We start from the raw sequence: 136,063 nt of genomic DNA, 5'->3' as shown, positions 1-136,063 counted from the left end.
TTAATTTTAAATTTAAAGTCTAATGTCACACTTAAATCCAAAACTCACATATCCTAACTTATCCTTTTGTGTCGCAATTTCTTTTGTATAGCCAAACTATTTTTCCTATATTCACGTTCAAAATAAATCACCTCGACCTTTTAATAAAAACTTAATACAATTGGCTAATCTCACTTTTAGTGCACTATCCCAACAGCTAAACAAATTGAATAATCCTTCCTCCAAACATTGGCAAGCGTTTTCTAATTCAAAACTTGAATATATTTATGTTTCTTCTTGTGTCGTTTACGTTCAGGTATCTTTTTACCAATTACATTTGTATCTCTGACCTTTTTTTTTCTATAACCATTTCCATAGAATATCTCCTGAATAAAAACTTAATCCCATTATAACTAATCTCACTCTTATAGTGCACTATCTCAACACTAATCCAATTTAACAATTCTTCCATTAGAGGATGGCAAAAGTTCTTTAATCCAAAACTTAAAGTAAAATGTCACATTTCAATCCAAAACTCTCGTATACTAACTTTTCTTTTTGTGTTGTTTATAATCCTCTGCATGTCTTTCTCCAATGTCATATGTATAACCGTCATTTCCTATATCCATGTGAATGTCCACAACAAAAAACTCAATCCCTCAAATAAAAACTTAAAACAATAGACTATTCTCACTCCTAGTGCAGTCTCTCAACACCTAATCCAATTTTATAGTTCTATCGATAAACAAAGGCGAAAGTTCTTTAATCCAAAACTTATAGTCAAATGTGCACACTTTAATTCAAAAATCACATAGCCTACTAACTCATAGTGCACTATCTTAACACTTATCCAATTTAATAATAATATCTTCAAACGGCGAGTTCTTAATCCAACACTTGAAGTTCAATGTCACACTTAAATAAAAACTCAAATATCCTTACTTTTCTTTATATGTCATTTATAGTCCTACATGAGTCTCTTTTTACCAATTACAATTGCATAGCCAACTTTCTTTTCCAATAATCATGTCGATAGGAAATCACCTAATCCCATACACAAAAACTTAATCCAATTATCTTATGTCACTCTTCTTATAGTGCACTATTTCAACCCTAATCCAATTTGATAATTATTTCACTAAACAATAGCAAGAGTTATTTAAATCAAAACTTGATATTGCAACACTTCAATCCAAAACACTCATATTCTAACTTTTCTTTTTGTGCCAATAGTCCTTCATATGTCTCTTTCCAATTTCATTTGTATAGCCAAACTTTTTTTTTTCTATATTCATAACCATAACAAATCACCTAAACTCTTAAATAAAAACTTAATCCAATTGGCTAGTCCCACTCATAGTTATTAGTAACACTTAATTGAGTTTAGTAATCATTTCTCCAAACAATGGCAATAGTTCCTTCTTAATCCAAAACTTGAAGTCTTATATCCATCCCCCTATTCTTTAAATAAAATATTGATTTAATTGGCTAATCACACATTTAGAACACTATCTTAACACTAATCTAATTTGTTAATCATTTTTCCAAACAATGGCAAGAATTCTTTAATTTGAAACTTGTAGTCCCATGTCACATATCAATCAAAAGCTTTAATATCCAAAGTTATCTATTTACGTCGTCTATAGCCACTCGTGGCTTTTTCCAATTTCATTTAAATAGCCCAATGTTTTTTCCATAACCATGTCCAAAGCTAATGATCTCATTCAATAAATTAAAACTTAATCCAATAGCCTAATTTAACTTTCGGTGCATTATCTCAACATTTAATCCAATTTGATAATCTTTTATCCAAACAATAGCACGAGTACTTTAATCCAAAACTTGAAATCTAATGCCACACCTCAATTCATACTATTCTTTTTAGGTCACACATTGTCCTTAATGTGTGTTTTTTTTTCAATTTCATTTGCATACCCAAACTTTTTTTCTCATATCCATTTCGACGACGAAACACCACGTCCCTTAAATAAAAACTAAATCCAATTAAATAATCTCACTTTTAGTACATAATCTCAATACTTAATCTGAGTTGATAATCCTTTCTCTAAACAATAGCAAGACTTTAATGTTATCTCGAAGTCCAATTCCTACTTCAATCCAAAACTCTCATATACTAACTTTTTATTTTTCATCATCTATAGTCCTCCACAAGTCTGTTTCCAATTTCATTTGTATAGCTAAATGTTTTTTCTATACCATGTCCACGGCAATTCACTTCATCCCTCAAATAAAAACATAACCTAGTAGACAAATCTCACTCTCAGTGCACTATCTCAACACTTAATAAAATTGAATAACCGTTTCTCCAAACAATGGCAAGAGTTCTTTAATCCAAACCTCACACATCCTTAATTTCCTTTTTTGTGCCGTTTATAGACCTCCATTAGATTTTCTCCAATATCATTTGTCTAGCCAAACTTTTTCTACTACATGCTTGTCTCCGACAAATCACGTCATCCCTTAAATAAAAACTTCATTCAATTGGATTGTCAAATTAAGAGAGTGGAAAAGAAAATAACCAACTAAAAGACAAGAAAAAACAAGGAAAGTGAGAAGGCGGTGATGATTATGGATTTGGTTTTTAGTAGATGATTGTACTAAAAAGTATTTATTACCTATCATTACTCTAGTCCGGCTCTAGGGTAATGATAGGTAATACAGACTTTTCGGTATCATCCTCTACTAAAAACCAAATCAATAACCATTACCGTCGTCTCACTTTTCTTGTTTTTTACTTCTTTTTTCTTGTTATTTTATTGTCTTTTATTTTGGTTTTTTTTTTTTTACTTTCTTACTTTGGTATTTTCCCCTTTCTACTTTCTTTCTTCTTCCTTTTCTACTACCTCAACACTCATCTAATTTGATAATCTTTTCTCCAAAATATGGCAACCAGCTCCTTATTCCTAAACTTGAAGTAAAATGCAATACTTCAATCTAAAACTCTCATATCCTAACTTTTCCTTTTGCATCGTCAATGGTCCTCTACGTGTTTGTTTCGAATTTTAGTTGAACAACCAATGTTTTTTCCTATAACCATGTCCACAGCAAATTACCTCATCCTTCAAATAAGAACTTAATCCAAAAGCAAATTTCATCTTAGTACATTATCTCGACAATTAATCAATTTGAATAATTCTTTTTCCAAATAATGGCAAGAATTATTTAATCTTCAACTTTAAGTCCAATGTCACACTTTATTCCAAAATTCTCATATCCTAACTTTCCTTTTTGTGTCGTTTATAGTCCTCCATGTGTCTTTTCACAAACATTTCTTCCTATATCTATGTCCAAAGCAAATCATCTCATCCCTTAATGAAAAACATAATCCAAATGGCTAAACTGACTCATAGTGACTTATCTGAAGAATTATCCAATTTCATAATCCTTTCTCCAAAGAGCGAGAGTTTTTTAATCCAAAACTTGAAGTTCATTGCCACACTTCGATTCAAAACTCATATTCTAATTTTTCTTTTTGTGCCGCTTATAGTCTTCCATGTGTCTCTTTTCAATTTCATTTATATAGCCAAACATTTTTCCTTCAACATCTCCATGGAAAAACAACCTATTCCTCAAATAAAACCTTTATCAAGTAGGTTTATCTCACTCTTAGTGCAATATCTCTACACTTAATCAAATTTAATAACCTTTTCTCCAAACAATGGCAATAGTTATTTAATCCTAAACTTGAACTCCAATGCCACATTTCAATCTGAAACTCTCATATCCTAACTTTTTTTGTGTTGTCTATAGTTCTTAATGTGTATTTCTCCAATGTCATTTGTATATCCGAACTTTTCTTCCTATATCCATGTCCACGGTAAATAACCTCATTCGTTAAACAAAAGTTTAATTCATTGGCTAATATCACTCTTGCACTATATCAACATTAAATCCAATTTGATAATCATTTCTACAAACAATGGCAAGAGTTACTCAAATATAAACTTGACGTCCAATACCATGCTTAAATCCAAAACTCTGATACCCTAACTTATCTTTTTGTGTGTCTACAGTCCTTCGTATCTCTTTTTCCAATTATATTTGCATAGCCAAACTTTTTTCCTATAACCATGTCTATGGGATCTCATTTAATCCCTTTAAGTAAAAACTTAATCTAATTGGCTAATCTCACTCTTAGTGTACCATCTCAACACTAATCCAATTTGATCATTTTTTTCCAAACATGTCACGAGTTCTTTAATCCAAAACAATGTCACACTTCCATCTAAAACTCACACATCCTTTTATTTTTGTGTCGTGTATAGTCATCCATGTGTCTTTTTCCAATTATATTTGCATAGCCGAACTTTTTTTTTATATAAACATGTCCACAAGATCTCACCTAATCCCTAAGTAAAAACTTAATCTAATTAGATAATCTTACTCTTAGTGAACGGTCCAATTGGCTAGTAATACCCTTAAGTAAAAACTTCTTTTTTTGTGAAATCAATAGTACTTCATGCGTCTTTTAACAATTTCATATACATAACCAAAAAAATTTTATCGCATATCCATGTCCGCAACAAATCTTTTCATCTCTTATATAAATACTTAATCCAATTTGCTAATCTTAACCTTTAATCCAAAATTCTTATATACTAATTCATCTTCTTTCCTCACAACATACATAGGCATAAACCTGCATGTTGAGATAATCTTTTTTACTTATTATGTGTATCCAACCCAATAGTCCTCCATGTGTCTTTTTTCTATTTAATTACGTAGTCTAGTGTTAGATTTCCATATCCAAATCCATAACCTATCGCTTAATCACACTTACTATACCCTATTAATCATTTACCTAAAAAATGAAGAGTTTTTCAATCGAAAACTTAAAGCCCAATGTCACACTTCAATCCAAAATTCTCGTTCCTAATAGATGTTTCTTCCATTTAATAGGTCTCCATGACCCTTTTTTAAATTTTATTTTCATAAACCATCTTCTTTTCCCAAATTCATGACCAAAGCAGATCACTTCATGTCTTATACTAACACTTAACCCAATTGGCTAATCTTTTTTTTTTTTAAGAATAAAATAACTTCTTTAATCAAAAACTAGTAGTCCAATCTCATCCCTCAATCCAAAATTCATATATCACAACTTATCTTCCTTTCTCATTACATACATTATCCTTAGGTGGTCTATTGTTATCCTCCCATATTCATGTCCATGACAAATCATTTAGGGGACTATCTCAACACTTTGTCTGATTGGCTAATCATTTACCCAAAAAATGAAAAGATTTCTTTAATAAAGAACTTGTAGTCAGAATTCACGCTTTAATCCAATGTTATCTTCCCTTGTCCATGTCTATGACATATCACTTAATGTAATATTTGAGCATTAATTCACATTGATAATCCTTTATCTAAAGAATGACAAAATTTCTTCAATGGAATACTTGAAATCCAATTCACGCACTGATGCAAAATTCTTTTATTGTCCAAGGCAAATCTCTACGTGCATTATATTAAACTTAATATAGTTGGCTACTCTATTGTCTAAATTAGGAACTTTTATCTCTCATGGTTGATCTTTGTTTTGTATTGGGTTGTGGTCACTTATCTATTTTTGTCTTTCTTTTTTCTTATTATTATCATTTTCTAGTAATTTTAAGCATTTGTCTCTTTTCATTTTATCAATGAAAAGTTCTCTTTCCTCTCTAAAAAAAGTTATATAAAAGTGTCTTTTAATTACCCTTTAGGTCCTCTTTGTTGCTTACTTTGTATTATTTAATTTGATATTTGGTTTTTTCTTATGCTTACTTTGTATTTTTTTCATTTGATCTTAAATGTAAGCTAGGATTTTCATCCTAAAAAAACAAAACAAAAGCTAACTTGAACATTTATGTAGTTTTGGCTGTTGAAATTCCATAAACTTTATAGGTTGACCTAGTAGTAATTTCCTCTTCTATTTTTAAGAATGTATTTTAACAAACATTTATCAATTATTTCACTAGTCAACAAACATAGACATATGTACTACGAGTGAATATGTATTCAGAATGAAGTATTGAGATTATTCAAGCATGGGTTTGAGAATTTACTCATTGACGCTATATTCCTCAGTACATACAGCAGATCGATACTCCACACCAATGTACTCGTCATAACCATTGATTTCAATCTTGCCTAGGAGCCATTGTATCCCTGCACTCACAAAGATAAAATGGGGTCAACCTCTTCTGTTATATATGTTTACACAGTTAAAATAATATTTTCTTTGTAAACTTTTTTAAGTTGAACATGGGTGAGAATTTGACTTTATAAGTCATAACAAATATAATGTGTTAACCAATTCAATTATGCTCAAATTAAGAAATAACTAGAAAAGTATCTCAAAGTGAACATCATCAGTTCGAGAACACAACAAAACTATAACTTAAACAATGATGTTTGAAATCAAGTAATTATTTGACAACTTTGGTGATCAGAAACAACCATGCTAGGATCCCCCACTAAGGTCTACATATTCTCTTTCTAAGTGAGGGAAAGATAAGGAAAGATAATAATAAGCTGATATGTAAGGGCGTAGCAGAGGAAATTTAGGAATAAAAAAGATAAAATTAAGGGGAAAATAATGTTTAGTTAAAGAAGTTAAAGAGATCATATAAGCATTAGAGTCACTTGGGGATGGGGATGGAACATACACAGTTGTGCAGGTGGAAAGTAGGTTAGACTCTTATAACAAACAACTATTCTTAGCAAAGGTGAAAATACAAATACTTGAGCCACTTCCCAATTATGGCATTATTAAAATGACAAAAGAATAAAGGTTGAAAACGAAAAGAAAGATCAATATTTTATCATGTTATCTGAATTGCTAAATATTAAAATAATTATGAAGTTGTTACCTGAAGGAAGGTGAAAGTATTCTACCCCCAGTCCAACAAGCGCCTTTCAGTTCAATAGGAGTCTTTGATTTAAAGTGATACTCCTTTATGTTCAGGAACCTCTTCAACATCTTGCAAAGTCTTAGCACTTTCTACAAGGAAATTATTGAATAAGTAATCATAAGTAATAATAAAGATGAATGGAACTTAAAAATGTACAAGTGTCAGCTTAAAAATGCTAAGTTTAGACAACTTTATCAGCACCAATCAGACTTGATACAAAACTCAATCAAGAAAGCAATCTAATTGTTCTAGGCTATTACTATACCAACCTCGCCTTCAAGTTGTTGGCAATTTACAGCCGCTTTTCCTAGTTTCTTCTTGCCTTTTCCAAGTCTGGTAGATCTGTCCAGTCAATAAGAATAAGTAGAACATTACTACCACTAAATGACTAACATACAAATAGGATCGTGTGGAAAAAAAAATCCCTCAAAGAGTAACTCCAGTTTAAAAAACATAAGTTTTAGGCAAAAATTGTTCAAGACCTAGCCTAGATATTAAAAATGTACTAAAAAAGAGTGAAAGTTGGAATTAAAAATCATTATTAGTAAATTTGAGAGTGTATACTTTAAGTACAAAAATCAAACCAGAATCTGAAATTTTCAAATCAAAGCATTCTTCAATTATGCCATAATTGAAACTCTAAACCCAAACAAGTAAAGTACAGAAGTCTAAAATTTCAGAACAAACTGAAAAATAATCACAAGAACGTGAGAACCAAAAATCTACACAATTGCAATGCATATCGATTGGGAACTCACAGTGTCGAACTGATCATCCAAAAGCGGACGCGTAACCATCATCATCAGGGAACTCAAACTCCAAAATCTCTCTTCTATCATTTTCCGGTTACAACGTTCCACCAACTTCCCCACGAGACTGCATAGATGACCCAAACAAAAAAAACGGTCGGTGGCAGCAGTTCCATCGTAATATGAAGTAACAAATAACATATGTGTGTGTTCTGTCAAACCAGTTTGAAACATTCCTCAAACATTGATACAGAAAAAAGAACGAAAACAAAAGAGCAAAAACCTTTAAACCGAGACCAAAACGAAGGACGAGTGCGGCTGGTCTGATCGGAGTCACAGTCGCCGGCGTCGTCTAGGAGAGGGTGAGAGGCGGTCGCCGGCGTCGTCTGATTGGAGGGGAGGGGTCGAACGTTGAAGATCGGAGAGAAGTAGACGAGAGCACTTAGGGTTTGTAGAGAACGCTTAGGGTTTGTGAATAAGGGGCCGAAGTTAAACAATATAAGGGAGATTAGTGAATAAGGGTTGAATAAACGCTATTTGTTTGACCAAGTTGACCAACGGCTACTTATTTTAATTTTTTTAATTTCTTTTATATTATTTTTATATTTATTTGTTTCATTCTCACGTCTTTCTTCCCATTTTATTATTTTTATTTTTCCGTAATAAAAAATACAAACAAAACTAAATAAGTTACTAAAATTTAGACGATGTATTTCCAAATGATAACGATTTAAAATCTAAGACTTAGTTCATATACTTTACAATTAGTTCCAATTTGATCCACCAGAAATATTCTTAAGATTTCTTGAATTTCTTTATACTGGTAAACCAGTAGACTAATTATCAATGATCAAATTTATTTGAAAACTACGAATATTAAATTGTTAGTAATAAAAGTTGACACATAGTTTTAATGAAAATTAGATTTATCACAATAAAGACTAAATCGTTATATGTTAAATTTTAAGATTAAATTGTTATCAATTACGAAAATACTCGAACTAAATCGTTATAAGTTGGGTTCATAGACTAAATCTTTAATTTTATGAAAGTTTACGCGACTATAAATTTTTTCTTAACCAAGAACGAGTGTAATGCTATTTAAAAAATATAAAAAATGCTTGAATTATTTATTAAGAAACCAGAAAATACATAGTTTTTGGGTAAGTTTTATAAGTACATCAATTAATTAAAATCAACCCTAAAAAATAGCAAAAACTATTTATAAAAATTATTAAAAGTGTATCGAGTAAAATCATATAAAACCCAAAATTTAAATTAGAGATAGAATGGTATTTTAAACTATTTTTATTATTCTTCCAACTAGAAACAACCGATGAAGAGAGGTGAACCCGATCGTGGAAAATTCACTGATGGACCCGAACCACAACTTCAGTGTCACGTCGAAGTCGTGGACTAGATATACGCCTTAACCTAGTCGTTGACTCATCCATGACTTCACTACCTTATTTTTCATAATAGTTTTTTTACCATATTTTTTAAATTACTTTTTAAAATAACATTATTTTAAAAAAAAAAGTTGAATCGCCCTAAATGTAAAATAATAATTTAATCTCTAAATTTTGATTTTTAATCGTTTAGACGATATATTTTTAAAATGACAGCGGATTGTAATAAAAGTGGAGATGAAAAAAAAAAAGTAAAAGAATAGGAAGCAATTTTTGTAATGTCTTTATCTGTTGGTGAGAGAGGAAAAGCGACATTTGTTTTTCTTTTTTAATAAAGCAGAATTTGAAGTAAAAATAAATACATTTTACTTTGTTAAATTTGTTTACAGGAGTAATAGTTAAAGCACTTGAACTCTACGATAAACTATAGTTCGGGTTTTTTTTCAAGAATAAAAAAATTTGACAATCCATTTACACTACATCAAACAAATTTATTAAAAATACAAAATTTATTACAATTGATTTTCCGAAGAAAGTATAAATAATTTGTCAAATATTCTATTTTTTATAATTTCTCGTATAAATTTTATATACACACATAGAGAAAAAGATAAAAAAAAAATCACAGTTGAATTAGTTGAATATCCCAATAGAATGAGCAGATTTGTTGCATTAGATCATTCTTACAACGATTTTTATTAATCAAACTATTTCAATTCATACATAAAGAAAAAAAAAAGAGAAATCATTTCAATACAACATAGTTTTACTGGATACTTGAGAAACTTGTACACTATTAACTTTGTAGGTCATTCTTAGTCTATTGTCACCGTGTTTTTTCGTTCACTTACAACAATCTCATAATTATCGACACAATATAGGGTCATTCCAATTACAACTCTTAGGTGACGATTGGGGCGAAGAGTAATTTATGACAGACTTAGTATTGTGATAATCCTAGTATTATAATAGTCATAGTATTGTGATAGTTATAATATTATAATAGTTAGCATTATGATAATATGTGTTTAGTGTGCAAATTATCATAATTTGTGTTATTATAAACTATGGTTGGGGTACAAGCTATTACAATATGGATTTTCACAAATTTTTAAATATATTGTAGATCTAATACACAATTTTCATAAATTGATTTTATTAAATAATTTTGGTTATGATATACACTCAATAAATTTAGCACCAATTGTGATGTTTCATGTTTTTTTTCATGCATATATATTGTACATTGAATGTAAGCTTCCAATTACAACGTTCATACAATAATTTAAGCTTCGATCTCTCGTTTCCACTAATCCTTTTTTTTCCATGTACGTATATTTGTTATAAAATGCAATATTTTTCTTAAAAGCCTTTTCCTCAGCTTTCTTAATTACGAAGTTCATTTTATAGATTAAAATTGCTATTATTAAATTGTTATTTTTCACCATTTTTTGAATGCATATATATGATACATGAAATGAAAAAATCTTTTTAATTACGTCGTTCATATCGTAAATTAAGTTTTGATCTTCCTTTTGCACTGATCTTTTTTTCCATGCATATATATTTTATATGAAGTACAAAATTTTGCTCCAAATTAATTTCTTTAATCTTCTCAATTATAACGTTCATTTCATAAATTTAACTTGAATCATTAATTTTCACTAATTTATTTTTGGCGTACACATCTAATGAAAAATATATAATTACATATTGATATTACTAAAATTAGTATACTAAAACGAATATAAAAAAAAAGAGCGTAAAGATAAGAGTTATTGAATGTGTAAACAAGTAAAAAAACAATTATAATGCATATATAGGAATTGAAAAAATCTATTATAAACTTAAAAATACATTTTAAGAAGAAAAAGGGAAAAATGAAAGAGAAAATAAAAAGGAAAAAAGTAAGAATGAAAGAGATAACAAAGAAAAAAAAAAGGAAGAATGAAAAAATAAGTTGTGTTTTTAAATATTTAAATTAATAAAACTCACAAATATATAAATTATAAATCAAAAAAATGAGAAAAAAAATTGAGAAAAGATTGAGAAAATGTTGAAAATGTAAAACTATTATCATGATAACTCTTCCTCAAACGAGTGTCGGGTTACATAACCTAATTCTTCCCTTTTTAACACTTCCGACAAACATACCGTTAAAGATAAAAACATCGAAAGTAAGAATTCATTAATTTATTTTCAAAAAAAAAAAAAAAAAGAAAGCGTACGGTGTGAAATCGTTAGTATCATGCGGTCGACATGTCGTTACCGCGCCAGCCGTACGACGTCCGGAAATCTTGAAGTTGGGACCCAGTGGAGATGAACGGTATGTATTGAAAAGTGAAAAGCGGTGGACCCACAGTTGTAGGGGAACTTCTGTGTTAGTGTCTCAGAGGATAGCTGCTCGTTTGTAGTGATGAAGTTCAAAAATTCCAATTCCACCATTTAAGCAAATCATTATTAACACAAATTTGATTTTTCTTTTTATGTTTGATTATTGGCTCTCACTTTGTCAATATTATTATTTTTAATTAGTATTCAAAAATGGAATATGATAAAATTATTTATGGGTATGAAAATTTACATCCTAATGTTGACTAAATTATATATTATGTTTCTTAAAACAATTATAATCTTTTTGTGCTTTCATACTTATATTTTCGAATAAAATATAATAAAATAAACCAAGGTATTTATGAAAAAATAAACTAAGATATTTATAAAATAAAGGGTTTATTTAATAAAATATCAATATATTTTTTATTTTTATAAATATTTTTAAAAATTGTTTCTTTTAAACTAATTTCAGGTCTAATTTGTTCTTCGATTTAAATTCAAACAATAATTAAAAATTTTAATTTATTAACTTCATTTGAGTATGTTTCTAAAGTTTTTATTTTTTTTTAAATAAATCTCTACATTTTCAAATATTGTGTTTAATAAATTCTTAATTTTATCTAATTTGTTGACATATTTTACTTTTTTCAAAATGGACAGATTTATGAAATTTAAAATTGAAAATTTAGGAAATCAAATATGTCAGAGATTTATTAGACAAAAACTCGATGTAGATATTTATTTGATAATTATTTATTAAGTAAAATGTTTATTTAACATAAAAAATTTGAAGTTGTAAGATTTATTCGACACTTTTCAAAAAATAAGTAATTAGATATATAATTTAATCAAAATTTTAGCTTAAAGACTCCATTTTTTTCTCTCTTATTAATGTTTTAATAACTTAAAATAAAATGTCAATGTGATAGTTTTGTTGATTAAATATTTAATCTATGACTTTCACCATTAGTTTCTAAAATTTTAAAGAGAATTCAATTTTATAATTTAACCATAAATCATGACTTGATTTAATCTCTATCATTAATAACTTTAAACATAATGATAATATGGCATGTCTATTCCATAAATTTTTTAGCTTATTCAAAAATAATAAACAATAAAAATGATAAGCATGGAAACATGGTGTGGATCATTAACACACTCTGCATTCGTCTGACTATAATTCCAGTATGATAACAAATATTATAATATGTTAATCTGAACATAGCTTAATTGGTTAAGATATTATATCATCAATTAAAAAACAAATTTCATATTTTGTTCAACTAAAAGCTAAAGATTGCAACAAAAATTAAAGAAAAGATCGAAGGGCGTTTGCAAAAATAGCAAAAAGATTTATGATAATAGGACCTATGTCACTTTATTTATAAATCGCAAAAGTAGCAACTTTAATAGGCATCCGATATATTTAATTAATTGTTATATTTGAAATATGCTGAAAAATGATACTATGTGTTAGCTTTTTTCTCGCGAACTTTCTTATTAAGCTCGAATAATTCTAACAAATGAGTTTAGAAGAAATTGAATAAAATTTAAATATAATCAAACGAAGAAACCCTTAAAAAAAATGAAATTGAACTCTTTTTTAGGGAATGAAATTGAATAAGACTTGGGGAAGAAAAGCTTGCTTTAAACAAACCAAACGGTTAGAACAAATAAGGAATTGTTTACTCGGAAGTCATAAATGGAATAAAAAAATATATTTTTATATTGCTTGAATGACTATTAACTCTCCAAGTATTTTTTTTCACATAAAAATAATATATATATGTATATATATATATCATTTTTTCTCGACATTAAGAATATGTTCAACTTCAATCCCTATACCTTACTCTTTCTATAAATCTTAAATTTAATCTAAGTTTATCATTATTTTTTCGATAAATCCTAACATGTTTATAGTCAGTTTTGAAAAATAAATTCTCTATGTAATATTGTTTGTACATGAAAATTATTCCTTTTATTATTTGATAAAAATTAACTTTTTGAGAGTAAATTTAATTATCGAAGATATAAAAACTAAAATTCAACCACTAAACTTCAACGAATTTTACGAGATCAAAATTGTTTTGAGGGAAAAAAAAGTACCTTTTTCAATATTGAATGCATAAAAAGATGGGACGCATGGAAGGAAAGGTGGAGTCGAGATACACAAGATCAAAACTTTCAGACGGTCTCCAATAATATAGAGCTTAAAGAATGGGACATTCCCATAAGAAAAGGAGAAAAAGGAAAATGAAGGCTGCAGAATGACATAAAAAGGAAAAAAAGCACTCATATTTATGCCCCCATTTGACATTTTTGCATAAAAATATTTGCTTTTCTTGTCCTCTTTGACGAAAATTTGGTATAATACACAAACCCAGAAGAAGAAGAAAAGAAGAAGAAGGCAGACTGAAATTTAAGTTTTGATTTTTTTTGGTCAGGAACATTGATTTCCCTTTCTTCCTTGTTTTTTTAGCATTTCCATCATTGGCTACATTATTTCTTTAGTCATAATTTTGAGGATTTTGAGTTTTCTTTCTGACCCTTTTGCTGCAGGACCTTGTTCTTCTTGGGGGTCGTTTGGTTTTTAGGTTCATCATGACTGTGGAGGTTCGAAAGACTAATTTAGTTGGTGAAAATGATGATATGGAGCAGTTTCCTATTGGTATGCGTGTTCTTGCTGTAGATGATGACCCCATTTGCCTTAAGGTTTTGGAGAATTTGCTTCGTAAATGTCAATATCATGGTAAGTTGTTGCTTGGACTTGTTTTTTTTTTATGATGATTCTGCCTTTCAAACTACCTGTTGGGTTTCTCTTTGTGTTCAAATGTTGTTTTCCAAATATTGGTTCATGATTGTTATGGTTTGGTTTTTCATTTTGTGAATCTTGTGTATTCATGTGTTTGGACTTTGTACATGGTTTGATTTCAAATATAGCTTTTGGATCTCTTTTGAGAGATTTCTATATAGGAAATATTTGGCTTTCTGGAAATAGCAAGTTGAAATCCAGGACTTATCTGATTTTGGATTGTTTTAGGATATTGATGATTACCTTGCTATGTCTTGAGGAGTTAAAGAGTGAGTTAGGAATGATTTTGAGTATTGTGTCGATCCAACCACCTTTTTTTATGAATACTTTTTGGGAGAATCTCTAATTATTGTTCTTCTTTTTAAGTGCACTTTTGGTGTGCTATTTTTAGAATCTTCAAAATCCCTTTTGAATACATGACCAAACATCATGATTAATATATATATTATATACACACACACACACACATTGGCTAAAAGTACTTTTCAAATTTCATCCTTTCCAAAACACGTCAAACTCACACTAAATATACCAATATATTAACACATTAACTTAGAAATTTAAGGGTGCTAATGAATTGATTGTTTTTTTTTATCCCGATTGCTTTACATTACGATGTTTATGTGTTCTAGTTTATGTTATTTATTGCAGTTACAACGACCAATCAGGCAGTTCAGGCACTTAAAATGTTGAGGGAGAACAAAAACAGGTTTGACCTGGTTATCAGCGATGTTAACATGCCCGACATGGATGGTTTTAAGCTCCTTGAGCTAGTAGGCCTTGAAATGGACCTACCTGTTATAAGTGAGAATAAACCCTTCTCTCTGATATTCTAGTTCGTTTCTTTTTATATTCATCTATAATAGGTCTTAACAACATTATTTGGGGTTTGATGTGTTGTATGCACAACCACACATATAAATTTTCTCATTTGTTCTTGTTATGATTTAGTTCAATTGAAAAAAAAATCTCAAAACAATTGATGGATGAGTTGGCCTTGATAAAATTCTTTGTTAAAATATGCTTGCAGTGTTGTCTGCGCATAGCAATACTGAACTCGTAAAGAAGGGAGTTATTCATGGTGCATGCGACTATTTGCTGAAACCTGTTCGAATTGAAGAACTGAAGAATATATGGCAACATGTCCTTCGGAGAAAGAAACCTTCTGTTAAGAACCAAAATAAGAGCATTAATGGAAATAACACTAGTCAAGGTGTTGAAGTTGCAAAAGGTTGTCCACCTGCAGTCAGTACTGATAACGAGAAATCTGGTAAAAGACAGAAAGACCAAGATGATGACGAGGAAGGAGGTGAAGAAGACAGTACTTACGAGAATGACGATTCCTCCACCCAAAAAAAGCCAAGAGTAAATTGGTACGATGGAGATGAGAATTTGCACAGGAAGTTTGTGGCAGCTGTTAACATTTTGGGCTATGAAAGTAAGTTTTTTGGTGTTTATATTGTGTTGTTTTCCTTGAAATTCTTGTTCCCAGTTCTTCGTTTTCTCTTATTGGTGCCTATATTAATTTCTAATGCAGAGGCTGTTCCCAAGAAGATCCTTGATCTGATGAATGTTGAAGGACTTACAAGAGAAAATGTGGCCAGCCATCTTCAGGCATTGATCATTCTCCTACCTTTTGTTATAATTTCATTGGCTTTGCACTTTAAACTTCCACGAGTGACATATGGACTTGTGGAATTCAAAACCGAAGCAAAAATGTTTAAAACCATATAAACACTCACTCGTATTAGTGAGCAATTAACTGCATAATAAGTTTTTCAAATTTCAGTTATACGTAGAGATTTTCTCTTGATATAGCTCTCATAGCACTGCATATGCATCACTTTGTTGAGTTGTAAATAGCTATACTGTGAACTGACATTAGCTCATAAATGTCTACTAACCAAATAGTAATATTTTCTTTCTTTTCTCTTTTTTTTTTTCTTTTTGTTTTGTTTATTTCTTAAATTTTCGGTGGGAGGATGGTGAATAACCTACCCTGGTTACTTGGTAAAAAAGTTGGTATTCTATTCAAATGGCAATTCTAACCGATGCTTTCATGTGCTGCATTGCAGAAATACAGACAATACCTTAAAAAACTCTGTAGTGAGGAAGCTCAGCAATGTAACAAGATGGGCGCATTTGGAGGTAAGCACACCTTCTTCAGGCCCATGGCATCACTCAATGGATTTTCAATGACTGGAACAGGAAGGCTCTCTAATGCAACATTCTCGCAGTATCCCTCTCGAGAAATAGTTGGTCAATTAAACTCTACTGCTGGATTGAGCTTAAATGATATTGCTTCCTCTGGAATGATCCAGTCCCATAAATTGAGTAACTCATTAAGTATCATTGGGAAACCCCATCCAGCTTTCTTCCATACAAACCAACCTCCGCACACATTCAATGGCATTTCAATGTCATCGGATCACATTCAGTTACACAGAGACAAACGCACTCTGTCATTTAAAGAGTCTAATTTGATAAATGATGCCTCAAGTTTTACAGTTTCCACCAGCTTCCCCGATGCTAGAATGGCTGTTGGTAGCTCAAGCAATTATGATTTCGGTGTTTCAAGCAATTCGTTGATATTACGAGGACATAAGCAACAGATTCATGGCGATGGAGAATTCGGAGGGCAGTCTTCTCTTAAGGTAACTCTAGACAACCAAGAACCGTTAGACAGCGGCACAGGTGTTTCTAATATTTTGGGGCACAGTCAGTCTAACAAAAACTGGCCGAGTTCAATCCAGCTCCCCAAATTTTCATCTAGTGTCTCAGTCACTGGAATTTACCCTCCTGATGGAATGCCCGCTACTTATTTGACAATTTCCTCGGATCAGCCCGATCACGACAACTTTCCTATTGGCTTTCCTTCAACAAGTGGGGATTCAAGTTCTCAGCTTGATTTAAGAGGGGACACACAATGCTATGAAGAACTAATTGGTAGTGTTGTTGAAGCGACGAATGGTAGATCAAAACAACAATGGGAAGCAGCTAAACAGGATTACTATAGCAACCATAGTTCCATTGTGAGGGACTCTTTAGTTTCTGGGAATAGTGTTGCAGATCCCTTGAACCAGAGTGCAAATCAGAACAATGCAATCTGTCTCGGAAACATCAGCAGCTCTTCGACCAACCAATTGAATATTGGTGCTCCAACCTTCATTCATGATGGTGCGGAAATATCTACAATGAACACTTGGATAAACTACGATGGAAAAATCCTCATGGATCAAACAAAGCTTCAACATGGATTTGCAAATTCTAGTTTCAATTCCTTGGATGAGTTGGTTAATGCTCTGTCAAAACAGGTATCATAAAATATCTTACATAATCTTAGCATTTTTTCTTATTCTCCAAGTTCGTATTCTGATTACTTAATCAATACTGCCCTTTGATAAAAGTAGACCGAGTGGAGAATAGCTTATTGTTTAGCGCAATTGTTAAAAAGTGGGGCTCGATGCAACTTAACTAGTTAGATTGTATGAACGAGTATATGGTCACTGGTTAGTGATTATGCAGTTGATCAATTACAGGGAGCTCTTGAATTCTCTCCCAACAAGTTTCATCTCATTTTTGTTGTTATTGAAGGTTTATGTATGTGTGATGCAGGATCAAGATCAATCTATTCAAAATAATGGCGAATTTGGATTTGACGCTCAATCTCTTGGGTCGTCGTGTACATGAAAACTTATGTTACGCTGGTTCCTAGATTGCAATAGGGAAATGATTTTTAACTGACTCCCAGTATTGTATTTTCACCTTTCTTTATGTAGTTCTCGTATCATTAGCTGCTTCTCTTTCTGCTACAAGAAGTCTTTCTTGCTTAGTTGGTTTGTTGCTAGAATAATGACAGGAGAACTCATTTATATTCTTTCTCAAGTGAAATTCTCTTCCAGTTCCATTTGGATTAATAAAGAGGACAGATTGATAATTCCCCTTTATGATTCATTTCTACTTGCAATCTACTCGTCTCAATTATCTCGCACCTCTCGATCATTTGTCAACTTGGTGAATATTGTCTTGAAATTTCACGTAGTAGTTTCATTCTGCCGAACTTTGATGACAATGCAAATTTTAGGGTAGTTTTGGCAATGACGTTGAAATTGAAAAATGTAACAAGGTTGAGAAAAATCTAAGAATCATATTTTGAGTTTGCAATGTTTTTGTAGAGCAAGTAAAATCTTCAAGTTTCATTTGAAACAGAAGTTATATATATATAAAGCCGTTACCATGGAACTTTTCGTAGTTGAAAAATTCCAAATATCTACTTTTCTTTAAAGCAGAAAGTCGAGCTGAAAATTCCCAGTATGCAAAAGTGAACATCAGATTTTACCAACATCAATTATTTGGTGCGAAAACTGAGAACAGCATAGTTTTTCCAATATGAGAATGAGAATAATAGGATCTATTCGAGCTTGTAGACGGCTCAGAAACATCTAGCCAACCAGTCACATAGCTACGGTGGAAAAGGCGATAATCATATATATTATATATTAGCAAATGCTGAAGAGTGGGATCTATAACATTGTCATGTATGAATTATGATGTAGAATTGACATGTTTCCAGAAAAGGTGCAACACAATTAATGGAGGAAAAGAGAAGAACATTATGCCTTTGACAGACTGAAGAACCAAGCACTTCGCTTGCCAGTTTCTACTGATCTTGTGGATTGAATAACTTGACGACTAGTTGAACTAAGAGGTTGCCTTTGAAATTATAGATTTATTCCCCTTCCCAACCCATTTGGCGGGCTCGTCGCTCCCACAATGATGTAAGCTTCCTCTCCTTGATCATCAATGCTTCGGCACGTTCTCGGGCTTCTTCACAAGTTTCTGTGGCAGCAATGCACTTTTCAGCCTCTCTCTGATACTGAGAAGCAGCCCTTTTTGCCTCAAACAAAGTGATGTTCATATGGCGAGTGTGTTCGCCAGAAACTGCTTCTTGAAGCTTCAATTCCTCCGTCAAAAGGTCCACAAATTGTTTTTCCATCTCTTGCTTGAGATCTGGGTCATTGCTCCCACAGTCTGTATTGTAAAAGCAAGTGAGCATGTGCATCATAAAAAAATCAAGGAACAAATAAGCAAGTCATATCACAGATTTTGAATAACTAGCTCAAATCAAGTTTGAAAATAACACAAATATCAAAATAAGTTTCAAGCTTCAACAAGATAAACTCCAAGCATTCTAGTAAGAAGTTGCTAAAACCCTATGTGATTCTCCTTGAGGAGTTTCCAACTCAAGGAATGCAGAAACTGCAGCCCCTTTCTTTTTCTCTCTTTTATATATACACACATATGCTAACGACATGAGTGTCTAGGTGAGCTTTAAGTATATTTTAATTAATCCTAAAGGAAACCCACCCGACTCTATAACACTTGAGTTCCAAAGAAACTCAAATGATGTTAAATTATAGAAAAATGGTCACCTTAGATTGTCCCGTTCATATTATAAAGGTAGAAAGGGAAAGGGATTTGAGACTTCTCCGGACACAACAAATATTGGAAGAGAGATTTTTGGACGTGTGATCATTGGTGTCCACAGCAACAAGTGGTGTGCAATTATTAAATCGAGGAACATCAATAACCATAATAAAATGGTTGGCAAATCCCTTTAAAGAAGTGCAGAAGACACAATTTCTTCAGGAGTTCTGATTCATCATAGAATGTAGAACAAGAAAATGTTGAATTTAAAACAAACAAAATTAACCTTCAATAGTATCAGATGTCATGGAAATGGATGATGGGAGAAAAATGTAATATTTCTCCATAAAAACAGAAAAAAGATAAATTTAGTTCAGTAAACCATAACAAGCATTCTAATGGTACTAAAATAAGTAAAAAATCACGATTGTCACATAATGACAGCTAAGTTCATTGCCAAGTTGATTTGGAGGGATGAATTCTAACCTGTAACGGAGAGATTGGCCAGACCTAAAAATGAATAATCAAGAAAAAAAAAAAAAGAAGACATATTAGTGAGGAAACAACAACGAATCTGGTAAGAACACAGAATTTAATAAAAGAATCTACATGAGGTAAATAAGGTTTGAGCCATTTTATATGCGGTCTGTATATCAATCTTAACACAAAAACTTCACAACGACACATGTTCATGTGCACCAGTTCCAAGAGACATCAAGGATATTAGCTTTCCCCTAGAGGCTTCAATCCAAGACCCTTAAGGGAACTTACCCCAAATATCTGAAACCATTGCTACCTTGATGCAATTTATAACAAAATAAGTTTTTTCCTTTTCCAAAAAGATAAAACTAGGTTCAGAACAATATCCATTTAAGATGCAACGCCACACAACCATTGTTAACTTAACAGTTATGAAGCAGGAATAGGCAGTAATAAGCAGGATATATAGAGCTATGTAGAATTCTTTTCTAGCAAAATGGTTGAGCTTCCATAGACTTCTTTTCCTAGCTAGCAAATTGATACTTCAAGAAGTTAATTGTGATGGTAAAATATGAAACAGAAACCCACAAAGAAAGAACCATTGATGGTCATGGTGGTATTATCATTTCATTTAATGATAACAACTTTTAATTAATCTATAATTGAAGCCCAAGTGAATTTTCTTTAAAAATTACAGTGTACAGACAAGGAATTCACATTTTAGAAAATTTACCAATCCAGGGAAACAGAAACATGAACTCAAAGCGAGTTATAAGAAAGAAATCCAAGTTCATAATTTCAGATCGAATGCCACTTAAGATGTACTCCAGTTAAGAATCGACAAAAAATCAATTCAAGAAGTACAACATGCAAACAGAGTAGTAAAATTCCAGCTATTGACGAGTGTTGTTACTCCAAAAGGCACCGATGAAGAAAATCACAAATTCTTGAAAAGTTCCCCAACAAAAAAACCAATTATCTAACCTGACATAGGGCTTAATCTAGCTTCATTAAGCCCAACAGAAGGTAACAAAAGGAGTACAAATCCAAATCTAACATGGGTCAACTTTTCCACAGCCACAGCAACACACACACAAAGAAAGAAACAGCTAAGAATCAAAATCATCAATGGAAACAGATCAAAACACCAAATTCTTCAAATGGGTGTCTGTTAATTTCAGTAAATTTCACAACTAAGCAAACAAAAACAGAAATGCAAAGCAACCCAGAAGAGATTGACGATTATTATTACCAGGGGAAATCTTCAAAAGGGATAATGGGGGTGGACAATCGCAGATGCAAGGAGGACAGGAGGCTTTTGAATCTCCCAATTGCAAAGCCTTCTTGAATCTCCAATACAAAGCCGGTCCACAAACAGCCAAAGCAGAAACTACAGCAAAAAACACGAGACAACACCTTAAGCAAGCCCCAGATCGGCGTGACATTTCTCACCTTGATCTTCCCCTTTGTTTCTTGTTTTTCTTTCTTTTTTCGTCGTGATTTTCCTCTCTCTTTCCGCGTTACTGAGAAAGTGAGGAACTGAGATCTAATTGCAGCAGTGAAAGTATGAAAGAAACCAATGACATGAATGGAAAAAACAACAAAATAAAAAACTTTAGCTAAGAAAATTTCTTCTGGAGGAGTCGGTGTATTGAAAAATTTAATGGGGTTGTATTGTAATGTAACAAAACAACATAAAATCTAAAAAATTTCCAACTTTTTTCCCCCTCAGTTGAATACGTAGTGTAAGAAAGAGTAATTGTATTAAATAACGCCAACCCCACCATTTATATGTCCGATGTGTTGTATCGTATAACCCTTAACCAAATTTAATATCAATAATTAAAAGATTATTAATTCTCGTCTCAAAATCTTAACTATGTTGCCTTAATTAATCATTTTAAAATTTAATGGTTCAATTTTATTTTCTCAATGTTAATAATAAAACAAATATAATATGTTTTTTAAAAAAATATTTGTTTTTCTAACATCGTAAAAGAATTATTTGATCCTCCTACTTATTATCGTGGATCTAAACAATCGTTTCTTTTATATTATCCAAATCAAATGCTTTCATCCTCCTTATAATTTTGTAATTTTAAGTCATTACTCTCGAATCTTTTTCATTCCTTAAGATCTCAAAAAATTAATAGTTGATCATCCAAAAACATGATCTAATCTAAAATTCGTTATTACAAAGAAGAAAGAAATCAATGTTTAGATCAAAAGCGTGGAATTCAAAAATTTGAATTGGTGAATTATACGTGTCAAACAAAATAAGTTCTAATCATTTGGTGCTAAGTTTAACTTGTGACAACAAAGCAAAACATTTGAATAGTGCACTTTTTTTAATTAATGGATTTAAAGAATTTTTAAAAAGAAAAGAAGATGTGGGGTGGCTCTAGTTTAGTTTGTGTGGTAAATGCAAAACATTTTGGAACTCAAAATGGAATGATACACTCCAAAGTTCTTAAACTAAGACAAATTATTAGAAAGATATAAATAGTTCATCCTACATTGTTGTTTACAGTGTATGATTCCATCTTCCCACTTGAAAAAGTACTTGGCAATAATCACAATCACTCCCTACTTGAACTTGAAATAACAAGATTCATTACATGAATTTCTTGTCTTGTTTCATATCTGCATAGTACTCATTGATCCATTGATGAATGATCTCCACTTCTTGCTTCCTCTGCTCGACAAGCCAGTCGGGATCATCTTTCGTTGCTGATCGAAAATCGACATGGTGGGCTCCTAATATCAAAAGACATTTTGGTTAAGTCTTTACACAAACTACAAGAGAAATGTCCAATTTACCAATTCAACTTACCTTTCTCCGTGACGATGGCAATGATACTAGTTGAAATATTTCTCAGCACCCTGAGAGGAGTTGAATACATTTTCATCACTTAGATCAAATGATCAGAAAAAGGAAGAGTTCAGCAAATCAGCCATTCTTGAACAAACTTAGAAATGAAAACATTTACACGTCGATAACTAATGATGCATTTCTCTGACAAACTATGGCTATTTGATGCTGTAATAAAGATCAAAAAGCATAGTTTTCTTGAAAGATTTTGAGAAATGTTTCAAAACTGCTATTTTCCAAACATAAGCACATATTAGTATCAGTCAGTTTTAGTTTAGTTTCCTGCATAAATCATTCGAGGAGTAAAACGGAGAGAATGGTTCGGAAAGAAACAATTGTTAGTACAAGAACTGACCCTCCTCTGCTCCATGGATCTTGCATTCCATTAGAAAATATGAGATTGCTGCCAAATCTTTTTAACACTTCCTCAATTCTCTGCAACACAAAAGAAACTAGCACTTAATCATCAACACAGGAATTGCATCATGATACTGCCTCTTGATCTCCACTTCTTTTATTAGTAGTTTTGTTTTCTTTGCATGATTGGAAATGCAGTAAAGAGATCAAGATAAAATTGAAAAATCTCACTTCGCCACCAAATTCAGTAGTGATCCAATGCGGACGAGGTGAAACTCCATATTTCTTCTTGCAATCTGTAGCAAATTCTTCATAATCGAACTCACTCGGAGGGAACATGCTCTGATTGGAACAAGTCATTGGCATCACCATCTCTGTACAAGCCTGCATTTAAGAAGTAAAAGCTAAACGTAAATTTTGGTTTCAGCAAGAATTCAAATCAATCAAATCATAATGAAACTTCTGAAGTAAAACATGTATAGGATTGGAAGTGGCTACAAGGAAACCAACAGACCTGCCAGTCCCAACCACTAAGACCATGAAGATCGGGTCCGTTTTCCACGTTAAAGCATTTCTCCCCATGTGAATAATTGTAATACAAGCTCGCAGCAGCAAAGACCTTGTCAAGCTTGCTAGTTTCCGGGGCAAATGCATCGATAATCTTACACATCTTCATCAATCACAACCAATAGTGAAAAAAAAAGGTAAGAGTGTTTGAGAAATCTTGGAATGGTCTTATTTTATGTAAAGACTTCAGAATGTGATAAATTGCAATTTATAAGTTACATAAATCTCGGTCTCACCTCTTGTACAGGATAGGCTGGCAATGGCCTCATGAAATTCGCTTCAGTCGGGTAATTTACCATTGAAGTGTAGACAAATGCTGACCATAACCAGTCTCGAACCGAGGATACTGAGTGAAGGTTTCTGTAGTTCCCCAAGAGGAACAGAGGAAACTTACCGTCAGTTCTTATCAACAGCTTAATTAAATTGGGAATTGTGAAACAAAGTTTCCTTTTACTTGCAAGTTCTGAATGTTTTACTTAGTTCAGCCAACCCCTCTTCAGAAAATTCTTGCTCAAGCTCGGTCCAACTCTCTTTGATCACTTTAAAGCAATTCAAGCTAGCATCCTGCCACCAAAGGTAAGTAATGACATAAAAGAAACTGAACATGCTTAGATCGATCCGCTACAGAGATGAGGGAAAGTAAGAGAGACCTTGAAATCCTGAGAGACAGCATCATAGAAACTCGACCACGGAACGATGTTATCGAAGTGTAAAATTGGTGCTGAAGATGCCAAAGCTCCGATAGTAATATGCGGGTATTTCAGTCTAAACCAGGCTGCCAGCACTGAGTGGTAAACCCAGAAATATATAAGATTTTCATGTCAAAAATTAAAAATGGTATCATATTGTTGGAATCTTCTATTATCTTTCAATAACTCCAAAACAATTGGAAAACGTGTCTAAGTTTCTTAAAAACAACAGTTCCTAACTCATGTAATCTACCTGCAAAGGTTTGTTATTACTAATAGACCATAGATTTTAACCATCAAACTCAATTAAAGCATAAAATTTTGACATGTTGACACCTAAGGAGTCCGCAACATAACTTCGTCCTTGACTATCGGGAAAAAAGTAACTATATAATCTAAGAACTCAAGATTTGAAGATGCTAATTTGTAACAGCTAAGACATTTCCGTATAAGCAATCACTCAACAAGTACCATAATGTATTATTACCCGTACTTACTCTTGCTAAACTGGAATGATCATATGATTAAACAGCCAAATATAGGTGAACAAACTGAATGTAGCATCAGGTTTTGGCTTACAACCAAGTAAACTCACTCATCTTATCAGAAAATTTAGCAAAGCAAAGGAAGAGATTCAAATGGTGAATTCTTTTACTTACTTCCTCCATAAGACCCACCAAACGCAACAACAGGAGAAGCCTCAGAAGAGAGGTTTTGCTTCAAACTTCTTATCAAAACTGCATAGTCAGCCAAAGCTTGTTGTGAAGTCAAGTAACCCAATGTTTCTGCCGAGTTATACGAGTCATTCCCAAACGGCATCGATTCTCCATAAAATCTATGCTGAAATAAAACAGGAACAAACCTATCTAAATTATTCTCTGGAATCCCCAAAAGGAGCTTTATGTTTCCACTAAACAGCAGGAAAACTAAAACTAACACCATTCAAATCCACCACTCCCACTAATATACCCATACTTCTTGTTAACTATCCTTCAAACCTGTCCTAGAACTTCACAAATTATCCAAAACCCAGAACCAGAAACAAAAAAAAAAAAAAAAAAAAGCTCTAGATTACACCATGAGGATTGACGCATTCTGTAAGTGTGTGCTTTTCAGTCCCAATAATCACAAAAACACGGACCAACCAGCTATATCCATCAATACAGCCATGAAATTTGGCAAGATCAAAATAACAGACACAAACATGGACTTTTCTTTGAGTAACTGTGAGTGTCGAGCTAGCTTACTAATTTAACGGGACAAACAACATTAAACATGCACCTTTAAGAACTAAGACTAGTTAGATCAGTTAGTAATAGCATGAAAATTGCAGACAAAAACAAAACATTAGACACGAACATGAATCCTTCAAGAAGGAAAAGCTAGTTAAATTTGTGAAGAATGCCATGAAAATTTCAGACAAAAACAAAATTTTCGAACCAACCCCAACCCATCCCCCACCCTCAACACCCGCAAAAAGAGAAGAAAAAACAACACAAAAAACAAAAGGATCTATTTCTTGTATTGTTTATAACAGTACTTCAATGAAAACCAGAAGGGCGTGAAACTTTGGAGCAATATCTGGCAAGAAACCAGTATTAGCAGTAAACCATTCAATGTCACCCTCATTGCCCGTATAAACAAAGATTGGAGCTCCATTTCTCCAGTACTCCTCATTAATCAGATACTTCTGGTAAAATATTTTGGAACTCTTTGGCGTGAAGGTGAAATGATCTAGCAACTGAGGATAGAAACGGGTTTCAAAATGGATCTTTGGCTTCAAACTTGTAACTTGCTTTAAGGAATCAAGTGGGTAATGAACTCTTGGGGAAAATGTTGTGGGTATAGCAAATGCTATACACAAAAGAAAGAGACAAATCAAGAGAAGAAAAACCCCTTTTAAACCCATTTTCCACTCTTCTTGCTCAGAGCTCTCAAACTCCAAGAATGGTGTAAGAAAAGAACAAGAAGATGAAAGTGTTCAGTGGGGTTTTTGCTCTTGTGTTCTTCAACATCAAGAGTTCAATAATGCTCATTCCTAAATGCCAACCAATGGGGTAAAAGAAAAAATTCGCTTTCTTTCATCAATAAGACTTTGAAGTCTGTCATTTTATGTCAGCATCATAGTAAAATGTGCCTCATTGTTCTTGTAATAGAAAGTGTGAATTGATAGAAGACCGGATGGACATCATCTGTCAGCTTTTGTATTATTACTTCAAATAATTCAAACTTTATCTTATCTCATGACTCATGCATTGCTTAAAGAGGGATTCATGACTCATGCATTGCTTAAAGAGGGATTGCTAGATATAAATTTTGGTGAAAATCATGGATGAAGGTGTGGATATATATGTGTGTGCGCGTATTATTCGGACTTGATGTTAATATTAAATATTGTATTTCTAATATAAAATGTTTGAATCACTACATGCAATTGAGTTAAGTTCTTAATTGCACAAAATACACCATTAAGCTTAGAAGTAAAAATAACATAACTATTAGTCTAAATAAATATTATAAATTTAGTGTCAAACATAATTCAATGGCAATCTTCCTATACTACCTCAATCGATACCACTCCTTCAAACTTAGAGATTCAAATTTTTATGACCCTCGGTTGGTGTATTGAATCACTAATAATGATGAGATCTAAAAACATTTTTTATTTTAATTAAAATTTCATGAAAGTAAAATTTAGTCCGTTATGATTTAATCCATACACTATCAATTTCATAATAATTTAGTAGCTAACCTTTAATGTGTAACTTTTAATGTTTGTACCTTGAAATAATAATTTCGTACCTAAGTTTAAAAAAAATCAATATTAAAATTTATTATTTAACGAGGTCCACTTTGTGTTTTATATAAAAGCATTGAGTTTCTAATAAACTTATTGGTTTATTTACGTAAGATATTTCATTAATTATTAACGCTAAAATCTACGGCATGGATTCATCGTTATAAATTTTAAAATATAATCACTAAATTGTTATATAGTAAACTTTAAAAAATGCGTTACAAGTTTAACATCGTGCTATGATAATTGTATTTCAAGAGTAAACAAAAAAAGAGTCGAATAAAAGTTTTAACTTTCCAGATACAACTCTTAAAAAATTGAATATCTAATATTTAAGTCAAATTTACTTAAATATATTTGAAATTTTAAAATCATTTTAGAAAAAAATGCATATAATTAAAAAGTTAAATGGTATATGATTTTAAGTATACGAAGTAAATAGATTAAATTCAAAATAAAATAATTTTATGTTAGGCGATTATTTATTAAGATAATTACTCTAAACTAAGTTCATTTTAGTCACGAATAGTTGTTCGTATAAAAGATAAACAATAATCTTCTACTTTAATAAAACGTAAATATATTTTCAAACTTTAGAATAGAAAGGTTTGGTTAAAAAAAAAGCTTTTGAAAAGATAACAATAAACATCATTATAAATTAAATTAAAAATTTATTAAAAATATAAAAAACTAAAATTAAATTAAAAAAAATCATAAATATTGAGAACCAACCAACTTAAGAAGTATAGAAATAAGAATGGTATTATAACCCATAAGTAGAGTCTATACTAAACTCACAATTTAAGCCCCTAAAAGAGAGAAATACCTGTTTTTAGTCAATTATCTCTCTCGTTAAGTATAGAATTGATGCCCCCATGGCCCATTTCCCACATTTACCTTGTTTGGCAAGCAAGAAGAAAAAAAAAGCAAAATTTCCCTCAACTAGGCCCCTGCTGATTTCTAGACCACAAAAAACCCTCTTCCCCACAACCATAATATCTCTCCACGTCTCCCCTTTTCCCAAGGCCACATCTTTTTCTTCAACAAACCCAAAATTTTCAAATCAAATCACCACCGACTCCCTCAGGAAAAACACACTGAGATCAATTTCAGAAGCTCATCATTCAACAATGGCGAAGAAAGAGATGGATGTTATGAAGGGTGTTGATCTTAAGAGGTATATGGGTCGGTGGTATGAAATAGCCTCATTTCCTTCTAGGTTTCAGCCCAAAAATGGAGCTAATACCCGAGCGACCTACACCCTGAGAGATGAGAGGACGGTGAATGTTCTAAATGAGACATGGGTTGATGGTAAGAGGGGTTTCATTGAAGGCACTGCTGTTAAAGATAATCCTGATAGTGATGAAGCCAAGCTTAAAGTTAAATTCTATGTTCCTCCATTCCTGCCTATCATTCCTGTTGTTGGTGATTACTGGGTTTTGTATCTTGATCATGATTATCACCATGCTTTGATTGGCCAGCCTAGCAGAAACTATCTATGGGTATGACATTGATTTTCTTCTTTGGCAGTTCGTTTTACTACTGGGTGACTGGTGAGATCAGAAAAGTGATGTCAATTACCGTTTAGTTAGCAATTGATTTTCTATGGGTATGACATTGATTTTCTTTCGAGGAGTTTTTAAATGTTCGTGAACTGTTGCAGGTTTAATGTTGTGGGTGGGAGATTAGAACCTTTAAACAAACCAAGGGGGTGTTGAGTTATGATAATGGGAGGATTCTGGATTGTGATTTCATGGTGTTTGTTTTGACAGATATTGTGCAGGCAGAATCATTTGGATGAGGAGATATATAATCAATTGGTGGAGAAAGCTAAGGAACAGGGTTATGATGTGAGCAAGCTTCGTAGGACAACACATACTGATCCTCCACCAGAAGGAGATGAAGGTCCCAAAGATACTAAAGGAGTATGGTGGATCAAATCAATCTTTGGAAAATGATCAAGGTTTGAAGAAGAGTTTAATTGAATTTTGTAACTTTGAATTCAATGGTTTTGGTAAATTTCCCCACTTTGGTTTGTATCCAGTGAAGATTTTGTGCTTGGTTTTGTCGAATGGTTGAAACGAATCCTTTGTGCTGTTCGTATAGAGTCTTCCAGATATTGTATTTACTGAATAATTTATGATGAAGCTGGGGTTGTGACCTCTCCACATTTAACTTTTAGACTGCCTGATTCTGAAGTTTCATAATCCTGTAAAAATGAAATTTGAGGAGAGATGCAATTTATTTACTCAAAATTTAACCTGTGGCTGAGCCTTTCTGTGCAAAACAAAACTCAAACACTTTTCAGTTCACATATCTTGGCAATTCTGAAGAGAGAGAGTAGAGTTTTTCCTAAAAGTATAGGAGTTTTGTTTTTTCCTTTTTTTGGAGCATCTAAAAGTATCTTTATTTTGAAGGGGACTCAATTTTAAATTCTTTCTCTCTCCTAAAAGCTACTTCAAATCTGCAGAAACATTCCAAGTCTCTTTCCTGTGGAAGTGTCACACTCAAGAACCTTATTCAAATTAAGAGAAGCAAAGAAGAGATGCAAGGGTTGAGAGATAAGAAGGTATATAAAGAGTCTCCAGTTTGGGTACTCTTTAATTTGGCAAACAATGTGAGAGCTTCATACAAGAACGGGCAAAAGCAACCCACGAATTAACATGTGGATACATCTTTCTCGGCCTTATGACTAAGATCAGGTTTAGAATATGTCCTTATCAGTGTAATAGTACGTTGGTAAATGTCCTGAGTTCAGCATGGCTCTTATCCATGGCCTCAGGTTTTAAGCACATACAAAATTAAAAAAGTTCAATCAACTGTGATATTTGCAGAAAAGCCAAATGCGGTGTTAAAGGAAAAGGTGTTTTTGAACACAACTTAAAAGACACCTTTTTTAAAATAATAAGAATAATAATAAGGACTCTAAAGAAGAGTCAGTAACGGACCGTTTCATCTTAAAATAATTCAGGCACTTACAAATAATTTTGGGATTTTCAAAAGCACTTTTGGTTATGTAAACGATTCAAAATTAGGACTTGGAGTGGACCAAGTCCTACCTTCCATTCTGAAAGCCCTCTCTACTTCTTTTGTGCTTTTTGTATAAGCATGACCATCCATAGTTATTTCACTTCAACTGAAATTCAAGGTCGAGATATAGTAGAACAATTCCAAAAAATGGGGTTCAAATTAATTTATTAAGATGATTTGATTCAAAAGGCAATTCCTACTCACTTGATAGAATAATTATAATGTCAAAATCATTGCATTCAGAGGGACCCAAATCATGAACTAGATTTTTTTAAACTTACATACTGAGTGAATGATTTCAAGTCACTTTCATGTTCGATAAGTGTAAACATCCCTTCTCTAACAATAAGAAGTATAAAATCACTAGGAAACTAATGGCTGACAAAAAAATAGATCTACTTCTAGAGAATCAGGGTTTACAATCTGCAGTTTTAACAAAATGTTCTAAAGGATCAGGGAGGAATATATACAGCTGATGAAAGATTAAAATTACCAAGGTGTTCAAAGCAATCATCTTCTGTAGCTCAGGCTACTCAAGTGCAAGGCAAGGGCATCTCTGATATCCTTTCCTCTACCATCTCCTATCTCACCATCAAAAGGAGGAAACTTCTGCTCCTCACTTGAGCAACTTGCTCCTTCTTCTTGATCTTGCTCTTCATCTAGTTTCTCACTGCATTTAATCAGGAAATTCTGCAGCAGACATCCAGTCAATATAATAAATGGGAAAAAATCTCTACATCCTTCCTTCCATGGTTTTGACAAGAGCTTCCACCGAGCTCGGAGTCTGCAAAATGCTGTGTTAACCAACGCCATTGCACGGCCATGTGTGGAATTGAATGCTCTCTCACGAAAGCCAGAGCTATCTTCTTCATTCAATTCTATATAAGGTGTCAAAAGCCATGGAAAAAGGGGGAAGCAAGAATCACCGATCAAGTATTGGGGAATGGGTTTTTCATCGTCAAGATTATAAACAGGACCTTTGAGTAATTCACTAGATTTCTCGATTTCTTCATATAGTTTGCTCTGCCGCAAGATTGTTGCAGGTTTCATGGAGCTCGGCCAACCTGCAGAGACATCCAGAAACCTCCCTTCAGCATCGACTAATGCTTGAACCAGAAGCGATCCATTTTTCAGCTCACCTTCAAACCCAAATCTTCTTAGACCTAAAACCCCACAACAATTCGGAAGCGAAATCCACCCAAATCCCACAACAATTCGATCAATGTCAGACCGTAACTCAAGCAAATGCCCCAATTTCTCATTAATAGCTTTACAAACAGCATAAAACGACCGACAAGCATCAGCAGAATCGATCCCAAACCGTCTCCCGACCGCCTTATAGCTCGCGCCATGCGCCAATCGGAAAAGCGCAGCAGCCAAAGCACAATCGGGAGGAACTGAAGAGGATGAGGGACTTTGAATCGGAGAAAGAAGACGAAGGAGGAGGGAGAAAGAGGATTTCGACATACGGAAAGAAAGATTCCATCTCGGATCGCAATCGACGTCCGATGTCGCGGAGAGGAAGCGTTGGAACCAGCATTGGCGCGGTGGAGGTAGCGGCGAAGGTAGGGAAAGTTTGGGGAGACGAGGAGAAAGAGCGTGAAGAGAAGATGAAGTGGAACAGAGGAGGGATTCAAGGGCGAGGGTTTGAGAGGGAAGAAGGTGGAGATCGTTGAGAGAGAGAAAGGAGCGAGCAGAAGAAATGGTGGTTTCGATGAGGGTTATCAGTTGATGGTTAAGATGGTTCTCTTGGTCGAGTTTCTTGGCCTTGCTTCTAGTAATAGCCGCGGCCGCGTTCATGGCGGAGCTTCTGGTGGTTCTCTTGTCGCCGGCGAGTCCTCTGGTGGCCATGGCCAACACACTATGAACTCTCTTTGAATGCTATCATTGTCTTTGAGAACAAATAGAAGTTTTTTATTTTTATTTTTCTAAATTATTAAAAAATAATTATAAGATAATAAATTTCAATTATATTTTTCTAATTTTCTAAATTGCAAAAGTATCGAATTTAAGAGTGGATAACATTTAATAATATGACTATTGTTCGATATATCTAATTATTTGTCATATTTATAAAATGTAAAAAAATGTGCTCTGTTTTTTTCTTAATCTTTTTACGAAAATTGTGATTTGAAACGCTTTTACCAACATTTCAATATTTGAAATACTAATAATAAATATGATCGGAATGAGAAGGTTTTTGTAATATAGCAATGGTCAAATTGAGAAGGAGCCAAGAAACTCTCTAGAGGATTATTCAAAGTTCAAATGATACCATAATAAATTGGACTTAGTTCAACTTTACTTAGGATATTCCCAAAACTAACCATTTTTTGTTGTTATATTTATAAAATTTGTGAAACTGTTTCTTTTTTTCTACTTTAGACAAGATCGACTATCGAAATTGTTTTAGAATATTAAAATTCTTCAACTTGTAAATTGTTTTAAGTTCTCCAATGTGTGGGTAGACATTAGATCGAGATTCTTTCCTTTTTAAATTCCGGTCGGATGTCTATCCACATGTTGGAAAATTCAAAACAATTGATAATTAGAAATTTTTAACATTTAAGATTTGATCGAAAGAACAATTTTACGAGTTAAAAGAATGCTATTTTTAAAAATATATACACAAAAAATGTGTTTTTGCCAAATTCCTAAGTCCTACGTTATACATCGTGACAAAGACTTAATTGTTAATTTCCTTATTCTTTTGGAATTCAATTTAGAAAAGTAGGATTTTCTTTATTCTTTTTAATCGAATACTTTACTTTAAAATTAATAAAATAACTATTAGACAAGAAAAGATAAGAATATGTTCGTTTGTTTTCAAGCAATTATCCTATGAATGTTAAAATTAAATGAGCAATAAAATAGTATAAAAAATTAAATTAAAAATTTATCGAAAGTAACATTGAACAAGGGGATAGGTGCACGTATAAACAATAATATTTTAAAAAATAATAAATATAACAAAATCTATCGGTTATCATTGATAGACTATATTGTAAATATTCGTCTAACGTTACTAAATTACAAGAGTTTATTTGCGGTATGTCTCTCCCTGCTAAACTTTGATTAGATTTTCGAGATTTACTATTATTTACTATTTACACAATTTTTTTTAAATTAAAACAAAAAGTTGTGATCTTTAAGGTGGATAGGCTATGCTCCAAGGCCCAAGCCGAAGACGCAAACTCGCGTCAACAAACTTGAAAGCAGAGAAATTTGATCCAAATTGTACCGAAATTCCAAGACTTGACCAACAAGGAAACCTCCTCGTACCTTTTTAATCCTCCTTCCATTAATTCCAATCATACCCACCTCGATTTTCTCCATCTTCTCTCATCTGAACGATTAAAAGACCACTCAGTGACTTTCCCACCTTCCCTTTTTAGAGTCCCAATTTCTATTTTGGTTCAGTTTTCATGGCCAAACTGAAGATTTCAGGTCCATGGACTGGTGTGTTGGATGTAGAACTCGATAATTGGACTGTCCGCATGTTGAGGGAAGAAATTGCAAGACGATCGAACTGTAGTGTTGAGTCGATCAATTTAATTTCTGGTGGTAGAATCTTGAAAGATGGCGATGGAAGCGAGAAGCTGGTTCATTTGGGTCTTAAGAACAACTCTAGGATTCTTGCTAGACGGGTTTCAACTGAAGAGGGCAAGGCACTCAAGAATGAATTGATGGCTGAGGAAGAGCGCTCTACCAGGCTTGCTCGAGTCAAGTGATTCTTTGACTTTTTTATTTCCGTAATTATAATTAAGTTTGTATCTTCTCTTATAACGATGTTTGTTAGGATTATGTGCATTGTCATTGCTGTGTTCATGAGTTTCAACTGGGTTTGCTTTGTATGCTTGTGTTTCAATAGATTTTGCTATTTTGGGGAGCTTGGTTTTATAGACTGATGATTCCATGAAAAGATTGGTAAAAAATTATTTAGAGTTTTTGGGATAAATGGGCTTGGTTTTCACTGTCCTTGAAGTAATAGTGGAAATAGGATTTTAAAACCACAATGAAAGTTGGATTTTGGAAAGATGCTTTAGTTCTTCTATGGTTATATGATGAGGCTTTAACAGATGATTGCGGAAGCAAAGCATCTAGTTCAGGAATGAAAAGCAAAATTTATTTGTAAGATGCCATGTGGCATAATGAAGCAAATGACAGTCAACTTTTGGAGAGTGCTTTTCCCCCACGGGAGGGTCATGAGTTATTTTGAAGATTTTAAAGACATTTCCTTTTGTATTGCTGATGTCGATGTTGAAACGTTTGTTTCACGTCGTTTGGTATCTATCTGATTTTCTGGCATCTTCTGAACTTACAGGGCTGCTGCCACTGCTCTAGCTGAGAGGCATGCTAATGGTTTTCTCCCAGTTGAAGATTTCAATATAGAACTTGAGGATCAAAGTGGTCAGAAAGTTAATTTTGGGTCTGAAACTGACCAAAAGTAAGTATTAAATCATTTTCAACATGTGAATTCATGTTTCCTCATGTCAAATGTTATAAATATATTTGTTGTACATTCAACAGGGCAATCATGATGGGCCTTATGCTTCATGCAAATGCAAAGCAGCTGATACGAAAGGGAAATTACAAAGATGCATTAGAAGTACTCGTCATGGGAGAGGTCTGAGCTTGGTTGATCATGTTAATTAATCTTCGATATTAGCTTCTAAAATTTTAGCTGTTTTCCCCCTTTTAAGAAATAGACAAGATCGAAATGATTTTAGATAAACTTGAAGATTAAACCATTTATCAAGGACGATAAACACCTTCCTCAAAAGGAAAGGATAAAATAAATACATCACTCTAGTATGGTTGATCTGCCCTATGGTGACAACTGAGTTTGAAGTGCTGTGTTTTGATGATCTTTATTGGCCAGTGGTTCCAAATTCTAATATCTATGACTGTTCAATTCTACTTTTGCTTTCTCTACCTTTGAATTGAAGGTGGTAAAAGAATGCACTGTTTATGGTTTGATTATTTCAAGTCGTTGTGCCAGATACTGATATCAGCATACTTTTATTTATATGAGAGAATACTAATCAATGTGGATTATGTTCTTGTAGGAGGCTTTCACTCTATGCAATCCGAAACTTATTGAGGTGAATGACTCTTCCTTCATCATTAGTTCCTCCCCTCCACCACCAAGACTAATTGCTAAATTTATTTATACTTGTAAAAGAAAGAGAAATCTAAGTTTCTCAAACTATAAACTATTCATTTATAACATTGCAACTGAAGGTAGTATCAGATCTTTTAAATATTATTAGGGCTGGTTTGGGTTATGATTTGAGGCATTGGATTGAGACTACATGTAAATACAAAAAAAATTATTGATTCACCTCATCTTCTGTATGTGACCAATGGCGGTGTTTCCATCACGGTTGTATCAATGTAGTTCTTATCTTTTTAAAAAACTAAAATAAAATTGATGTGGTTTTTAATGTTCTTTAACTCATAATATTTGTATAGCTTGCTGACTAAGTATGAGCCTTCTTCTCTGTCAGTTTGTTGACAACGTCTCAATACTTCAAATAGACATGGTTTGGTGCTATTTCATGCTAAAAGACATCAAGTGGCTCTCAGATGCCGGACTACGCCTTGCAAAGGCTAGAGAAGGAATTGAACGTGCCCATGGGAAGGACTCTTCCCGTGTTCGAATGCTTCAAGCTGGTTGCCATCCTGAGCTTGCCTTGTAAGTCCATTGCATGTTATTCCCAACAGTTTGAGGGATGGTTTTCAGAAACAAGCTAATTACGTTTTTTCATAATGTTAGACATTTGAGACTAGAGCTGCTGGAGGGGGTGGCTGCATATCACAGCTGTAAGTTTGATAAGGCTCGGGAAGCAATCAACTCAGCACGAGCAAAATATTTTCAGGTTAGCTTATCATTTTACAGAATTGGGAGGATCAAGCTTGAGCATTTTATAGAATTAAACGGTATACTAGCGGAGATATCAGGCCTACTATATGTTGAGCAACTTGGTTTGATAAAATGTCACTACAGTTGTAATCATAGCTAGAGTTCCATGTTGAGCTTTAAAGATGGACTTTTTGTATTTCTATGCAACTTAATACATTCTGCCTTGAAATTTCAGCTACAAGTGTCAGATGAAGCATTATCACATGTTATGGATATGGGATTTAAAGAAAAAGAAGCAAAGAGAGCACTGCGCATGTGCCATCAAGATGTATGTAAGGCTGTTGATTTTCTTTTTGAGGAAAGGACAAAGAGAGAGAGAAAACGGGAAGAGGATATTCGACGCCAGGAAGAAATCATGTATGTGTTCTGAGCAAAACTAGCTTTTATTTTCTTCCAGTAGTTTATGAGCTGTCTATAATATTGATAACCTGAACAAAATTATCAGGGAGCAAAAACTATATGGAATGACGCCCTCCAAGAAAGCTGTCAATCTTCAGATATTGGAAAAACTGACATCTATAGGGTAAGTGGACTAACCAATGTTGTTCTTTTCTTCCAAAATGTCAGAAGAGAAACATGTCAATGAACGATAACTTTGTTTTTGTATGTGGCAACTAATGTGAAATGGTTGTGGAATTACTTCTCATCAAGACCTTTCATGAATGGTTGCATCAGAAACATAGTGTAATATGGATCCCGATGATCAAATTTGGACTAAATTTTAGTCTTACAAGGCTCCTTAACTTGTCATTTGGTACCTATAATGGGATCACGATCTAACTTTCTTAGAAATCTGTTAGGAGCTGAAAGTGGACCGAGTTCAGACTAAACTGAACTGTCTTCTAAGGGAGTGGGCAAGGTTGTCTCAAGCAAGTATACTTTAGAATAATGCAAATCTTGGTCTATCCATGATATGTGACAAATATCAGGCTTTTCTGGGTGGGAACCTAACCTGGAAAACTTCAGAACTCTTGATATTCGTTGATATATTTTACAGCTCACTTTGGAAGTTTAATAATGCTTTCAGCTAATCACCTTTCAAATTGTCTCATTTTATGTTTTGTGTTGATGAGCTCTTCGATTAAATTGTTTGGCAAGCCACAACTTCGTGATTTGTGTCCACTTTTATCAATTAAGTTGCAATTTATATGTGCACGGTTTGAGAATTATTGTAGTCATTATTCAAGCTAAAATTAGCGTGGTTTTTTAGGTATGAGAAGGAATTAGCTGCCGAGGCCCTGAGAAGAAATGAGAATGACATACAGAAAGCATTGGATGATTTGATAAGCCCAGAATCTAACTCTGTTATACAGGTGTCTTGGATTTTAACTTTTATCCAGTGTGGGTTGGTCTTTTCGTTTAAACTTTTACCTTGCTAAATTCGTGCCATTCTCAATTCTGCAGAATGCTATTGAGTCGAGGAAAAGGAAACGACAACGTAAAAGAGTAGATGGTGCAGTTGATGAGCTGGTTCGCATGGGTTTTGATAAAACAAGAGGTATCTGTGTATGATGATCAAACCAATATAGGGTGCTTATTATAAATCCACAAACCCTTTATAGGACTGATGTATCTAAGTACAACAACAAACTTGTTGATCTTATATTATTACATATTAAGAAACTTTGATCAAACAAGTAATGCTATAAAATCGTTACTGTGTGCAGCCGAGGCAGCTTTTGAGGCTGGTGGCTCCTTAGAGCAAGCACTGATTATATTATCAGAACCTGGGACGAACATTGCGGTCCATGGGCAACCTGACTCGGTCAATGCAGTCTTGGCTTCTGAGGGTGCAAGTTCCTCCCTTTCAAACATTGCAGAAAACCAAGAAATGTTGGACACCTTGGATGATGAGGGAGGGCCTTCTATTGGTGAAGAAGACCGAGACTCGGTGATGGAAGATGAACTCGCTAGAGAACTCAATGGCGCTACTGCCGTATCGGATTACGACATGGATGTAACAAAAGAAGGAGAAGCCATAACAGAGTATTTGGGTTTATTGGACTCGATGATGAATTCTGAGAATGCTTAAATAACATATTAACAAGGTTTTTATGGTGTAAATAATATTGCTTTTGAATTCTAAAGAGGTATAAGAATAACTCGACAATCGGAATAATCCAAACTACCCAACACGTATTATAAGTGTTGGGTTGGGTTATTTTAAAGTTTAGGTTGAGTTAGTCTTTTTTTCTTTCTTTTTTTCGGGTTGGGTTGGGTCTTGGGTTGAGGTTTGAAAAATTCGTTTCAACCCAACTCATCTCGAATTAATAATATTATGTATATTTATATTAAATTTTATAATATGATGCTTGGAATATGTTTTTTATTTTTGAAGTTTGGTTTATATTTGACCCTCTTAAGTAATATTGATGTTTCAAAACTTTTTGTTAAGTATTATGTGGGAATTCATGAATACCATGTTATAATGTTTTTGAAGTTTGACAAAATATTAGAAATGGAAAAAAAAATTATACAATCCGATTTGGGTTGAGAATGTTTTTTGCTGTAGCAACAACACTTTCAAGAAGAATAGGAGTTAGTAACGTTTGAGCACTTTGATGGAAGTATGGAGTCCATTGACCGTCAATAAGTTGCTTTTCTTCCTTTTGAGCATATTCTTGGAGCGACTTGTCTACTTTCATAGCTACTACTTTTTTCTCCTTTGCATAGAAATCAGGAGATAGAAGTAGCAAATTTGAATCATATATCTTTTAGTTGCTAATACAGTTGTGCATCAATTGACTTACTACTATAGTTCAAATACTTTCAATCTCATGTTATAGTGGAGTTTTTTTCTTTTTACAGTGGAGTTTTTTTCTTTTTATGAAAGACTACTTATAATCAAATTTTTTTAAGATTGTCTAAGATTAATTATTTCTTGTCATGTGTCATTACTCACTCCAATTTGAATGAAGACTTTTCTTCTTCACCATAACCTCAATAATCCAAAAACCTTCATTTGACTTGACTTTAGTCCTACTTAGAGATGAGCATGATAGACCGAAAAACTAAGCCAACCCAACTGACAACATTTTATTTTTTTAAAAGGTTTAAGCTCTGAACCGATTGGTTTGTACTCCATTATTTGAATCAATTTGAACATTTACTAAACCAACTTTAGTTTATTCAATAAAAGTCTGGTCATAAGATCGACTTCAACCAGCCGATACTCACCCCTAATCCTATCCTCCTAGATGAGAGAGAGACAAAAAGAGAAAAATGATCAAACCACGTTTTGACAATTCATGCATTTTTCCCTCTTCTAAAAAAATCAAGAGTTTTCTTTTAGTACAATAGGGGCAGGAAGATTCAAACTACATGCCCCTTGATCATTAAGATATCTATTTGTTGAGCTATGTTTGCCAAGGGATAAAAAATAAGAATTGAAATGGATGATTTTTCCATAACAAAAGAAATAAAAATTTCCTTCTAATAATTAGGCAGTTGTTAGCCCCCTTACTTCACAAAGAAGATATGGCCAAGTAGTGCAATTTTTTTGTATTATACACACAAAATCATTACATCATATCTAAAATAAAATCAATTGACCAAGATATTTTCAAAATGCCAAAGGTTGTGCCTACATATGGAAGAGCGTCTACAATATAGCTTGGAATCTGAATTACCAGAATGGAAGTCTCGCGGAAATTATGTTCACTTCACATACAAGCAGCTAATTCCATGATCTTCAAAGAAGTTCCACATTGCCTTCCATTCTTTTACAAACCATGTGTGCCTATGCCTGTATAAAGAACAGCGCATACACAATATCAAGCAGTCTATATAAAGTCTCAGCAATTTCGCAAGGAATGGAGCGCACAAATCATAATTGGGTATTTGAATCTAATGTTAGAGTATATGGACATGATACAGAACACTAACTCCATGATCATTTAAACAATAACAAGCATCATGAGGCTGCTACTGAGCGAGTTGATAAACGCCCAAGACCGAGACCTAAGCCCAATGGGACAGCATCGTTTTTAGCTTTCCCATGGTTACTGTGACTACAATTTGAAGAATGAGAATGGCCGTGATGGCTAGTTGTATTCTTAGAATTCATATTTATTGCTATGTGGTTGTTTCCATTGGTGTGGTGAGAATGAGAATCCCCATTTTGCATGACTGAATTCATCGGTGAAGACATTGCTTCCATCTCTTCTGAATGTGACGAGCTTTCATTATACTCTACGTCTTCGTTGTATCCCTTTATCAGAAAATCTGAACAGTTTTTCCTGATCCCATGATCATAAGGATTCCTAAACCGACCTCCAGGGCCGCGCAGATAACTATACCGCATAGCATTTGCCATTTCGTTTGTAGTAATATTACGAGATATCTGGTAACATCAAGGCAAAATTTGGAGCGTAAGGACCAAAATGGAATCAAAGCACATAATAAACACCAAATTTACAAAAACCAAAAAAATCCATAGACAGGAAAGTACCTGAGATGCTTGGACAATCGTTAAGACTGCCACACCAAAGAAGAGGAAAAAATCAACAATGAGAAAGGATATAGCACCAACATGATGGTTTCCGACGTGATTAATCCAAGCTCCAAAAGACGATGGAGATGATGGATCAGTTACAACTCCTGAAGTGGTTAATTGTCAGAGATTAAGACACTTGAGATTCCACCAAACAAATCAAAGACATAATTTAATGTTAGAGTCGTTTAAAAACATACTTGTAACGGTAACTGCTCCAGTGATCAACATTGCTGAAACTTCCAAAACGAGAAATATAAAGAAATCCCATTTGTTTTTCTGTGTCAATCAAATTTGATTATCCTCGTTAAACCTCAGACAATGAAAGCTATCAAAGCAAATATAAAGAAATCCCATTTATTTTTCTGTGTGAATCAAATTTGATTATCCTCGTTAAACCTCAGACAATGAAAGCTATCAAAGCAAATATACAACAAAAACGCAAACAGCAGCCTTTAATACAAACAAAAGGACCAATTGACAATGTTTTCCCTACACAATTTAGCGAGTATTTGAAACAAATTTTACTGACTATTCCTAGCACAAGAGCTATTGGAGGCTGGGGATTGATATTATTCCAGAATAAGTACATTCTGATTCAACTATACAATAAAGTTTAGGCTCAAGAGGTTTGACGAAGAAGAAGAAAGAACTAACAACTTTTTTGATCTGGATAAAAGCATGCCCTATGGAACTTTCCTTCATTTACTATGCAACATTTCTCTTCCTTTTTGAAGATATCTTATATTCTTCTTTTTTTGCTGTGTCAGGTTTTGTCAGGTTGGGGGATTAATAACTAGCATAGCACCCAAAAGAGAAACTAGGGAAGTGCTCACCCTCCTTTTTTAGTCTTTTTAATGACACTGCTCCCCCTCCTGTTATTAATTATTTACATTAATTTTGAAATGAATCTTATTTCTAAAATTTTAAGAATAATCGAAGTCACATGTTGAGCCACCACCCTATATTTGGTAGTTGATAATGAAAATAAAAGGAATGCTTATTACTATAATTTATTACTTCCACTGTAAAGGCCGCATTTTAGCTATTTATATTTTTCACTATGGGACAGCTGTACATCAAAACTATCAAGTCCATTGGAGGCTTGCTTCTAAACTCCTTTGGCTAGTTCAAAGTTTAGTTCCTATGTCCACTATTTCTTTAGGTTAATGATAGCTTCTTTCCTCCACTACTGACACGAAGGAACTAACATGAAAATGTCCATCACAAATGATATCGTACCTTGCCAATACAATTGGATACCCAAGGGCAATGATGATCGAATTGTTCAACACATCGATTACAAGTTGAACAGTGCTTTGCACGAAGAGGCCTGACAATCTACATGATATCAAATCGAGTTAAAATTGTGCTCAAAGAATTTAAAAGTTCTAAAAGAAATTAGAGAAGAAAAATTCAAAACACAATCTTAAAAATCAGAAGCAGAACGCACCTTGCAAGTAGCACAGAGCTGAGACCAATTCCCAGCCAGCAAAGCGGGATTGTTGATCTCAATCTTCAACAAAGGTTCCTAATAGAAAGATATGAACAAGTTAAGCTTTCACCTTAGGCATCAAGATAAAGGTAAAGAAAGAAGATTGCAATTGTAACAATAGAACAGGAACTCTTTCAATTCTACAGAAACTAATGTTGAAAAACGATGACAGAAGTACGCAATTGTTCATCTCAATAATTACTTTAGATAGAGGCTCGGAGAGAGAATAAATAAACGTACGTCATCTTTCATATTCTCAGAGTCGTGCACGTCCATTCTAATGAAACCTGGATCTTTGCTGCAAATTAATAAAAAAGATGAACACTGTTATTAGCAAATTAATAAACCCTGGGAATGGGCTATCTTAAGGAACGTTTCCATACCTGCTACATCTATAAAACATAAGCAGACCCGTGGTTGCTAAAAAAACACCCATCCATGCAAGAAGTCCTAAGCCAGATGTTAACTTTGGCAGATTTGATGCTGCGGAAAAAATGCAAAATAAATGCGACTCTCACGTAAAACAAATAAGTGTACAAACGTAACTCTCACGTAAAGCATATGGAAATACCTAAAATGACAGAATGAATATATGTCACAAGCAATAGAAAGATTAAACACCAAAGTACAGGGGCAAGTCCTAGTTTTGAAAATTTTCCAAGGCGGGTATTTCCGTCACAACGTTTGTCAAGCAGCCTTCTAGCATTTCCCTGAAAAGTCCCAAAGCATAAAATTTGTCAGTTCCCTTTTATACAAGTAACAAAGTTTCATCAAACAAGAAAGTTCATTTCCAGAAATAAAAATGGAACAAAATGTTCACTGAAAAAGGCAAGGAATCCTAAAGAAATAGAAGAAAATAGAAAATACATATACACCAACTAAATAAGGAAATAATCACTGAACCATACGGATGTGTTTGGAATACATTTTTAAGTGTTTAATTTAACAAATGTCATTTTAGAAAAAATTGGAATATTTAGCAACCACTTAAAAATAAAAGTATGTTTTTTAAAAAAACATTTTTTTCTTTAGTTGATCCAAACGGGCCCTAAGACTACTTTGTCAAAAACTAAAGGGGAAGCGAAGATAAGCCACTCCAAACCACACATCAAATGTATCTTCTAGATCATTTCACTCTCTTCCATTTCAAGTACTCCAAAGGGGGTGTGGCCCACCAACTTGAAAAGTTAGTGTTAAGTAACTCAACTTCAATAGTAAACACTATTGAAGTTTGTACATTTATCAATGAACTCTATTTTCCCCTCTTTTCCCTATTTTGCACATTTAGCAAAGAACTCCATCTTCTTACAACTCTACACCAAACACAAACTTCCCAACTCCAACATATTAATGTCATACTCCATGACACAACTCAATTACCCAAACACCCCCAAAGAATTAACACACCGGTAAAAATAAATCAAGTACCCTTTCTCTTAATCCTCAAGCTTTAGAAATTTTCATTACAAAATAAAAGAAAAAAAACTCGTGCCAGCCTTGGAATTCTCCAACATTCCCAAGAACCCACATAAAAATAAAAAATATATAGCTGTCGCCGAAAAAATACATTGTATTCTGTAACATTCAACCATTTTGGATTGGATGTAATACAAAGTACCAATTCAGCACAATAACATGTGACAATTAGAGAGATATTTATATGAAAAAAAACAACCGGAAGAAGAAATGAAATGGCAAATATAAGAAGAATGAAAGAAAATAAACTAGAGGTCTTTAAATTCACTATCACAGAACAAAGAAATATCAAGTAAATAAATTTTTAAAAAAATCTAGTCTTCGCATGAAAAACAAAAAACATATGTATAATGATTTGCAAATTTCAGAACAAGAAAGAAAAATAATTCAAGAGTAAAAAAAAATCAAATAAACTGATTTGGTTTCAACATACAAGAAAAAAGGCAACTTGTCTGTGGTTCTTGTCGGAAGCAAGTTGTGCTGGTGTAAGGCCAGTATTATCAGTCACCACCAGATCCTCTTTCTTTCCAGCTTGCACTAACACTGTACATGCCTCTAAATTACCCCTAATAGCTGCCCAATGGAGAGGAGTGCAGCCTGAAAGAAGAAGAAACCATGAGCTTCAAAACAGTTAAAGGGGTGCTTTCACATTATGTTTAAACTAGAAGGCATTTTTTCTTAAATAAACTTTTTAAGCCCTCCAAACATTACCTTCCTTGTCTTGGCGTCCCCGATATGCATCCAAAAACAAAAGAAGTCGTATACAATCAGCAAAACCTTTGTATGCAGCCCTAAAAGAACCACATAAAGAATCAACAAAGAAGACTTATATTGTTAAAAGATTTTCTTAAGAAAACATATCAAAAGACTTTTTCAGGACAACACTCATTTATTTATTTCAATGAAAGAACGTCACTCATAGATTTCGGTTAGAAAATAGAAGCAATTGTGTAAAATGGCGCAAATTTTTTGGGACCACATCAAAACAGGGATTTCCCACAAAATTACAGCAACTAAATAAATAGGATGAGAGATATAAAACCAAATAGTAAGATCTAATGGTAATGGCACAAAACTAAGAAAAAAACCACATCAATAAGCATCATGCGTCCACAAATATGGACAATAGTTGATATGAGTACCATTTTAACAATTTGAAGCATTGTAAAAAACTAATACCAGTGTAAAGGACTTCTCCCATCATTGTCAGGAACATCAGGATCCGCATTCCATTTTGAAACAATATGATAGAGAAAAGCTGTTTGACCATATTGAGCTGCAACATGGGTTGTCTGCAATTAAGTCCACCATATAGTTGCAATCAATATGCTGATCACTAGATGGCAACTTTTATTTGTTGTACTGACTGAATATCAGTTTAATTTTGAACAGTTTTTTGATAGGAAAAGAATGCCTCAAACATTAGCCAGAAAGTTGATATTCAAGAAAGAAAACAGTGCGACCTACATAACGGTTAGAAAATAAGTTTCTGAATAGAAATTAGTATCACAACTCATGAAACACAAACATCTAAACCCCATATCACTCAACGAAGAAGTATAACCTATATTTTCTGATATACCCCCAATCCACCATGAACACAGTTAAAAAAATTATAGAATAATAAATAAAATAAAATAAACTGTCCACAGCAATATCAAGGCAGCTGGAGGAAACACTGACAATAAAAATGTTCCATGACACTAAGATTCTTATACCCAGGTCGACTTATTTCTCACACGATTTTGCAGGCAGTTCAAGGACAAACTCAAATTTCTGTCCATGTAGTAACTATTGCCTTATTCAACATTGAGAGCATACTAACCCTTTAAGTTAAGAAAAAGAAGGGATATTTATTGTTTCTTTCTATGCCATATAAATTCATGAATAGGAACACTAAATAAGTTAACAGTTAAATTGCAGGAAAGGAAATAAACACGACCTGATAGCCATACATATCAGCAGCATTGACTACAGCTCCCTCTTGGAGTAAAACCTCGGCCACCTGAACGGCTCCACGAACAGCACTCCAATGCAAGGCTGTTTGCCCGGTATGATCTGCGGCATTTACATCACCTCCATGCTGGAAATGATGCAATACCAAATTTACTAAACAGCGAATACAAATGACAAAACAACGTTTTAAATCTCGTGCCTCCTTTCTGAACATACAGACATCATTTAAAGCCTCCCCCAATCGCTTCACCCATCCAGATACGTTTGTTTCGGAGGGGAGATACAGATTAGAAAACTAAAGCTCACATAACCATCAACCAGAAAGAAAAACTCAAAGCGTTAGCGTTCAATTTTTTCATTCTTTGGCTTGTTTTCTCAACAACTGAAAAACAATACTTCCGCCCAAGAAAAATCGATCAAGAAACTACCATTCATGAACTCACTTAAACAAAACAAAGGCAGTGATAGAGCACGCCAATCCCCCATGACACAAAGCCCATCAGATAATTAATAGGAACAAAACTGTTCAAAATCCAATGACAAATAAAGCAAAAAAACCAAAATCGGTCAAAAAAAAAAAAAGAGAGAAAGAAAGAAATCCCATGGGCCGAATACAGAAAGAAAGGGAACCAAATTTCCCAAACGACCCATATAAAGAAACATCCAGATTGGGAAAACAAACCTCAATTATATACCGAGCAGCGGCAGTACGATTATTAAGAGCAGCCCACTGAAGAGCATAGTAACCAAGGCCATCAGGCTCAGAAACGGAGCAACCCTCGCACTCGACCAATCTTTGAAGCTTCTCCAAATCCCCATAAGCCGCAGCCGTGTATACATCATTCCTCAAGCTCTCATCCGCATCGCCGTTGGCAGTGGAAGCAGAAGCATTCTGGGAGGGCTGTTGATCTCGGGATTGAACCTCATCGACGACCTCAATTTCCGAAGACATAATTCTGAAATAACAAACAGCGATTGGAGGGAATGAATCCGGCGACTCGAGGGTTTGGTAGATCGGAGGAAATTGAAGGTTGAAGAAGGGAAATTTAAGAAATGAGTATTTAGGGTTTTTCCGGGGAATGCCAAATGAGACTGGCCGTCGCCGTCCGTCAGCGTTGACTATGGTGAAGGGTGGCTGCAATGGAGGAGAGAGAGAGAAAAGATAGAGAAAGTAAAAAAAAAAAAAAAGAGAAAAAATCTTAGCCGTCTAATGATTTTATAATTTTATTGGAAATGGATAATAATTTAATATCCATTAAATTTGTTTTTTTCATTGTTTGTTACTATTGAGTTAATTGTTTTTTTTTTTTAAGAAATAAATTATTTGTATTCATTTTGTTAATTTATAATTTTAAGTTTTAAATTTATTTCCACTTTTAGGTAAGAAATTTGGTAGGTTGAATCTGATTTCAAATAGCTCTCATCTCGAGATCGAAAGGAGATTAGAGAAGAGACAATAAAATTTTGTACAATAGAATTTAATTTGTTCCTCGACGTGTAATAAGGTGACTCGTAAATTAATTAAGTGTGTTATCTTAAATAATAAGAGCGTGTATGACCTGAAAAATTTCCTTAAGATGCTCTTTTTCATGTTAAGCAATTAATGAATGTTTTTCGGTCTTGTGATACTAGTAAACAGGTCATCTTGTGTATATTTTAAAAGTGATTGATCCACAAATTAATCATTTTATAACGTTACTAAGAAACAAATATATTTTAAGAAAATGTTAGCTATGATATCGTTTTCTTTGATATCTCAGTCACTTTGCACCACAAATACGTATAGTCTCATTCAAAGCAAATGATAATGCTTTTAGAACAAAATATCAAACTAAGGCACTTTTTCATGTTTATTATGAAGGATGGGTAACACTTATCTAAATCTACGATGCAACTTAAATAAAACTTTATAAAGTATAAAACACGACAAGTTGAAAGATAGAAAAAATTATTTTCTTTCTAAGATAAATTATTGTGGTTTTTTTTTTCCAGGATGACCAGAATTTTAAAGTTGATCCAAAATTTTGCTCGCATCATTGCCTTTTTTCCTATTTTCGCTCTCACGCTCGCATTATACTAATTTGATACAAAGAGCTCTAAACAAACAACGTTAGTAGGTGATATTGTAGCATCCACAAATGGTTGTTCTGTATTGTTTTCAAAACTTTTGTCTTAACAAAGTATATTGTCTAAATAAGTTTAGTTCAAAGTATATGGGTCTGATCTCCATTTAATAATTGTTATATTGAAAAACATCAAAGTGTATCTCCTTAAAACTTAAAATCTTATCTTTAGATGTTACACACATTTTAGTAGGTCAAACATTTTTTTTTATCACACACCGATAAGTATTAGGTTAAGCAGATTGTATTTTTAACATTTATTTTATTGCTTGTATTTAATGTATAAAGTAACGTAACTAATTAAAATGTCCTTTGGACGTATATTATCAATAGTAAAGATTCTAAAAAAAACTTACAAGCATAAATAATGAGGAGAATTATAAGATAATTAGTACATTTTATGGACAATTTTTTATTGTTTGGTCATAGTTCTCTTTTAATACCCCATGAAACTCACTTGTGGAAGTTGAATACTTATACAACATGGAGTCTTGAGACAAATTTCATGTGGGGTTGGTGCTTCGACACCGTCTACGTTGTGTGTGGTTGGTTGGCTTGACGTGTTTGTCCTTAATTAGATGCAAGGAGGTGAAAATTCTTAAAGTCATGACGATATGTTATGTTCTTGAGAATCTCTCTTCCATCCATGTTTTGAATATTGCCATTGAGTATGATTTGTTTAGAGGTCATGAATCTATAGAGTGATGGTATCTTTGATTTGATTGAAGTCTCTCATTTGTTATTGTGAAGGCTAAGGATGCTAGCAGTGGTTTTGAGGTTATCTTTTCTTCTCATGTTCGTTTGAGTAAAAATACATTGGCACAATGTGTTGTACAAAAAGCTTTTGGAGACTCATGTATCTTTAACGTCGCGTGATTTTCTTGTATAGTTAATCGGTTATGTTGTTTCTCCTTTTAAAAAAATTATAATTAATTAAAGTTTTAATATTCCTAAATCACTATTAAATTTAATTTCAAGTTTTCACTATATATCTTTTCTAAAGTGAGTATTTAACCAAATAGAAAAACAAAACTCAAATCTCAAAATATAAATTACAACGTCGTTCTAATGTTTAAAAAAATACATTTTTGAAATTTAGAAAATAAATTAGAATTAAACTTAAAACTTTGAAAAATTAAAAAAAAAAAAAAAAGTCCCATATTAAAACCTAGAGTCAAATAAAAACAAAAAGAAAAAAAAAGGAAAACATAATGAATGAAGAAGATATATTTGTTTTCTAAAAAATTTGAAATTTGAAAATGTCTTAAAAGAGAGGAAATAAACAAAAGAATTTTTGAATTCCACCGGGTCGGGTTAGATCTAAGCCCAAATCCACACAAAGATCCGACTCCGGAATTTGAATCCAAAAAGAAACCCTAAAAAAAATATGAGAGAAATTATTTTGATTGGATGACCTTCTCTCTATTATTTATTATTTTATTATTATACACAAACACACACATATATATATATATTAAACAATTTATTATTTTCTCTTTCATATGCCAATGGAAACAAAGCCCTAATCGGACCAAACCCTAGGGTTTACTCTAACCGGACCACTAAACCCACCTTTTTTTTTCTTCTCTCTCTCAATTTTCCAGAAAAACCATTCGCTTTCTCCCCATCTTCTTCTTCTTCTTCTTCTTCTTCTTCTTCTTCTTCTTCTTCTTCTTCCAGCTCCCGCTCTCTTTCTGCAACTTCCCTTTTTCCTTTCTTTTCGTTTTTTCTTCACTTTCACTTTCTTTTTCCGCTGTCATGGAGTTGGACAAAGTGGGTTACTCCCTGGACGACTCTTCTCTTTGGTTTCCTTCTGTTTTGGAAGCTTTGACGGTGGAGACTCTTCTCACTGCTGCTAACTCTCTTGCTTGGTTTTTAACCACGGTGAGCTCTTCCCTTTCATCTTTTTATCAGATGGGTTTTGTTAACTGCTTGTTTTTCATGATTTTTGCTTCTTTAACCTCTAATTTAGTGGTTCTCTGCATTTTTTTGTGTTGAATTTCTTCATTTCTTCTCCATTCCTTTACTGGGTTTTGCAGTTTACTAGCTTTTTTTTGGCTTTTCTTGTGGTTACTTTTTTTGTTTTCTTATCCCCATTTTTTAGTTGTGATGTGGAGTTTTTAGCTGCAAATGTTGAGTATTGACTTGTTGGTGGAGGCTAAGAGAACTGTTTGTTGTAGTCTCTAGTGGGTTAGTTTGGATGGGAGGCTATGTTTTCAACTTCATCTCATATTTTGACAATGAAGAAAGGATTTATATTATACTCCAAATTCCTTGTGAAAATTGGGGAAATCCCGCTTATTATGGGATGAGATGTTATAAATGAGGATTTGAAGATTTGGAGGTTATATTTGTAAGGTACATGGTGGGTTGAGTACAGAATTCGCCTTTACTGTTGTCTGGAACGGTCAATGTTGCTTCTGATTCTTTAGACTTTGGTGTAATTTGGTATCTTTGAAATGTCCATTTTATTATCTGAATTTGAGCTTAGTGCAGTCATATTAAATATTTTATCTGTTTCTTGTGCCTTTTGTTTGTCAAGTTTTAGCTATCCTTGGTGCTTTGGTGATTTTGGTTGTAAGTTCATTTTCCTGTATGATAGAATTTATTGTCTGATCATTACAGACTATGCTTTCTGATTGCTTTCGGGAAATTCCCTTTTCCGTTTTCCCAATCAACAGAATTAAAATCAAGTCATGTTGGGATTCCTTGAGATTTTCCTTTCCTGACATATCATTTGAATCGACCTGTTAGCAGAAGTGGGATCGGCAAATTTCACTCAATTTCCATATCTGTTTCTTTTAGGCTCGTCTTAAAAGAATTTTTCCTTTTCTTCTAGATTAGAATTCTGATTGTACTTCTCGATAAGCCGTGATTTTACTTTTATAACAGTATCATTCAGTGTGCAGTTCCCTGATCTTGTTGAAGTAACAGTGTGATGTTAATTTGATGCAATGAACAAGATTTTTTAAATCTCAATTCATTTTCCAACATAATTAAGTTTTCTTCAGGCAGGAGCTCTGTTAAATGATGTCAATGCTCCACCAGGATTCACTGCAATTGGGAAAAAGTAATTAAAAGTTTCATTTTGTTTATGTGTCTTTTACTTTCTACTCAATTGGTTCTGAGATTACTGATTTGTACTTCTGCCTCAGCTTTCCTTTCGAAGAACTTCATGCAAAGAATAATCCCGATCGAGAAAATGTAGATGGCAGTGAAACAGAGGATGATAAAGATGGGGATGAGGTTGATGATGATGATGCAAATGACCAGGATGGAGGGGAAGATGTTGAAGATTTCTCGGCCGAAGAAGGTGACGACGGAGATCTAGAAGATGACCCTGAAGCCAGTGGCAATGGAAGGGCTGGAGGAGATGAGGAAGACGATGGAGAAGATGACGATGATGATGCAAATGATCCAGATGAAGATGACGACGACGACGACGATGAAGATTTCTCCGCTGAAGAAGGAGATGAGGGTGATCAAGAGGATGACCCCGAAGCAAGTGGTAATGGAAGAATTGAAGGTGTTGAGGAGGATGAAGATGACGACGACGATGACGACGATGGAGATGAGGACGATGATGACGACGATGAAGAGGATGAAGATGATGAGGACGAAGATGATGACGAGGAAACACTTGAACCACCGGCTAAGAGAAGAAAGTGAAAATGTTGATTGCTTCTTTCCTTTTTCTGTTATCAGTGTTTCACTTCCCCATTGTGTCTGGAGTTTGAAGTAACTAGTGAGGGGAACTTAGCTAGTCGGCCTTGGCATTTAGGGGTAGCAAGATTGTTGACCTTGTTATTAATGAACTTCCTAAAATTTATGTTGTGGATCCACATTATATATCACAATTTATTTTGCTAAAAGGCACTCGGTTTTCTTACAATTTACTGTTTGGGACGGTTGGTTTCACCAGGTTGTTTGACAACTAACATTTCAACTCAAGACACCAAAGGGAGTTTTCAATTTGAATGAATTGATTCAAATGACTAAGTAAGAAAAAAAAAATGTTGAGTATCGGCAAGAGCCAGAGGGACGCTTCTTTTCTTTTTTCTTATTTGAACAGTTTGGTTCATATTTTAAAATTATTAAAATTTGAAGAGGCCTTGGTCAAGATTCAGGACTCGTTTTAACTTTTCAAATTTGATTTATATTTACCGTAAGAAGAATCTCCTATTTGGACACTGACCCAATTGTTTTCTTTCAAGAATTTCGAAATCTTGAAGTTGCAAATAAGTTATTGAGTTTTTCTAAATAATAATAAATGAAAATTTCCTATATTTGTAATTACTTTTATTAATGTCCAAATTTAGAAGTATTCTTAGAAATATATAGTTAAATATTCAAGTTTTCCTGAAACTAGATTTCTCAAATCATTATACTTCACAAGTTCCGGGGGGGCTTCTTTCCATAATTTTTTTTTATCCGTTTTCAGTTTCAAAATTTGTCCTATATATTATACTTCTATTTTAAAAGAATTTCAGTATTGATATTCTCATAAATGCAACAATCAAATCCTTAACATTTAAAATGTAGCAAATGTAATTAAGGGTTTAGGATTTAGGGTTTGGGTTTGGGTGGATTCATCTTATGTGAATTTGGAAATCACAAGTCATGTCTCTGCATTTTTCAACTAACAAAGAACTGTCTTAAAAGGATTCAACTAAACCAATCCATTTCAGCCACAGGCAGTGCAGAAAAGATTATTTGAAGGATCAGCAATATACTCAGTAGTCTAGTATATATGGTGTTTTCCAATGTGCAATACTCATGGATAGCGAAATAGCAGAATGTACTTTTAGATACTTGATCGAAGAAAACAAATGGTGCCTTTTTGGATCTTGGTCTCTCCATTTGATTCACACTGCCATGATCTCTCGACCCTCGGTCCCAACGAAAGCCACACGACCGATATCCTAAACAAATGAAAAATGGAATGCAACTTTTAGATAAGCTATTGCCAGATTAAGATTGATCGATGAGAACAAAGAAATTATCAGAGGCAAACATTTTTCAACTAACAAAGAACTTGAAAGAGAATCAATATTGAGAAATAATGAGCAAAACTGATTGACCAAAGGCAAACAACTCCGGCCTGCAAAGGTGTAAATTTCCACAATATCAAAAGTTAACGCGTGACCGCGTCAAAGAAAGCAGCAAAAGGAAGCAAATAAAGAAAAAAAAAGAGTAAATGTGGAGATGGAACAAGCCTAAGAAGCAGTAAAAATTAGACCCTTGAAGATATCAGACTAAATTAATCGTTTGCCTTTTGGCATTAAGTTCTCAAGGTGAAGGGAAGAACTGAATTCATAAGGAAACTGAAAACAAAATGTGTCAAGCAAACTGCATCTTTGAGATAACAAAGTAGAATCGTAGACGAACAAGTTAGTCCATCTTGTCGCACAATAACTGAATCGTGAGAATCAGTAAATGGATGAAGACTACTGTTATCAAAATGATACTTCAAATATAAATAAATACTAATCGGGCCACGGTGAGGGAAGATATGATCTTTTTCAGGTAAGATTGTAGTTGCCGACATTTTATTTGGATGCTGTCCAATCTTACTTGCACCATGTTGGCACTCCCCAACCTCCATAAATGAGAATATAGAAGGATAATGCAAAGACTACAAAATACTTGCAAGGGAAGAACTGAGAAGCAACAGTGTGATGTTAGTCAAAATAAACTCCGATACTTGACAGTTGGACCGAAGCAAATGTCAAACTCACATTCAGTGCTTCGCTCTTCCATTGCCAGTATTTTGGTCGTCTCTTTCTATCCTCGTTTGGGGAGGTCAGGCAAATTCAGACACGGTACAACTGAAAATAAGCTCCATAACCTTTTCAATCAAAAACTAAACGCTGGCAAAGAATGACCAACCAAAAATGTGCCACAAGAACAATATTTTAAAGAAAAAGATCACAAAAACTGCAGATGTCAGTTTTGGGCCTTTCGCCCTTGGGTCTTGCATAATTTGTACTAGGATTTCTTGTTATTTATTCCTGATCTATACTCCAACAAGCCGATATGATAAAAATGCACTCCTGCTCATAAATCAAATAGCAAGACAATTCAGACATAGAGCCAATAAGCTTGCCTGCTCGAGAACTTCATTCAAAGATTAACATCAAGCAAAAAGATGAGCAACCAAAATATATCACGAAGAACAATATCTAAACAGACAAGAAATATGTTTTTAGTTATTCGGATTGACATTATTTGATCTGGGATGCTTGTTATTGATTCTCGAACTATCCTCCACCATTGATAGGATCAAAATGCACCCCTGTTCTCATTCAAACAGTAAGGCATGGCATAATTGCTCGAGTTTTTTCTTTTGTCTGCAAAATCTGGTTATGTTTCTACCAAGTACCAAATGCCATTACTTGAACAAGTTGAGAACATTCAAATGGTAAAATTCAGAAGAAAAGGAAGAGAAAGGTACAGTTCACATAAAAACCATCAACAAAAAGATCACTTACAATCTATTATCACAGCTTCCCAGATCGAAAAATAGCAAACTTCGAAGCTTCAGAGTACGAGTACGCAATTCCATTCTCCTTCAATAAGTCCTCAAGCATTTTCTTGGCTGCATCTGGATCATTGCTTTCGCATTCAATCTCATACAAAGTCCCAAACTCAAAACTAGTCTCATCCAATTCCAATTTCAATCCATTCCATTCAAACACACTCCTCACATTCTTAAACCCTCCTAAACCCACAAATCCATATCCCCCAAATTCATCTTTAACCCTCCCCATAATCCTAGACTCCACTTCTTTCAACCTCTGCGGATCCTCCACGCAGGCCCGCCCAACAGACGGCTCCAATTCCTCTTCATCTTCCTCAACTCGACTAACACCGTCAACCAGAACCGCTCTGGCTTTCAGACAAATCACACAACGAGCATCCCCGTCGTAAAATCGGATACGGAGAACCGCTAGCCGAGACGAAAGCTCACCGGACAAGCCATCAAAAAAGAAATTCTCTTGACGATGGGTTTTAATATGAAATGGCGAAAGAAGAGTTGATACCTGACCATGAGAAACAGCATCAGGAAGGCGAAGCTTCACCTCCACCTCCATTTCGATTGTTTCAAGAGGAGATACCAAGCCGCTGGGCTTTAGAGGCTTGATCTTTGTTACGGTTGATGTTATGAAGGAGGGAGCCGGCGGCAGAGGTAGCGTCGGTAGTGGTGGTGGTCGTGGTTGAGGCGGCGGCGCGTTTGCGAGCTTGTTCGAGTTCTTCCTTGTCTTCGATTTTTACCTCGATCTTGCTGGGTTGTCTCCTCAGCATTTCGCTAAGGCTCGTTTGCTTACTCTGTTCTGAGCAGATGAAGCAAAAGAGATTCGAGGGAAAATTAGGGAAGAAGATGCTCTTTCATACTTCAAATTACATCTTACTCCCTATACTATCTCTATTTAATCCTTAGATTTGTTTGCAGATGAAATTAGTTATAGGTTAGCATTGGTTAGTCGGATCTGTTTTTCGATCAAATCGTCATCCACTCGACTATGATCATTCCTCTTCGACCGACTTTGGTGCAATTCAACTATGATCAATAGGACGGAACTCTTTCTAAACAAACTTTGGTGCAATTGATTTTAGTTCGTTGATTCAATTTTTCGGTATATTATGCTCATTTTTAAAATTAGTTAGATTTATTAGTTTGTTTTATATGGTGCAAATTAGTTTAGAACTATATGCTTTGTTTGTTAATTTGTTTAATATAGATTTAGGGTTCAAGGTTGTTTCTATTTTGTTTGTATTAGGCAAATACTTACTTTTAATATCATATATTGTAAATATAGATAAAAAAATTTGATGCTCTAATTTCTTTAATACATGTAATTAGGTTATTTTTCATCGATTTGGTCATTTATGAATGCATTAAAACTATTTAAAATGTGTCCGATTATTTTAAGTGAAAAAAATCACTTTTCTAATTCGTCCATCATTGAAAGTTATATTTAAGAATGATATTAGTAAGTATAAACCATCATACATTTAATATAAAAAAAAATTATGAACATAGTCGATTAAATGTCTTATCCAAAAAGTTAACATTATTAAAATTATTTAAATTTTTAGTAGTATGGTTGAAAAATTATTTAAAATGAAAAAATTATTGAAAATATTTATAAAATTTTAGACGATGGGCACTGACACTTATTTGATATAGACGGAGAGAAGTGTTATCACACTTATTTGATATAGATAGTAGTGTTGATAGACTTCGTTAATAGGCAATAATAGAAGTGTATTGATATATATATAAATTATGAAATTTTACTATATTATATATACGAATATTTTTAAAAGTAGCAAAATAAATTAAAATATTTATAATATATAGAAACATTTTGGAATAAAAAACTTTTATCACTATCTATCGATCCGAAATTTGACTATTATTGATTGAATAAATTATAAATATTTTGTCAAGTTTGATATTTTCCATTATTCTATATATATATATATAGTATAATAACCAACTAAAAGTAAAATTATTTCTACAAATATTAAATTTATAGTTTTTAAATTTTAGAGAGGAAATGGACGCAAATTTCAAGGTTAGGGCGAAAATAAGTTTTTTGCACTTACAAACAAAAACACAAAGCCCTAATCGGACCAAACCCTAGGGTTTACCCTAACTGGACTAAACCCAACTTTTCTCCCAAATCTCACAAAACCCATTCCCCTTTCTTCTTCTCTCTCTCACTGCCAGGCCCATCTCTCTCCTCGACCTTCCTTCCTTCTTCTTCTTCTTCTTCTTCTTCCTCTTCTTCCTCTTCTTCTTCTCTCTCTCTGCATTTCTTTTCTTCCTATTCTCTATTTCTCTTCACTTTTGAGCTCCTTTTTCCGGCAATGGAGTTGGACTGTGTAAGCTTCGTGGAGAGAACCATGTGGGAGCGCTCTGTTTTGGAAGCTATGGCGGTGGAGACTGTTTTCACCACTGCAAACTCCCTTGCTTGCCTTCTGGCGGCGGTAAACCCTCATTTTCACCTTACTCTTTGATGGGGTTTCCCTTTTTTTCCCGGATTTTACTGATTCTAGTCATCGTTCCTACTTCTTGAAGCTTAATTTTTTTTTATTGCTATTTGTGTTTTCTTAGACTTTATTTTTTTCTTATTGTTCCCCGTAGTTGTTTGTTGCCTAAGAACAAGACATCGTCATTTCTTCTTAAAGCTTGATTTTTATTTTTACTTTCTTTTTTCTTCTTGTGTTCTTTAGTTGTTTATGTAGCTTTTGAAGTTTTGGCTTTTGTTATTTGTGGGTTTACCCTTACTCGTTTGTTTACTTTTCTGGTTAAGTACTTCCTTGAGAAACAACGCGGTTTTTCTGTCATTACTTTTTATTGGGTGCTACGTACGTGCATTTTTATCTGAAACTGTTGAGCATTGAGCTGTATTTGAAGTGCAAGTGTTTGGTGTAGTGATAAATGTGGATGGAAGGAGAATTTTCGTCCTGTCTTGTTGACTTATACCTCCCATTGTGACCACGAACTAGGTGTCTTTGTCAGGATTTTTCCATTCTGTATTTAGATTATACTTGATATTCAATGTGCAAATCCTTTTGCTTTTCTGTCCTACATTTGTTGAATTGTGAAAATCTTGCTTCTTTAGGAATAGTTTGTTGTTTAACATGAGAATTTGAGTTCTTTGGAAGTTATATTTATCTGGTCCTTATTGATGGGAAGTTGGCACAGAATGACTTTGCTATTGTGTCCTCTGGGCTTGCTTGAATAATGTACAATATTATTCCTTTCATGTGGTTTCTATTGATTAAGTTTTAGCTATCCTTTGCACTTGGTGGTTGTTGGGAGTTCATTATCACTTAGTTGGAATTTCTTATCTAATCAACCCATGTTTTCTAGTTTCTTTTTGGGCATTTTTCTTTCTGGCATTTGGAATTATTCACTTTGTTAGAATTTATTGTCTAATCAATTCACACTTTCCAGTTTCATATGGGTGTTTTCCTTTTTTGCACTTCGTATCAAGGATAGTTAAAATGAATGCAGTTATTTCCGTACTCATATGTTCTTCCCGATCTAAACACCCATCAAATTGATACATTATAGGAAGGGACCTTGAATACCGCATAGTTTCCATATATGTGTTTTACCCTAAATTTCAAGCCATTCACTTTTCTATTTTGTCCCAAAATTTTGGAAAATCGCTATGCCAAAGCATGGTCTGATGAGACATATCTGGAAGTTTTCTTCATTTATTGTTTAAACGTTTTAGGCGTTTAGACAATCTGTAGCTGAATGCCATGTTTTCTTTTTTATCTGATGCTTGCTTTTGAAATTTATCATTTAGTGTGCAGTTTCCTAATCTTGTTTTGGACAAATCTGACAATAAGTAAAAGTTTTAGATTAATTGAACGCACTTAACATGATCTTGAGACTTTAATGCATCTTCCAACATGATTATGTTTTCTTCAGGCAGGAGCTATGTTAAATATTGCTAATGGTACACCAGGATTGGCTGCAATTGAGGAGAGGTAATAAAACTTCAAGTCATTTATGTATTTTTACTTTGATACTTTTAGGTTGGTTTTGAAATTACTTGCCTCTTCTCCTTTCCAAGGTTTCCTTTCTCTGAACTTCACAAAAAGGAAAGGCCTGATCAGGAAAACAAAGATGGTAGTGAAACAGAGGATGATGAAGATGATGACGATGACGATGACGCAAATGATCAGGATGACGACGACGACGACGAAGATTTCTCTGGAGGTGAAGAAGGTGATGATGGTGATCCAGAGGACGATCCTGAAGCAAATGGTGATGGAAGAGCTGGAGGTGATGAGGAAGATGACGATGACGATGACGACAATGGAGATGATGACGACGACGACGACGACGAGGACGAAGATGAGGACGAAGAAGACGAAGAGGAGGAAACACCCCAGCCACCAGCCAAGAAGAGGAAGTGAGAATATCGATTGGCCCTCCAAATTGTTGAGTTTCGAGTAGCGAGGGAAGTTTAGCTAGTGTTAGCCTTTGCTTTAGGGGGTAGGAACATTGTGGGCCTTGTTGGTAATGAACTTCTCGTCTTATGTTTGTGATGTTGTGGATCCATATTATATATAACAATTTCTTCTGCTAAATTAGTTAGTAGTCTTATGTTGTCAGAAGCAGAGATTTTCTTGGCTTCAAGCAAAATTCCATTAAGGTAAGAATAGCAAAATTGTGATTTGATGCCATGGGGTTAAACAAGTTGGTTAGTTAAAATCAATGTTATTAAACTAGTGTTTATCTTTCCAAAACTAGAAAATTAATTTCCTTAAATATTTAACCGATCTCATTCAATGCTTCTAATTAGGTAGGTTCAATTTGTTTGTCAGCTTTAACAGAAAACATATGGAGGAAACTTTGCAATTTTTTCCCTCCTTGGTTGTAGCATTCCATGGGATGATTTCGCAATTTTCTTGAAACTCAAGGGAGTAATTATTTTTAGTCATCGATAGGCGTTGGAAACTTGTTTAGTAACAATTAATTTCAATAACTAACTAAGCCACCTACCTTAGAATTAATTTTTTATGAATTTCTTTGGCATCAAATAGGTCGTCCTGTGAGATTAGTTGCATAAGTTAGTTCGACCACTCATAAATATAAAAAAAAAAGTAACAATTTGAAGTTCGTAACAATAGATTTTGTACTTTGAAATTTGTAACTCAATTGGGTAGCAATTTAGAAGTCACAAAAAATTTCTTCAAAATCATGTGTCAATGTTGAAATAGTTTCAACATTGAGGATGAGAATACAGATATGATATATTTGGTTGCATTGATCTTAATAGAAAAAAACATTCTGGTCTTTAATTATTTTTTCAACTTGAACTAAATCATGTTAAATTAAATCTTTAATTTCAAAATTCAAAAACCGGGACAAATGGAGTGGGAGCCACATTAGTGATAGACAGCTGACAAGTTCCACTTTTTATTTTTGTTATCAATATGATATTTGTAAGACAATTAATATTATTATTTTGAGTTCACAAAGTCCTACATTATTAATTTGAGTTTGGGATGCAAAGAGACATATTTGTCCCCACTTATATTTCATTTGGGACCTTAAAAAATCTACCAAATCAATACTTTATGCATAAAAATCCACAAATGTAACATCAGTTTCTTTCTCTTCGTTATGATTTGATTTTTCCTGGTAAGGTGAGACCCTTGATAAAAGATCTCAAGGCAAATTACACAATAGATTCTTAAAATTTGAGTTCATACTTGATCAAAGAGGGAGACGACAGTCAAAGAAGAGAGAGACAAAAGGAGGTAGAGAAGATGAAAAATAGAAGTCACCTCGCTATAAGAAATACTAGTAGGCGGTCTAACTCAACAATACATGATTAATCAGAAGCCTTATTGTCACATAATTTTTTTTATAGGTAAACTAATAGTTTAAGAACTATTTCTTAAACAAACTTTAGCTCAGGTACTTAAAGTGGTCAACCTTCAGGACCAAAGAGATACTCAATCCAATTCTCAATATATTTCGCTCAAGATCTTAGTCAAATAACAACAACGTTTTATTTCAATAATAAATCATGCTTTTCGATCCTACTGATCCCTTTGGCATACACATTCATAATTTGTCTTATTGGCTTATAAACTTTTCTTAAATCATACAACATTTCATTGATGAATGGAATAAACACCTGCACGTGAATTATAAGTAGAGAAAGAGTCAGAAACTTCTTCCATTCCTCTCGCCCATAGAAACTTGAAGAAAACCAGAGTGCGCCACAAAATCTTCCACACCTAGTGAAAGGGATGTCCCACAAAAATGGAGGCAAAAGTATCATAAACTTTGTTACACAAAGTCAAGAACCAATCGCAAGTGCTAAGAACCTTAGGACAATAATGTCAATATCTAAAGGCAAATGAGCAAATGCACAAAAAGGTGTCCTGTCCTGGATGTTCGAAGTGACATGCCTTGAGGTTGTCTTTCACCCCTCCTAATTAAGGTCTAGATTAAATTTTCGATTGGTTAATGAGTATTTAGTTCTAAAAATCCAAGGTAAATTTTGGAAGGTTAAAAACTAGTCTATATTTTGTAAATTTAACTAAAAATATAAGGGGTGTTAGTGGAATACTGAAATTTGGAGTTAATATGTTAGAGTTCAAATATTTATGTTTGAGGTGTAGTAAGTTGAAAATTCTATATTCAAAAGAGAAAAATAAGGAAAGATGAAGTTCTTTCATAAATGTGTAAACTTCAATCCAGAACACTATTGAAGTTGAGTTATTTAAAACCAACTCATGAAGTCGAAGGGTCAACTACTCCCTAAGCATTTCCTTAATGAAAGACTACAATGATATCGTTTTCAGATGATACCTATAAACAATTCCACTCCGTTATTACTCCAAAGGTATTATCTTTAGACATCAAACAAGGATGCTTTAAATGCCTCCGCTTGAATTTTCCAAAAATCACCTTGATAAGAAGTGATCCAACCTTAAACCACTTTTGCTAAGATTGGATGAAATGAACAGACTCCCCATGTGACTTACATTGGATTTGCAAAATTTCCCAACTTAGCCAAGTTGAGCAACAAGCAAAGTATTATGTGACTGTGACATCACAACTTAATTAGGGTGGATTGGTCCCATAAGAAACAAACTCCAGGCGAATTTAAAGAAAAACGTTGGATGAAATAACTACAGGTCATCGATGGAATCCAAAAGATCCACTGTCAAATTAATGTGATATTGAGACATTGTTTCACGGGATGAATTTCATTAACATGTCTCAACCAGAAACAGTCTTGGCAAGCATACACTCTCTGTTTAAGAATAAGTAGCGGTTATAAGGAAGACTACTGAGCTTCATGATAGAGAAGTGTCTATCATCTCCATGAAAATTCAAACTTTAGCTTTTCGTCTTTGATTAGTATTAGTGAAAGATCCCTCGACATAATAGTGATTAGTTTTATTCAACTTTCTTAATAGCCGTCTTTCTAACTAATATCATAATTTGAGTACTAAATTTCGAGTACAACTCAGTTCATACACAGACCAAGGCAGAAAAGCTTCAGTCAGTCTATCAACAATAGTAAATACACTCATAGTCATGTAAGAAGCAGCACAAAAGGAGTTTCAGAAACTTGATGAACAAAACGTCAGTAGCCATTTTATCATATGAGAAATGACCAACCAAAATGTATCACATGAATAATATCTTAAGAACTAGTTTCTTGGGTACTTCTTTAGACATTCTTTGATCAGGTTTTGTTCGGTATCTGATTATTCATCCATCCTCCAACAAGAAGTTTTTGTTAGCAAGGTACAATTGCTTGAGTTTTCCTTCTCCCCGAAAACCATGATTATGTTTCTATCTAATGCCATTACTTGAAAAGTACAGAACAATCTGATGATATCAAAACTAAATCCTTTCAGTTCATCAAGTATATTCTACAGGAATTCTCATGTTCATCAAAAATAATCAAACAGATTTCAAACAATATAAGAGAAAGGTATGCTTATTGCTTCCTACAATACTAACAAAAAGTTCACTTACTCTTTAGAAAGGCAGCTTCATCGGTCGAAGCAGAATTTGCTGTAGCCTTCCTCGAATTTTCCACAAACGCGGACGATCAGAACCGGACTAATACCCTATCGTTCCCATTCACTAGGCCAACTAATCGGGGATCAGAGAAGTATATGAAATGGATGAGTTCGAGAGGAAATACCGAGTCGCTGAGCTTTGGAGGCCGGGTCTTTGTTCCGATTGAGGTTATGGAGGAGAGAGGAGTTGATGAAGGCGGCGGCGGGGCGTTTACGGAGTTGTTCGAGTTCTTCCTTATACTCGATTTCAACGTCGATCATGGTGGGTTGTCTTCTCAGCGCTTCGCCGGTTTCGTTGGCGACGGAGAAATCTCGGAAACGTTTTTGCAAAATGCCCCACCTATTATTTATTAATTATTATTTTGGATTGAAATACAAATTTAATTATTATATTTTTTATATTATAATTATTCAATAATAATTTTTTAATTTAGATTAGGTAAGAAATCAAGCTATATACAAAATATAGTAAAGAAAAATCTTAAATAGACGATAGAGATCATAAATTTTGCTATATTTTACAAATAGTTTCAATATTTTATTATTTTTTAAAATAACTTTTTAAAAATTCTTAAATTTAATTTTTGCCACTAATTTATTGTTGATCTTTTTCAAAAATAGGTTGTTATTTATTAGCATTTTTACTATAAATATCGAGGACATATTCTTGTATTGTATTTACTTGCATGAAAATTATTAGTATATTCAACTAATTTTAGTAAAAAGTAAGTTTGACGGGCTAAATTAAAGATTCATCGAAAGTAAATAAACTAAGATCAAAATATTTAGCGTATTAAGGACTAAAATTGAATAAAATTTAAAGTATAAAACTAAAATGAGGAATTATTTTAAATAACAAAACTGTTGAAGATATTTACAAATAGATAACAATTTCACTACCTATCGTGATAGATAGGAAAATTTAACATATTTTTTTTCGACAACATAAAAAATGAGATAATCAAACCTCTAACTTCGAAGTTGAATTCAACGTTTTGTTTTCTAACTTGGAAAACAAGTGGAAAACCTCTTCATTGGCTTTGTTCTTATCAAATGAAGTTCTTCTTATTAGAGATATTATGTAATCTATATCGCTTTCACTTTTCCATCCACTATCACTAATTCCACTAATTTCTAATGGTATAGGAATTAAAGTTCAAATCTTGGTTCATATGAAATAGGCGATGAAATATTAAGACTATTGAAAATGATTTTTCGTGAATGACCTAATTTGCTTGTTTCTATCAAACGATGGGATGTTTTTAACAAATATTATGTTGTCTATATCGCTTTTACTTTTGCCTCGTACCACCGTTTCTAAGATTTTTCAACAATAGAGACTAATGTAGAATAGAATATTAACCCTATATGTCGTAAAATGATTTTCATGAATAGTACTTTCAAGTGAAACACTTTCTGTCTAAATAGTTTTAGGGAAGGAAATGATCCTTTGTTATGATTTTTTATTGTCATTTACAAAGAAGTTAAAAGATAGTTGATATCAATGATGTTTTATTTCTTTCATATAGCAAACATATATGGGGATAGGTTAAAAGGATCAATTTTCAAATATAGCAAAATCAAACAAAATATTTAAAAATATAACAAAATCAAATAAAACAGTGACACATTTTGCTATATTTGTAAATATTTTAATTTATTTTGCAACTAAAATTGTATTTTAACATTTTTTTTCTGACACCATGAAAACGAGTGAATTAAAACTCTATGTTAAATTCATCATATTACTCTCGAACTTAGAAAGTGCAATATATCTTTTCGAATGACCAAACAAGTGAGAAAACTCTCTATTCACTTGTTCCTATCAAATAAAGTTGTTCATACAAGAGATATTATGTTATCTATATTGCTTTTGCTTTTCCATTCGCAATCATTGGTTCCACTGATTTTAGAAACTAAAGTTCAAATTTTGGACCAAATGAAATGGACGACGATGAAATATTAAGACGGTATCGAAAATGATTTTCGAGAAAAACTTCATTCTCATATTTTTATCAAACGAGGATATTCATAACAAAGTCCAAAAATATTATGTTATCTATGTCGCTTTTTACTTTTGGCCACTATCACCATGTCCAATAACTTTCAATGATGGAAACTATAAAGTATAAGATATGTGTCGATATTAATGATGTGTTATTTCAATTATAAAACAAGCATCTCTAAATGACTTGAAATAAAGGAATATATCAAATGTAGGAAATATAGAAAAGGCATCTAAGTTTATGTTGTTGTTGTTATTATTATTGAAGAGCATCATAACATAAATGGCCTAATAATAATAATAATTTATGAGGAGACATTTATTGTACAAAGACATTAATGAAGAAAACCAAAGACAAAGCATTTTAAAAATATGATATATGTTTGTCCCTCCTTTATTGTAAATGCCATGTTGGTCCCATTTCCTAATAAATGGAAATATGTAGTACATGCTTTAACATTTATTAAAATATTAATTACATTTTCTAGATCTACGATGATGGATGTGTTTGTTTTAATTTTTTGAATGTTTAACTTTGAAAATTATTGAAATGTCTAGCAACCACTTAAGAATAGGTTTTGGAACACTTTCAATATGTAGTATATGTATGTTAGTCAGTCGAAAGAGGGCGTAAATTAATGCATAACTCTCTTTAATTGATTATTTAGAATTTGAAAAGATATATTATTAAATTATAGTAATTGAAACTATGAATGTCTGTGATGATCTATTAAGTCTCGTGTCTATTAACATCCACAACATATAGAGAATCTGATTGCTTGAACGTTGTTAATCTGTTTAATGGAACATTTGTGAATCTCATAGAAGAATTTTTTTACGTTGATGAGACAAAGAATTTTGCTTTTGACCTTAACACTCAATCGTTTCTACTATACGAAGCGATGTTACAATTTTCTAGCACACTTGCTTACGAAACAAGCAGAGGATGTGTTTTTCATCTATATATTATTGTTATTTTCTCCTTACCCTACATGGTTTGTTGTTTATTGTTTCTTAGATAAAAAGGTATACTTTAATATGATTTGATATCTATATCTTATTTAATATTTAATATCAATACCATATCTTAAGATTGCATTGCTCGACACGAACGTTGTACCCTTTTTCTTATAACACGTCTTAACACGTAAACTTTTAAATACGAACAATATACGAACCCTTAGTCATATGGTAAGGATTAAAGATTAGGTAAGATGCATTTGAAACATGATTATTGATGAATATTTGGAGTATGTTCTAAGAGTGGAGCAGCTTTAGGAAATTTTGTAAAGTTGGATAAAAGGATCAAATTAGGTGTGACAAACAAGAGGTGCCCAAATGGAGTTAGGTCACCCACCCTTATCTTTTGATCAATCACCAAAAGAGTTAGTTGAGAGAGAGAGAGAGAAAAAGAAAAATTATATTCATTTTTGAAAAACTAAAACATTTCATGAAATTTTACTATACAAAACCCTAGATTGACATTGTATGAATTATAGCCTAAAAGCAATTGCAAGAAGATAATTCTTGATTAATTATGAACTATATGTCTCAAAATATAATTGCCTAACTCTTATAATCCACAAAACTAAACGTCTCAAATAACAAACTATCTCATTCGAGTGTATTGGTAACCACGAGGTTTGTGATTCGAATCTTCCTATCTCCATTGTTGTACTAAAAAAAAACTAAATGTTCCAAACACCAACAAATTTAGTATAGATTCAGAAGGGCTAGCTCGAGTCCCCTCACTTTTATGCTCTTTAAATACATATAAAACTGATATTTATATCAATATAATTAGCTAGTGATAAGATTCTCTTCCAGTTTCCCTTACACCAGGTTTAAACTTCGTTATTTTACATTTTTTTTAGCTTATTTTTACTAAATCATAAAATCATGTCAACCCACAAGTAATGGCCAAATAACCCTAAAGTTATAGTTTGACCCAAACTAAAGAAACCCATAAGTCATATAGGCATTGAGGTTTCACTAGGGTTTTCTTTTTAAGGTAAGGAATTAATTAAAATAACAATTTTACTTCTCAATAAAACTACTATTTTATGGTCAAAAAGGGTGTGTCACCCTATGAAATTAAAGGTACAATATTTTAATCAAAGATCTAAGGCTACATCCAATTTTTTAAATTTGAAATTGCCCCAAAGACTATACTTTTATATTACATATTTTAATGCTCTAAACTCATGATCTTAGGACAAAAGTGAAACTTGATCCAATTGAATTAAAAAAGAAAAAGAAAGAAAGATCTTGCTTAGTTCACCTAAAAAGAGAAAAAAAAATAATAATAATAACATTTTTCTTAACAAAAGTATTTGAGTAGTTGTCAAGTTGGTCCCTTTGGTCATAATAATTTAATTTATACAAACATCACATGTTTGGGTACTTTCTTCAATTATTTTTCAAAATTTTCTTTTCAAAAGGTCTTTTCTTCTCTTCTTCTGCCCTCTAATTTGAACTTTTTCCTTGTTGGGTGGTGGTGCATGGCTCAAAATATCATAGGTCATTATCTTATTAAATGAAAACCCTAATTCAAATTACTTATTTGGTTTTAATTATTATTTAAGATTGTGTCTTACCCAATTTAATTTGTATAAACTACTGTTTCAGGTGGTTTGGTTTTTTAAAATTAAACTTATAAATAGTAATTTCATTTTCTTTCTTTTGCTATTCATTTTTTTTACTAATGTTAAAAAAACCAAAACAAATTTTGAAAAAAAAAATCAATGTTAAAAACTTTTTTTTTTTTTTTTTGTATTTAAAGTTTCGAATAATGTGTTTTTAAGAATGGTTAGAAATTATTGAATTTAAGAGAACAAACATGAATTAGAAAAATAACGAGATTAAAAACAAAATCGTTACAAAACGTTAGCGTTATTGGCCACAATTAACTCATAGCTCAAGAGGTAAACCAAAAACATAGATTGAAAGGAGATTTCTTTTTTTTTTTTCCTTTTTAAAATAAAAGAAATTTATAAACTTCATTCTCTATAGGTTTTATGTTTAAAATATATATATATATATATATATATATCTCTATTGAAGTTATTGTGTTGTACAAAAGTAAAGTTTAAGTTTGTCAATTGTCCTTTTGATAAAGTAAAGAATTTAAATCATGGCAATGCTTTTTTCTCTCTTAATGCCTTTGAAATTATCTTCTAAAATATGAGATTTTTTTGTAAAAGCTAGAATAAGACAATGAACTTTTTCAACAAATATATTGGTATAAAAGAAAGTCTTAACAAAATCAAACCTATTACTTAAAAATGATGAAATCCAACCATAAAAATACCAAAATCTCACGAAATCATTACAAAAAAAAAAAAAAGAATATCATACCTAATTAATTAAAAAAAAACAATATTGATAAAATTGAAATATGTTTAGAATGTCTTTTCAAGTACTCGAAACTAAAAGTGAACTCTTAAATCTCATTCCACCTTGTATAACTGTAATCTCATCATTAGTTTGAACATACAGTTCAGTCTCGAAAAATGGAAAGTTTAAAGCTATAACTGAATCTACGAAACGTAAAAAAATGAATTTTTGCATTAGCTTCACAGTTGACATTAGTTCAAAATCAAAAAACATTGGAAAAGTTGAAATGGAAATATAGTTCAATTAACATAGAAGTGTGTTAGAAATCACGAGAGATATGTAGTTTACGATTCCTCTGCGGTTATAATAGAAAAAGAGAAGCAAAAAGAGGAAGAGAGAGAGTGAGTGAGTTAAAAGCCAAACTCGTAAAAATGACTACCAAATTCAAATTGGGTGCTAACTGCTAAAACCCTTTTCCTCATAAAATGCCTACTTCTTTAAGCATTCTTCCTAATTTCTCCATTAACAAAAGAGGGAAAAAAAAGCCAAACAAGAAGGGTCCACTTGCAACCAACTTCAAGTTCTAATCCAAAACTCCATCCCCTCTCAACAAAATGTTGACTTCCTCTTTATATGAATTTGAAAAATTCATGTGTCTTATAATAACTGCTATATATAAATTTAAGATGTTTACGTAGTTTTTCTCCTTTCACGTAACTAACCGTACTTAAAAATCATTCAATAAGATTGTCAATATGGAACTCTTAATAACAATTGAGTATGAGTAAAAAAAAAAATCAATATCCCGTAGTAACCATTTAATACAAATTCGAGAAACTTTTATTGTTTCTCCACTATACATCCAACTATACTTCAAAAAACCTTCAATAAGGTTTGTCACTTAATAACTGTTGGACGTGAATCCTAAAAATTGGATACTCTTTAACAACCCACTAACATAGATTTAAGATATTTTTATAGTTTCTCGAACAAAAAATCATTTGTACTTAAGAATCAATCAAGTAAAGTTAGTCACTTAATAACTATTGCATGGGAATCAAAAGATCTGGTTGATGCATATAAATTACTTGATATAAAGGTCAAGATACTTTTGAAAGATCTCTACGATATTTCTGTAAGATCTCTATTATACATCAATTTGTACTTAAAATCATTCAATAAGGTATGAGAATCCAAAGATCTAGATGCTTCATGATAATCGTCTGATACACATTCACGATACCTTGTTTTACGGTTTCTCTTTCATACCTCCAAACGTGCAAAACGTCAGTACTAATAATTTCTCACATCACCACATCCCCTAGAAGAGGAAAGGAAAACACAGAAGGGTCTCTTTTCCTCTATTTCTTTAATGCAGATCCGACATTGAAATTGTTAAATGGTCCATTCATTAGCATCATTTTAACCTACATTTCTTCATTTCTTAATTTCCAAGGCTTGTATTGTATTACTATATATATATATATATAAACATTTCAAGTATGTCTTTTCATCACTCTTCATATTCTTCCTTTCTTTACACTCTGTCTTCTTCCCTTTATTAATGGCCAGCAAGCAGCTCTGAAATTGCTTGAAGTTTCATGGCTTCTTCTTCTATCGTTGGTTCTTTCGCCATTTGAGAAAGTTTTTAGAGATGGGTTTTCGTTTTTGGCTTCTGGGGTTTTGTTTTTGGGTCTGTTTTTTCTTTCTCTGTTGTGGTTCAGTGAACTCAGAAGGGTTTTTGAGAGGGAGGGTTTTGATTGACGGAAAATCCGCCATTGGACGTATTGATGAAGATTTTGTTTGTGCTACGCTCGATTGGTGGCCTCCTGAGAAATGCGATTACGGAACTTGCAGTTGGGGCCAAGCTTCTCTGTTGAATCTGGTATTTTTATTTTTTTTTCATTTCTTTTCTTTCTTCTTTTAGATTTCAATCATTTCCAAACTCATTTATGGTGATTTACTTTTCTTATGAATGATGAGAGTTCATAAATTTTGGCATCTGGGTTTCATTATTTGATCTTCTCCTTTAAGTTTTCTTTATGGGTTTTTAGTGTATTTATTGCTTAAGAAAAGTGTGAATCCTTTCATCTTTTTGAACAGTCTCACTCCTCTGTTATGCATGTTGGAGGATAACAAAACAAAGAAAACTCGAAGACTAATCGAATTTTCAAATTCTCTTCAAGACTTAGACTACTTAGGTCTGGTTTCAAGTGATAGAAGCAAAGAAAATTCAAAGATTAATTTCGAGTATAACTATAGGACAAGGAGTGAACCTCTAACCTCTAAAACCTTAAAGGGCGCTCATGTCAATACCACTAAATCAAGCTTTTTTGACAAAACTGGAAGATGAATTAAATTTCTGAACGTCTCCTAAATTATACATTTCGGTTAATTAGGTCTCGTTTGTAGGTCTCATCTGGAAGTAGATAGCAGAAAAAAAAAAAAACTGACTAATTGATTTTTAATTTGGAAGTATGTTTAGTATTATTTAAGGTCTTTTCTACTAGGTTCTATTGACTAAAGAATAATAATAGTTATGAGGTCACATCTACTATTAAATATACTTTCCTATAATCTATCTAGTGCTATACTATCTGAAATATTTAAGTTTGTTCTTATTTCATTTTCAACTGCAGGACCTCGGCAACAACATTCTATTAAATGCAGTCAAAGGTTTGAATTCCTTGAGCTCCTGGACTGTTTTGGCTCACAGTTTTAATGAATCTAGCTTTATAAAGAAGTTGGAAAGTCTTTATGATCTGCAAAAGAATGAACAATAAACCCTAGGCTTATCTAATCTATGATGATTTGTTGAAGCTAATATTTAATATCCATTATAAAAGATAGGTTTCATAGGTTCAATTTATGTATATTACGAGATTAGTAAATCTATAGCTTGATATGAGAAAAGCCTCGAACCAAACATAGGTTATACTTTAAACCTCAAGTAATTCAATGTGTTAGGGGAGAAGAACAAGAGTGTTAGAGTTGTAGAATGGAACCATGGTGAAGTTTGGTCCTTGGTGAGATTTCATTTCTTTTTTTTTTTTTTACTTCGATTTTAAAAACTTTTTGTAATTACTCTCCAGGCAACATCGTACACAGCTGAACCTTCTTTTTTCTAGTGGGGTTTTTGTGGGCCCTTCTTTCAATGTTTTTTCCTGAATGAAAGAAGTTGTTTCTATTCAGGAAAAAACCGTTCTACCTATGAAGTATTCTCTATATATTTTGAATGTGAAAGTTAAAACTAATGTCTCTTCATGAATGGCGCAGAATTTAAACCCCTAAAGCTTAGATTGGGTGGTACTTTGCAAGATAAGCTCATATATGATACTGAAGATCACCGGGAGCCATGCATTTATTTTTCAAGAAACGCCTCAGAGTTATTTGGGTTCACTCAAGGCTGCTTGCCTACTAACAGATGGGACCAACTAAACGACTTCTTCAAGAAAGGAGGGTAATAAAAATCTCATCCCATTTTCCTCGTATGAAGTTAGATTTCTCAAAAGTTGAATGCTAAAGTTGTGTAATCTTATTCAGAGCTAAGATTATCTTCGGATTAAATGCTCTCAACGGACGAGAAATTGCAGCAAATGGGTGTTCTATTGGAGCTTGGAATTACACAAATGCTGAAATGTTAATTCGTTACACTGTAAAAAAAAACTACACCATCCATGGTTGGGAGCTTGGTAAGAATTGCCAATTGTTTTCCTAATGCAATTAAATACCCCTAGATCTGTTGGTCTTCAACAATGAATTTAGGAGATTAGTTGTTCTTGTTATTTGATTTCCATTTTCCTATGCTCAGGGAATGAATTGAGTGGGAATGGAGTTGGGACAAGAATTTTAGCAGAACAGTATGCTTCTGATACAATTGTTCTTCAAAACATGGTCCAAAGTATCTACAAGGATATCGAACCGAAACCGTTAATCATAGCACCTGGAGGATTCTTTGATGAAAATTGGTACAAAGAATTCATTGACAAAACTACCCCAACACTAGACGTTGTCACACACCATATATACAATCTAGGACCAGGTATCATTCATTGTCCAAGTAATACTTACACGAAGTTTCGCAAAGCATGTAGACATTGATGCCTTTTCTTATTAACAGGAGTCGATGAGCATCTTGTCGAAAGGATTCTTGACCCGTCCTATCTCGATGGCATGGTTGATACGTTTAACAAGCTCCATGAGATCCTTAAAAACTCTCCAACTTCAGCTAAAGCATGGGTTGGGGAATCAGGAGGGGCTTACAACAGTGGCCATAACTTGGTCACAAATGCATTTGTCTTTAGTTTCTGGTAATTTAGACTGTGAAAGACATTCATAGTTGGTTCTTTCAAGACATCAATTACAAATAGCACTCCCTCATTTACGTGTGTCATTTATTCAGGTACTTGGACCAGCTCGGTATGGCAGCTGCTTATGATACAAAAACATACTGCAGGCAGACTTTGATTGGTGGAAACTATGGCTTACTAAACACGACAACCTTTGAACCGAATCCAGACTATTACAGGTGAAAGATTAGGCTAATATTTCTGACCTACTCCGCTGCTATTAGACAATTATCTAACAATCAGCTTGCTTGTTTCTTGTTTCTTTCTTCGTTTCAGTGCACTCTTATGGCATCGCTTGATGGGAAGAAATGTTCTGACTGCGGGCTTTAATAGGACGGAGAAAATACGAGCCTATGCACATTGTTCTAAGCAATCTGTAAGTAGCATTGTAGCAGTATATATCATGATAACCTTAAATTTGGTTTTTCTGCTTATTGCTTAAGTAAATGAAATAAACAACTGAAAGTTAAAACTAGAAATAAAGAAATGCCACCAGTTTCTCAACTCTGATTTTACTCTCAATCTTACAGAAAGGAATCACATTACTATTGCTCAACCTAGATGGTAACACCACAGTTCATGCTGAGATTGCATTCAACAGAGCTAGAGGGTTGCACCATAAACACAGATCCCATAAGCATAAATCAAATGCTCGGATACCTCGACCTCATGGTCTTGAAGGCGAAGCCTTCAGAGAGGAATATCATTTAACAGCCAAGGATGGAAACCTGCATAGTCAAACAGTGCTGCTAAATGGAAACATTTTGTCTGTAAATTCATCAGGGAACATACCTCCACTGGAACCTCAGCATGTAAATTCATCTGAACCAATAATGGTGGCTCCCTTTTCAATTGTATTCATTCACATACCAAATATTGTTCTCCCTGCTTGCAGATAGGATAGGCTGAGTGTATGGAACTGAAAATCGGTTCCTGATTGGTTATTTTCTAATAAGAGAAAACAATTGTAACATTTGGTTCATTTTTTCAAGGTGAAAAAATAGCAAGAGTCTCTTTGAATCAACATTGACCAACGGAAAATCAATCCGTGGATGTAGGTAACACCATATGCAGAAGATGCAAATTTTACAGAATATATGCAACTTTCGCAGGATCACTCTGACTAACAATGAGAAAACAAAATCTCTACACGATCAGTAATAATGCTTCTTTGTGGGGAATTATACATGTATTCACTACAGATATACAACTGAAGAACCTGATATGAAATGCAGTTGATGGATCATATCGGAGTTCTCCTCAGCAAATTCGTGTAATCTAACACTATTCATTCTTTGAAAAGGTTTTAGGTTTACTGCTGGCGAAGACCAACCAAACAATTGTCCCAGTCAAGTAGAAGAAGATTGATGGGGCAAACAATGAGATCTATACACAGAAAACAGGAAATTTTGAAGAAGGGAAAGAAGTCAGAGGATATCATTGAAATGTATCAAATGTTAAAGAAAAGGAGAAAGTTGTCAACTTACACTCCATGAATGAGTTGAATCGAGAAGAAAGCCGGTGAGTGCAACTCCTACAATGCCAGGTATTGCTCCAACGGTATTTGTAATGCCCTGAGGAGAATTGTTACAGCGAAGCTTGCTAAAATAAACCACATGAAATATTAGGAATATTGAAATGTACTGTGGTTTTATACAGCTTCAGCTTACATACCAAAAGGACACTTGCATATTCAGGTGACATATCTTGATGAGTACAGTAGAGTCCTGCAGAAAACAGATAAAAATCTTGGCACGTTAAAGGAAATAGGAGACTTTGATCCAATAACTTTGAAAAAAAATGTTTCAAGAATTGAAGTATCGTTGATGTAGATTTTACCAGATAATGCAAAACTAGAGAGGGCCAAGCCACTGGTTAGAATTCCTACTACCTCCCAAGGTGGCAATCCTAAATCAACAGAGGACAAAGTCATGCAAACGGCTGGGGACACAAAGGCAATTGTTTGGCAAATCTTTCTTACCTACACAAGGAAAACAGAAGAGGATCAAACAAATTATGAATTGAATGCTTCTTGAAAAGAAACTGTTGGAGATCGTCTTTCCATACTGTTGTGGTATCAACACCATTGGAAATCAAGTTATCAGCTAATTGTGATGCAATGCTTGTCACAAAAATTGAAGCCAGGGGCGGCAGGATGGAAACCTGAATTGAATTATTTCTAGGAGTCATAAGAAAGTTGACGCATTACACAACAACACGGTTGCAATCAAGTAATAAAATAATGACACGAAAATGAGAATAGAAAGAGAGAGGTACCCAAGCAGCTTCAGTCAAATTGAGGTTCAACTCCTCACTGCAAAAAGAATGTGGATGAAAATCAAATTCAATTTTCCTTTTAAACACAAAGCAAAGAAGCAAGGAAGATGAAGAGGAAACGAAGAAGTGAGGGTACCTGAAATAAGTAGGAAGCCAGGAGAGACAAGTATAGTGACCCCAACTCCCACAGAAGTGAACATATATCATTGCCCATACGGGTGGATACTCCAAGAATGCCCTCCATGGTACTTCCTGAAAAAAAGATTTAAAATAAATACATATATAAACTTGCCATGTAAACAATAAGAAGAAATTTTGAAACTAGTTCTTTTTTATGTCATGACATCAAATATTAATAATGATATTAGTGAAAAATTAGAAAATCGAAACTGACCAAAAGTATAGTTAATGTAAAAATAAACTGAGAAACTTTTAAGTCGTGAAGGTATAATGTAATTGGGATTGAGATGGTTGTTTTTTTCTTCAAAGAAAAGAAAACAGACGATTTAAGGTTAGAAATGAAAATGTATTAAAATAGTAAGAAACAAAGAGCATGAAAAAGAGGTGAACGGCAGGTAACTTTCCGTCTTGAAATCGAGACGGAAAAAATTTTGGAGAGTGGACAAAAACATATTATCTATCTATCTATATATATATATATATATATATATATATATATATATATTTCAATTTACAATTTTATCAAATTGCACCTTAAGTTTTGGTTGGTGTTACAGTTGATTATAAACTTGAAGAAGTGTTGTAGTTTTACCTTCTAATAAATTTTTATTTGAAGCATCAGTAATAGAAAATATTTTCACATGTCCAAGTAAATTTGTATATCTAGCAACAAAAATAATATGGTTAGAGAAAAAAAAATATTTTTTTTACTTCAACAACTACAAAAGTGGAGAACAAAGCCATCAATCCTATCGATTCTTAATATTGTGATCGGTGTCTTATCTACTATGTTATGTTTTGGTTGCCCTTTTGATGAAAAGCATTATTAAAGAGTTTGTTTTTCACTATTCTATTCTATGCCCAGACAAACTTAATTTAGTACAAAACTTGGCTTTTAATGAACTTGCTTAAGGTAGAAATTCTCTTTTTAAAAATAAAAAATCAATGGAACCTAAATATAAGTTGATAAAAAAAATTTGAGAGCCAAAATATATCAAGCTCTTTCTAAAAAAGATGTGAACACGCTGGCAGAAATAATTATTTCGTTTAGGAACGTCTAGTTGATTAAATTTAAAATAGTAATGACTAACTTGGCTTGAATTAGACACACATAGATACCTTGAGTGCAGCAGGCAGTTGTTGGAGTTTGAAGGGTGTTGTTGATTTCTTCTTCAGTAACACAGAGTCAGACTCGGATTCAGATTCAACGACTACGGGAAAAATAAAAATAAAATAAATACTTGCACACAACATTATTATTTCTGTTAATCATTCAAACCCATATTTTCTTTTGATTGAACACTCTATCTGAAGTCAAACCTAAAATGGATTTAAGGGGTCCTGCGGGCTGTCCATCCAGAAACTGAAATCCTGCAAACCTTCAACCACAAAGCCTTTAACCATGACTGCATCCAATTCATATTCATACAATTTGTAATGTTCAGATTAGGTGATTCAAGTTCTACCATTAGACCCACCCCAAAACTAAAATGAAAAGAAAAAAATTGAGGATTAAGAGCCTATTTGGATTGACTTTCTAAGTGTTCCACTTCTTGAAAGTAAATCCAAAAAGGACCTCAAACTCAATTTAAAAAAGTCAAACAAAGCGGAATTACAAAAGTTGATGGTTTGATCCTCCACTTGCATATTTATGAAACCAGCCATCATTAATCAGTCTTTCATTCACCAGAAATAAACCGAATTATCCCTAGAGAACAGATCTCAAAATAAACCCCAAAAAACATATTACTTGCAACAAAAAGTTACAAGTTAATCCTAATAACACAATGTATGAATAAAAAAAAAAAGACAAGTACAGGTGAAACAACTTACCAGGCTATCCCCAGAAAGCCAAAAATGTAGAACACAGATTCCCAACCAAAATTTTGGATGAGAGAAGGAGACAAAAGAAGTCTGCAAAAGAAAGAAAACTATATGACTACAAGGCAGTTCAAGAGATTAGATTCATCAACCATATTCCAGAGTTAAATCAGCTGCAAAAATTAGAAATCCTTGTGTTCTGTCTAAATAACTAGCAGAAGGGGAAACAATTTTCTTAAAACCTGTGTTTCCAATATTTTTAGATTTCAAATATCGAACTTTTGGATTGAGTTATCCAAATTTCATTTAAAAAACAGGCTAACAAAGTGCATGTTGTTAGATCCCTTTTATCTTAAGTATTTGAAAACAGAAGATAGAATGCAACCTCTATCTCAATCACGCCCTTAATTTCCAAGGTTCTTCTCAGTAAAGTTTAAATTAGTGAAATGTAAGAGTCTTCGTTTAACTGGTCTCCTTAACAATGAGAATTACTTTTTCTCGGAGGGGCAGGTGAGATAACATATGGAACATACCCGGAAACACTTCCTACGCTCAGACCACCAAAAACAAATGCAACTGCTCGTGAGCGTTCCTGTAGAGGAATTGTCCTGCACGCACCAATCAAAATTCAAATCATTCAATGCAGAGTTTTCATTGATATGTTGTAATCACATTCCCTAAGATACGTACATGATAATTGTTTGCGGCTTTGATCCGGTCATCCATAAAATGAAATTTATGAAAAATGGCAGAGAAATATGATAATACTACCTTAATTAAATTGAATAATTATCTAGAAGAATAATATTTTAAAAAAGTTATAATTCAAGAAAAGATGTGATGAAAATAAGTACAAAAAATGGTCCATTTACAATAATGCAAGTTAAACCTGCCTGGCAATAAGGTCAGTTGCAGCTGATGGTGAAACCCCTTCTCCGATGCCAACCTATATGCAGTAAAGAATAGTATTATCAAGTTGATAGCCCATCAAGAGTGCAGAGGATGTTCAAGCAAACAGAATAAGCATGTAAAAGAAGTTACAAACGGCAAGGCCATGGCCAAAGTCCGAAAATAAAACAGAGAGAAACCAAAGGAAGAGGTTCTACTTTTTACGAGTAGCATTACTCACCAAAATTCTGGAAAATATTAATCCAGGCATATATCCAGCAAGAAATGGAACGAGCGCAGTAGCTAGCGACCAAGTCAGTACTCCGATCTCCAAAACTTTTCTAATTAAAAAAGATCACCAAGAAGTATGACTCTTTCCATCAGCTTATTATATGATCTACAGAGATTGTAAAGTGTGCACATAGCATTCTTTAAAAGGAAACAAGTCTCTTTGTAAATATAATAAGATAATAAAAAGAGATTAATGCTCAATGTAAAGAGCAAAAAAGACATGAGGATTGCACATAGCATTCCAATTGATAAGGCTACTAATAAGTAATAAATAATAATGAATGGCAGTAAACGATGTTGAAGCTGCTGCGCTTCAAGCAAGGTAAGGTTAAAATTTTCATCGACGTTACTGGCAGTACATGGTAACATAGAGTCGCATGTAATAACAAGTTAAAAAGAGCAATGTGGCATGTTGGGTTCAATCCATGGTAGCCACCTACTTAGGAATTAATTTTCTACGAGTTTTCTTGACACTCAAACGTTGTAAGATCGGTCAGGTAATCCGTGAAATTAATCGTAAGTTGGCTCAGTCACTTACTCCATAGAAGAATTGAAGCATGTTTGTCACTCGAGACCAGGGAGAAACAAGAACATCAATTGGCTTTTAACAAATACCAACCCAAATTTTAAGATTCAAGGCAAACATTAAAGACCCATTTTATTTTTCTTCTTTATAATTTTTTCTTCTTTTTCGAATTTACTTTCAGGATCGTTATAAACCATAATTTTAATAAGCGAAAAAACATTAAACGATAGAATTAGCTAATCATAGAATTAACTTTAAAATATAGAATATGATAAGAACGAAATCATTTTCGGAAGTGTTAAGGACAGGCATCTCAAACAAAAGCTCCAAAGTTTCTCTCAGAATCAATTTAGGAAACCTATTAAACTCTGCTGGACAATGGTTTTGTGAAGCAGAAAGTTCTTGATCATAACCCACCTCTTTTTCTTTTCTTTTCTTTTCTTTCTTCTTTTTTTTTTTTTTTTTTACATATATATATATAAGAAACAAGTTTCATTAATGTATGAAATTAACAAAAGAAGGGCATATGCCAAAACCAAAGGAGTTACAGAAAGACTTCTCCAATTAGTCAAAAAGAGATTAATTGGTCCATTGATCGTAGCCCAACTTGAAACAATTGTTTTAACTTTCGCTTCAGCCAATCAATTCATTGATCAAGTAATCACCAGTAAATAAAGGGCTACCTAAAGAAACGATAAACCTGCTAACACTGATACTTAAGCACTAACCTCCCACCAAATATCTTGGCAAGCCACCCACCAGGCAACTGGCTCAAAGCATAACCCCAAAAGAAAGACGACTGAACCAATCCAGCCACAGAAGAATTCCACCCAAACTGATGCGACATTGGAATTATAGCAACGCTTAAATTCACCTGCCAACAATCACAAAACAAACCCACTGAATCTCACAAAAACACCTAAAAACAGAACAACCCATGACAAAAATTGAAACCCATCAACATTTTATTCAAAAACTCAAAACTCACAAAAAACAGAGGAAGAAACAAACCTTATCCATGTTACAAATAACGAAGGCAAGTGCCGTAGTACCAATCAATTTATATCTATCAGGAACATTCCTCCACGGCGGCCAATTCAAATCAGACCCCGCTTCATCATTCTCATGTCCAGAACTCAAATCGTTTTCAGATTTTGAAACAGACCCACTTCGCTCCGATGCATCAACTCGCAAGCCAGAAAGAACAGGGGAAATATCTTCATTCCTCTTGACATTTTCTTTCTCCTTGATGCTACAGCAAACGCGGAGGCTCAATCGAAGGAGACGGTGGTGAGAAATGAAGCGAGTGGATGAAACTGAGTGGAAAATTGGGTGGTTAGTGGGGTGAGAGAGAAAGGGACTATTATGGGGTCGAATTGAGAAATTCGCCATAGGGGTTTTGAGCTTCGAGGAGAAAAGTAGGGGGTGAAGTGGGTTTTCTCTTTTGTTGTTTTAGCGGGAAGAAGAAGAAGAAGAAGGAAAGACGTGGAATAAAGTTGCGGCCATGATTGGGAGTTAGGAAGAAGTTGGGCTGGCCACGGAAGTCTGCAGTTTGTGAGGCTCCCATGCATTGTAAAACCATTGGAACTGGAGTGCCACGCTCCATTCTACGTGACCCATTTTTACTTTGTTGGATGGGTAAAAAAATCTACTCGTTCATTTCTCAACTCTTCCCATTATTTTACTTCTACTTTAGTTATCGATTCATTACCAATTGAACTCGCTTCGACTAAAATCGCATTAAAGTTAAAAGGTTTGATTCTCTATTTCATATATCAATTCAATATCTTTACAAAAAGTGATCATTTAGTAGGAAAAAAAAAGTCATTTTTGATTTATACTCAAAACTTTTGAACCAAAATGGCATTTGTCTTATCTAGAAGGCCAGCTATACTTTAAAATTATTCAATTGAATCTTGAACTTTTACTTGTTATTTTACATATGTAGAATGACTATATTTTTTCATTTTGCTTCCCTTCAACTTCATTTTTTTTAATATTAGTTATTTGGTTGATTCTCTCATTTGTTTTTAGAAAATGGATTGTGTAAGTTGCACTGATGTGAGAATACATTTGAACTAAAAAGTTGGATGCTTTAAAAAGTATTTTCAAGTGTTAAAAGAAAAGAATTTTGTATGCACATCAAGGAGGAATGAATATATCAAGTGCCAAAGTGCCATTAAGGACTACAATATCCATTCATTACTATTATTGTTAAGAGTAAAATATACACTTCAAACCTATAAAACCTTTTAAAATTTGAGCAAACACAATTATCTGACCCAATAAAGATGTTGATTTATTCCAGAAACCATTAATGATTATGATCCAATGAAGAAATGATCACAAATCAAAATTGCGGTATAAATTGCTTGAAACAACATGAATTTCTATTTTACTGAGGACCATAAGGAGGAAGCAAGGACTCAAGATCTTCCAATTCAAAGTTCAAACCCAGAATTTATTCCTATAAATCCTTCTACTTCAACTTGTTCCATATCCTAGCAAAGACTAGTCTAGTTTTCCTAAAACTTCTTACATTGCACCTGAATTACTCACAGCAGTTTTATATCAATTCACATCAGTAGTGGAATTTTGGTTGCATCCTTGGAAACCGTATCTTCATTTACGAGTCGACGAGACTGAGGATGAGAATCTAGTACAGGCATGGTAGGAGAAGTTTTTGACACCAATCACGCTTTCAACATGGTTGATTCAGAACATGACATGTATACAAGCAGCATACCTAAAAAGAGCAAAGAAATATAGTGGTTGAAAGATGCTTCTAAGAACTTATCATGCAAGAGAAGGAAGATTGTTGAACAAAGGACGATGTTTTACCAAAGGATGGATGATGTGTACCCAACCCACAAACTTAAATATTAGAAATGAAATGAAAAGTGAAAAGTAGAGATTTGTGTTCAAATATCAGTTAACTTTGTACACTTATTTGAAGTATACTTTGTTTTTTGGCTAAATTTACGTAGTTTTAACTACAACGAAGTATTAACAATATTACTACATACACATATTTTATCAATAATTAGAAGAAAAAAAAATGTGTCATCCGCGTGTCTATGTCCTACTGCTTTAGAAATTGAAGTGTCGTCATATCCGGTTCTGTTGTATTTGTGTTCGTGCTTCTTAGGACATAGATAACTAATGCAGCTATGATAAATAACAAAGTAGATAAAGTGAAAGAGATAATAATAAAGAACAATGTAAATATATGTGCTACTTACAAGTAAGAAATGACGTGAAAGATGAACTCCTAATGAAGTTCACGAGAATCAGGTAAGGTTAAAAGAGCAGTGCTGTTCTGATATGGCTTCATCATGGGATCTTCTTGAGCATTTATGTTGCCTTGCTTATTCTCGAAAAGTTGCTTCCGGAGAACATCGTGTAAACGCCCAAAGAGCAGCTTGTTCACTGCTTCAAAAGCTAGGAACAATCTATCAAGTTGTTCCATGGCATTTGCATTGTACAGAAACAGACCATAGTAAAGATCAAAGCTATCTCCAGAAGTATTTGACACCAAATCTAACACGGTATTATAACCTTGGGTGTTGACTGGTGTAGAGCTCAAATTCATCTTTTCTAAAACCCTCCCCACTGTATGAGTAATGAACTGTGACCCTGCAGCATGTCGGTCGTGATCATAGCACGACATTTCCACCATTCGACACCCTTCACTCGAAAATATATCGAGAAAGCAATTGCAACGGTATGCTCTTGACTCCTCATTTCCTACTCGAACCTTATCATAAACAAAGGAAAGATCGTTCCATCCATTCTTACCACTCTCTGGCCCAAACATGGGATGGGTGCAGAGGATGTCAAACTCTTGGGGTAAAATTTGAAGAAACAATTTTCTTGGAGCTTCTTTCACAGAAAGTACATCAACAAACAAAGTATTTCTCTTCAATCTCTGAAAAGGTATGGATCTGAGAACTTTCTCTGTTGAAAGAATGGAAGTGCAGAGAAGAACTACTTCTGGATGTTCTTCACATAAATCATCTATATCAGAGAAGTAAGAAACACCCAACTCCTTAGCCACATCTGAGTAGTCTGATCTCGAGTAGGCTAACACATGGTGGCCCTGCTTTACCATTGTTTTAGAAAGAAATTGACCGAAGTTACCAAATCCCACAATAGCAATTTTGAGCTTTGAGTTTTCCTCAGGTTTTGAAGGTTTGGTGTCATTAGTTGGAGATAAGTCTTGAAACCTGAAAGAAATATAGAGAGGTTTTATTCTTCTGAAGCATGAGTTACAAAGAAAAGCACAATTTTTTCTCTACTTTCGTCTCTTTATGAACAAATCGCAATCCAAATCATTCATAATACATATATCACAAACAATTCAGGACATCTATGAGGATAGAAACAATCAGCATCTTCAAACTATTTAACTAGCCTGAACATCCTTATAGAAAATTAATTTGCAACTCTCCTACCTTGTTGAAAGAATATACAAGAGCAAACCAAAAAATAATCCCAACAAAAGGAAACCCAAAAACTACGAGAAGGGACTCCAATCCACAAAATCAAGCAGAGATCATAAATACAAAAGGACCTCGTAACTTAATCCCAGTCATAGAAATGCCATAAACCTCACCACCTATCTCACAATCCACTATCCATCTCTCTAAAAATCATATTGTTTCTCTCCAGCCAAGCATCCCAATATAGCAAAGAGACTAGGATGTCGCAAAAAATTGCCCTTTTCCGGAAAATGCGATATCGAAAGTCTGCACACCATTAGCACATAAACCCAAAAGCTTTATATGAAAACTGCACACCAACTAAAGAACAATCATACAACACCAAACCCATCAGAAGTTTTTGTTGAACCAAAGAACAAAAGCACATTCTAAGCATCATTAAAATGAAAGGCTCAGGGACCTTGCCTTGTAGCCTCTGAATAAGTTGTCAATGCAAGAGAAGCTCCATTCTGAGAAGGAATTTCAGGCCGAGTACGCAATTTCTCTGCACTTTCAAACAATTGCTTCCTCACCACTTCATGCAACCGCGAACAAAGCTCTTGATTCAATTCTTGAAAAGCCAAACCCAACTTCTTCATCATCTCTAATGAATTCTTATTATACACAAACAAACCGTAATACAAATCAAAGCTATCTGCAACAGTATTCTTCACTAAATTCAATATAGTCTCATACCCTTTAGTATTAATCGGTGTAGATTCCAACTTTAACTCACCCAAAATTCTCCCAACAGTATGTGTAATGAATTGCGATTCAGCCGCATATACATCATGGTCCTCACAGCTCATCTCCACCATTTTGCAACCCTCTTTCTCAAAAATACTCAAAAATTTCTCACAACGAGAAACTCTGGATTCCTCCGACCCAATTCTAACCTTCTCATAAACAAAGAAAAGATCATTCCATCCATTCGCACCGCTTTCAGGTCCAAACATCGGGTGAGAACAAATTATATCAAAATCCACAGGTAGTAACTCCAACATTAAGCTTTTCGGGAACTCCTTAACCGAAAGCACGTCCACTACCAATGTATTCCTCTTCAATCTCCGCAATGGCAACGATCTTAGAACACTCTCAGTCGAAATTATGGATGTACAGAGCAAAATAACTTCTGGGTGTTTTTCAGCAAGGTCATCCGCGTTGGGAAAAAACGAAACCCCGAGCTTACGAGCCACATCAAAGTAGTCCGATCGGGAATGAGCCAAAACGGTATGACCTTGAAGAACAAGAGTCTTAGCGAGAAATTGACCGAAATTACCAAACCCAATGATGGCAATTTTCAGCTTTTGGGATTTTTGAAAACGGGAGGCCATTCTGGATTCATAGTCATAAGGCTGAGCGGCATCAATGGCTCGAACTCGAAGAAGGGGTTTGGGAAAAGAGCGAAAACAGGGGAGGATAGGAGAGGGTTTGAGATTATAGAGACGCTGGTGAGAGAAAGAAGGTAAAGAAGGCACGGCCGGAGAGAGACGTCGGAGAGGAGACGTTGACAACATTGGCGGCGAAATGGCTCCGGTCTAGTCCGCCGCCGTGAGAGGTTGAGAGAAATGCTTACAGGTTTTACGGGTTTTTATAGAAGACGAGTCGCCGCAAAGCATCAAATTTCCTTCTGTGGCTCGTTTTTTTCATTTTTTTAAATTTTTTTATTATTATTATTATTATTATATTTATTTTTTATATGATAACCCATGAATAATTTATTTATAAAATATAGCAAAAACAAAAAACTTAAATCAAATTATATAAATTTTTAGAAAAACTTTCCTGTTACAAAACATCAAACTATTTACCTGCATAATAACAAAGACCTATCGCTTTTTTTTTTCTTTGTTCGCCGTTAGTCTTCTTCCAATTTTTTCATCATCTTCCTGTTGCTATTTTTTTCATATAATTCTTCTTTTCCTTTCCTTTTTTTTAATTTTTTTCCATCATCTTTCGTATTTTTCAATTTTTTAAAATAAACGTGTAAAAAAAATAAATATTAAATTTTGAAAAAAATAGTTTAGATTTATTCACAATCGTTTAACCAAATTTAAACGTTATAAAATTAAACGATATAATTGAAAAATAAATTATAGTCATATCTATCCTGTAGCAAATATATTAAGTACTTTGTATTTTCCGTTTTCAAAATTATTATAAATATTTTGCTGATTTTATATTTTTGAAAATACCCTAAATTTTTATGATATTGGTAAATAGTTTTTTTATATATTTAAAAGTGTCATTTATTTTATTTTATTTTATTTTATTGGAAAGGACACCACAGGTTAAATAGTGTTTAAACTCAGTATTTGTCGTCATAATTCGTAGTGAAATAAATTATTTTCAATTATATAGAAAGTAGTGTTGGTAGATGAACATTTTTAAATATAATTAACAATTACACATATACATATAAGTAAATCATTTATGATAAGAAAACTTTAAAATAGAAAGCTAATTACTTTTATAAAAAATGTATAGTTTGGATTCTTTTAAAAAAAGAACAAGGTAGGTGAGTTGTGGATCTCGTATGCAATCTTAAAAAATCATAGGCTGCTACTAACCTTGGCTCACATGTTGCCGACAAGAACTCAACTTAACTAGCACATGCATGTACTAAGAACCAAGAGGTAATAGGTTTGAATCTTCCACTCCCGATTTATAATTTAAAAAAAAAAGTGTTTTCAAACTCGTATACATGACAAACGATTTTTACGTGAATTTGTCATAATGTTTAAATATAAAACTCGTTTTAAACAATGTTTCCTAATTTAGCTGATTTGGTACAAATAATTGAAAACCCGTTTTAAATTTTTCCAAATGTGTTAGAGTAATTTTTGAAATTGAAATTTTCTTTTGTGCCCTAAAATTAAATCGTGACTACATCCATTGAAAATTTGAAACGACTCTAATATATATATATATATATATATATATATATATATATATGTATGTATGTATGTATGTATATGTATGTATGTATGTATCAAACTACTTAATCACACAAAAGCGATTCAATAGACATAGATTAATGAAATGAGCTATCATGTTGGTCCACAATAATGTGACTTTGATATAGTCATTAACATGTTCAATTTGCCAACTTAAACAACCTTCTTTTATTGAGGTCATTGGGTCCCATACCATATCAAATCATTTTTTTTTCAGTTTTTGCTATTGTGCCCTTGTATTGTTGTCATATTTCCTTGTTCACCCTTTTCAATTAATTTAATCATTCTTCTTTCACTAACTTACGTATGTTTAGTGTTTTTATAAATACGAAATGAAAAACATCAATTTTTATCCCTAATTTTTTAAGGATGAGAAATTAACTAATAATTGTGTTAGTTTAAATTTATATTTTTTTAGCTTAAACTCATACGTTTGTAGAAATTTTTTAAATGAATCAATTTAGACTATCTATCAAATTTTTCATTATATTTAAAATTGTAGTTACATATTGTATCATAGATGGGTTCGAGAGGTTTGAAATTATGGACGGGTCACGAGTTAATCGATATATAAAATACAAATATAATTAATAATTTATCTCGCATGTTCTTCATATTCGTCTTCTTTTTTTAATAATAAAAGTGAGGAGGTTGTATAAGTTTTTTTTTTCAAAGAAAAGATAGTATTGCAAGAACTAACTAATTATTATTTTTATTATCATTAATAGTGTTTTTTTTTTCTTTTAACTTAATATCAAAATGCTATTGTTTTCAAACTAATTAGTATTAGTATATACCTAATTGGTTGTTGTAATTTCAGCATAAAGAAGAGTAACTTTTGTAGTTTGCTTTTTTATCTTTCTTTTAATGAAAATGCTTTGTTTTTATTAAAACGGTCGTTGAAATTGATCTACTCGATGAATGCATCTATAGAGGATTCCAATTTGAGAATTCATTGAACTAAGATCCTCTGTGTTTGTCATAGTGAAGAGTTCAAAGAATCGAAACGAAGAAGAGAAAATGAGTTAGTAGTGAATTTTTCGCTCTGACACCACATCATAGTATTGGAGCAAATGCAATCTCAATATTATTTGATAATCAGATGATAAACTCATATATATAAATACAATATGGATAATCAACTAATAATAGAGAAGTAACAAACACGTACGTGTAAAATACTAAACTACTTTGTATTATAGCAAACTAAGTCAAAATGGCTTGAACATCTTTTATCAAAGTTGGTCTCTTCCAGGAATGAAAACAATTTAAATTTATATGTTGTTCTCCTAAAGAAACAAGTCAATAAGATAAAATAGTTAGAAGTCCACGTTAGTACAATATCTTGTACAAGCTAACTCACAAAAGTTAACTATACAAGATCGGCGCATCAACAAATAAAATATAGGTTTTTTTTCCAGTAGTAGTTGAGAAATTGACTTAATGATTTGTCTCGGGTAAGAAGTTGAACAGTGAGTAATAGAAAATCATGAACTCTTAAGCTTTATAGTGCAAGGAGTTGTTAAGTTATAAAATTGATATTTTTTTAGTGGTAAGACCCACGAACTCTTGAACCAAACAAAGAGGTGAGTTCACAACTCTTTACTTTTCCAATTTTTGGGCCAAATACGGTTTTAGGGAGCTCGAGTTTAAAGTTTTGTTTCATTTGAAAAATGCAAACACGTTTTTAAGTTTGAGAAATAAATAGTAGATGATATTTATAATATTTTGCTTTAATTTACCACATGATTGTAGTTTTGGTTTTTTTTTTTTTTTTTTTGAAGTATTTTATTATTTATGAAGAGAAGACTTACATGGTTGGAGTTGGAGTACATAAAATCATTACTTCGCATGCAAATATAATTTCTCCCACACGTTTTTCTTATTCTTCATTTTTTCTAGAAATGAAAATATGAGGTATTATTAAAATTTCTAATATAATAATTGGAGGATGGTGGGTTGATTAATAATTTTTTTTAATCATGTAAATTTTAAAAGTAATGTCAAAAATAGGATAGAAGGCAAACTAGACAAAAATAGAATAATTTGGAGAAGTCGTGTGACCGTACACGATTTTGTTTGAAAATCGGGTACACGACTTCACAAACCCCACATTTTCTTTTTTAAGTTATTTAATATATATATTTAATATTTAATATATCGTGGGCCTCACATTTTTAAAGATATTTAATATATATATATCGAAGACTTCCCACTTTCTTTCTTTAAGATATTTAATATTTTTATATATATATATATTAGATATCCAAATTTCAAATTTCAATCTCCAATTTTTTATAAAAAGATATATTAACAAAATATGTTATTAAATATTTAAATCTCTAAATTTTAATTTAAAAAAAAAATTATTAAATTTATTTTAAAATTCTAATTTTCAATTTTAAAAAATATCTTTCCAAATTTCAAATTCCACCCTCTAAATTAGAATTTGAAGATTTGAATATTTAATATATATATATATATATATATATATTTAAAAAAGTATGGGATCCACAATATATTAAATATTAAAAAAATTATATATATATATTAAATATCTTAAAAAGATGTAGGATCTACGATATATTATATATATAATATATATATATATATTAAATAATTAAAAAAATGTGGAACATCTATTTTTGTCAAAAATAAAAAATTGATAAAATACTTACAATTCATCGAAAAAAAATGTAATAAATTTTGTCACTTAGTATTTTTTACTGGGAGCGTAAATAGTATGATTTTTTTTTTCTTTCTATTTTTAAAATAATCCATCATATTTAAACCTTATTTATGGTAACTTTTAATTAGAAATTTGTTTTATAAATTTTGGTCGCTTCAACAAACAAGAAAAAAATAAATTTATTAGAAAAGTATATATTGTAGCATTTTTATCTCTTAGACATATAAATGTTATGGACCAACCCTTTGTTAAGACCGACTTAAAAGAAGGGTTCAGGTTAAAAAGACAGTTGATACTCAAATTAACATACAAAGAGCGAGAAATACCTATCTTAAAACACTCTAATCATTCTTGTTGTCTAAGTAACCTCAACTTATCCAATACTTACATCATCGTTGGAAACAAGCAAACAACAATTATAAATCAATATAAATTGTCTAAGTTCTAATACCATTATATAGACAAGTAATCAGTTGTTTCTTTAGCTATATTTAATACTTGAGTTTATTAACTTAAGCATTAGAGTAAGTATCAACGTTACATTGATGTGACATCTTGTATAGATCAACTCAATTAATTCTCGATCACAAAAAGATCATTGACTAGACAAAATTCACGAGGCAATAAATATAAAAAATTGTTGAGGAACCAAGCTTGGTGACTTGAGTTAAAAAAACATAAAACTAAATTATAAATTCGAGTTAAAATTTAGAAAATTGTTAAAAATGGCAAATTTGACAAAATATAGTAAAATTTCAGATTCTTTGAATAATAGACATCGATAGACACTAATCTTATATCAGTTATATTGATAAACAGTAATATAAGTTTATCAGTGCTATCAATGATAGAATTCAACATTTTGCGATAAATATTTTTAATTTATTTTACTAGATTTAAAATAAAAAATTATTAAAATTTTAGCACATAATTCTTTTTAAAAATTTATTTTAAATTACAAAATTTTTTAAAATATTTATAAATACAAATATTTGTGTTTCTTCATGAACGGATGTATAATTAATGGATGCATCACTTCATGAAAACCAATAACTATTTGTGTTTCTTCACGAATGGATTTATCATGAGTGGATGCATCGCTTCATGAGAAGTATTATAGAAAAATGACACAATTTTTCGAATGGCCACGAATAAGTCTATAAATAGGTCATTTTCTATTTGATTGAAGAAGAGAAAATTTTCATTATCATTTGTCTTCTTCCAAAAACTATTTTCTCTCCATTATCCACAATCTTCACGTTCGGTAGATCGAGGTGCTACTCTTAGAAGAAAGGTGATTTGTTCTATCCTGGGAGACAATTACTCTATAACTTAAGTAGAGTAAATTTGTTCATGAATTCGTTGGGCTAAGATCTATATACATATATGTTTTTCTGTTTTGTTGTATTGATAATTTTCATAACAAATCTATCTATGACAAACCACATAGACTAAAATAGATTACTATCAATATTTATCATGATACAAATAAACGTAAATAATAACTAATACAGTATCTATGATTCGATAAAAAATTTATAATAAGTTTTTCTCGTAGGTTATATAGACTATTTTTAATTTTTCACATTGAATTATAATTTTTCTTTTTCGTTGTGAAAACAAAATTTACAATTTAATTAAATAATAATAAAAGAAACGATTAACGATTGCTTCCATCAACTCCCAACCGAAGGTATATATAATAATGAAGAAAACAGTGGAAGATGAGAGAATATCCAAAACTCAAAGGGTATGATACCAAATACAAAGAAATTAAAGGGTCATTGGATTTGAATTATTGTTCAATTCATGACGCTGAAGAAGATTCGAATCTTCCTCAACGAACATTCTCATTCTCTCAAAGCAAGAAAATGCGAATCTGACGGCCATTAACGCACCACTGATCCACAACTCCCATGGATTCCCGTTTTTTACATATTTCAATGGCGCCACTCTTTGCCAACTCACACAACTTCAATTCCTCATCACAACCCACTGTCCACCGTTCCCTCTTTCTCTTTCTCTTTCTCTTTCATCCCACAATTTTCTGCGTTTAATTTCAGGGTGTTCCCCTCAATACCCTCTTCTCCATTCCTTCTCCTCCACCCTCCTCCGCCATTGACGGCGGTCGGAGCTAAGTGGGTCTCGGTTTGATTTTCTTGAAATTGTTTTTTTGTTGGTTTTTTTGTTATGTCTGTCGCTACGCCGAGGTCTATTACAGAGAAGGTGTTTCAGAGGGTGGGAGGGCATTATCAATGGAGTAGTACTCATAAAATTTTTGGGAATGATTGTAGAGAGGAGGATTATTATGATGATGATGATGGGACTTTGGAAATGGTGCAGATTGGAGCTGAGAGAACGAAGAATGTACTTATTTTGATGAGTGATACTGGCGGTGGCCATAGAGCCTCTGCCGAAGCCATTCGTGATGCGTTTCGTATTGAATTTGGAGATGAATATCAGGTGATCTCAACGATTTTCTTCTTCTGGGTTTTGAGTTTTATCTTATTTTATACCTGATCCATGTTCGTGTGTTCTTTCGGATTTTTCTCTTCTGGGTTTTGAGTTTCGTCTGACTTACACTTTCCTTCATGTTCGTTTGTTATCTTCAGCTTTGTTGATTATTTGGTGAAAAGGTTTCTGAACATGACAGTTTTGGCTTATAATTTACCTCTCTGTTTTTATTTTTTGGCCTATGTTTTACGTGGAAGTCTTGCAAACGTGCTATTTATGTTTGTGCTTAATAGATCTTACAATTTACTCTATCTGGATTTTTGGTTACTCTGTTTTTAGCCAAGTTTTGCTTATACGGTTGATGTTGATCAATCAAAAAGATACGCGTGTTCTGTTTTTTCTCTAATTTTTTTCTTTCTGCCAAATTTTGTTGTGTAAATCTCATTGTAAGAGAGTTATTACTTTTCATTTTGTACAAGAAATCTATGTGAGGAGATGAATATTTTGGCTCATTCTTCTTCTTCTGCTTCAGATATTTGTGAAGGATGTGTGGAAAGAGTACACGGGTTGGCCTTTGAATGACATGGAGAGATCTTATAAGTTCATGGTAAAGCATGTTCAGCTATGGAAGGTTGCATTTCATAGTACCTCTCCTCGGTGGATTCACTCGGTCTATCTTGCTGCAATCGCCGCCTACTATGCAAAGTACATATAACATTCCCTTATGCACTTTCTCGTTCGGTTAATCTTTCCAAAATATTCTCGAACTTGATACCCCTCATCCTTAACTTGTGAGTTGTTAGTACAGAAAGAGAAAGAAATAACATAGTGAAACGTTGAAGAGAAGACAAAACCATCCTTAAAAACCAAAAACCCGAACAATTGTAGAATCTTTCAAATATATTTTTCATTCACATCGTGGTGATTTTCTCTCTCATTTGATAATACTCATGTTATTAACATATTTGAAAGACTAAGTGAGCCATGGTTCAACTCATGATTGATTTTTAATCTTCATTTTCGAGTGATTCCTTATCTTGAACTCGTTTCTAATTATTTAGTGCATACTCAACAATAATTGAGGAACTGATTAAAAGTCTAGAAAACTATTATCAACTCTCTATTGAAAATTTGCTGGATATCTTGACTACGAAGAATTGATCTTATGAGGTTACTTGTTTGTTGGATGGGGTTTCTAACTTCCTTGCTGCTTTTCTTGTTTGAAGGGAAGTGGAAGCTGGTTTGATGGAATACAAGCCAGATATTATCATCAGTGTTCATCCACTGATGCAACATATTCCTTTATGGGTTCTCAAATGGCAAGGCCTTCAGAAGAAAGTGGTGTTTGTTACAGTCATAACAGACTTAAACACCTGCCATCCAACATGGTTAGTTTCCAAATTACTATTTGATTCCCCATTTCCAACTAATTATTTCTGATTTGTTAACTTCTTATCTAACATTTTAACACTAAAAATCCAGGTTTCATCCTGGTGTAAACAGATGCTATTGCCCATCAGAGGCAGTAGCCAAGAGAGCCTTGCTTGACGGCATAGAAGAGTCCCAAGTTCGTGTCTATGGCCTACCCATCAGACCATCCTTCGCTCGAGCAGTACTCCAGAAGGTAGATCTATACATTCTAATACAGCACAAACATTTAATTTTGTTTGATGGAGGCCTAATTACTTTCTTTGTCGCTCGGTTCAATTGTTTGCCGCCATAGGATCAACTTAGAGAAGAACTTGAGATGGATCTAGACTTACCAGCAGTTCTTCTCATGGGAGGAGGCGAAGGGATGGGTCCTGTAAAGAAAACAGCAAAAGCTCTTGCGGAGTCCCTTTTCGATAAGGAAAATGAGAAGCCTATTGGGCAACTTGTTATTATTTGTGGAAGAAACAAAGCATTGGCCTCTACTCTTGAAGCTTTTGAATGGAAGATCCCAGTTAAGGTCAGTTTAAAAGCTTTCTAGGGAAGTTTTTCTCCCTCAAAAACTTGATGATTGGTAAATTGTTCTTTGGCCTTGGGCATCCATTACATCTCCTTTTTTTCTTCCTTTGCAGGTTAGAGGTTTTGAAAAACAGATGGAGAAATGGATGGGTGCTTGCGACTGTATAATAACAAAAGTATGTCTGCTTCAATTCTTGATATGCTACTAAAAATCTATTGTTTACGATCAAATGTATGAACACTTGATCTAAAACCAACCCAAGTCGATCACATGTTTTGTCATTTTATTGCCTTAAATAAATTATTCAAGTTTTCTTATACAAATAGATATCATAATGTATAACAAAATGAATCATCTGATTGATAAATACTTATGGGGTAATGAATAATGTCGGTTTTTTGTTCGTAGGCTGGTCCTGGTACAATTGCCGAAGCTTTGATTCGAGGGCTTCCGATTATTCTAAACGATTACATTCCGGGACAAGTAAGTGATGAAACTCGACAATTGCACAAGCTTTAGGTTAGAGTTTCTATAACAAACACATTGCATGTCAAACCACCGTTCAACCCAAAAGATAAGTTGATGGTTTATGATAAATCTATGAACACTTTCAACAATCTTCCTCACTTGCGAGCTTAAATCTTACTTTAATATCATGTTAAATCACTATTTAACCCAAAAGTTTAAGCCGATAAGTTACGATAAATGTAGTTCTATCAACACTTTTAACATCGCAAAGCCTTTTCTTCTTAGGAAAAAGGGAATGTTCCATATGTGGTAGACAATGGAGCTGGAGTGTTCACTAGAAGTCCTAAAGAAACAGCCAAAATTGTCGCAGAATGGTTCAGCACAAAAACAGAACAATTCCACACAATGTCACAAAATGCTCTCAAACTAGCACAACCCGAAGCTGTCTTCGACATCGTTCGGGACATTCATGACCTCGCCTGCCAGCGCGGTCCAATGGCGAACATCCCATACATGCTGACCTCATCATTCACAACATTAATTTAAATGGTTTTGTCGACAATGATATGCTCGCCATTGCCAAAGCTTACTCTCCTAGAATTGCCATATGTACAGTTAGCTTCCTAATATATTCGACCAATTTGTTCAAGGGATGCTACCATGATTTCCATCTTGTAAAAAAAGTGAAAGAAAGGTTATGTAGGTAATGTGAAAGTTGTTCATGTTGTAATTCTCTCTCTCTCTCTCTGATTGTTCAATATCTTTTTTGTTGGACTCCTAATGAGAAATTTTGATGACCCAAGTCATGAGTTGCTTTTAAGTCAATATCTGCCCAAACCTCAATAGTCAATTCTCAATGAATGTGACCTCAGGAGAAAAATAAGTTACAAAAATCATGCTATTTACAACTATATCCTTCAATTTTTAATACCAAAATTTAAGCACTCAAACTTATTTAAGTATTAAATTTGGGTCAAATTAAACCTTTAAATTTACAATTTTTTTTTTGTCAAAAATAGCAAAATTGACAAAATATTTACAACAAATAGCAAAATTTCAAATTCTATCAATAATAAACATTGATAGACACTAATATGCTTCTATCAGTGACATTAATAAACAATGATAAAAGTCTATCAGTTTTTATCATCGGTAGAATTCAAAATTTTGCTATGGTTTTTAAATATTTTAATTTATTTTGTTATTTTTAAAAATGTCTTATCGTATAAATTATGATTTTTGTATAAGTTTGAGAATTTGTTTTAAACAACAAAAGAGTTTAAAATATTTATAAAAATTAACAAAATTTTACCAATGAAAGACGTTGATAGATGACAAAAGAGCTAAAAATATTTATAAACATTCACGAATATTTCTTTTCAAAAATTGAAAGTTCAAAATTTCTTACCCTACTTTATATACTAAAACAACGTAAAACTCGAACTAGAAAGAAAATTTGCAATTTCCTATATATCATACAAATTTTAAAATTAACATATTCTAATGGTAAAACGTAATATTTTGAAAATTTTAAAACTAAATTAAAAATGAAACATTTTTCAGTGACAAAATGAATCAGAATATCTACTAAATATAAACACCTATATTTTGTTATATTTATAAATAATTTTTAGAAAGTTTTGTTTTTGTTTTGTTTTGTTTTTTTGTTTTTTTTTTTGTTTTTTTTGTTTTTTTTTTTTTTGTTACTTTAGGAAAATGAACAATAATTGAAACTATATATTGAGAGGTAACAAAATCAATAATTGAGAGGTAAAAAAAGCACTTCCTTCCAAGCAAAGCAATTTTGTTGCAAATTGATAATTTGCAAATCAGTCCTTTTCCCACTTATACTTACTTCAAGAAGTGGCTCTATATTCTTAAATTTCCAAAGAGGCCCTAGATTTGTGTTATTTTTACAAAACATTCCCTCAAGTTTAACATTATTCCCTTTTGACCCCCACTCGCTGATTTCATAGTAAAATGGGAAGAAGAAGAAGAAGAAGAAGAAGAAGAAGACGGTGACGGAATTATTAGAAACGAAGAAGTCCATTTCTCCGATACCTGCCATTTGCTTCGGCCTTGCCCCTGAAATTTCCGGTAGCTATTCTGACTCCGATCCGCTCATCGGAACAGAAATCTTTCCGGTAAGTATCATCGGAATCATAGTTACTCAATTCTGCTTACTGCCAAGTGAGAGTCGATCGAGCTGCGGATTTCGAAGTTTATTGGGAAATTCGATCCTTAGGTTTTGAAAAAATCGCTGTTCGCTTGATTGGATTGATATATAAAGGATTCATTTATAAAGTATCATTTGGAGACTGGAATTATTGATTAGAGAGATCGATTCTCTTACTCTTGTTTTCTCCTACGATCTTTGCAGTTGAGAAGAATTCGGAGCTTGGGCAGAAGTGTAAGACGTTGGTTATTGAGAAAAATAATGGTGGGTTTTCAAGTTTTTGATGGGTTTAACGCTTTTCTCGATTTAGATATCGCGTTGGAAGGGTTAGAGGAAACTTGTTCGTATTTTTTTCTCTCTTCATGTGTTGAATTAGAATTAGTTTGGTGGTTTTGTTCTAGGTTCATCATTCTAGCTTTGTGGATGAGGAAGGAATAAGCAAGGCTTGTGGTTGTCCTTTACTTCCTTTGAAAAGTCACATAAAGGGTCCTGCTCCAGTTTCAGATCAAGGTTGATTATGTTGTTTGTAGAACATCTCATCTCTCTATATGTTTCATACTGAAATTTATGTTGTTTGGAAATTCACAGATAAGACTGATATTGTTGATGAAGCAATTACATTCTTTCGTGCCAATGTCTTCTTTAGAAATTTTGACATTAAGAGTCCTGCTGATAAGCTTCTCATCTATTTGACATTCTACATCAATGTGGCTTTGAAGAGGCTTGAAGGTTGCAGAACTTTGGCTGTAGGAACCAAGGCAATAATTAACTTGGGTTTGGAGAACGTTCCCGTGCCCGGAGAGTCAGGCTTTCCCTTTCCTGGACTCTTCCCTATTCCCCAATCTAATGAGGAAGCAGGTGAAGCTTGATCTTAGTCTTCTCTATATCTCAACTGCTACTATTTGTTAACTAGAAATACTTGCATATAAAGATGCTCCACTACCCAATGATCATCAACTTTCTCATTTGCATTTGGCTTAGTTAGCTGCATACAGATTAGGAACTTCGTTCCTTTTCAGATTTTCGCACAATTTATGTTGGTACAACATTCTTTTCCCAGATGAAGATTTTTTTTTTTTGCCAATTCAGTTGATGCAGATATATTGAGTTAATTTTGTGTGGCATAACCTCCTGTTTCTTGTCTTAATATTTGACAATTTTTCTAAGCTTCAAATATGTTGAATTGTATATGCAGAGCTATTCAGGAATTATTTGAAGCAGATAAGAGAAGAAACGAGTGGGAGACTTTTGAGTGTTGCCTATAGAGCCAATGGGACTCCAAATAAATGGTGGTTAGCATTTGCAAAGAGAAAATTCATGAACATCATCATTCCTTGATGAATTTGCTTCCAAGACTGTTGATGTGAAAGTTTTGAACATCATCATTCCTTGATCACATGGGCTGCTTGTGGTTTCTACTGGTATTTTAGGAGTTAGTTTGTATGAACAGAATCTGAATGTTATATCAGTTTATGCTAATGCATATCAAATTTCATCAGAAGCTAGGTCATATTCTTTTTCTTTTTAATAATCATCTTAAATGTAATATGCTGTCATTTCACAATTTTTGTACATCGAAAAATTACACAACCCATCTTAATCAGAAGAAATAGTTTATCTCCGTCTATTCATGTCTCTAATTAATTTAAATGCCCTGTTTTTGTTCTTTTCTGTAAATTAAGGTGATATGTACTCTTCAAATTGATTTCATCTAATCTCATACCACTTGGCTGTTGTATCACATGCACACGGTCCAACTATCTCTAGGTGGACGACTGCGTGTTTATTTACCTTCTTACCTTTAAAAAAATGTTTTGAAGAATTTTGAAAGTCATTCTAGATAGATTTAAAATCTACTTACTTTTCGGTTCCTATACTTTCTAACTTATTACAAATATTGTTCATCTCTATGTGCATACACACAAGAATGAGAATGAGATTGACTCTCTTGGTTCTTCCGAGTCTGACCTGTCTGCCACACCTATATTATTGATCTATGATTGATGTAATCAGACAAGTTTATTTTACAGTTAGCACATATTCACCATGTCCTTTCTCTTGTCATTTCTCAGACCCAAAATGTACTTGCTTTTTATTTTTTATACTTTCTAACTTGTTACAATTATTGTTCATCTCTATGTACATGCACAGGAATTAGAATGAGCTCGACTCTCTAAGTTCTTTTCAACCTGACCATTCTGACACTCTTATATTATGATCTGTGATTGATGTAATTAAACATATTCAGTTAGCACATATTTATCATGTTTTTCTCTTGACCTTTCTCAAATCCAAAATCTACTTACTTTTTTGTTTCTTATACTTTCTTAATTGTTATAATTACTGTTCATCCCTGCGTTCGTATACATAAGAATGAGAATGACATGGACTCTCTAAATGCTTCCCAACCCAATCCTTATATTATCGATGTGTGATATACTTTACCGGTAGCTCAAATTGAACACGCCCTTTCGCTTGTCCTTTGTTTTTCTTTTCTTTTTTCAGGGAGCTTTAATGTTGTAGCAGCTATTAGTTTAGGGAGGGAATGAAGGAAGAAAGGTATATTCAAAGTTAATTTTAAGGTTTGATTCTATTATGAGTATGTTTCTGTATTGTCTGATAAAGTCATTAAAACATTTGATTTATTGTCGTCCACAGAAGCAGACAGCAAGTACAAAATCATGAAACCATTGGCCAAGAATCGTGGTGTCGATGCCTCCAACCCCTCTATGATTGGTCTTTTCCTTTACATATTTATATTTACATATCTATAGGGTCCATTGTTTAATTTCATTCTTCTAGACAGAATACTTTAAAAGCATTCCAAACATAGTTCAATTGATATTTTAATGAGTCAAAACAACTATTGAGGTATGTGGTTTGAATATTCTTACTCCAATTATATAAAAAAGAATTCTACCGAAGGACGGTCATTTGAAATTTGAAAAAAAAAAAATTCATCATGCTTTTCAAATAGATGTTAGTAGATTAAATTTAAAACAAATTATGTCAGTGCTAAATATTTTTTTAATATAAACCATTATTAATTAATCTATATAACTATTATTTTGTAAAATCATATAATTTATAATATATCACATATCATATATTTTAATTGAAAAAAACATTTAAAGTTATAACATGAAACATAATATTTTTTTCAACGATATAATTACACACTTTAAAATTTCAAATTCTAAATGAAGAAGCACTAAAAACTCAATTAACATTCAAACCGAAAATTTGTTAAACTCAGTAAATCTGAATGTATAAACATTACCTGATGAGTTTATAAAGCGATGTCCAAGTAACCATTTTGCTTATCATACGTACAATTTATCAACTCAAGTTTAGTATAAGGTTTTCATTATTAGAGTTCTTCAATGCTTTGATACAATTAAATAGATGATGGGTGGTGGGAAAATTTTAACTAAAAGAAGTAATTTAAACCTACCACTTAGAAACAAATTGTGCTAAGATACAATAACTTTTCTGACATACAAATTATTTTCTAAGACCCAAAGACCAAATTTAATATTCGAAACTAAACATGTGGAATAACAAATGATGTAAACATTCAGATAGAACTTAACATTTGTTATGGAGTAATGACATAATTTAGAAAGTTGCTAAGATTTAATTCTTATATGATAACATTTTATGTCAACATGAGATTGACTAAATTAATATAGTATTTACACTATGATTTTAAAGTTTGATCATTTCATTCACATTTTGAAAAAAAAAGAAGAAGTCAAGTTTATTATAATTGTAAAAAATGGATCCACAAATGATAAATACCGAATCTTCAAACTTATATAACTAGTACAAATTATGTAAGTGATGGAGCAGAATTTATTGAATAATTATCCTTTTGAAAAGATCTTCTAAGGTACAATTTGGAGTAAAAAATTTGAATTTATACTTTGATGACATACGATAGTTAAGCTTAAGTTTATGTTGTCGGATAATCATTTTTTCAAATACATGGAGAAAGGAAAAAAACATAAAAACATGAAAACATAAAGAAGGGTTCATCCTCATTGCCCACAATGGTTTGTCACTTCCCATTTTCCAATCACAGCCGTTGATATCTCAAATCCATGAAGCTTATGTCTATGAAATCTAGGGCTTACACCATCATCATCTTCATCTTCTTCCCTTCTTCCTTCTTCTCCATCCTCCATTTCCCTCCATAACCTTTCACCTTCCTTCCCATGTCTTCCAATTTCCACCACCCAAATCTCCCTTTCACCTCTCAGATCTTCCCCCCTTCTTGTCCCCATCTCGCCGACTTCCGTTCCCGCAATGGCTCCAAGTCCTTCCGCCTCCTCCAAGACTGTCTCCGTGTCAAGCCTCCCGGTGGCCGCGCCGCCATCCGACGAGACCCCAACGAAGTCCCTCGTTGTGCTTCTTGCGGTGATTCCGCTCGTCCTAGGCTTTACGCATGTGTAACCTGCGCTGCAGTGTCCTGCCATGCTCCGCCTTCTCATTCTCACGCTGCGGCTCATGCTGAATCAATGCCAACTGGTCACGAGATCGCTGTGGATGTCGATCGAGCTGAGCTTTTCTGCTGTGCTTGTCGTGACCAGGTTTACGATAGGGATTTTGATGCTGCGGTGGTGTTGGCTCAAACGACAGCTTCTACTCTTGGTGGGAATGCGGTGTCGTCCAGTGGTGTGTCGCCTTCGCAGCCTTTGCTTCCGCCGGAGAATCTGAGGAAGCGGCGGAGGGTTGATTATCAGCCGTGGATGCCGGATCTGAGAGAGAGGGTTTTAGTGGGTGCTAACTCAAGTCCACTTGATTGTGTGAATTCGAATTTGGGTTCTGAATCTGAGTTGCCTTGGGGGTTGAGGGGATTGAATAATTTGGGGAATACTTGTTTTATGAACTCGGTTTTGCAAGCATTGCTGCATACTCCGCCGTTGAGGAATTTTTTCTTGAGTGATCGACATAATCGGTATTATTGTCAGAGAAATGTCAATGGGGGCAATATAAATTCGAATGTCAATGATGGGAATGGCAGTAAAAATTCGCGCATCTGTTTGGCTTGTGATCTGGATGCTATGTTTTCCGCCGTCTTCTCCGGTGATCGGACTCCTTACAGCCCAGCAAAATTTTTATTCAGGTTTTCAAGATCTTGATTTTCTCTCTCGTACAATGTTTGATTCTCCAATGTTCGATTAGTTCATTTATTATCGTTATAAAGATGGGTTTTTCTTCTCAACACATTCCATCTATGTCTGATCGTAGTTGGTGGCAACATGCTGCAAACCTCGCAAGTTATGAACAACAAGATGCACACGAATTTTTCATCTCTATTCTTGAAGGCATCCACGAAAAGGTGGACAAAGATCGGCGTAAACCTTACAGTCAAGGTAAATCCTTGCTTTTCAATATTCTGTTTGGTTTCAGATCCTTTTCAAATAATGTACATGTGGTATTTACTTTTTCATTTTTTTTCCTTCTCTCTCCTATTTTGTTCTTTCCTGTTTTCCTTTTTTGCACTGGTTGTTTGGAAGTCAAACGGCAGAATCAATCAGGTTTTAGTTTTGTTGCAATATTTGCTATTTTATTTGTAGGTAGTAGCATTCTTATGATAGCCTGTTCTTGTCAATACCAAACTATATGCGGAATCTTCTGAACATGGGCGGTTATATCATGGTCCACTATTGGTCTCATTTGTATGGATTTTGTGTATTTTGTAATGTCACATTTTCTATAGTGATTTAGTCTCTGTTGGTCTCATTTGTATGGATTCTTGTATTCTTTAATGTCACATTTCTTTTTGTGATTTAGGTATTTCTCGAACATATTAGTGCTCCTCATTGAGTTTAAAGTGCAATGTATATGTCTTTTCTATTACTATCTAGAAATTTGATTCTCTTTTCTATTACTAATCTAGAAATTTGATTCTCTGTTTCTGGGTTGTGAGCTCCATATTCTTGAGTGTAATGAAATCCAACTAATTTTGGTGCTGCAACACTTGTTTTGAAAACTAAATCTAACCAAAGAAATAATCTCCAGCAGTTGAACCTTCCTGGCTTGGCCAGTTCTGCCATTTGACCATCTTGCCTTAATTAGTCCAAATTAGAATTAGGTTTCAAGGCATTCTGGTAGATGAACGGAGGCTGGAAAAGTTGCTAATTCTATAGACTCTCCATGATGAGGCTGGCCAGTCACTCTGCATCAATAAATAGTTTGGTATATCTCCAATTGACTCTACTTGGATAAGATGTCTCATTTGAGTTGGGGGAAAATCCTTAGCTGCTTAAGTGGGTATTTAATTTTTCAGTTGAAAAGCCCAGACAACAGTCAATGGATAACCCCAAGACATATCATGTGAATGAAACTTGCTGCATTGCATATATGAAAGACCATCAGCTTAGACTGATTTTTAACAATCACCTTATTTTGTTTGTATTAGCGTGTGTTTTTTCCGAAGCCAAGATAATTCGTAGTAAGTAACCATAAAATTTAACTGCAGGATTTGAGTCTAGGAATCTTGCTATTGCTCTAGGAGTTGACAAGTGCTCAAAGATTTAGGGATAATTTCCAAACTCAACCTTGCTGGCTTGATGGCATTTTCTACTTCTCACTTGTAAGTCAATTTTTTCTCAACCAACTTGGTTATAAGTTACAAGTAGGATCATCCACCTCACATGTTTATCACGCAATGCCTTTGTTTGAGTCCAAGATGTTGAGCACATTGACTATTATGAACCCATTCATGAGCAAAGGTCAGACCAGGTTTGTTAAGGAGTTGGTGAAAAATCTTGCTAACCTTTTTTATTCATGGGGTGATAATTGTCACCTTCTACCAGTTCTCATCTTTCTTGATAATGCTAGTCACTGAATCCCGGAAAGTATCCATAAAAACTCTCCACTATTGCCAAAATTTCTAATTCTAGACAATTTTCTGATGCAAATAAGGAAAGATAAAATTAAGGCGCCAACATTTCATTCCTTGCTTAGGGATAATACAAAAGATGAATGTTTTATATGTCGTTAAGGTTACTTGATATGTATTTGTATGCCACTGTCTTTTAGATTTTGTTTTAGCTCAGCATAAATAACTATTAAGTTCTCATTTTGGTGTATGAGAATAATTCTGATTTTATAATATAACTTCATTTTAGTATTGAATAACTTATCCCCGTCTTTTCTCCAGTGCAGGCAATGGAGACTGTTGTATTGCTCATAGAGTATTTTCTGGCATATTGCGATCTGATGTCATGTGTATGGCTTGTGGTTTCACGTCAACAACCTATGATCCATGTGTAGACATCTCGTTGGATTTGGAACCAAATCTAGGGGGATCTGCAAAGATGGCAGCCGCAAGGTCAAATCTTCCTTGCAATGGGGAGGCAGATTGCATGAACTCAAGCCAAAACCAGAGGTTATCTTCCCTGGTGGGTTGTTTGGACCAATTCACTAGACCCGAAAAACTTGGGTCTGACCAGAAATTCTTCTGCCAACAGTGTCAGGTGCGGCAGGAATCTCTCAAACAAATGTCCATAAGAAAGCTTCCATTAGTTTCTTGTTTCCACATTAAAAGATTTGAGCATTCTTCGGTTCGGAAAATGTCACGGAAGGTGGATCGTTATTTGCAGTTTCCATTTTCTTTAGACATGGCACCCTATCTCTCATCTTCAATCTTGAGAAATCGGTTTGGAAATAGGATTTTTCCTTTTGATGGAGATGAACAAGATGGTTGTAACGAGACGTCGTCGGAGTTTGAGTTGTTTGCTGTTATTACTCACAAAGGAAAATTGGACGCCGGCCACTATGTGACCTACTTGCGGCTAAGTAATCAATGGTATAAGTGCGACGATGCTTGGATTACCCAAGTCAATGAAAACATTGTCAGGGCTGCACAAGGATATATGATGTTTTATGTGCAAAAGATGCTCTATTACAAGGCAAGTGAGAAGCAGAGTGCTTCATAACATTTTGGTTAGATGGAAGACTTCATCATGGGTCAAGATCGGTTGAAGCTCAATTGATTTCATCAATATGTTCGTTTTCCATGAAAGCCAGTAATTGATATTTTTTTCAGTGACTAGTTGAGCTCTGAGTGGATGCCTCATATTCTACTGTTAAGACACAGGCGTACCCGAAACTTTTTGAAGAGGACAATCGTGACAAATTTACTCTTGAAGGCAGACTCAGATCCCTATTTGAAGGGAACTTCTCTGGTACTTTTCCTGAACTCCTTTTCACTACTACTCAAGTATGGTGGCTTGTCCTGGAGTTTCAATACTAAGTTGTGGCTCAGCAGATTACTGATCTCTCTTCACATACCATGAAAAGAAAAGGTATGAAAAATCTAATATAGAGCTCTCTCTCTCTAGATAACTAAGTATTCCGGGTTCGTCACTGCCCGGGCTTCTGATTTTAAAGTTTATCCATCACTTTTTTTTGGTGGAGAACCACCTATTGGCTCAAACATGAAACTTCAACATATGGGCTGCTGCTCCTTTTGGATCTTGTGGAGTAACAGTATAATGACAGGCTGCTTTAGCCCTTTTTTATTACACGTGATTAATACTGAATTTAACTCTCTTTTGACTCTCTCTCTCCTGATTAATCTACTTCCTGACCTGGAACTTTATGCCATTTTTAGTCTGTTAACAAGGATGCAAAAATATTCTAAAAAGTTGTAGTTTAAAGTCAAAATTTGCTGTTGGCTGAAGAAAGAGTTTCTGAGCAGCAGCCTCTCTATAACCTTTTGTGTAACGTTCAAAATTCTTGTTGACCAATCTGAACTTTCAAATCACACTTCTGAGCTTTACTGAATTGAATATCAATCTCAACTTTGGTGTCAGCCAATCTGAGAGGTTGGCAGCTATGAACCCTACTAAAACCTGAGAAAAAAAAGTAGAGAATATTACAGCATTTGAAAATCAAAGTGGACGGATCAAGACGAAGTCAATCTCAACTCTTTTCACACGATCTGAGAATGACGCTGTGTTTCAACAAAGGAAGAAAAAATGTTTCTATGGTAAACCAGATAAAGAAAAGTGTTTGGTTTTTGTTTGCAAATTTATTTATCAAGGATGCAACCTCAACTTTGTTCTTAAAAACAGGTTTTTCAGACCATCGATGCTGACATAACTAAAGAGCAATCTAATTTTGAAGTTTTTGTTAAAATGATAATTGATGCCTTATCTAGATTGATCCAAGAATGTAAAGCAAAGAATAATGACGATCGTGGGTGATCATATTGGTCAACGTGCCTAATGGAATGAGGAACCTAATGCAGCCACGAAAAGGCTTGTCCAAATCGCTTCCTCAACGACCTACAAAATAAAACCAAATATGATTCAATTTAAAGCTTCAGTTCATGAAAGATTGCGAATCTCTCTCCATGTGTAACATACTAGAAGTAACCAGCAACAAAATTTCCAAGGAAGCTACTGGCAACAATGACTTCCACCACTTCGGCTGATTTAGGAAGTGCAAACCTGGGTTCAATGCCTATTGCTGCCAAATGCCATACTGAAAGGCACAAAAAGTAGCCATCGTAAGATTGCATTTGATGACTTGTACACGTTGGATTCTAAAATGGGCAAGATGGATGCCATTTGAATCATGTTGATTTATCGTTATAAATACGTGGTGCAAATACTGTATGCTTCACCATTTTCTCCATTTGGGTCATGTAGACAATGTGGAGAGGGTACAAATATTTGATATGTTGGTCGATCTTATGTCCACTGCTTTTACTAGAAAAAGTGTGAAGGTTGCTCAACTAACCACCATAAGCCAGAGAAAACAAACAATCCAACAATGCCAAGGAACAGTCTCAAATTTTGTCCATTTTCTCCTGCATGCTTCTTTAACAGCACCGCAAATTTGACAAAATCCAATACACTCTAAAAAAGCCTTCTTTGGTTGCTGGTGAAAAAAAAAAGATTAAAAAACTTCAAGTATTTTTAACTTAAGGATAGTTCTGATTTCTGTCCAGAAAAAGAATACAAAATAGTTAGTCAAGTCAAATTAAAAAGATGTTTGGAGTGATGGATTGATTATTATATTTTTTAGAGATTTTGAATAGTATGATTGTTAATTCTGAATTATAGTAGTTGAAAACACCGACTATTATAATTAGAGACAAAGAAGTTGAGACCCAAACGACACTACACGTAGGTGATTGGTGCTAACTAATTTGATCAACTAAATCAAATAAACTCGACAAAACACGACGAGAGGCAGAGAGACCTAGAGAGACCTAAATTTTGACTATTATCATTGCTTTCTTTTGTTGTGATCTAAATTTATTCATTACTTAGCTACTAAATTTGAGACATTAGGAACCGTTTGGGGGAAGGGTTGGGTTATGGGGGGTTAGGGTTATGATAAACCTAGTGTTAAGATAAACCTAAGATCATAATAAGATGTGTTTGGGGGAAGGGTTATGGAGGAAGTGTTATGATAAGATGTGTTTGGGGGAAGGGTTATGAAGGAAGTGTTATGATAATGTTGTGAAGAATGATTGAGGAAAAGTTGAAGAAGGGTTAAGAAGTGTTGAAGAATGGTTTGAGGAAGGGTTAAGGAGTTAAAACTAGAATTACATAACCCTTCCCCCAAACGGAGGTTGGATTACATAACCCTAACCCCCATAATCCAACCCTTCCCCCAAACGCACCCTTATATTATTCCAAAACATTTTCAAAAAGTAAAGGACCGAGAGGAAAAGGTTCCATGAATTTAAGAAACAAACGACTTAAGGTGATGATGACTTATATTGAACCAACCACTCTCCTTCTACCACGTGTCCGTACCTTACTCTCCCACGCATGTATCACAAATCATCTCAACCACATAAAAGCGAACTCATCTGGTCCGTTAAATACTAAAAAGGTTTTGCCACGTTTCGCATTTGAACTTACACTATCATGGTCCTTACCGCAGCTTATAATTGACCAGGTTGTCCTCTTTGTGCTTTGGGTTTCATTTCAGTTTCCGTTTTTCCAAATTGTGTTTCTGTCTTATCCCTTTTCTCTCGCCTTAGCCCTCGCCCAAATTTTTCCTTTGTCTTCACCGTACACGTCAATCGGAATCGGAATCGGAATCGGAATCGGAATCTCAATCGGGGACATTTCTTCGTTGGTTTCCGATGCGAAGTTTTGCAATTGGGATGTGAGCGTAATCTTGGTTCGATTTTGGCTTGGTTCTTGGAGAAGTTAAGTTGATGCTATTGCTTTGTCCCAGGATTTTTTTTTTTGTTCAATTCCGGTTCATTTCAGTGGAGGCTTCTTGTTTGAGGTGAGAATTTATCTATTTCTTTTACAGTTTAGCTTAATTTTTTTTTTCGGTTCTTGTTTTCATGCGTTCAATGGAGTTATCTGGTGGGTGGTGAGTATTTAGTTTAGTTGAACTGGATTGTGGTTTTTGTTTAGGATATGCTTTATTTTGTTGTTTGAGCTTGGAAGTGCGAAGAAAGAATGAGGATTTGTGGCGATGGTTAGAGAAATGCATGTATATGGGGAAATGCTGAGTTGTCTACGTTGAGTTCTTAGTGATTCTTGGTGTCATATTGCCTCATGATGCCTTGGATTATTGGGTTGGATTTTGTTTGATAGATTACAAGATTCTTAGGATTGGAGGTGATAATTATGGATGTAAAGAAACAGAACTCGTCTATTTAAGAGAAGTGGAGATAATATGTAATTGGTTTATTTGGATTACACCTTGTGAACTCTCTCGCATCATTTCTTAGTTGTAGTAGGGAAATGATTCGATGATTTCTAAGGGAACTCGGAAGCGCTGGAAAAGGGTGCTTGTAGTTTTGAACTTGATTGAAAGAAATGTGAATGTTCTCGGCCTTCAAGGTGGATGGACTTGTGGAATAGGTTGAAGGAAAAACCTGAATGTTACATCCTTTCCGGCCAATGTGAAGAAGAAATGGGTACTAAGGCACATGATCTTATTGATTTAAATTCCTTATGGATGCCGGTTGAGGAGTTGATGGATAGGAATTTTTATTACTGGGGATAAGGTGGAATAGGAATCTTTATATGTATTTTATTTGGTGCAGAGGATATTTGTTGGGAATATGTGGCATTCATTTTTGCTCGTTCCCTGGTTTTTTAGCAAAGAATAGTAGCCTTATAGCTAGGAAAAGGTGATACCAATTACCACATAACAGTTGCTGTATTGTTTCTGTTATGTTTGTGAATGATCTTCTCGTCAGTGCTCGGCAGCCAAATTTCTCTTGAACTATTCTAACAATAAGAGCGCTTTCCATTCAGTTATAACAAAAAGAGCACCCTGTAATGTTTGAGAACATACTTGAAGTAGGAGAATCGAATCATCATCAAGTTTGGCCTATGTAAATGTCCTTTCATCGTCCAAGTCATTCTCACTTCTCAGTGTTTGACAATTGGTCTTGCCCTTATCTGACATCAGCAGTGCTTTACAAGTTGGATCTTACAAAGGGAACCTACAATTTTATGCAAATAAATTTATAATATTTTTCTTCCCATTTGATGGACTTAGGGGGTGCAATCATGAACCATGGTGTTTTCAATTACTATTACTGTAGGAAATTTAGAAATTGAAGCGTTTTTGTTCATACCTTTTTAAAATTTTGCAGGAAAAATGAAGGGTGTTAGAGACTGGTTGTTTTCTCAATTAGTATCCAAGTCTGTGGTTTCATCAAGACCATTACTGGGGAGTGACAGTTTCTTTGGTGAGGAAAATAAAGAGCACATGGATGAAAACCAAGATGATGAAGGTACATATCGTTAATGCTAATTCTGATTTATTTTAGATTCATAATTATCTTTCCTTTGCTGATGACACATATTTTAAGAAGTTTTTATAGTTTGATCGGTTTACTTATTCAATAGGACATCTCTTCTCTTTTCAAGAATGCTGACACATTAAAATTTTCATTGTTGCTCTAAATTTTATTGAGCTATGTTCTACTATTGAAGAGTGTAAACTTGTTTTATAAACAATTTCTGGCTGTTTTCAAACTTTGCTAATTCTATAATTTTATCATGTACCTTTTGCAGTTGCACAAGCAACCGATATTGTAGCTCCAACTCCCCTTCATACATCAGACTCTGGTGGGAATTTGGAGAATCAAGATGATTTGTCCGTGGCACAGGTTGGAGGAGACTCATCCCAATCTCAACATGGCTCGAACAGGGTAAAGATGGACATGTTGACAAAGATTGAGGACCTCCAAGTTCAGTTCTTTCGACTTCTCCTGAGAATTGGGCAGACACAGAACAATTTGCTAGTGGAAAAAGTTTTGTATCGAATACATCTAGCAACTTTGATACAGGTAGGGGTATCTGATCTTAAAAGAGTTAACCTTGAAAGGATCAAAGCCAGAGCAAAAGCAGCTGAACAAGAAGCAGTTGGGATACCAGAGTTAAACTTCACATTTAGGATACTTGTACTGGGTAAAACAGGAGTTGGTAAGAGTGCTACCATAAATTCCCTCTTTGATCAAGCAAAAACTCCAACTGATGCATTTCATCCTGCAACTGATCATATCCATGAGATCGTAGGGACAATTAACGGGATAAAAGTATCCATCATCGATACTCCTGGTCTTTCACAATTGTCCTCAGGAAATATGCGGAGAAATAAGAAAATTATGTTTTCTGTGAAGAGATATATAAGAAAATCCCCACCAGATATTGTTTTGTACTTTGATCGCCTTGACCTTGTAAACAAGCATCATGGTGATTATCTTTTGATGAAGCTAATAAATGAGGTCTTTGGTTCTGCAATTTGGTTCAACACCATCCTAGTCTTGACTCATTGTTCCTCAGCTCTTCCTGAAGGACCTGATGGATATCCTGTCTCCTTCGAATCATATGTGGCCCATTGCTCAGATGTTTTGCAGCAAAATATACATCAGGCGTTGTCTGACTCAAAACTTGACAATCCCATCCTTTTGGTTGAGAACCATCCTCAGTGTAGGAAAAATATTATGGGGGAAAAAGTTCTTCCAAACGGACAGGTCTGGAGATCACATTTCTTGTTGTTGTGCATTTGTACTAAAGTTCTTGGCAGCATCAATACACTATTGAAATTTCAAAATTGCATTGAGCTGGGGCCATCAGCTATTTCCCGGCTGCCTTCACTTCCCCACTTACTCTCATCTTTTTTACGGCACCAAAGTATGTCAAATTCATTGAGTGTGGATAATGATTTTGAAGCTATTCTACTCAACGACAATGACGAAGATGACTATGACGATCTACCTTCTATTCGCATTCTGACAAAATCCCAATTTGAGAAATTGTCTAACTCTCTGAAGAAGGAATACCTGGATGAGCTGGATTACAGGGAAACTCTATATTTAAAGAAACAGTTAAGAGAAGAGTATCGAAAGAGGAAGGAGATCAAGCTTTTAAAAGATAAAGACTTAGTACACAATGATAGTAACAGCGACTTGCAGACAATGCCGGAGGCAGATGCTGTTCTGCTTCCAGATATGGCCGTTCCCCCAACTTTTGACTCAGATTGTCCTGTTCACAGATACCGTTGTATTGCAGTAGATGATCAGTGGATTGTGAGACCTGTTCTTGACCCACAAGGATGGGATCACGATGTAGGCTTTGACGGGATAAACCTAGAAACAGCGATGAAGATGAACAAAAATGTTTTTACCACAGTCACTGGACAGGTGAGCAAGGATAAGAATGTATTTAACATTCAATCTGAGTGTGCTGCTTCTTACATGGATTCTAGGGGATCTTCTTATACTTTAGGTCTTGATGTTCAATCTGCCGGTACAGATAAGATGTACACAGTTCATAGCAATGCAAAGTTGGGGAGCATTAAACACAACCTTCCTGGGATTGGAGTTTCTGTAACATCTTTCAAGAAAAATTGCTATTACGGAGCAAAGCTGGAAGATACCATATCTTTAGGTAAGAGAGTGAAGTTTGTAGTCAATGGCGGTCGTATAGAAGGAGCAGGGCAAATGGCATATGGTGGGAGCATAGAAGCTAATTTAAGAGGTAGAGACTACCCAGTGAGGAATGACCATCTCAGGGTAACAATGACAGTTCTCTCTTTTGACAAGGAAACGATCCTTGGCGGGAACATAGAGTCTGATTTTCGACTTAGCCGAAGCATGAGACTGTCAGTTAACGCCAACTTAAATACTCGTAAAATGGGTCAGATCTGCATAAAAGCAAGTAGCTGTGAGCACTTGCAGATTGCTCTGGTTTCTGTTTTTACAATCTTGAGAGCCCTTATGCGTAGAAAGGAAATTGAAACATCGTAGTTTCTAATGAATCTATGGCATTCTGAACTCAAAGATGAGACTACTCTGCAGTCTAGACCAATGAGATGTTTTTAAAGACCACACATGATTAATCGTCTTCGTGCTTGTACTCTATTTGCTTTCCCAGAGAAGCATACTGCTGATTGGTAGCAGAGATAGGTGTCTTTGCCTAAAGAGTTCTGAGGAATGTTTATTGGTGATGTTGGCCAGAGATATGTGTACGCTTGGGGGAAATTTTGAGTTATAATTGTACAGCGATAGATAAGGTTAGCCTTTGTTCTTAAAACCTCCTGAATAAATTACAATTTTTGTATTTATTGAACTTCTCCTTTTTTTTCTTTTTAATAATCTTCTTAAAACTTCCTTTTATCTTGCCATTTTGCTAGCCTTGTATTGTACTCTTATGAATCCTGATTATAGGTCCGATAATTGATCTCTAATTGGAAATATAGTATATAATATCTTAATTAACTAAACTCTGTTTTAGTTTTTTTTGCAATAGCTCCGAATTAATCCGAGCAAGAGAAGTACTAATTTGTTTTTAATATTAAAAAGATATTTTCTTTCATAAATAAATTAACGCTCTAAACAGATTTGTGGGGCGAATAAAATATATATTATTAATCTTTCATGGATTATTAAATTTTGTATAATTAATTGTAAATTTTGTTGGCTCTTCTATCAAATTTAGGTATACATAAACGTAAGCTACTGTTTATTTATCAAGAATACTCTTACCGTTCAAAAAAGCTTAGAACCATATAAGACCTTTTTTTTAACACGAGTCAAACCAAGATTTAAATAGAACTTGCTATATTGTTAACAATCTAGAATAAGATATATATATCCATATATTTTTAATAATAAACCTTTTTCGTGGGTAACCGTTGGTGATTCAAAAACACCCACGACTTAGGATGAAAGATAAGGTCAATTAAGATATGGTCGGTAAAATTGAAACATAGATTCATAAAGAATGAGATATTTTAACTAAGACAAATATAATAAGTACATATATAAACGTTTCAGAATTTGCAGCCAAACAGGCTTTCTTTCATATTCTCCCAAAAAAAAAAATCACACTTTTAAGGAATTGAAAGTAAATGGCATTTCCTTCATTTGCTCTGCTCGTAAAATCCCTCTCTTCATATTTGAGTGGTCTGTGCATAGTTCCAAAGTGATATGGAACAATTATATCTACAATCTTCAGGTCGTTTCTCTCACAGATAAAAGATGTGAGACTTCATTATTCATCTCGTCTGCTTAGAAAAGTAGGTGTTGTACAACCCTCAACTTACTGGTTTACAGTTCTGAAAATTGTTAGGTATCGCGGTAGATTGGTTGGGGCATCCACTTGAGATGTAAATTTAACCTCCCCGACTTGGCTCCATCGAGTTCAAACGATTCCTTGTATTCCCCTTCTAATATTACTCTTGTAAGTGTCAAAATGCATCTTCCCATATAATCCTGGTTGATCCAATAAATCGGTTAGAATCGTATTATATTTATTACTGAGACAAGGTTGCTCATTTTATGTTCTAACATTGTTGATAGGAGTAGAAAAAGAAAAGGTAAGTTTTATGAGAAACTTCCACAGCTCTAGAGAGACTGGAAACCAGCTTTAAGAAATATCAATTTGAGAGCAACTTAGTGAATAAGGCACCAATGATCATAAACATATTAAAAGCATTTTTATAGGATTACGTCTTAGGCAAGGAATGGAGTTGTTTAACCATGAGGCCACAATGTAAGGAGTTGATAATCTATGAGATTGATAAGAAAAATAGCCGATCATAATAGAGTAATGCCTCACCTTTCCAAAAGTGTCATGATCCCAAACTTCAACAATAAGCATATCATGCAATCCATCTTCAACAACAAAGTCAAAAGTTTGATTCCATATGGGATTTAAGCACTCATTCACAACCTGAAAAGTGAAACTAAGGATTAAAGAAAAAGAAGAGGCAACTTTAAGTTCAAGATCACATAGGGAGAAAAAAATTGTCAAAATTGTTGCTTTTAAATCTATATGTTTGAAAACAAAGGATCTTAATTTTAGGTAAAGGAGTATTACCCTTGTTTTGTTCTTCATTCCTGATTTTTTCATGGTGAGTACAACATATGGGTCAGACTTCCCAACAAGATCTGTTGCAGGCAAGTCTTCTGCAGATATTACCGTGACAGAAAGTACTCCTCTAATAATAACCTCTTTCCTCTTCTGTGTGACAGCTTGTTCGCTTTCGGTAGCTTCCGTTCCATTTGCCCGATTCTTTAGTACACTCTCCAAGGAAGTCATTCTAAAATCAGAGGCAAATGGATTTGTAAAGCCATTCTCCATACCGAAAGGACAGTAAAGGAGCTCCAAGTGCACCTAATACAGACGTTCAACAGAAAATCATAAAAGGAAGGCACATATCATATAAAGAACAAGACGTCTTCTTGGCAGAACAAAGGGACTGGTTTGGCTCATTTAGATCTACACTCAAGTATTTTGAGTGGGAAAATGACAGTCGAAAGTCTTAATTTAATTGTTTCCCATCAACAACTAAAGGTTAGGGTTTTGCCGCTTTTTTCTATACTTGAAAAACTAGACAGTGAGAACAAAACCAAAATGATAGTGTTGATGGGAAATAGTTCAGGGTTCCAGAAACTAATTCTATTTTATTCTACATACATGCAGTAAACAACTTTTCCTAAGCAGATTGATGGTTTATTTATTTTTCGTGCCGAGGGTAGGGGGGATTTATAGTGTAGTCACCTGCCCCCTGTTTTTATTATCTCTGATAACCTCCAGATCTTTAACCAGCTTCAACCACACATCCTTCACCTTACCAGGTTGAAGTTCGCTTAACCGAATCTGAGCACATCCTATAAGCTCAGAAGCCTGAAGTCCTTCATCATCATAAACCTTCACGACCAAATGTTGTGTGGACTCATCTTCAACAACGAACTCAAAGTGTTCATTCCAAACTGGATTCAAGTCATTGTTCTACAAAAGATACACTTTTAGCTTACATCACGTCCAATAGGGAAAAAAGAGGATGAAGCAGTAGAGGAGTAAAATAACTCCCAATTATTTATCCCAAAATATAAATAAAAAGAAAAGGCTTACAATTATTTTGCTGGTTTTCATCCGATCACGGAGAGGACGTATGTACAATTCAGCATAGGGATCTGATTTTCCAATCACATCTTTATTCGTTAACTCTTTAGCCTGCACAAGTTTCACCTCCAGTATCCCAACAGGCTTCAATTCCAGGTCACTGAAACAATAAAAGTTAAACAACAAATTAAAAAAAATGCAAGTCTCCTGCAGTGAGCAAAAGCCACAAGACAGCCTCGTGATTAGTTTGCACATTTCTCAAGGTCATACATACCTGTAATCTCCAGGTATTATAGGGATAACTTTCCTAACAGGCCATGTAATAGAATCTTCAACAGCATCTCGAATTGTTCCCTGTGTTAACATAAAAGCCTCATTGTCAAATCTAATTTGAAACTCGATGCTACATAAGCACAATAACATTCACAAAGGAAAATAAAATAGTGATTAGTGAATATAATGACGAATAATGATCACACCTCAAGAGCACTGTAAAGCCCAGGTATTGCTGATATGTCCCCACCAATAACTTTGAGCGTAAAGTCCAACTTTTTCTGTTAAGATATCGTTAATATTTCATCATATTAGCTACTTGTTCATAAGGAATTTCCCCTTGTGTATCAGTCGAAATTTATGGGATACCTTCTGTCGCAAAGAAAAACAAACAGCACCAAAGCATGGAAATTCGTCAACCAAAGGCTTAAATATCAACCTGAAAACGCCTGTGAATCCAAGGTTTTTTACCTGAACAGATAAATATTAAATGTAAATATATTATTTCACGGAACGAAATAAGTGGTTTTTACATATGTCACTGTCCTGTCCAAAAGGCAAACAAGTCAGTATAAACAAAATTACTGCAAATGAGACTCTTCATTCCCCAATTTCTATATAGTTCCTTGTATCATCATGATAGGCCCAAACACGATCATAGAAATTGTCTGGTCACTAAGCCAAAAGATTCTCCTTGGAAATAACGCTAAATTGGTGCAAGTATTTAAAAGTGACGTTATTTTCTGAGTTTCTCAATGCGTCTACCATTACATACCTTTATTATTCTCCCACTTAAACGCCCAACTTTTATGAAGTTTTTTTGCTAAAAGAGCTTTCCTGTGAGGATCTTGTCTATTTGTGAATGTGAATATGTCTTAAAATACAAATTTCAGACAATTATATAATTCTTGAAGAGACGTTTGGGGCAAGGAGTGAAATAGTGAACTGCAGGAAGTCATGAAGTTTGGTGAACTCTTGGGAACCACAGAATAAGGAGATAGTAAGTTATAAAATTGATGTTTTTTGCAAACTCCAAGGTGTGGAGTTCACAAGTCTACTCACCTAAACTCCTTAGGACAAACACCTCCAAGCTTTAATTTTTTACAAAACATAATGGGAAGAAGAGTCCATCCATCAATCACTTCATTAATTGTTCATCCAAAAGAAGCTATCGAGTTCAATTTGATAGATAAGTTATGTAGATAGAGAACCAAGATCTGATATGATCAATTGCATAATTTCAGAATGGGAATTGAAAATGGTAACCAATTTTTTGTGAAAAAAAATGAGGGTGAAAGATGATTGGCTCAAAATACCTGCACTGGTAGTGCAACACCCAGTCTAGTCTTTATATCAAGGATTATACTTTGATTACCATCCCACTGCATTTCCATCTCCATGGTTATTCCATCAGTTCCTCCATCTTCAATTATAGAAATCCCTGCCAATAGAATAGGACAGTTAGAACTTCAGATAAACTTTAGAACAGATTGCTCATAAACTTAGTTTCTGATAAGTTGATAACATAACTAGGAAGGAAAGATGGAAATAAGAGACACTCGTTAATTTCAAACAACAGCTAACTTTTGTATTCAATAATTGAGGTAGACATGTTCTTGCCCACCCCACTCATTTCATAGGAAGGATTTCTCTGCCTAAAGACAGTTTAGGGAGAGAACAGGTGTTTTAAGTTATCAAACTTCTGAAGTTAGGAACTAGGATAGGGTCTTTTTAAACTTCCCTAGCCCTTAACACCATGTGGCGGGACTTCGCTTAAGAAGTGCAACAATGGAAGTAGAAACATAAAATGCCAAGATCACTTTGAATGGTTTAGCTTTAAGTTATGACTTATACCATTCCAACAATAATATAAAAAACTTAAATACCAGATCCTGTTTAAACTCTGCTGTTTAAATGAAATGGAAGTGTATTACGATACTGGAAGCAACCTAATGAAGAGAAAATCATGCAGAACAAGAGATATCCAAGTCTACAAACTGCAAATCATCAACCCATCCTCCCCAAGTTGCACAAACCTGTGAATTGTGGAGCCACAGTGCCAAGTGTGAATCTGGAAAACTTGAGCGATGACAATATGATAGGCCTGTATTGTTCAAGAACAGGCTCCACAGAAGCTTTTATCAGATCAGAAGCTGCCTATTGCACAAAATTCAGCAAGGTAAAAAAAGAGACCAACATATCAAGAACAAACTCCAGAGGCCAGAATAATAAACAAAAACAAAATCTACCTCATTAACATATGGCCAAATCTTGGTAAGATGCTGATTCAACCAAGTCAGCTGCAAGATAGAACAACAGAACCAATGTCAATCCACTACGAACAGGAAAAATTTGAGTTTAACTTCATCCATAAGTGAAACATGAGAAGAAGGAAAAGTATGAAGAAAACTCAACTTTTGTCTCTGGGAAAAGACGACCCAAGAGGGATAGTACTGAGGGGGCAAGAGCTTTCTAGAGTCTTCCACTGTCATTCTAGCAAAAGCAGCGATTGTCGCAGCAAGATCGGCCCGTCGCTTCGACCGGGCATTCTCGGACTTCACAAAACCGACGACAAGACCTAGCCCCACAAACAAACCTAGCACAAGACCTAGCACAAAGGCCATTTGAGCTTACTCTGAGCGAGTTTCAGTTGATTTTGAGACAAAATCTTTGATGGGGTTTAAAGAAATTGGGGGAAAAGGAAGACAAAGAAGCAAAAACCCAGAAAAGTACACATAAATTACAGATAGGAAGAGGGAAGTTAGGAGAGAATTGAAGAGCTGGGAAGATTAGTGCGAGAGGGAAGATAAATGTTCTAGCATTTTAGCTGTCGTCGATGAAATCGAGCTGAAATTGGACGGCTATATTGCAAATTTAAGTGTACTTTGTCGCTATTCCGGTAGCCGATGAAACCGTGTTGCCGACACGAAATCGTCGGGTTTGGATCTTTTTCTCTCTCTCTCTTAGGCAAATCAGTTTGAATAAATGGTGGGTTTTCAGCCTTTTGTTAACAAGAACACAAAAAAAAATCAATGAATTTCAAAAGGGTACGATGGACGAACAAATAAAAATGCTTACTTTTTAAGATAAGGAGAAAAAAATTGATCTTGCCAATGCTAAATGCTAAATGCTAATAGTTGAATCATGGTTTAATGATATATAGTTAATCAAGCTATTAAACAGGAACATAGAAGCTCAAATACTTAAGAAAATATTGGACCAGATAAGTCAACATTATTTTTATAAAAAAAAACCAACTATATTGCTTTTGATTGACTTTATATTAACTAAACTAATATAAGGTAAAACTTGTTCGATCCTATTGATGGTTAATATTAGAAGACATTATTTAGTGGAGAAACTATTCAAAGAAGTTATCACAATATGGTTGACAATTTTGCACATGATACAACGTAAAATATTTTGATTTTGTATTTAATGCTTATTAAGAAAGCATGTAGATTTTCGAATCTACGTCCAAGGATTGTTAAAAAACAATAATATTAGGTCACTTTTATTGAGTATTTTTTTAAAAACGATGAGAAAGAAGATAAAGTTATGGTTAGCAACACACTAGACCTCTTTTGGGTTGAAAAGAAATGATCGAACAATTCTTTGACAATTTCTTAAATCTATAACAATGAGATATGAAACATTTTTCTCTTCACGTTAATGTTGTTTTTTTTGTTCAATTTGGTTAATATTCTAATAAGCTCTTATAAAAGTAAAATTCATAGCTTAAACTACAATAATATACTTAAAGTTTAAGAGTATCAATTTTCTAATATAAAACATGATGAAGATTTACAAAGTGATCTTCATTTTGTGTAAATGGAAGTAGATGCACTTGAAAAAACCTCAACTCTGAGAGAACTATTTTATAAGTAAAAAGTAACTATTTCACACAATTGCAATTACACTCTTAATCTTTCATTAAAAACAATTAAATCCCTAAACATTTAATAGTGTTAAAATTAGTCCCTTAAACTTATAACGATTGTGAAAACTAGATCAGTAAATAATAAATTTTGAACTATTAACTTATACAATGAATACAATTTGTACAATTATATAAGTTTTAGAGTACAATTTTACCATTTGAATAAGTTTGAAGATTTTTGAAAGTTAGGTTTTAATTTTTTTTTTTATTAAATTATTACATAATGATTACTCTTATTGCATTGGTTGTGACTTTGCAAAAATCAATGACTATGTAACAATAAATGAACAAATAGAAACTCATAAATAATGTTAATTACTTGGGTATAATTAACATATTTATAACAACACAATTAGAGTTACATCATAGATTAAATCTCTATAAATTATGTATTAAATACAAACATTGTTAAAAGAGAAATTGACCATACACTCACTATTTTATATTATATTTAAAAACATTTTCAAAATAAAATCTACTAACATGTAGTCTAAGTTTAGTTACTACCTTAATTCTACTAACTCCATTTTGTTATAAATATTTTATAATTATCATTGTAAATTTATGAAAATGTTAGTATGAATGTATCTTTCTACTTCAGATAATTAATTTAAAAAAGTATTAATTATTTTAAATAACAAAATTATTGAAAATATTTTTAAAGAAAGTAAAATGTCATTATCTATGAGTTTTCTATCACTGTTGACATTATCCTTAAAAAAAAAAGCTAACAAATAGTCTATATATATATTAAATCATTAATGTATATATAGGTTGAATTAATGGATTTATCATCCATTTTCTTACCTCTCTCTACAATTATTTTCTGACTTTACATTTTTTTTTTAATTTTTTGGTAGGGAAGTGTAATGATAAAAATGCTTTTTTTTTTTTCTTTTTTTTTCCCATGTCTTTTCATTAAAAAAAAAATTGCTTTTTAGTTTTTACGTTGCATCATTTTCCAAAATAGGTTGGCCATTAATTGTGGACAAAGTTTGTCAAATAACCCAAAGAAAAAACTCATTGCTTTCCCTTCCTTCACCTACCCTAAGTTTTTATTTTCTTTCTTAATATTGTTCCATTACTCAACCGATACTCGGATCCTTTTGTAGGTTTTAGTATCCTTTAGACTTAGTCTTGTAAAGTAATGATACAAAACACTTCTTTTTTGATAAATCTTCTTCAAGTTCATGTTTTTTATATAATACACACGTACGTACATATATATAAACTTTAATACGAAGAAGTTAGTCAAGTTGTATAAATGTCAAAATGGAATAAATTTAGGGGATGTTGGATTTTTTAATTTAGAAAAAAAAAGTGTAGTATATGAATAAAAATTGTACTCTTGAATGAATTGGGGATTGAGATGAAGTTGAAGAATCAAATATGGATAGATAAAGAGAAAGATGCCAAAATGGAATGAACCATCTAAGACCAATACACAACAACTTTTAACCTAAAACTAAAAATAATATATATGAATGGTTTTTGTTGGGATATAGACATAGAGGAAAAGACAAAGGATCAATGTATAGTAAATTGGCAAATGTCTGTTCTTTTTTCTTCTTCTTTCATTTCTTGTTGCATTGTTATTGGATGAGATTGAAATAAAAATGGTTGGTCGTTTTACGGAAATGTGGATAATCATGACCTTTAATACCGATATTTATAATTATAAATGTATGAAATTACGAATGACTGAAATTTTCGAAGTATACTTTAAAAGATCTAGACAAAAACTTTTTTTTATTAAGCTGATTAGTTACAAATTTATTATAACAAATTTCTTTAGATTTAGAAGTTCCAAATCCAAACGAATCTAAAAAAGAAAATCTAGTCTAAGACTAAAGGGATAATCTTGTGTAAAAATATGAACTTTCGGATCTAACCAAAATAAAATATATCTTTCAAATCTAATTTTAAGAAAAAAGATATAACATTTATGAAACAAATCTAATTTTATTGAAAATATTGAAACTTCCCAACATTTAATATTAGTGCTTCAAATTAATGAATGATAATAGTGAAAATTATAATGGTAAAAACAAACTGTTTGAAGCTTAAAATTGTGAACTTTTTAGGTTAAAGATAACATTTTTCTCAAAAAATAAATCCATTAGTTTGAAATTTTAAGTCATACGAAGTTCTAAATTAAAGGTTATAATTTTCCTTTGATTATTATTTATTTCTTTTTGAAGGACTAAAGAGTCCTAATGAGTCAAGGATTTGGTTATTTAAGCCAAAACTTCATCTGCAAATATTAAATACTCAACCATTTGTTTTCTTTATTCAGAAAAATATGTTTTTTTAGAAATTTTTATCATCTGGCTGTTTCATCTTGAAATCACAAAACGAGGGAACTAGGAAATTTGAGAATTTTTTTTGTTCATGACTCAGAAAGCTGTCAAGCTTTTATCTATTCTCCATTGAAACGAGTAAGACAAGACAGATAGGGAAAAGGGTACGTTACGTTTAATGAAATAGATACAAAAAAATCTTCCTCCAATCAACCAATTGCGAGACCGATTTTTCACAGTGTCAGAGAAGAAAACAAGACCCTTCTGAAAGAAAAAAAAGGACATTATAAAGAGGAAAGTTGTCGATGGCACTTGCCGATTCATCCAATGGCGATGAAGAATCCATCATCACTCCCTTGCTTGCTCAGAAATCGCTTGCCAATTCTTCCTCACAGGTTGCTATTGTTGGAGCTAATGTTTGCCCCATTGAGAGCCTTGATTACGAGTGAGTTTGAGTTTTCTTCTTTTCCCCTCTTTTGGGTTGTGAATTCAAATGGTTTTGATGAGGATTGAGCTTGGTTGGTTTCCTGTTGATTATTTGGCTTATGGGGTTTTTGTTTCTCAGGGTTCTTGAGTATGTTATTGATGTGGGGTTTTGTTAAAACTTCATGTTGGCTTGTTTGTTTTAGGATTTTTGATAATGAGTGCTTCATGCAAGATTGGAGGAGTCGTGGGGATTTCCAGATATTTCAATACTTGGTTATGAAGTGGCTTTCATGCTTCTTGATTGGTTTGATTATGGGTCTTGTTGGATTTTTTAATAACCTGGCGGTGGAGAATATTGCAGGGAAGAAGTTTGTGGTCACTTCGAATATGATGCTCGAGGGCAGGTACTCACTTCACTTTTCTTCTTCTTGTGTGCTTCTGTTGCTTAAAATCTTTGCAATATTTTCTATTTGTTTTAGTGGAATTTGGCTCAAATAGAAATATGGTTGATGTTACTAGGAAATGTGTGTCTTGGTCTTCCAGTAGTCATCTCAGGGGAACAAATGTTTCAAAAGCTATTGGGGCTTACAACTTGAGGCAAAATTCTAAGTTTTAGTCTCGAGACATACGCCTTCGTTGAAGCATAAAGAGGCTTATGCCTCTCATAGAAGAAGCATGCATTTCTGCATTTGTGAAAACAATGGAGACTTAAAATTGTGCTTCGTTTAATGATTAGAAAAATAATTGTGATTTTCCTACTTCCTAGCTTAAGATATGAGGTGTGACAACTTGAATTAGGACTACTTTTTTTTTTTTTTTTAATTTATTTTGGATAGAAATAACAATTTCATTGAGAAAAAAATAAAAGAATACAAGGACATACAAAAAAGATCACACCAAAACACCCAGACTAAAAGAGGGTCCAACCGAGTAAAATGTTACCAATGGAATAGTTGCAAAAAGTCTTTGAAATATAAGTCCGAAGGGAGACGTGAAATCTAATCAAAGACCAAACCTTTGTTTGATCCTTTTCCCTACCACAAAACACCTGATCGTTCCTTTCCCCCCACCACAAAATAGCACACACCCATGCAAGTCATAAAGCCTCCTTCTCTCTAAAGGGCAGATGGAGGAGGAACTCCTCAATTATCGTCGCACGAACTAACACCCAACTCCTACAAAAAAAAAGCTTCACCACAGCCTGCGGATACTGGCAATCCCAAAAAAGATGATCAAGGTCTTCCTCCATCTTTTGACAAGGCATGCAACAAAAAGGCCCAACAAGCGAACAAGGACTACTTTTATTGTTATGACCTTAAAAACATCAGAGGCAAAATATTTTAGTATAAAGCAATCCTATTAATGATAATAGTACTAGTAATGATGATAAAGATATTCTTTTAGAATTTTTGATTAAGTGAATTATGGGGATGAATTTTCTTTTTGCACTTTAATAAGGCAGTCATATGACTCATATTTGCAGGACTTGGTCGTACCAATTTAGAATTTTAAAAATGTTTTTTAGTCACTCATTGCCTCTTTAAGAAGAAAAGCCTCAAAGCCGCCTTTACTATTTTTTGCATGGGAATTTAGTTGTTTGAATTCCTCACCCAAACATTCTTGTAGTCAAAGAAATTTAGCCAACAAATATGCATGTTATCTGGCTTAAGCTCTGAGTTTTGAAAGAAAAACTGTGTTAAAGGGAAGCCAAACATTTTTCCTAGATATTGATGGAAATCTGAAAGTTTTTTCAGGTATGGGATGGCTTTTCTTGTTTTCTCTGTTTCCAATTTAGTTCTCACCCTATTCGCATCTGTCATTACGGCATTGATCTGTCCCCAAGCAGCTGGCTCAGGTATACCAGAAGTAAAGGCTTATCTGAATGGCGTGGATGCCCCTGGAATACTATCGCCTCGGACGCTGTTAGTGAAGGTGAAAAAATTCCTTATACATTCTTTCTTGAGTTTAAGGAATATAATTAATTGCTCTGTGCTGCCTCTCAATTTCACTCCAACTCTTGTTAAAACTGGATGCTTGGTTTGAGGATATTTTTTGTGACTAACCTCGTAATGTTGAGGCCTTAAAACTGCAGCCGACTTGTTAAATGGTTTGGATTTCGAGAGCTTTAAATACCGTAGTCTTGCCTGCTATGAACGATCCTTCCTTTTGAAGCTGGAGTCTCATGAAACATTGGTTTGATTGCAGATCGTTGGCAGCATTTCTATTGTGTCATCATCGATGATTGTTGGAAAAGCTGGGCCTATGGTACATACAGGGGCATGCGTTGCATCCTTGGTAGGTCAGGGGGGTTTCAAAATATTTGGCTCAACATGGAGATGGCTATACCTTCTCAAGAATGATCGAGATAGGCGGGATCTTGTAACATGTGGAGCTGCTGCTGGAATAGCTGCTTCTTTTCGTGCTCCTGTTGGTGGTGTGTTATTTGCTTTTGAAGAGATGGCATCCTGGTATGTATAAAGGCTGACCATTTTTTCTCGATCCCTTTTCCATGCTCCTTCAATGGACATCTTTTCAGTTTATTTTTTATGCATGTTATGTATGATCATGACCCCTTCTCTATGTCAAAAAGGCTTGTTTTATCTTGGAATAACTCAACAATTTTGCATTTTCTCTAATAATGTTAACGTTTGATTATGATAAGGACACAACCTCTTAAGATCTTGGAATGTTGGGAGATACCTTTCAAGTTCTTAGGTTCAATTCCAAAGTAGAAACTTTTATTATTTGAAAATCCTTGGTGTCTCCGGAGCTTGCTTTTGGGGAGCCTATCCTCACAAGAAATTAGTGAGGGTACACTAAGAGGATAAACAAAAGAAGCCGAAGGGTTATCTAAAAAAGAAATGAAAAACCATATCCTTTGTAGATTTGAAATTTCTATAGCATTGGATCTTCTTAATTTTCAATCTTTTGACCCTAAAATGATGTACAACTTTCTTCAGAACATTTGCAAAATATGGAAGAAGTTGTAGCCATGAGCTGCATAAATTGTTCTTTTTCAAGTCCGTTATCTGACATTGTTATCCATTTCTTTATAGTGATTTAAATTGCACGCATTCTATATATTAGGAGCTGCAAATTCTGTGTTAGCATATTTGATTGACCTCCATGGGTTGATTATTGTCACAGGTGGAGAAGTGCTCTTCTGTGGCGATCGTTTTTCACAACGGCTGTAGTTGCTGTGGTACTACGCTCACTGATTGACATGTGTTTAAATGGATTATGTGGATTATTTGGTAAAGGGGGACTTATAATATTTGATACCTACTCAGACTTTCCTACATATCACCTTGAAGATCTACCTCCTGTGCTTGTTCTTGCTTTTATTGGAGGCATACTTGGAAGCTTATATAATTTTCTTTTGAACAAATTTCTTCGCATTTATAATTTCATACACGAGTGAGTTCCCTTTCTCTTGTCGTTTCAAGTTTCAATTATTTGGAAATGAAGCGAAATGCTTCATTCTCATTGTGAACATTTTTCTCTCCAGGAAAGGTATTATTTACAAAATTTTACTGGCTTGCACGGTCTCAATTTTCACATCCTTCCTTCTTTTTGGATTACCATGGTTCGCGTCGTGCCAACCTTGCCCATCAAGTGCTCGAGAAATTTGTCCTACCATAGGTCGATCTGGTAACTTCAAGAAGTTTCAGTGTGCTCCTGATCACTACAATGATCTTGCAAGTCTCATATTTAACACCAATGATGATGCCATAAAAAATCTCTTTAGCAAGGACACGGACTCCGAGTTCCAGTTGTCATCAATGCTCACATTTTTTGTTACCTGTTTTTCCTTGAGCATTCTAAGTTATGGGACAGTTGCTCCTGTTGGCTTGTTTGTCCCTGTTATTGTGACTGGAGCTTCTTATGGTCGTTTCGTCGGAATGGTTGTCGGTCCACACACGAACCTAAGCCATGGCTTCTTTGCCATATTAGGCGCTGCTTCATTTCTCGGGGGGACGATGAGGACAACAGTTTCTCTCTGTGTTATTATGCTTGAATTGACCAATAATTTGTTGTTGTTGCCTTTAATAATGTTGGTTCTTCTTATTTCCAAGACCGTAGCTGATGCTTTCAACAGTAATATATATAACTTGATCATGAAAGCGAAAGGATTTCCTTATCTAGAAGGCCATGTTGAGCCATACATGAGGCAGCTCAAAGTTGCTGATGTATTAACGAGTCCACTTCAATTATTGAATGGCATTGAGAAGGTTTGCAATGTAGTAAACGTTCTCCGTATGACGAGCCATCATGGATTTCCCATCATTGACGAACCTCCTTTCTCCGAATTCCCTATTTTATATGGTCTAGTTCTCAGAACCCACCTTATCATGTTGTTAAAGAAGAAAGCTTTCTTGTCCGTTCCAATACCAGGATCGGAAATACAAGATCCTTGTAAGCTATTCTCAGCTGATGATTTCGCAAAGATGGGTTCGGGTTATGTTGAAAGGATTGAAGATGTACAATTGACTGATGAAGAGATGGAGATGTTCATTGATCTACATCCGTTTGCTAATCCTTCACCTTGTACTGTCTTGGAGACCACGTCACTTGCAAAGGCTCTTGAAATTTTTCGAGAAACTGGTTTAAGACACATGTTGGTGATACCCAAGGTCCCTGGGGTGAGTAAATTACTTGTAACTTTTCCAATCTGATAAAGTACGAATACAAAATTGCTTTATTTGGCTGTAGTCCCTCATCTTCAACTTGAAATTTTCTAGATATATTAAGAGGATGTCAACATCTTTATTTCTCTGTTTTGAAAGTTTTGGTTTTTGGAAAAGATTTTCTATTCAGATGAACTTTTATGTCAATGCTAACTTGTCTGCCTTATCGCAGAGATCGCCCGTGGTTGGTGTATTGACTCGGCATGACTTTATGCCAGATTACATTCTCAGTTTGCATCCAATGCTGGAGAAAAGCAGATGGAAAAGGTTAAGAATCAAATTTCACCTGAAGAAAAAATTCTTCTAGTGCAGTAGTATAGACATATAGAAAAAAAGACAACTGTTTAGAACATCCAAACATAGGAAAATTGAGTAGAAATCTCCAATGTTCCATATTTTGGATTTTGAATGTTTATATTGAAAATCTGACGAATAACTTTGTTTTTGGTTAAATGTTAAATTTAGTCCTATTGTATGGAGAAAGTTAGAATTTAGTTCCAATAATTTTAAAAGTCAAAATTTATTTTTTATGATTTGAAAATACCTAAAAAATAGTTCATATGGTTATAATAATTGCTTATTTGACTAAGACATTCTAAAAAAGTCGAGGCATTTCAAATTATTTGTAGAAACCGACAAAGTCAAGAAAAACCTTTGAAATTATTTCGATATTGGACCTTGGACGTATAATAGTTCCGAATCAAATTTCTTGTTTGTCTCAGGGTAGCTTGCTCCAGTTCCCCAACGAAACTTTTGTTATTGGATTAACCATATAAACTTCACATGTTTCTAGCGGTTCACATGACATCATCGAATGATACAAGTCTTGAATAAGAATCTACAACGCGCTAAATTAGTCCCAGAAACCTTAGGATTAAATTGCAAACTTTTTTTAAACCATGGACCAAATTTACAATCTAACTCGTTCTTTTTTTTGTTTCTTGTATGGGAGATATGTGCATATAGCTGCTAAAGGTGGTCCAATTTGACCAATATTTACTGAGAGATGAAGATGTAATATAGAGTTGTGGCATGGTATTTCAATTGAAGTGTCTGTTTTCAACTGTCACTTATGGGTATTCCCTGCTTGATCCATGTTACCTTTCTTTTTCACCTTTTTTTTTCCTCTTTCAAAGAGCTCTTTTATTTCTTGTTAATATTTGTAATGAATATTTCTTTTGTTTCTGGTTAATAATTATACTACCTAAGGATCTGCCCAATAGGTTGTACAACTATGTCCTTGAGTTCTACGAGGATATAAGGTTATTTTAGGTGTCAAACAATATGTCGATTGGTCATTTATTGAATAAATGAGACTAAAGTGTCCAATGAGTTAATTAGTTCAAATGATAATTATTGCAAATCACTTAGGGATGTTTGGAGCGAGAAGTTCGTTATTATAATCTTAGATTAGTATAGTTGGATTAAAATAGTCCGTGTTTGGGGTAGAAATTTTTCTTAAAAACGATGAATGTAAAATAGTAAAAACTGTAGCAAATGGGGGTTTTGAAATACGGTTTACTGTAATTAATTGAAAACTTTTAAATAGTATTTACCTTTAACTATTATAGTCTTATATAATTCTAGTCCCAAACAGCCCTTATTGACTCTCGAAGTTTTTATAGTTATCGGTTTGGAGTTTAGTGTCACTTCCAAAAAAGGATGTGACCACAAACAAGATTAATGTTATAGTGAATCTATGCATCTCATATAAACAAGTGACTTGTGACGTCCACAATAATAATAAAAAGAATGTACTTTTTTTTTTCAGTATAGCAGAAGAGGTTTCTAGTTAGAAATGGAGTGAATTTTGATTCCAATTTCTTAACTCACAAATCCAATTATTAATTAGTTTATTTGTGAAAAATATCAATGAAAAACTAAGCATAGTTTGATGAAAAAAAAACCATATTTATAAAAAGGTTCAATTTCCAAAGACAATAATATTCAATAGCATTGTAACCTCTCTCCTTAGAATTTTGGTGGATCTCTACACATTGCTTGAAGTCCAATTAAAGTTGGGGGCAATATCAAGAAGTTTGTGATCCAAGATCCTAACTTTCAGTTCCACTTGAAGGAAATCTTTAAGATTATTATCATTATTAATCATTATTTCATAATTGAGTTTAAAGAAAGTCATTTAGTTAATCAATTTTCTCCCAGAGAGGGAAACTGTCTCTTTTTTTTTTTTCTTAATTTAATAGACTTCACTTTTAACTCAATAATCCGTATTTATATATTAATTCTTAAACGTAAAAGTGAAGTAAATAAGATAGTCCAATAATTTTTTATACCTCCATGATGATATATAATTTAACATGAAACTATATTCGTATCTTCCACCCTTGCATAAACAAAACGCACAACTAGATAATCGTAAATTTATAAATTACATTAAACCAAGGTTTTAAATCTAAGAACTCAAGAAAATTATAATTAAGGTACCGGTGTCTACAAGCATCACTTTTTCCAAGCAACGTTTGCACCATAGTATTCAACAAAATGCATTAATTAATAACTCTTTTGAATTCAATTACATCGATTTTGGAGGAACAATGACGAAATTCAAACCTTTTTCTACTGGCAATCTCTTCAGTTTCTCTTTCATTTAGCACTTAAAAAGGAAAAAAAGCTAAGAGAAAGAGCTTGAAAGGAAGAGTTTGGCCATGGCAAGCTTCAGCTGCCGTCTCTATTGCTTGCTACTGCCAACAAGTCTTCTTCTTCTTTTTTACCTTCAGTTTTTTTCTGTTCCACCATTGTTGGACCTGTCACAAGCAACTAAAGCTTTTCCATTAGCTTCTTCTATCTTTCCCATAAACTCCATGAGAGAAGGCAACAAACCCATGAAAGCTATAATCATCAGAGTAAGAATGGACAAAAAAAGGCTCTCCTTTCTTTCTTTAGTGTTTTTGCTGTAGTCAAATTTTCTTTTTTTCAGTTTTCATTTTGAGGTTTATGGAGCAGAAGAAGAAGATGAATTTGAAGATGATTGAAGCAAGCTTGGCTGAAGCTCGAGCGTCCATCCGAAAGGCAGTTCTGTGGAAAAACTTCACATCAGAGAAGAAAGAAACTTACATTCCCAGAGGCCCCATTTACAGAAATCCTTATGCTTTTCATCAGTTGAGTTTTCCTTTACCTACAGAAAATGGAAAAAGGAACAAACATTAAAAATATTAAATAACATTTGAGTTATTACTATTAATAAATATTTGGCTAGAGGGACAATTGCAAATATAGCAATCCAACTCAGTATTTTAAGAGATATCACATTGAAAAAGAATTGCAAATATAACAAAAATTACGTCTAGTTCTCTAAGTCTATCGGTAATGGACCATATCACTAGTAGAAACCTATCAGTGATAGAGGTTACAACTGATAGATTTTGCTATAGTTGCAATTCTTTAAAATTTCTTCTGTACACTTAATTAGCAATAATCCAAAAGAAAAGTCATTTCCCACCAATATGCTTACAGTATATCCAAAATGTTATGCAGAAGCCACATAGAAATGGTCAAGAGGTTCAAGGTATGGAGTTATAGAGAAGGAGAACAGCCTCTGTTCCATGACGGTCCATTGAATAGCATATATGCCATTGAAGGCCAATTTATAGATGAGTTAGATTGCAGCAAGAGTCCTTTTAGAGCCAGCCATCCTGATCAAGCTCATGTATTTCTTCTTCCCTTGAGTATCACCAACATCATTCATTTCATTTATAGGCCAATCACTTCTCCTACTGACTACAGCCGTGATCGGATGCACCGTGTGACAACTGATTACATTCGAGTTGTTGCCAACAGGTATCCATATTGGAACCGAAGCAATGGTGCTGATCATTTTGTGGTTTCATGCCATGATTGGGTAAGAATTAAGATTCTACAAGTTATCAAATCTTTGTTTCTTCTTTTTCTAACGCTTCCTCCTAACTTCTAACGGTGATTTCAAGGCACCAGAAATCTCAGATGCCAACCCCCAACTGTTCAAGAACTTCATCAGGGTAGTGTGCAATGCGAACATCACAGAAGGCTTTCGTCCCAACATAGATATTCCACTCCCAGAAATCAACATCCACCCTGGAACGTTAGGGCCACCGGACTTAGGCCAGCCACCAGAACGCCGCCCAATTCTAGCTTTCTTCGCTGGAGGAGCTCATGGATACATCAGGAAGATTTTGATCAAGCATTGGAAGGAAAAGGACAATGAAGTTCAAGTTCATGAATACCTTCCTAAGACCCAAAATTACACCAAATTGATTGGAGAAAGCAAGTTTTGTCTCTGCCCTAGTGGCTATGAAGTGGCAAGCCCGAGGGTGGTGGAAGCCATCTATGGCGGTTGTGTTCCAGTGATCATTTCTGATAACTATTCGTTACCATTCAGCGATGTTCTAGATTGGAGTCGGTTTTCAGTGGAGATACCTGTTCAAAGAATACCAGAAATAAAAACAATCTTGAAAGCTATCTCAGAAGAGAAGTATTTGAAGATGTACAAAGGAGTGATCAAAGTAAAGAGGCATTTCAAGATAAATAGGCCTGCAAAGCCATTTGATGTAATGCACATGCTGCTTCATTCACTGTGGCTTAGAAGGCTTAACTTTGGCCTTCCTCATTGAAAACAACTCTGAATTGCGAAATAAGGGTGTGTGATTGAGGGTTTCATCTCTCTTTTCAATCTCATGTGACTTCAGCTAGCTAAATGTCATAACAAGACAATTTGGCAGTTCAAAAAGCCCACTTGCTATAGTTAAAGGATTAGGACTCTGTACCTTGTTTAAACATCAGTTAGCATTCTTTCGAGTTCCTTATCAAAATTTACATCGGTGTGATCTTCAAGTAACTGCTGATCTGCCTCGACTGGAATAAGCTGTTGGTCGAGTCCGGTTTGTTCATAAAAAACTCCTCTCTGAACGTTCCAGTCCTCAGCAATCTTTTCAACCGTATCTCCAATCAATTTCTCATCTTCTGCTATGTGCTTTATGTCCTGAACATCCACTATCTTACTTGCTTCTTTAGAAATAAATTATGTACCAAAACACAAAAGACAGAAACAAGTGGGTAAAAGTAGTCAGATAAACAGTAATAGAAAAATATGATTACCACAAATGTCACAAAGACAACAGGTTGGAAAGAACGAAGTTACCATATAATGCAAGTTTCTTGGCCTCTGAATAATCTGTTGACATCTTTGTTAATAAATTTGAACCAACTTCCATCCCCTACATTTTCAAGAGTGAAGAAGATTTCAAGAAATGGCTAGATAAACAGTTGATAATAACATGGAACTCTTTTGATGTACAAAGTTCCAAGAGTTCATATTGCAAGTTAAAAAGGTACTAAAATATAAGTTACCTTTTACTTACCAAGTCCATATGGATATAATTTTCAATTGGAGTATCATTAAACAACCTACATCAAAGATAACGATTAAGAAAGCTATAAAGATATCATAACAAACACAACATATATCTAGAATAAAAAGAACTGTTTGTTTCTCGAACATACTTATTATAGGCTACTTGAACGCGAGCATTTTGCAATTCTGTTAGTTGATTCACCGTTTCCAAAGCAGCACTCTCATTCATGTCCACAGATCCAAAGAGAAACATGTTCTTTTCTAACATTCTTTTCACCACAAAAGATACCACTTTTACATTATTTTCTTTTGCATCAACAACAAGTTCCTTCAGTTTCTTCAACTCTCCTATAAAAGTGGAAACGTCGTAAAATAACCAAACAAGAACAAGTAAAGATGAAATCAAGAGATGTCCACCAAACAGACTGAGGGAAACTCGCATATCTATCAGATAATTATTAAAGAAATAAAATGCTTTTATATTAAAAACTTTGAAGACTCATACCAATAGACAGGTAGATTTTGTAAGGGGGTCTAAAGGGCTGTGTCTCATAAAGGCAGTAAAGGCAATAAAGGCCACCTAATCTGTGTGGCAAAGAAGCAGCACTGCGCATGTGACCTGTAAAAAGAAGTAATAAAATTCTTCTTAATTCCACAAACAAGAAGCCAGCACCAGCTTTGTTCATCATAATTCAGAAGAAGTATCAAGTTGCCAAGAAATTAATGCATGAACGACCAAGTTTATCATGGGAGACCTTACTAATTGATTGGGAATAAATTGATTGCATACAGAAGTATTGAAATTCTTCTCAACTCCACAAACAAGACAAACAAGAAGCTAGCACCAGCTTTGTTCATCATAATTCATAAGAAATATCAAAATTGCCAAGAATTTAATGCAAAAATGAATGCAAGAGAGAGATCCTACTGATTGATTGGGCAAAGATTGATTGCATAAAGAAGGCCAAGTTGGTAGAAGGAGCAGCCTCAAATATGTAAGTGAATTTTCTTCCAATCCATACTTTCTTCATATCACCAAAAGATGTGAATCCACACTGTAAACCACCAAACATCATCAGGGGTTAAAATTTCAAAATTTAACAAATCTTTTTAATATGGAAGTTGTAACAAACATGATAACTTCAGAACTACCTCTGCAAATTCATTGATCAACTCATCAATATCAAGCCTGAATGGAGAGAGATCCATTGCATCCACAAATTTCTGAGTATTATGTGAGTTAGTAAAAGAACATCACCTCAATGCATAGTAATTGGAAATCCTTCCATGGGGATGGTTGGGGGATTTTTTTGGAATAGCCGATTCTGCTACCCAAAAAAAATATAATAATAATAATAATTTCGTCGACTTTAGTCTCTAAACTTTCATTGAGCGAAGAATCTAGGTTAGCTCTCAGTTGCCCACTCCGCGGTAGTGTGATTTGACTTCTGTATTCCCTTTCAATCTTTTTCGTAGTTTTACGAGGTCAAAGTCAACTCTCGGGGAGAGGGACGAAGTGACTCGACCTCGCGGCCTAACCTTCGTCAAAAAACTCTGGGGTTACCTTCTTCAATGAATGGGGAATCTTCCATCTATGAGAAAGGCCCCACCGGAGAGTTTTAGGAGGGAGGTCTTCGGACAACGAATAAAAATTGGAAGTTTCCTTCCGTCTTTCCTAGGGCTCGACTGAATCAATGAATAAAGAATTAGATTTTGAATTTGAGAGCCTAGGGTGATAATAAGGCTTGAATCAAGAAAGCGAAACGTAAAATTATTTTAATCTACTTAGTTTCAATAAATATCACAGCTAGTTTTTTTTATTCCTAATAATAATCTTCACGAAAAAGTAGGAAAATTATTTTAAATGACAACTTCCAAAAATATTTACCACGATCATGTTCCCTATATTTTGTAACTATTTTGCTATATCGGTTAAAATCCTACAAAGTAATATTTTTTCTAAAAAAATCAATAATAATTGAGTTTGTAAACGTAATCATTGAGTTTTCTATTTCTAAAAATTGTGCTTGTTTCTTTCCTAATGATTTCCATATTTCCTACGTAGACAACAAAATTCTAAACCAATTTACAAAAACAAAAAATAATTTTAAAAAAGAATGTTTCGAAATATACGAGAATGAACTACTTCCTTACTAATATAACAAAATTTTACTTAAAGAAAAAAACAAGCTTTATTCCAAAACGCTAGTGAAAAAAATAACAACCATGTACCCTAACTTAAACAGATCAGAATACGCACCTTGGATGGGGTGGGGAGAGTACAACGAGATGGGCGGTGGCGGAGGTGACGGCGATCGCGAATGAAGCGAGGAGAGGACACAATTCAGAGGAGAGGCTCGAAGCTCGAACTACGATAGGAGAGACGAAGGCGCGCTTCCGTTATATATATATATACAATAAAGCTAAACTCCAAAATAGTCCTCATATAATTAGAATTTATTTGATAACATTTTCTATATAAAACACTAAAGAGCTTTTTCAAAAATATAAAAATTTGACGAAACTATTTACTTTTCATAAAATAAATACTTAGAACGAAATATTATTACACTTAAATTTTTAAATGACTTATAATATGAGAAATTATTGTAATAATAAAAAAATTAAAACTATTTATAAAATATATAAATAAAAAAAAGTAAAATGATGAATGAATTTTATTATATTTTCGTAAATATTTTAATGTTCTTTTAACTTTCTCGACTAAATTTATAATTTAACCTCCTAATAAAGAATATATTATTGTTTTATATTTTGAATATACTTTTTTCTTAGTTTTTTAAAATTTCAAATAACAAAAAAGTAAAAAGTTCTCAAAAAGAAAAAATGCCACAAATTTTCTTTTAGTTTATGAAATTTTAAAATATTACATTCACTGTTTTGTACAAATTTTTAGACTTTTTGGACTACTCCAAAAATTAATGATGAGAAAAATTAAATATTTACAAATAATGGTTAGTTTCAAATATGGAAAAATGGATAATAATATTTACAAATATAATAAAAATTTTAGAATCTATCGGTGATAAATTTAACAGAAATCATCTATGATTGATAGTTTCTAAAATTTTACATATTTATAAATATTTTCAACTGTTTTGTTATTTAAAATTAATTTTCGATTATCTTAATGTGAGTGTGTATTTTTTTTCGAATTGAATTGAACCTAAAAAATTTCAATGAGCAAGCCAAACTAAATATTCCACGTACAAAAAAACTAACCATTCAAGTTAAATTGTTTGATTACCAAGTTATTTAAATACCATAACCATGATGTTAGGTTAGCCTTTTCAATGTGCCCACGGCTCAGAGAACAACTCAAGCTCAACTCAAACTCTATTCAAGTTTGATCCGAAGTCAAAGTTTGACCCGATCAACCTATTCTAACTCATTGATTTGTTTGATTAGTTAGAGGGCACGCTAGCACACGGAGCGAGTGATCTAGATTGAAACTCATGAATCTTTGTCACCCATTTTGTAGTGATTGTTCTAAGGTATGTAGAGGTCAAGTGGTGGGCCAAAAAGAGTCGTAGTGTTCACGTTAAGCATATGTGAGAGCATTTCATTTGAATCAACATGAAAGATTAATCGAACTTCTAATCTCAAGGTGGGTGATACAAGTATATCAGATGAACTTTCATGATCACCCAAATAAATATGAAAAAAATTTGAAACAAAACAAAAATCAAGATTAATCATCCAAATGATTGAAACAACAACTAATTAAGTATTTCAATTCAACAACTGTTGAAAAGTCTGTTTGGAACGACTTTTCAAATTTTTGAAAACTGTTTTTAAATGTAAAAGCAGAGTATTTTTAAACACTTAGAAAGTCATTCCAAACTGAAACTAACTTTTGATTTTATATTTATCCGACCTAATCAAAGAAGTATTTTTTGAGGTGGGTGTGAGAGATTCACTTAGAAAATTATATGAAAAATAAACTTAGATGTTCTACATCCTTCCTCCTTGGCATTTTCACAACGTGAAATGATTGCATCAAAATTTGGGAGCTGACAAGCAAGCAGAAGTCAGCACAACATTAACCTATACATTCTTTTTTGTATATAAGAGATGACTCCAAAGCATAGAAGGCAGCCTCATCTTGATATCTTATTTCCCATGAAGCTTGCAATAGGCATACAAGCAAGATCCCATGAAGCCAAGTGACTGCCCAACAATATTAAGCTAAAAAAACACACCAGAAGAAAAAACTGACAAGTTAACCAAAAACAAAAACAAAAAGATGCAGATCAAAGTCTCCAAAGTAAAAGATATTGGCTTACGAAATCATAGGGAAGTCCGCCGAACAGAAACCAGCCGACCCCAATGCTAAAAACATCCTATAATTGACCGTTCAAAAGTCGAAAGTGAATGTAAAAGATCATATCGAATGTATCTATACACAGTAAAGTCTCAAAATCTGGCTAAAGAAAAAGGGAGGAAACATTTGTCTTTTGTGTCCTTCCATACCAACTAATTCAATATGGGAAATAGTTTTGTTTTAGTAAAGGCACAATACCATTTTCACAAGTGGTTTTGCCAAACAGAGTTTTAGTGCTTGTTTGGTATCTTTTTAAGTGTTTAAAAAAGTGTTTTTATACATTTAAAACTCGAAAAGTTATTCTAAACAAACCCTAGATATGCATCCGCAGACATGAGTGAGTATGAAAAACAGTAGAAGTATGAAGAAGAAGATTGTTAAAAGCTTGTTCGTGTTCCATATAGCATAAGAAGATTTAGGAACTAACGATTGCTCACCTTCAAATTACCACAGACTGTTTGTGTCAGTGCTGAATTGAGAGTTGTATTTAGAAATACAAAGTAGTTGATCAAGAAAGCCATTATACAGGAGAGAAGCATCACACACTGCAAAGCATGATTAAAAGTTAGAAGTTTAAGAAATTAAACAAGCATGAGAATTGTTTCGCCCATCAAAGTTACAAGCAAGCACTTATTGTTCAAGCAGGTGAGCATTGAGAAACACAATATGAAGAGATACCTGGAAGCCGAATGAAAATAGGTAACGGAAATTTAATGTTGTTTCGACATCTCCCCTGATTGTTATCCAGAGTAGCAAAAGAGGCCCACATATTACCCCTATGAAGATGAATACAAAACTAAAGCTTGTCACAACAATGAAAGAATTATTCAAAAAGTAAATTAATAGAAAAAAAATCCTCTAACCATTGCACCACATAAGGCCAAAGGTATTCAGACCACTGGATTTCCCTGGAAGTACTTACAAGTGTCAAACAAAATGTGTCACAACTTCAACATTAAATAGATGAGAAAAAGAAGTTTCATATCATTACCTATACGAGCAATAAAGGCAAGATATAGAGCAGTACATATATTTGCAACGAAGACCA

The 136,063-nt window shown here is 33.6% G+C and overlaps 22 protein-coding genes and 2 long non-coding RNA genes across 42 annotated transcripts in view; 12 read left to right on the top strand and 12 right to left on the bottom strand.

Annotated features, from left to right (window-relative positions):
- Positions 1-6,122: 6,122 nt before the first annotated feature.
- LOC103497084 (uncharacterized) lies at positions 6,123-8,126 on the bottom strand. The gene is made up of 5 exons (XR_007821023.1): positions 7,929-8,126; positions 7,655-7,772; positions 7,166-7,238; positions 6,855-6,985; positions 6,123-6,150 (listed from the first exon to the last, which is right to left on the bottom strand). It is a non-coding gene; the product is annotated as an uncharacterized LOC103497084 (long non-coding RNA).
- A 5,514-nt stretch (positions 8,127-13,640) lies between these two features.
- LOC103497074 (two-component response regulator ARR12-like) lies at positions 13,641-18,163 on the top strand. The gene is made up of 7 exons (XM_008459147.3): positions 13,641-13,836; positions 13,957-14,146; positions 14,861-15,013; positions 15,240-15,647; positions 15,747-15,823; positions 16,285-17,523; positions 17,825-18,163. The coding sequence occupies exons 2-7, from the start codon at positions 13,999-14,001 to the stop codon at positions 17,897-17,899; spliced, it is 2,100 nt and encodes a 699-aa protein (XP_008457369.1). The 5' UTR covers positions 13,641-13,836; positions 13,957-13,998; the 3' UTR covers positions 17,900-18,163.
- A 509-nt stretch (positions 18,164-18,672) lies between these two features.
- LOC103497063 (uncharacterized) lies at positions 18,673-21,561 on the bottom strand. The gene is made up of 3 exons (XM_008459137.3): positions 21,369-21,561; positions 20,123-20,146; positions 18,673-19,240 (listed from the first exon to the last, which is right to left on the bottom strand). Exons 1-3 carry the CDS (start codon positions 21,559-21,561, stop codon positions 18,939-18,941), a joined length of 519 nt encoding a protein of 172 aa, XP_008457359.1. The 3' UTR covers positions 18,673-18,938.
- Positions 21,562-22,583: 1,022 nt separating this feature from the next.
- LOC103497056 (uncharacterized) lies at positions 22,584-26,707 on the bottom strand. Of its 2 annotated transcripts, none has more exons than XM_008459125.3 (10): positions 26,142-26,707; positions 25,261-25,441; positions 24,563-24,696; positions 24,367-24,476; positions 24,149-24,272; positions 23,860-24,015; positions 23,577-23,729; positions 23,344-23,423; positions 22,950-22,999; positions 22,584-22,873 (listed from the first exon to the last, which is right to left on the bottom strand). In XM_008459125.3, exons 1-10 carry the CDS (start codon positions 26,508-26,510, stop codon positions 22,731-22,733), a joined length of 1,500 nt encoding a protein of 499 aa, XP_008457347.1. In that variant the 5' UTR covers positions 26,511-26,707; the 3' UTR covers positions 22,584-22,730. The 2 variants fall into 2 exon arrangements, with proteins under 2 accessions (XP_008457347.1, XP_050940785.1); XM_051084828.1 differs by having other exon boundaries at positions 25,261-25,436; positions 26,142-26,602.
- A 1,489-nt stretch (positions 26,708-28,196) lies between these two features.
- On the top strand, positions 28,197-30,217 carry LOC103497043 (temperature-induced lipocalin-1-like). Of its 2 annotated transcripts, XM_008459112.3 has the most exons (3): positions 28,286-28,900; positions 29,171-29,361; positions 29,869-30,217. In XM_008459112.3, the coding sequence occupies exons 1-2, from the start codon at positions 28,529-28,531 to the stop codon at positions 29,354-29,356; spliced, it is 558 nt and encodes a 185-aa protein (XP_008457334.1). In that variant the 5' UTR covers positions 28,286-28,528; the 3' UTR covers positions 29,357-29,361; positions 29,869-30,217. The 2 variants fall into 2 exon arrangements, with proteins under 2 accessions (XP_008457325.2, XP_008457334.1); XM_008459103.3 differs by lacking the exon at positions 29,869-30,217 and having other exon boundaries at positions 28,197-28,900; positions 29,171-29,579.
- A 427-nt stretch (positions 30,218-30,644) lies between these two features.
- LOC103497032 (protein ALP1-like) lies at positions 30,645-32,321 on the bottom strand. Its single transcript, XM_008459092.3, has one exon. The coding sequence runs from the start codon at positions 32,277-32,279 to the stop codon at positions 30,939-30,941; it is 1,341 nt and encodes a 446-aa protein (XP_008457314.1). The 5' UTR covers positions 32,280-32,321; the 3' UTR covers positions 30,645-30,938.
- Positions 32,322-33,596: 1,275 nt separating this feature from the next.
- On the top strand, positions 33,597-38,691 carry LOC103497022 (uncharacterized). Its single transcript, XM_008459081.3, has 11 exons — positions 33,597-34,155; positions 34,753-34,875; positions 34,959-35,055; positions 35,498-35,533; positions 35,939-36,126; positions 36,208-36,310; positions 36,530-36,711; positions 36,800-36,877; positions 37,565-37,667; positions 37,759-37,852; positions 38,022-38,691. The coding sequence occupies exons 1-11, from the start codon at positions 33,854-33,856 to the stop codon at positions 38,384-38,386; spliced, it is 1,671 nt and encodes a 556-aa protein (XP_008457303.2). The 5' UTR covers positions 33,597-33,853; the 3' UTR covers positions 38,387-38,691.
- Positions 38,692-40,155: 1,464 nt separating this feature from the next.
- Positions 40,156-46,965, bottom strand: LOC103497014 (protein S-acyltransferase 24). Its single transcript, XM_008459069.3, has 13 exons — positions 46,456-46,965; positions 45,760-45,900; positions 44,997-45,109; positions 44,529-44,608; positions 44,251-44,414; positions 42,913-43,051; positions 42,725-42,824; positions 42,582-42,639; positions 42,300-42,377; positions 42,089-42,187; positions 41,047-41,125; positions 40,805-40,953; positions 40,156-40,696 (listed from the first exon to the last, which is right to left on the bottom strand). The coding sequence occupies exons 1-13, from the start codon at positions 46,723-46,725 to the stop codon at positions 40,268-40,270; spliced, it is 1,899 nt and encodes a 632-aa protein (XP_008457291.1). The 5' UTR covers positions 46,726-46,965; the 3' UTR covers positions 40,156-40,267.
- Positions 46,966-49,387: 2,422 nt separating this feature from the next.
- LOC103497007 (uncharacterized) lies at positions 49,388-51,768 on the top strand. The gene is made up of 3 exons (XM_008459058.3): positions 49,388-49,780; positions 50,908-50,966; positions 51,052-51,768. Exons 1-3 carry the CDS (start codon positions 49,655-49,657, stop codon positions 51,563-51,565), a joined length of 699 nt encoding a protein of 232 aa, XP_008457280.2. The 5' UTR covers positions 49,388-49,654; the 3' UTR covers positions 51,566-51,768.
- Positions 51,769-52,605: 837 nt separating this feature from the next.
- LOC103497000 (triphosphate tunnel metalloenzyme 3-like) lies at positions 52,606-55,534 on the bottom strand. The gene is made up of 2 exons (XM_008459052.3): positions 54,388-55,534; positions 52,606-52,818 (listed from the first exon to the last, which is right to left on the bottom strand). Exon 1 carries the CDS (start codon positions 54,988-54,990, stop codon positions 54,397-54,399), a length of 594 nt encoding a protein of 197 aa, XP_008457274.1. The 5' UTR covers positions 54,991-55,534; the 3' UTR covers positions 52,606-52,818; positions 54,388-54,396.
- Positions 55,535-56,512: 978 nt separating this feature from the next.
- LOC103496993 (phosphopantothenoylcysteine decarboxylase subunit VHS3-like) lies at positions 56,513-59,017 on the top strand. The gene is made up of 3 exons (XM_008459046.3): positions 56,513-56,893; positions 58,353-58,411; positions 58,498-59,017. The coding sequence occupies exons 1-3, from the start codon at positions 56,774-56,776 to the stop codon at positions 58,841-58,843; spliced, it is 525 nt and encodes a 174-aa protein (XP_008457268.2). The 5' UTR covers positions 56,513-56,773; the 3' UTR covers positions 58,844-59,017.
- A 1,371-nt stretch (positions 59,018-60,388) lies between these two features.
- LOC103496989 (uncharacterized) lies at positions 60,389-63,535 on the bottom strand. The gene is made up of 2 exons (XR_539314.3): positions 62,439-63,535; positions 60,389-60,679 (listed from the first exon to the last, which is right to left on the bottom strand). It is a non-coding gene; the product is annotated as an uncharacterized LOC103496989 (long non-coding RNA).
- A 5,488-nt stretch (positions 63,536-69,023) lies between these two features.
- LOC103496979 (heparanase-like protein 3) lies at positions 69,024-73,199 on the top strand. The gene is made up of 9 exons (XM_008459037.3): positions 69,024-69,711; positions 70,466-70,502; positions 71,103-71,286; positions 71,370-71,518; positions 71,638-71,868; positions 71,947-72,136; positions 72,229-72,354; positions 72,452-72,551; positions 72,706-73,199. Exons 1-9 carry the CDS (start codon positions 69,481-69,483, stop codon positions 73,072-73,074), a joined length of 1,617 nt encoding a protein of 538 aa, XP_008457259.2. The 5' UTR covers positions 69,024-69,480; the 3' UTR covers positions 73,075-73,199.
- On the bottom strand, positions 73,141-79,880 carry LOC103496964 (probable anion transporter 6, chloroplastic). Of its 2 annotated transcripts, XM_008459028.3 has the most exons (15): positions 79,170-79,880; positions 78,887-79,032; positions 77,583-77,682; positions 77,347-77,399; positions 76,987-77,061; positions 76,466-76,546; positions 75,953-76,011; positions 75,752-75,843; positions 74,589-74,704; positions 74,453-74,489; positions 74,243-74,338; positions 74,015-74,156; positions 73,850-73,902; positions 73,663-73,749; positions 73,141-73,561 (listed from the first exon to the last, which is right to left on the bottom strand). In XM_008459028.3, exons 1-15 carry the CDS (start codon positions 79,548-79,550, stop codon positions 73,460-73,462), a joined length of 1,620 nt encoding a protein of 539 aa, XP_008457250.2. In that variant the 5' UTR covers positions 79,551-79,880; the 3' UTR covers positions 73,141-73,459. The 2 variants fall into 2 exon arrangements, with proteins under 2 accessions (XP_008457250.2, XP_050940784.1); XM_051084827.1 differs by lacking the exons at positions 73,141-73,561; positions 73,663-73,749 and having other exon boundaries at positions 74,015-74,083; positions 74,157-74,338; positions 79,170-79,730.
- Positions 79,881-80,526: 646 nt separating this feature from the next.
- LOC103496957 (arogenate dehydrogenase 1, chloroplastic) lies at positions 80,527-84,254 on the bottom strand. The gene is made up of 3 exons (XM_008459008.3): positions 83,066-84,254; positions 81,401-82,384; positions 80,527-80,904 (listed from the first exon to the last, which is right to left on the bottom strand). Exons 1-2 carry the CDS (start codon positions 84,154-84,156, stop codon positions 81,430-81,432), a joined length of 2,046 nt encoding a protein of 681 aa, XP_008457230.2. The 5' UTR covers positions 84,157-84,254; the 3' UTR covers positions 80,527-80,904; positions 81,401-81,429.
- Positions 84,255-90,099: 5,845 nt separating this feature from the next.
- On the top strand, positions 90,100-93,885 carry LOC103496946 (monogalactosyldiacylglycerol synthase 2, chloroplastic). Its single transcript, XM_008458998.3, has 8 exons — positions 90,100-90,748; positions 91,272-91,444; positions 91,966-92,127; positions 92,222-92,363; positions 92,463-92,687; positions 92,800-92,862; positions 93,096-93,170; positions 93,441-93,885. The coding sequence occupies exons 1-8, from the start codon at positions 90,476-90,478 to the stop codon at positions 93,699-93,701; spliced, it is 1,374 nt and encodes a 457-aa protein (XP_008457220.1). The 5' UTR covers positions 90,100-90,475; the 3' UTR covers positions 93,702-93,885.
- A 1,078-nt stretch (positions 93,886-94,963) lies between these two features.
- Positions 94,964-96,956, top strand: LOC103496939 (actin-related protein 2/3 complex subunit 3). The gene is made up of 5 exons (XM_008458991.3): positions 94,964-95,299; positions 95,536-95,595; positions 95,733-95,841; positions 95,920-96,189; positions 96,527-96,956. The coding sequence occupies exons 2-5, from the start codon at positions 95,593-95,595 to the stop codon at positions 96,667-96,669; spliced, it is 525 nt and encodes a 174-aa protein (XP_008457213.1). The 5' UTR covers positions 94,964-95,299; positions 95,536-95,592; the 3' UTR covers positions 96,670-96,956.
- A 2,383-nt stretch (positions 96,957-99,339) lies between these two features.
- LOC103496929 (ubiquitin C-terminal hydrolase 22-like) lies at positions 99,340-103,907 on the top strand. The gene is made up of 3 exons (XM_008458974.3): positions 99,340-100,459; positions 100,585-100,709; positions 102,508-103,907. Exons 1-3 carry the CDS (start codon positions 99,549-99,551, stop codon positions 103,278-103,280), a joined length of 1,809 nt encoding a protein of 602 aa, XP_008457196.1. The 5' UTR covers positions 99,340-99,548; the 3' UTR covers positions 103,281-103,907.
- Positions 103,908-106,287: 2,380 nt separating this feature from the next.
- On the top strand, positions 106,288-110,962 carry LOC103496920 (translocase of chloroplast 90, chloroplastic). The gene is made up of 3 exons (XM_008458962.3): positions 106,288-106,602; positions 107,933-108,073; positions 108,357-110,962. Exons 2-3 carry the CDS (start codon positions 107,938-107,940, stop codon positions 110,591-110,593), a joined length of 2,373 nt encoding a protein of 790 aa, XP_008457184.2. The 5' UTR covers positions 106,288-106,602; positions 107,933-107,937; the 3' UTR covers positions 110,594-110,962.
- Positions 110,963-111,557: 595 nt separating this feature from the next.
- Positions 111,558-116,996, bottom strand: LOC103496911 (synaptotagmin-5-like). Its single transcript, XM_051084826.1, has 12 exons — positions 116,386-116,996; positions 116,219-116,271; positions 116,006-116,126; positions 115,286-115,410; positions 114,339-114,440; positions 114,176-114,250; positions 113,971-114,050; positions 113,706-113,856; positions 113,352-113,582; positions 112,668-112,964; positions 112,407-112,520; positions 111,558-112,060 (listed from the first exon to the last, which is right to left on the bottom strand). The coding sequence occupies exons 1-12, from the start codon at positions 116,591-116,593 to the stop codon at positions 111,914-111,916; spliced, it is 1,704 nt and encodes a 567-aa protein (XP_050940783.1). The 5' UTR covers positions 116,594-116,996; the 3' UTR covers positions 111,558-111,913.
- A 3,215-nt stretch (positions 116,997-120,211) lies between these two features.
- LOC103496902 (putative chloride channel-like protein CLC-g) lies at positions 120,212-125,776 on the top strand. Its single transcript, XM_008458943.3, has 7 exons — positions 120,212-120,654; positions 120,839-121,039; positions 122,390-122,567; positions 122,841-123,103; positions 123,783-124,052; positions 124,144-125,278; positions 125,496-125,776. Exons 1-7 carry the CDS (start codon positions 120,515-120,517, stop codon positions 125,628-125,630), a joined length of 2,322 nt encoding a protein of 773 aa, XP_008457165.1. The 5' UTR covers positions 120,212-120,514; the 3' UTR covers positions 125,631-125,776.
- A 2,040-nt stretch (positions 125,777-127,816) lies between these two features.
- Positions 127,817-132,327, bottom strand: LOC103496883 (uncharacterized). Of its 13 annotated transcripts, none has more exons than XR_007821017.1 (10): positions 131,823-132,115; positions 131,599-131,725; positions 131,176-131,289; positions 130,820-131,018; positions 130,678-130,723; positions 130,458-130,533; positions 130,084-130,324; positions 128,796-129,736; positions 128,399-128,459; positions 127,817-128,101 (listed from the first exon to the last, which is right to left on the bottom strand). XR_007821017.1 is itself a non-coding variant. In XM_008458917.3 (8 exons), the coding sequence occupies exons 1-7, from the start codon at positions 131,877-131,879 to the stop codon at positions 130,089-130,091; spliced, it is 855 nt and encodes a 284-aa protein (XP_008457139.2). In that variant the 5' UTR covers positions 131,880-132,327; the 3' UTR covers positions 127,817-128,459; positions 130,084-130,088. The 13 variants fall into 13 exon arrangements, 3 of the variants coding, with proteins under 3 accessions (XP_008457139.2, XP_008457155.2, XP_050940782.1); XR_007821018.1 differs by having other exon boundaries at positions 127,817-128,088; XR_007821014.1 differs by having other exon boundaries at positions 129,544-129,736.
- On the top strand, positions 128,819-129,930 carry LOC103496875 (probable glycosyltransferase At3g42180). The gene is made up of 2 exons (XM_008458910.3): positions 128,819-129,182; positions 129,268-129,930. Exons 1-2 carry the CDS (start codon positions 128,832-128,834, stop codon positions 129,928-129,930), a joined length of 1,014 nt encoding a protein of 337 aa, XP_008457132.3. The 5' UTR covers positions 128,819-128,831.
- A 2,200-nt stretch (positions 132,328-134,527) lies between the features above and the next one.
- Positions 134,528-136,063, bottom strand: part of LOC103496847 (UDP-N-acetylglucosamine transporter UGNT1-like) — a 5,404-nt gene continuing 3,868 nt past the window's right edge. For 3 of the 4 annotated variants that reach the window (XM_008458894.3, XM_008458861.3, XM_008458886.2), the window contains exons 5-10: positions 136,007-136,063; positions 135,879-135,932; positions 135,694-135,791; positions 135,453-135,560; positions 134,978-135,034; positions 134,528-134,879 (exon numbers count right to left, since the gene is read on the bottom strand). The exon at positions 136,007-136,063 is cut by the window's right edge and continues 74 nt beyond it. In XM_008458894.3, the coding sequence (XP_008457116.2) occupies positions 134,805-134,879; positions 134,978-135,034; positions 135,453-135,560; positions 135,694-135,791; positions 135,879-135,932; positions 136,007-136,063 (449 nt within the window). In that variant the 3' untranslated portion in view covers positions 134,528-134,804. The remainder of the gene's footprint in view (positions 134,880-134,977; positions 135,035-135,452; positions 135,561-135,693; positions 135,792-135,878; positions 135,933-136,006) is intronic. The other variant, XM_008458868.2, reaches the window with a different exon arrangement.

This window comes from Cucumis melo, chromosome 5 (genome assembly GCF_025177605.1).
Source record: "Cucumis melo cultivar AY chromosome 5, USDA_Cmelo_AY_1.0, whole genome shotgun sequence".
NCBI lineage: Eukaryota > Viridiplantae > Streptophyta > Magnoliopsida > Cucurbitales > Cucurbitaceae > Cucumis > Cucumis melo.
The sequence above is the reverse complement of the archived record's forward strand: the minus strand, read 5'-3'. Positions and strand labels throughout refer to the sequence as shown.

What these genes read in the sequence shown, in the direction of transcription:
- LOC103497074 (XM_008459147.3), top strand. Translation starts at nt 13,999, where the DNA reads ATGACTGTGGAGGTTCGAAAGACTAATTTAGTTGGTGAAAATGATGAT. An exon ending in AATGGACCTACCTGTTATAA is followed by an intron (nt 15,014 to 15,239) that starts GTGAGAATAAAC and finishes ATATGCTTGCAG; the next exon opens with TGTTGTCTGCGCATAGCAAT. An exon ending in TTAATGCTCTGTCAAAACAG is followed by an intron (nt 17,524 to 17,824) that starts GTATCATAAAAT and finishes TGTGTGATGCAG; the next exon opens with GATCAAGATCAATCTATTCA.
- LOC103497063 (XM_008459137.3), bottom strand. Translation starts at nt 21,561, where the DNA reads ATGTCACGCCGATCTGGGGCTTGCTTAAGGTGTTGTCTCGTGTTTTTT. An exon ending in CCTTTTGAAGATTTCCCCTG is followed by an intron (nt 20,147 to 21,368) that starts GTAATAATAATC and finishes ATTCATTTTTAG; the next exon opens with GTCTGGCCAATCTCTCCGTT. An exon ending in GGCCAATCTCTCCGTTACAG is followed by an intron (nt 19,241 to 20,122) that starts GTTAGAATTCAT and finishes TTTACAATACAG; the next exon opens with ACTGTGGGAGCAATGACCCA.
- LOC103497056 (XM_008459125.3), bottom strand. Translation starts at nt 26,510, where the DNA reads ATGGGTTTAAAAGGGGTTTTTCTTCTCTTGATTTGTCTCTTTCTTTTG. An exon ending in GATCCATGGAGCAGAGGAGG is followed by an intron (nt 23,000 to 23,343) that starts GTCAGTTCTTGT and finishes AACTCCTCTCAG; the next exon opens with GGTGCTGAGAAATATTTCAA. An exon ending in TGCCATCGTCACGGAGAAAG is followed by an intron (nt 22,874 to 22,949) that starts GTAAGTTGAATT and finishes TTTTGATATTAG; the next exon opens with GAGCCCACCATGTCGATTTT.
- LOC103497043 (XM_008459103.3), top strand. Translation starts at nt 28,274, where the DNA reads ATGGCCCATTTCCCACATTTACCTTGTTTGGCAAGCAAGAAGAAAAAA. An exon ending in CTAGCAGAAACTATCTATGG is followed by an intron (nt 28,901 to 29,170) that starts GTATGACATTGA and finishes TTGTTTTGACAG; the next exon opens with ATATTGTGCAGGCAGAATCA.
- LOC103497032 (XM_008459092.3), bottom strand. Translation starts at nt 32,279, where the DNA reads ATGGCCACCAGAGGACTCGCCGGCGACAAGAGAACCACCAGAAGCTCC.
- LOC103497022 (XM_008459081.3), top strand. Translation starts at nt 33,854, where the DNA reads ATGGCCAAACTGAAGATTTCAGGTCCATGGACTGGTGTGTTGGATGTA. An exon ending in GCAATCCGAAACTTATTGAG is followed by an intron (nt 35,534 to 35,938) that starts GTGAATGACTCT and finishes CTTCTCTGTCAG; the next exon opens with TTTGTTGACAACGTCTCAAT. An exon ending in CACGAGCAAAATATTTTCAG is followed by an intron (nt 36,311 to 36,529) that starts GTTAGCTTATCA and finishes TTGAAATTTCAG; the next exon opens with CTACAAGTGTCAGATGAAGC.
- LOC103497014 (XM_008459069.3), bottom strand. Translation starts at nt 46,725, where the DNA reads ATGTCTTCGGAAATTGAGGTCGTCGATGAGGTTCAATCCCGAGATCAA. An exon ending in GGGACGCCAAGACAAGGAAG is followed by an intron (nt 44,415 to 44,528) that starts GTAATGTTTGGA and finishes TTCTTCTTTCAG; the next exon opens with GCTGCACTCCTCTCCATTGG. An exon ending in TATTCATTCTGTCATTTTAG is followed by an intron (nt 42,825 to 42,912) that starts GTATTTCCATAT and finishes TTTTTTCCGCAG; the next exon opens with CATCAAATCTGCCAAAGTTA.
- LOC103497007 (XM_008459058.3), top strand. Translation starts at nt 49,655, where the DNA reads ATGGAGTTGGACAAAGTGGGTTACTCCCTGGACGACTCTTCTCTTTGG. An exon ending in TTGCTTGGTTTTTAACCACG is followed by an intron (nt 49,781 to 50,907) that starts GTGAGCTCTTCC and finishes AGTTTTCTTCAG; the next exon opens with GCAGGAGCTCTGTTAAATGA. An exon ending in TTCACTGCAATTGGGAAAAA is followed by an intron (nt 50,967 to 51,051) that starts GTAATTAAAAGT and finishes CTTCTGCCTCAG; the next exon opens with CTTTCCTTTCGAAGAACTTC.
- LOC103497000 (XM_008459052.3), bottom strand. Translation starts at nt 54,990, where the DNA reads ATGGAGGTGGAGGTGAAGCTTCGCCTTCCTGATGCTGTTTCTCATGGT.
- LOC103496993 (XM_008459046.3), top strand. Translation starts at nt 56,774, where the DNA reads ATGGAGTTGGACTGTGTAAGCTTCGTGGAGAGAACCATGTGGGAGCGC. An exon ending in TTGCTTGCCTTCTGGCGGCG is followed by an intron (nt 56,894 to 58,352) that starts GTAAACCCTCAT and finishes TGTTTTCTTCAG; the next exon opens with GCAGGAGCTATGTTAAATAT. An exon ending in TTGGCTGCAATTGAGGAGAG is followed by an intron (nt 58,412 to 58,497) that starts GTAATAAAACTT and finishes CTCCTTTCCAAG; the next exon opens with GTTTCCTTTCTCTGAACTTC.
- LOC103496979 (XM_008459037.3), top strand. Translation starts at nt 69,481, where the DNA reads ATGGGTTTTCGTTTTTGGCTTCTGGGGTTTTGTTTTTGGGTCTGTTTT. An exon ending in TCTATTAAATGCAGTCAAAG is followed by an intron (nt 70,503 to 71,102) that starts GTTTGAATTCCT and finishes TGAATGGCGCAG; the next exon opens with AATTTAAACCCCTAAAGCTT. An exon ending in GCATTTGTCTTTAGTTTCTG is followed by an intron (nt 72,137 to 72,228) that starts GTAATTTAGACT and finishes TCATTTATTCAG; the next exon opens with GTACTTGGACCAGCTCGGTA.
- LOC103496964 (XM_008459028.3), bottom strand. Translation starts at nt 79,550, where the DNA reads ATGGCGAATTTCTCAATTCGACCCCATAATAGTCCCTTTCTCTCTCAC. An exon ending in AGCGTAGGAAGTGTTTCCGG is followed by an intron (nt 76,547 to 76,986) that starts GTATGTTCCATA and finishes TTTCTTTTGCAG; the next exon opens with ACTTCTTTTGTCTCCTTCTC. An exon ending in ATTCAACTCATTCATGGAGT is followed by an intron (nt 73,562 to 73,662) that starts GTAAGTTGACAA and finishes TTCTGTGTATAG; the next exon opens with ATCTCATTGTTTGCCCCATC.
- LOC103496957 (XM_008459008.3), bottom strand. Translation starts at nt 84,156, where the DNA reads ATGTTGTCAACGTCTCCTCTCCGACGTCTCTCTCCGGCCGTGCCTTCT. An exon ending in ACTTATTCAGAGGCTACAAG is followed by an intron (nt 82,385 to 83,065) that starts GCAAGGTCCCTG and finishes TATTTCTTTCAG; the next exon opens with GTTTCAAGACTTATCTCCAA.
- LOC103496946 (XM_008458998.3), top strand. Translation starts at nt 90,476, where the DNA reads ATGTCTGTCGCTACGCCGAGGTCTATTACAGAGAAGGTGTTTCAGAGG. An exon ending in ATCGCCGCCTACTATGCAAA is followed by an intron (nt 91,445 to 91,965) that starts GTACATATAACA and finishes TCTTGTTTGAAG; the next exon opens with GGAAGTGGAAGCTGGTTTGA. An exon ending in AATGGAAGATCCCAGTTAAG is followed by an intron (nt 92,688 to 92,799) that starts GTCAGTTTAAAA and finishes CTTCCTTTGCAG; the next exon opens with GTTAGAGGTTTTGAAAAACA.
- LOC103496939 (XM_008458991.3), top strand. An exon ending in TGCTCCAGTTTCAGATCAAG is followed by an intron (nt 95,842 to 95,919) that starts GTTGATTATGTT and finishes GGAAATTCACAG; the next exon opens with ATAAGACTGATATTGTTGAT. An exon ending in CCAATCTAATGAGGAAGCAG is followed by an intron (nt 96,190 to 96,526) that starts GTGAAGCTTGAT and finishes TTGTATATGCAG; the next exon opens with AGCTATTCAGGAATTATTTG.
- LOC103496929 (XM_008458974.3), top strand. Translation starts at nt 99,549, where the DNA reads ATGTCTTCCAATTTCCACCACCCAAATCTCCCTTTCACCTCTCAGATC. An exon ending in CCAGCAAAATTTTTATTCAG is followed by an intron (nt 100,460 to 100,584) that starts GTTTTCAAGATC and finishes GTCTGATCGTAG; the next exon opens with TTGGTGGCAACATGCTGCAA. An exon ending in GCGTAAACCTTACAGTCAAG is followed by an intron (nt 100,710 to 102,507) that starts GTAAATCCTTGC and finishes TCTCCAGTGCAG; the next exon opens with GCAATGGAGACTGTTGTATT.
- LOC103496920 (XM_008458962.3), top strand. Translation starts at nt 107,938, where the DNA reads ATGAAGGGTGTTAGAGACTGGTTGTTTTCTCAATTAGTATCCAAGTCT. An exon ending in TGAAAACCAAGATGATGAAG is followed by an intron (nt 108,074 to 108,356) that starts GTACATATCGTT and finishes TACCTTTTGCAG; the next exon opens with TTGCACAAGCAACCGATATT.
- LOC103496911 (XM_051084826.1), bottom strand. Translation starts at nt 116,593, where the DNA reads ATGGCCTTTGTGCTAGGTCTTGTGCTAGGTTTGTTTGTGGGGCTAGGT. An exon ending in GGCTTTACAGTGCTCTTGAG is followed by an intron (nt 114,051 to 114,175) that starts GTGTGATCATTA and finishes ATGTTAACACAG; the next exon opens with GGAACAATTCGAGATGCTGT. An exon ending in TGAAAACCAGCAAAATAATT is followed by an intron (nt 113,583 to 113,705) that starts GTAAGCCTTTTC and finishes TATCTTTTGTAG; the next exon opens with AACAATGACTTGAATCCAGT.
- LOC103496902 (XM_008458943.3), top strand. Translation starts at nt 120,515, where the DNA reads ATGGCACTTGCCGATTCATCCAATGGCGATGAAGAATCCATCATCACT. An exon ending in CTCGGACGCTGTTAGTGAAG is followed by an intron (nt 122,568 to 122,840) that starts GTGAAAAAATTC and finishes GTTTGATTGCAG; the next exon opens with ATCGTTGGCAGCATTTCTAT. An exon ending in ATTTATAATTTCATACACGA is followed by an intron (nt 124,053 to 124,143) that starts GTGAGTTCCCTT and finishes TTTTCTCTCCAG; the next exon opens with GAAAGGTATTATTTACAAAA.
- LOC103496875 (XM_008458910.3), top strand. Translation starts at nt 128,832, where the DNA reads ATGGTCAAGAGGTTCAAGGTATGGAGTTATAGAGAAGGAGAACAGCCT. An exon ending in TGGTTTCATGCCATGATTGG is followed by an intron (nt 129,183 to 129,267) that starts GTAAGAATTAAG and finishes GGTGATTTCAAG; the next exon opens with GCACCAGAAATCTCAGATGC.
- LOC103496883 (XM_008458917.3), bottom strand. Translation starts at nt 131,879, where the DNA reads ATGGATCTCTCTCCATTCAGGCTTGATATTGATGAGTTGATCAATGAA. An exon ending in TGATCAATGAATTTGCAGAG is followed by an intron (nt 131,726 to 131,822) that starts GTAGTTCTGAAG and finishes GGTGGTTTACAG; the next exon opens with TGTGGATTCACATCTTTTGG. An exon ending in GTTCAAGTAGCCTATAATAA is followed by an intron (nt 130,724 to 130,819) that starts GTATGTTCGAGA and finishes TCTTTGATGTAG; the next exon opens with GTTGTTTAATGATACTCCAA.